General features: G+C 41.6%; 2 protein-coding genes and 1 non-coding gene across 3 annotated transcripts in view; 1 reads left to right on the forward strand and 2 right to left on the reverse strand.

The window, feature by feature from the left end:
• LOC105042263 (chloroplastic import inner membrane translocase subunit TIM22-2) overlaps positions 1-5,138 on the forward strand; it is a 16,945-nt gene extending 11,807 nt beyond the window's left edge. Inside the window, 2 exon segments of the mRNA XM_010919397.4 lie at positions 4,745-4,845; positions 4,847-5,138. Coding sequence (XP_010917699.2) covers positions 4,745-4,845; positions 4,847-4,987 — 242 coding nt within the window. The 3' untranslated portion in view covers positions 4,988-5,138.
• Positions 5,139-23,669: 18,531 nt separating this feature from the next.
• LOC105042264 (uncharacterized) lies at positions 23,670-90,121 on the reverse strand. Its single transcript, XM_010919398.4, has 5 exons — positions 89,908-90,121; positions 89,564-89,826; positions 87,101-87,229; positions 24,512-24,696; positions 23,670-24,432 (listed from the first exon to the last, which is right to left on the reverse strand). Exons 2-5 carry the CDS (start codon positions 89,822-89,824, stop codon positions 24,042-24,044), a joined length of 966 nt encoding a protein of 321 aa, XP_010917700.1. The 5' UTR covers positions 89,825-89,826; positions 89,908-90,121; the 3' UTR covers positions 23,670-24,041.
• An 18,385-nt stretch (positions 90,122-108,506) lies between these two features.
• LOC140859012 (small nucleolar RNA R71) lies at positions 108,507-108,612 on the reverse strand. Its single transcript, XR_012142412.1, has one exon. It is a non-coding gene; the product is annotated as a small nucleolar RNA R71 (small nucleolar RNA).
• Positions 108,613-144,179: the final 35,567 nt, after the last annotated feature.

The following is a 144,179-nucleotide window of genomic DNA, read 5'->3' on the forward strand; positions in this document are numbered from 1 at the left end:
TTTATATTGATGATAGTTTTTATTTTCTCGGGATTAGCTTCAATTCTTTGTTGTGACATAAGAAATTCAAAAATTTTTTTGGAAGTTACTCCGAATGCATACTTAGTCGGATTCAATTTCATCTGATGTCGTCAAAGTGTGTCGAAAGTTTCTTCCAAGTCCCGAACGTGATCAGAAGTTTGAGGATTTTTCACTAGCATATTATCCACGTAGACTTCCATGTTTCGTTCAATTTATGCTTTGAACAATTTGTTGACTAGTCGTGGATATGTAGCTCTGATATTTTTTAAACCGAATGGCATTACTTTGTAACAGTAAATGCCTTTGTCGATTATGAAGGCAATGTGCTTTTCATCTTCGGATGCTATCCGAATCTGATTATAGCTCGCAAAGGCATCAATGAGCTTAAAAGTCGGTGTCCCGAAGTTGTATCAAATAGTTGATCGATTTTTGGCAAAGAAAAACTGTCATTCGGACAAACTTCATTTAGATTTGTGTAGTCGATGTAGATTCTTTATTTTTCATTTGCTTTTCTCACCATCACTACATTGACGAGCCAACAAGATAATTAGCTTCTCTGATGAAGCCAGCCGTGAGGAGCTTGTCGATCTTTTTGTCGATGATCTTCTGTTTTTCAGGAGCAAAAGATTTTTTTTCTTTGTCTCACCAGTCTAACTTTAGGATCAATGTTCAGCCAGTGGATTATTACTTCCGGAGGAATTTCTGACATATCAGTTACCGACCAAGCAAAAATGTCGGTGTTTGCTCTTAGTAGATTCACCAGTTGTCGCTCTGGATCAGACAATTACGATCTAATTTGGATTGTTTTCTCAGGATCTTCTTCCTTTAACGGGATGGAAATCAATTGCTCGACTGGTTCACCCATTTCTTCATTCTCTCTTTGTTCAATTTATCAACGGACAAAGAGTCTTCAGATTGACTATTCTTTGTAGAGATCAGGAAGCAACATCGAGCAAGTAGTTGATCTCCACGTATTTCTCCGACTCTATTTTTTGTTGAAAATCGGACCAGTAAATGATATGTTGAAACTACTGCTCTCATGGCATTAAGTCTAGGTCGTCCAAGTATAACAATGTAAGCCGACAGAACTCGGACGACGATAAATGTCAAGAGAATAGTATTTTATTGTGGATCTATTTTCGCGATTAGGAGTGATTTTTTTTTCCACGATAACTGTATCTCCAGTAAAACCGACTGATGATCCGTCGGTAGTTGCATTTAGAAAAAAGTCGAGTAAAAGAGAACATCAGTTGAGTTTCCATTGTTCACTAAAATTTTTTTTACATCATAATTTGTTATCGTCGTCGAGACAATGACAGCATCATCATGGGGAGTTTGTATTCTTCGAACATTATCTTTCGAAAAAGAAATTACATTGTCAAGTCATTATTTGTTTGCCGATTCTTCTTCGGAAGTTGCCCCCCAGTCCTTCTGTCGCCCAGAGATCATATTGATTACTCCCATCATTGGCCGATTGTTGATCGTTTTCTCAGCTTATGGTTGAGGCTGTTGGTCGGTGGAAGGTTGAGTTGGACGATCTCGTCGAAATTTTTCGAGATAGCCACGTCGAATCAGGACCTCTATTTCATCTTTGAGTTAAATACACGGTTCGTTATCATGATCGTGATCACGATAAAACTGACCGTACTTTTTATCATGATTCTTCGGTAGCGCTTTCATCGGTGGGGGATGTCATAGATACTCTTTTTCTTCGATCTCCATTAAGATCTGCACACAGGGAGCAGAAAGAAGAGCATAGGAGTCATATCTGCTATAGTTGTTCAGCTTTGGACTCCGTCGTTGAGGTGAAGCTCGTTTATTGGTGGTTGACCGATTTGGTTCGGTTGGAGCTCCATTTTTTTTATGCTTCTTTTTCTGATCCTTTTCTTCTGTCTGGCATCGGTCAGAAGCACCCTCATCCGCGCGAATATACTTGTTTGCATGCTCCAAGAGTTCAGCATAGGTCCGGAGGAGAGTTTTATCCAGAGAGTACATGAATCTGGATCTCTTCGGATCTTTTTTCATGGCCAATATGGCCATATCTTCATTGAGATCCCTGACTTCAATTGTGGTTGCATTGAAACAAGCCACGAAATCCCTCAATATCTCTGTCTCGCCTTACTTGATGGAGAAGAGACTGTCTGATGTCCGTGGCACCTTTCGGCTAATGTTGAAATGAGCTACGCAAGAATGCTCGAGCTGTTCGAAGGAGTTTATGCTCCCCGGCTGAAGTTCAGAATATCAGGCTCGAGCAGCCTTCCGAATAGTTGTCGGAAAGCCAATGCATAAAAGGACGTCGGTTGCCTTCTGGATCATCATGAGAGCCTTATAGCTCTCTAAATGATCAATTGAGTCGGTGGAGCCGTTATATGGCTCCATCTGCGGCATCTTGAATCGAGATGGAATCGGCTCGTTCAAGATACGTTGAGAGAGAAGTTGGGCAGTATGGAAATCGTAGTCGTTGGAGGACTTCCGATCTTCCATTTGAAGTCAAGCGAGTTGGCGGTCGATCTTCTTGAACTTGGCTCGTAATCGTCGAGCTGCCGTTGCTGGAAAATTCAGTGGTAGAATCCTCTGAAGAACTCGAAGGCATACGCGGTCTCTTTCCCTTCTTGATATTATGTACACGGGAAGGAGAGGGAGAACGCCGCGAGGGATGAGCAGCATGATGGGAATGCCAAGAACGTGGTTGCTCGACTCGGTAAGAGTGTCGAGACGGTCGCCATTCTGGAGATGAAAATGGTGAACGTCGTGGAGGACGGTGGCTGTACCTGGACGGCACCGAATGAGCCACCGACTCCTCTGCTGGTGGTTGTTGCTGTTGTGTTTGTTGCTGTTGGAGACTGTGGACCGTCTGTGTTAACACCTTCATTTGCTACATTAGAGCAGCAATTTGTACATCCGTAGTGACTACAGGACGCGAAGAGCTGGATTTTGCCAATGGAGATGGGGGAGGAAGATTTTTCCGGCAGAAAGATTGCCTCGCTAATCTTGTTGAATGTTGAGCTCTGGTTTTAGCCATGGTTGCTCGTATTCTTCTCCTCTATCTGGCACGTCAATCTATTGCGGCCAATCTCCTGTTGCGCCTGTCGTCAATAAAGAACATCCGCAAAACGAAGTCCACACTGATCGGAATTGTCCGACGGAGACCCTTTGATGCTTAAGTCAGTGGGAAGCGGTGAACAACAAATAAGTATTTAGAGTGGCAGAGTATTAGTTCAAAATTATCTTACTAAATGCTGTTTATTTATCTCCTTTTATAGACGAGTAGTTGGTAATCGTTTACAACGATTAGACACGTGGGTCTCGCTCGTTCTGTTATTATATGATCGTGGGATGGGTGGTGATACTCGTCACTGATCTTGTTCTGGCCATTATGCGCTTTGTACGCTGGCAGTTTCAGGTAAGCCGATCGTATGTTGGTAATTACAGTACGTTGATCGTATGTTGGTAGTTGTAGAAGTCCGAATGAACATCAGTCGGTAACTCTGATATACCGATGGTTGAGGGTAGCCGACCGTCGGTCGGCCAACTGATTAGTAGTCGGTATTTTGGGCTTATGAGGCCGATTTAGAGTTGGAATTGGGGGGGGTGTCGGCTGAATTGTCCCAACAATAGTAATAATATGATTGCTGTTCTTGTAATCCAGTAGACATCCGAAGGGGGTTGTATGATTTTCACAGATTGTGCAAACCTAGACACGATATGTTACACACGTATTCAAGTTAAGATCATGTGGAGGTGACTGATGATTACAAAACAAAGAACTAGTTTGAATTCAGATCATGTGGAGGTGACTGATTATTACAAAACAATAAACAAGTTTCAATTCCTAATATAAAGTAACTCTTCCTATTTGAAATGCATTATAACAGATAATATCAAACTCAATGATAAAGCATGAATTTCTGAAGGTACACTTGTATTTCTATTAACTGGAAGTCATAATTGCAAAGACTGCAACTCATCATGTAGAGTAAAAGAGGGAATTTTGTTCTTTGCAGCCTTTGTGGCCTTGTAAAGCTCCTCTCATGGCTAATTTTTTTAATAAATTCTAACTTAATGTTAACCTGGGATTCCTTGTAAATAAGTTAATTTAACCTTTCATCATCTTTCTTTCAAACTTACAAAGCAAGCTTCTTTAGAAAACTGTCGGGTAATACAAAACTAGATTGTAGTTGTAGAAATACTTTCATTGTGTTTATGGTGTTGCTGTCTTATGTAGCTGCAGAACATGTTTTAAGGATGAGTATGAGAATAATTAAAAGAATTGTGCTGCATGATGCAAATCATGTTAATTTAGCTTCTAGGCTTTTGCACTGGCTCTATTCGTTTTGTGCTGTACGACTGGATGAAGTGAATGACATGCAAGTATTGATGATCAGATGATCACAACATTCGCGGTTTAAAATTGAAGATTTTCTCCTTTCTGAAAAAAGGGATGAAGATTTTCTGCCCAAAGAAGACATGTCCTAAATAAGACAGATTGTTACAAGCTATTTGATCTGTTGTATAGTGGGAGGACTGACAGCAGTATAGAGTTATTTATTTTGGACAAAAACAGTATAAAGTTCTGGTTGTATGTTTGGTATTCTTACAGCTTTACCGTCGATATCAACTTGGTGATTTAATCTATTTGCTTCCACTTATCATATATGACTCCATATTTGTGCAATTCTATTACTAGTCTAGTATCCTTTTTTTTTTTTTTTTTTGTGCCCAGGTGCACCACAAGCTCTACTTCAGAGTTGCCTCACTTTTGGAGCGTTCTCATGCATCATTGAAGGCCTCAATAAGCAGCAACCTGCACTGGCTTTCCCTTTCTCTGCAGGTAATGGGAGCATCGGAGGGCCACAAGATGTTCTTCCTCCCTTCACGCTCCCTCTCCCTCGTGACATCATGGAGGGCTTTTCATGCTTTTGCAAATCCTTACCAAAGTCTAAAAGAGCATCTCACGAGTGACTAGCGACAGCAAATTTAGTAAACTACCACTTCCAAATTGGCTCTTTTTGGTGAATTCCTGTATCTAAATTTAGAGATTTTGTTTTTCTTTTGGTTGCAATAGTTCATGAGATTGACTTGTATCCTGTTTTATTGCAACATGGTTGGTTCGTTCATTCTGTTTTTCCATTGCCAATTCCTGTGAAGTCTCATGAATCTGTGGCTGTAACATGTGGAGAGCTGCATTTCAGTTTTTGGCAGCTGACTGGGATACCGACAGAGAAGTTGCCTGCAGTTTATGTTGCATGAAATTGAGTTGCAGGAACCTCTGGATGGGTGGATGGAGGTGAGCAGTAGAGATAGTGGAGATGTATATGGCAGGCTAGGATATTGGGGTAAGGGGAGGAAATGTGGGGCTGAGGAAAATGGAAGGGAGGGGTAGGGAGGGTGGCAGGGGGTCGAGGGGGGAGGTGGAAGGAGAGCAGGTGGAGGTGATGAAGGAGCGGGGAGGAACGAACATTGACGTAAGTGGCCTCCGATGGCCTAAGAGGATTAGGAGGGGTGAGGGAAGAGGTGGAGGGAGGGCGGAGGAGGAGAGGGGAAAAGAGAGGATAGGGAGGAGGAGTGGAAGCGGCCAGAAGCGTTGATAGCAGAGAGGAGAGAGTAGTACCGGTTGAAGTGGCAAGAGGGGCATGGACGGGGGAAGGTAGAAGTTATGGGGCATTACTTGACCCTACAGATTGTCTCGTGGTTATTTTGGCTGTGGGATGACTGATGGGCAACAGGAAAAGAAGGCTTGAGCTGTGATGGCCCGTGGCTCGATCTATGGTAACTGGAGGTGCGCCATACTTGCAGGCTGGTTGTAGCATTCTAAATAGCATTCTAAGTAGCCTCTTAGGTCGGTTACCAAAACAAGCCTCTCAAGGGTTGATGAACCTGTAGGGTAGTCTTTGTGTTATACTTTGGGCATGTGGAGATCCGTAATGGTGGCCGTTTACCTAATAGAGGCAAATCTGAGCTTACAAGAGGTAATTGAGCGTGTAATTTATAGGAGAAGGCTCATGCAAATATTGCAGGAACATAAATGCAAGTATGTTATGTAATTTAGGACAAACGGGTGATACGTTTCCGATTGCTGCAAAAGTATTGGATATAGAGGGAGCGTGGACCATCGAATGATACTTCTCTCCAGAGGAAGTTGTGTTAGGTATGTTGTACGCGACATGTTATTGTTTTTTGGCAGATGTAAGATGCGTAACATTGGTGGATGTCATTTTAAACCATGAATTGTTTTGTACCAGGGGGAAAAGAAATAGTTATCATGCAAATATTTGCATTTCACATTCTCTTCAGGACTTGAAAACATGAGAAACAGAATCTTGCTGTTAATTCCATCACTCAAACTTTTTAAAAGAATGCTATAAATTTGGGCAAGAGTAAAGGTTCTTTACTCATTTAATACATGAATTTGCTAAATAAAAGGGTTGAGGCAATAAAAGGGTTCTGTCTGGATAGAACAACAAATGGCAATGCTAGTAAGAAATCTTGAAAATCTTGCTTTAGAATATGCATATATTCTAGCTTCTTCGGTTAGCTAAACTTCGTTTACTTTCCTTAGATGCATTGATGAATCTATGCTTGAAATGGCTCTTAGATGCTACAGCGAACATCCTTGGCCGGACTGTTCTTTTGGTGGCTGGTTTGCTGACGTGGATGCCATATAACTTTGTGCGAGGGCTCTCAAATATTTGCGAGTCCACTGAGATCTAAATTGTAATTTGATAATGAATGAAAGCATTATTTCATTGAGTCTACTTCGTGTCTCTCTCACTCTTCATGGTGGATTATGCATGCACTCTAGTGAATTTTGGGGATTGCTCAAGAACAAGTCGATGGATTCTGGCAAGCCATGATTAATAAGCCTTAAAAGATCATCGACAAACTCTGGAAATTGGAAATGAATGAAGATCCTCGGTGAAAGTGTCACTATTGATTATCCTTCTGATCCTTAACTACATCATCCTTATGGATCTTTTGTTATTTTTTATATTATTCTTAGTAAATCAGTGGAGATTTAAAGTTTGCTCAAATATGGCTATCAAACAACCTTTTTCCAGAAATTTTCCAACAGTGACCATCCCAATGTTAATTAGCTTTCCAACGGAAGATTCCACCAAGTCTAAATAGTTATGCAACTCATAACCATACTCTTCCTTCGTGGGTTGGATAAGTTGAGGCCTTCTAGGGCTTATTTGGATGTCTAAACCCAAAATTTTATGAGATTCATGACTTTGGATTAGTGCAACTAGAAAAAAGTAGTCTGGGTTAGGTTAATATTCTCAATATATGGAGTTTTTGGAGTGGGCTGATAGCTGTGGATGGCTATAGACATAGGCATAGTCCAGCCTCTAATTCAATATTTTCTTATGGTTACACTGGTCTAACTCATGAATCCTATAAGATTTTGAGCTCAACCATCCAAACTGGCCCCTAAAAATCTTATTTATCTTGATAGTTCACACACACCGAGTGCCTACAGTCCTAAATTTAGCTCCAACTTGATTTTTGATGTACCTTGATTTCGTATGGTGCCATCAAGCCTTGAGGAAGCATGCCAAGATTGATTACAAAGAAGCTTAGCCTTTGTTAGTGTGATCCCAAAACCATAGTTAGCCAACCTTCTTTGAACCAGCGTTAGTGTTGTAATTGAAAAGACCTCATACGCTACTTGGATTGGCTAGGTGATTCTAAATTGTAGATTGGAAGCCTTGCATGTATCCGAGAGAATCCCAAATTGGCATGTATATCATGGTCATAATCTCATCCAATGATAAGCAACGTATCTGTAATATTTCATTAGTAGTGGCTCCTTATGCATAAATCGCCTTAAATGTCCTTGTGGATTACCATGATGGAGTTTGAATCTTAAAAGAAAAGGCTAAGGAATGAGCCAAAGGATTGAGATAAAACCAAGTTTATATCTGAGAAAAGAGGCCACCTTGAGACTGCCTTAGTATACTCTGGGCCTCTAGTCTACTCCTAGATCCGAGGCCAAACCTTGATTGACCATAAATTTGGATATATTGCAGGGTCCAAACATGAAGACCTAGAGCATCTTCATAGGGAATTCCCCTTACCACCCCCCAAAGGTCCGGATGAAGCCAAATTTAGAGATAAATTCAAGGAAACACGGTCACATTAGTGAACTTGAGTAACTAAACTAGACTTCTATGTTCAACTTGCCAACTTAGATGGCTGACCAAGTAACCTAGGGGACTCCAAATTGATGAAATTCTATATAATGTTAGTGCGTGTGTCAAGGTAGATGCCAACCATTTATAGACAAGGTCTAGCTAAGTTTGATCAAAGTCAAAGCTGGTCAAATAAGATCAACATTTTGGTCAAAAATATAGAAAATAATGGAAAATCATGAAGTAAAATGTAGAAAAGTTGTGGGATACTGAGACCTCTATGGATGGAATGGTTATTATGATAAAAGATAAAGAGCGAAGAAGGGCTGAAACTAGAGTTTGACTAGGTTCTAGGTTGATCAACACTATTGAATTGAGAATTTAACTTATATATTGTCAAATAAGCATGTGAAAATATTGATTAGAGATATTTCATTCTTTTCTACCTGGAATTAGCATGAATATTCTTTGTATGTAGAAAATTTGATTTATTTTAGCCATGTTGTGACACCACATCAAGCAAGATGGGATAAGGTAGATAAAAAGCCCAAAATGAGCTTAAAGTCTATCTTTATCTCATGATTTTATTTTTATCTTATTTTTTCGTGTCTCTCTAGAGTCCTCGAACTCAACCTATGAAGTAGTCATCTTTATCTCTCTATAACTTTATGAAACGACTACTTTAAGTCAAGTAAAATTTTCTATATATCTATTTTCTACTCATTCTACAACAAAAGAAAAAAAGAGAGAAGAAAATAGAAAAGCGAGAGAAGATAATAATACTGCTTTAAGAAATTCTCTAGGCATATAAGTTTATTAAAATTATGTAGCCCTTCGGAGAATATTCTATAATATTTTTTTGCTTATTGTTCTATTTTTTTTCTTAACAAATATTCATCTATGTTTTTTTGTGCATGAAATATAAACTAATTTATTAAAAAGAAAGGTATTGTTCTTCATTCTATTATGTATACATTATCCTTAGGCTCTTCATAATTAAACAGTTATTTCATATATAGCTTTATTAGCAAATATCTATCAGTTTTTTGTGCCTTGATGAATTTATCATGACATCTAATGAGCTTATCAAGTGGTTGAGCATGATAGATAATGGCTATCAACTCAATCCCTTCTTTTAAGGCCAGTTACATCCAATTTCATGTTTCACTCCTTAAGAAAAGGTTGGATGGCATGATTATACTGTTTAAAATATGCTTCTTGCAAAAGAAAAAATTAGAAGCCGAGCTTTTTAACTTCTTCTATGAGCATTTTTTTGTCTCTATATAACCACTTTTCAATAATGTAACTAGATGCTTATTTTTTTTATTTTTTCTTTAAAAATTATAAATATACCTTTTTAGTGGCACCAAACATACTCTGTTTAGTTACCAAAGATCGTATTTGATGGAAAACTAAAACTTCTACCATAAGTCATTTCATATTGAAGAATAATAAGCTAATAACAAAATAAAAATAGAGATAAACAATGGATAAATCTACTAGTAGAAAATTCAAATCAAGAGCCATATTATTCTCTTTATTTTTGTTGTCACTAAACCTCAAGGATGACTGCTTCTTAAGTGCGATGATAAAAGAATATAATCTCCTAATCTTAATCGGAAGCTGTAAACCTACAAGAAAAATTCAATGAATTTGTATTTTGGAGTCCATTAAGATTTGACACTTAATATGGACCAAAATTAGTTTAGGCTTAGTTTATTTCTTCTTTTAATTTTTGCCTTTTGTTTGCATATTTTTCTCTCATAATCAACCATAAGCGACAAATAAGTCAATGAGAGGATCACATTCTTTATATTATCTTTGAATGAAGACATTAATTTGCTGAATGACCAAAATAAAAAGCAAAATTTAAAGAACTGAAGAGATGAACAAGATTAAAAAAAAGGGAACCAATCAACCGTTATTCAACTCGAATTTATATAAATTTGGTACATCTAATACATATAATTTGGATAAGCAACATATCCTCTAAAGGGGATGAAACCTTCACTCTAGAAAGAAGAAACCTAATCCTATAATAGAGGCCTAAGACAAACCATTTGGTGTAAAAATCATGTGCCGTTAAAGTTGAGACCAAGCAAATAAAGTTTTCTGGCTACCTTTTATCATTAAAAAGGAAGTAATTTCCAACAATAACTACCCTTAGATGGCTATTTCTTGTTTTTGTAAGTCCTCACTTGATGGTTGCTAATGATTTATCACATAAATAATCTCTCTTAATCCATATAACTTCCCCTAGAAAGTTAATTTCAATGAAAAACTATCCATATATGGTCTCTTGTGGAGTGGTAAGTGGCATAACATGTCCCTCCATATATCATGCATAAATTAATTACTCAAATCTTATTTGACCTAATGTTTTTAGCCATTCATTGTAGTTGGTTAATGACTGATTAATTTTTGCATATAAACATTGCCTGTAAGATTCAATCAAAATGAATGAAAATGATATTTTCAATAGATATATGCTGAATTTGGTCATCGATTTGATCAGTCTCATATAAATCATTCACGAGATCACCACTCTTTTTGATTAACTTAGACCAATCATTAGATGAATAGCCTCATGTTAGCCTAAACATAACGGTACATAATTTATGAAACTTTAGCTACCATGCTTTACATTCTCTTTAAAGAGCAATAATGGCTAGGTCCTTAATATCAAGACCTTGACAATGATCATCTTTCCTTAAGAATAAGACATGCTCAGCCATATTTTCATGTAAATACCAAATCACATCTAGAATATGTCCAATCGTTAGAATTTTAAACAATCATTTAGCATCCTAATAGCCGACAAAAATGTTTGCATAAGTTTTCCTTTTGATCGACCATGATAGATGGAGGGGTCAATGATTCCAATAGTCAATTAGGCTCTTTATTTTGCCTTCGAATAAGGATTTTGATTAGCCGATGATACAAATAGGAAAAGAGTAAAAGAAAAACCAAAAAGAGAATAAAGTTAAGATGGAAACTGTTGGGTATAAAATAACCCCAGCCGAAGTTCGTAAAAGATCGATCCTTCCAGAGCTCTTCCGGCTTCCAATCTTGTGTGACGTCTTTCCGAACTCTCCCGACCGTCCGAGCTTCCATAATACCATCCGGACTTCTCCAATCATGAGCTTCTCCATTCATCTACCGGACTGCTCCAAATGCTCTTTGAACTTCACTTTCAGCCGATTCTCTATAGTGGTCGACTATTCTCCGAATCTCTTCCAGACTTCTTCCAACCACGATCGACTTTACTTCGAATTTCCTCCGGACTTCGTCAATGACCGAGCTTCTTCAGCAGCAGGACTTCTACAGTAACCAGACTCCATCCAAGTTTCTACGGTGGTCGACCACCTTTCAAATTTCAGTCAAACTTCTACCGCAAGCAGTCTACTCCGAACTTCTACCATAAGCAGTCCACTCCGAACTTCTACTGCAAGCGGACCTCTACTGTAAGCGAATTCTATCCAAGCTTCTACTGTAAATGAATTCTTTCCGAACTTCTATTACAGGCAGATTTCAGTCGAGCATCTTCGATAAGCGGTCTCCATCCGGACTTCTACAAGAATCAAACTCCGTCTGAACTTCTATAGTGGATGGATTCCGGACGAACTTCTACAATGGACGGGCTCCAGCAGCTGAATTTCTACAACAGCCGACTGCCTCCAGTGTTTTCCGTACCTCTCCAGCCATCAACCTTCAACAACGCCAGTCGGACTTCCACAAGATCCTCCAGACTCCTCCAGCAAACGAACTTTCATAACGCCTTCCGGACTCTTCTATCGGCCGACCTTCAGCCAGATTTCTTATGCAATCAGACCTCTCCAGTAGACAAATCTTCAGACAAGCTTCTACATCATACAAATTTCAGATGAACTTCTACGACGGATAGGCTCCACCAGATCTCTACTCCGAACTTCTTCCGGACCTCATCAATGACTAAGCTTCTCCAAAGGCGGGACTTCTACAATAAGAAGTCTCCATCTGAGCTTTCACGACAACTGATCTTCGACCAAGCTTCTATAATAAGCGACCTCCTTTCGGACTCCTACGAGAGCTGGACTCCATCCGAACTTCTACAGCAGAACTGTATCTCGGACTCCTCCAACGTTCGACCTTCCATAGTATCCTCAAAGACTCCTCCAGCAGACGACCTCCACAACACCATCCGAAGTTCATTATCGGTCGACCTTCTGTCGGATTCCTCATGAAACCAGACTTCTCCAATAGAAAGTTCCCGTCTGAGCTTCTACAGCAGATGACTTTTGCCTGCAGCATCAGCGCTCTAGGCACCCGACAACAGTGGACTCGTCAGCAACCTCGAAAACATCCGAGTCTCTCTTAGATTACAGAGACAGAGAGCCATTCCACTCCATCAGATGTCCCAACCGAGCTTCAGTCGTCAGGCCCGAACTCTCTGGCAAGTTACGACAATGGTCACTACCCCACTCCACTCTCTATAACAGATTTCACGTGGCCCCACCACTCTCTGGTAAGTCACGACAACGGACACCACTCCACTCTCCATAACAAACTCCACGTGGCTCTGAACGGCCCACTGACGCCACTACTCTCCGCAACAAACTCTACGTGGCCATAAACGGCCCACTACCAAACGGTTACAGACGTCACTGTCGATCAGTTATGCTCTCCATCTATATAAAGGGACCCCCAGATACGTTCTTCTCTAAGCTCTAAATCCTATCTTGAAACTCTGCTAAAATCCCATTCGAGTGCTCCATTTCTGTTGAGGCAGAGTACTGACTTGAGCGTCGGAGGATCTTGCCGGAGCACTCCCAACTCTGGTTTAGACTTTCCTTACAGGTCCCGATGGCGAACGCGATCCCCTCAACTCCAGCTTCTCCGATGTCGGCAAAATTTTGCACCAACAGAATTGGAGCTAGAGGAAGGGCCTATGTCTTTGTAGTACCCTTGTTCTTAAAGGAGTGCTCAACGGGACTGGCTCCGGTCATCTTCTCCGATATCTTCTTCTCTTTCTCCTACCAGATCTCCACCTGATGCCTCCCCGAAAGGCATCCAACAGGTGATCCACGGCCTCCGCGGTCAGATCTCAGCGAGCTCCGCAAGCTCCGGTCTCGTCTTCAGTTTTTCAGACTCCTCCGGCAACAACAGTTGGCATGGAGTAGTTTGACTTGCTGGTTCAGTAGATTAGGGGCCTCACCGAAGCAGTGCAGGCCATGCAGCAGCAGCCGCAGGCATCAGTGCGGCTGGAAAGAGCATCATCGGAGTTTCAGAATCTGGCAACTGGGCGGGCCACTTGGGCAAGTCGCCCTGTCTTCCCCGAAAAGGGGAAGCAAAAGGTGGAGAGCCCACCATCCGATCATGATTCCACCCTCGGAGAGTCGCTACCTCCATTCCACCAGAAGATCCTCGAGACTCGCAGTCGAGAGGACCTCCTAGATCAAAGATTTCGGAAGATGAACCGACGGATTGAAGAGCTCCACCATGCTCCCACTGTTTACGGTGAGGACATCTGTACTGACCCTCCTTTCTCTCAAATGATCATGCAGGAACCAATCCGGCCGAACTTCAAGCTCCCCCAATTCGAGAGCTACGACGGGACCTTAGATCCGGTTAACCACCTGGAGGCCTTTCGGACAATGATGCTGCTCCATGGAGCGCCAGACGCTATCCTGTGCTGAGCTTTCCCGTCTACCTTGAAGGGAGTAGCAAAAAATTGGTACTCGGCACTGAAGTTGGGTATTATCTTCTCCTTTGATCAGATGAGCCACCAGTTCGTTGCTCATTTCGTTAGCAGCCGGCGTCCTCGGAGAGGTTCGGAGTCCCTCATCAACATCAAGCAAAAGGAGGGAGAATCCATTCGAGCTTACGTCAACCATTTTAACGTCGCCGCGTTGGAGGTCAGAAACTTGGACCAATCGGTTGCGATGGCCGCCCTGAAGGGTGGTCTTCAAAAGAACGATCTTCTATTTTTTCTGAAAAAGAAGTATCCCAGGGACTTCGCTGATTTGCTGGCTCGGGCCGAAGGATATGCCCGAGCAGAGGAAGCCTTCAAGATAAAGGATGAGGAGGCCGTGAAGGAGCGGCAGGCAGGAGACTCCAGCAAGCCCGTAGTTGAAAAAGGGCCGAGTGAAGCTCAGCCACGTTCTCGAACTTCCTCCAGACACAAGCATGTCCAGACTTCTCTCCGGACTCATCGGCAGAGAAGCCCGGACCGCAGAGTTCGGTGGGGCTCTCCTCTAGGAAGATTCCACAGCTACGCCCCTCTCAACGCATCAAAAACTCAAGTGCTGATGGAGGTCAGAGAGCAGCTGTCGAGGTCAGAAAGGATGCGCACACACTCCGAGAAGTGCAATCCTAACAAGTTCTGCCTCTATCTTCGTGACCACGGCCACGACACGGAGGAGTGCATTTAGCTCCGAGACGAGATCGAGGAGCTCATCAGACGAGATCGGCTCGACAGATTCATTCGACACTGACCTGAAGGTAGGAAAGATCGGTCGAGGGCCCTGCCACAACCAGAGCCACCAAGGAGGGAGGAGCAGCTTGAAGATCGACCTCCAATTGGGATCATCAACTCCATCTCTGGAGGACCCCGACGGGAAGTAGACCTTCCACGGCTATGGGATTCAAAAAATCTACGAATGTATTACCAATAACTTTGCCTTAAATAAATTTTTTTTTTATATTTGCATATCTTTTCTTTTGGCATGAGCTTATAACGACAGAGAGTAGCTCCTTCCGACAATCAAAACTAAGCATGTTAGGAACAGAAGGAGAACCTCATCCTAATATGAGCAAAGTCGAAGGCCCGGTTATTTAAAGATCGGATGGAGGGAGAGGCCCTTACAACGGCCCTTATGTGCCCCCACAGCCATGTTAGGAACAGGAAGAGAACCTCATCCTAACATGAGCAAAGTCGAAGGCCCGATTATTTAAAGATCGGATGGGGGGAGAGGCCCTTATAACGGTCCTTATGTGCCCCCACAGCCATGTTAGGAACAGGAGGAGAACCTCGTCCTAACATGAGCAAAGTCGAAGGCCTGATTATTTAAAGATCGGATGGGGGGAGAGGCCCTTACAACGGCTCTTATGTGCCTCCACAGTCATGTTAGGAACAGAAGGAGAACCTCATCCTAACATGAGCAAAGTCGAAGGCCCGATTATTTAGAGATCGGATGGGGGGAGAGGCCATTGCAACGGCCCTTACATGCCCCCACAGCCCTGTTAGAAATAAGAGGAAAATCTCATCCTAGCATGAGCTGAAATTGACTGTGTCAGAAACAGGAGGAGAACCTCATCCTGACACAAACGAAGACCTGATCGTTCAAGATCGGATGAGGAGAAAAGCCTCCTCAATGACTCCTCTACATCCCTACAACCCTACTAAGAGCAGAGGGAAAATCCTCGCCCAAATATAAAAAAAAAAAGGAGATAAAAAGGAAAAACGACGAACTACACCAGTGATAAGGAAAAAACAAACTACATCAAAGACATAAGGGACCTCGTCTCAACGAGGAAGGAGACTCTTATCAAAAATCCTCAGTCTCTAAGAGGGAACTCAACACAGGCCGAGGAAAAATCGACTTCCTCAAGGTAACGAGAAGTTCGGACCCCCAAGCTCGAGCACTGGGAGGAAGCATCAAACTCAAATGGCCTCGAAAAGACCTATGGTCATGAACAAAAAGGACAAATCAACATGACAATGACCCAGAACCTTCAAATAATGTCAACATTGAATAAGATAAAAGACAAAAGAAGCTCGGTAAATAATAACTCAAAGCAAGAATAGACGAGGTAATGAGAAAATTTTCTTTTCATTTCATTAGTAAAGTGTGCATTACAAAGCCTTTGAAGGCCAAGACTCAAGGGACCTCGTCTCAACGAGGAAGAAAATCTTTGTCGAAAATCTCCAGTTCCTAAGGGTGAATCAACACGGCGATGACCAGGAACCTTCAAACAACGTCGACATCGAACAAGACAAAAGATAAAAGAAGTTCGGTAAACGACAACTTAATGCAAGAATGGACAAGATAATGGAAAATTTTCTTTTCATTTCATTAGTGAAGTGTACATTATAAAGCCTTTGAAGGCCAAAAAAGAAAAACGATAAGAAAAAGAAAGAATACATAGAATAAAAGGTAAAAAAGATCTAAGAAAGCTCGGCTTCTTCAGACTTCAAACTCTCGGTTCCAGCCATCATCGAGGATTGCTTTAAGTTTTCAACTTCTTCTTTCAGTTCTTTCTTTCTTAACGGCATCTCCCGATACATCTGGTGGAACCAGTGACTCTCACCCTCCGACTCCCGAAGCTTCTTCCTCAGAACTTCGAACTCTGTCTCGGCATCCTTGACCGACTGCTGCTCGTAGGCCAGTTGAATCTTCAGCCACTGTAGTTCGGCCTTCTCCTGCCCAAGGGCCACAGACAGTTCTTCCATGGTCCCCCTCAAGGAGTGGAGCTCATTGGAGCTCTTGTACAGAGGCGGACTGGACTCTCTCAGATAACTGCCTCTGAAGGCAGGCAACTTCATCGGTCGCCATCTTGAGCTTCCTTCAGTAGTCCTCTATTTGCCCGCACCAGCCGACTCGGTAGGTGTTATAGTTCGCCTCGGTATCCTGCAGCTGCTTCTGAAGGTCGGAGAACTTCTTCGACCAGTCTCGATCGCGGTCGGCCTGAGTTGTGAGCCAGGATGAGCTCCCTTCCAACTGGCCAATCTTCTCCCGTGCGGCCGCCAGCTCGACTTCAAGGAAGCTGATCTTGGAAGCCTGAGTCCAAGATCGATCGCTGGCACATTTTCGGAGTTCCTCAAGCTCCATCATGAAGTCAGCCTTCCTTCGGGTGTAGTCCATGAGACCCTTTTTGTGGAGGTCCCGAAAGCGAGTAGCCTCTGCAGTGACTTCCGAATGGCTCTTCCTCAGTCGGTGAGTTCGTCATCCAGCTTCTTTGATTTCTTCGTCAAGTGACGAACTTTTCTTTTGAGATCCCGGATCATGGACTTCAAAAGGATCCCCTGTGGCAGGGGAAGAGCTTCGGCAGGACACTGTTGTTGGGAAACAAGAGTGTCACAACATAAATCAGTGCAAAAAAATAAAAGAGAAGAAGAAAAAAGAGCTCTCTATAAAGAAGAATCCGATTTCATTAATTAAATAGTTTTTAAGTACAAGAGAATGAAGAAAAATCATCACAAAGAAAAAATACAAAATTAGAGGTTTCGGACCTCTGGGACAGAAGTGGAGGGGCTCGATGCCCCCGGAAGCTCGGTCGCGACAGCCGCGGCAGTCGAAGAGGTCCCGGCTGGAGGACCGACAACAGTTTCGGAAGGTCCGGCATCATCGTCGGACACCCATCCAGGAAGTCGAGGTCCAGTTCGAAAAACTTCTCGACCACCTTCTCTTGGTAGAGCTCGAAGCCTTTGATGAAGGCATCCTAGCCGAACTGGACCTGCAGATCCTCCATCTCGGAGGAGGTCTTGAACTCCTCCACTACTCGGGCCCCTGCCTCCGAGACTAGGGATGGGATCTGCGCCTTCAGCTCGGAGACCTCGGCCTCTGCCTTCTTTCTTTCCTCCTCCAAGGCGGCCCTCAGATCGGACGAGGTTTGCCCCTCCTCCTGCAATGCCTCCTGGAGACTTGCGACCTCGATGATCTTCTCCTTGAGGCGGGTGGCCTCAGCCAGGCGACCGTCCTCCACCTGGGCTGCCTCCTTCTTGGCATTCTTCATCACCTCGACGTTGGCGATGAGTTGGTGTCCAATCTGCAAGAGCGGCCGGGGAGTCAATATAAAAGCTAAGGAATAAACTAAGTAAAGAAGCGAGAAGAAGAAAAAAGTGAATTGGCTTACCTCGAGGAAGGATCCCAAAGAGTCCCAAACCCGCTGCTCAGGATCAGCATAGACGATCCTGTGGACGACCTCAGGCAGAATGCACCCTTCGACCAGCCTCTTTATTAAATCCCTATTGTTGAAGGGATTTTCCCCCAAATCTTCCTTGGAGCTGTCGGCCCCCTCGATGGCAGCCTTGCGGCTGCGGCTCTTGCGGGCCAGGATCTTCTTCCTTCTCCTCCTTTCGGCCCCTGGTGCCCCCTCGGGATGAGCCTCTAGAGCTGGAACCTCGGTCGGGGGGCTCCTTGAAGAAGCTCGAGGGACTTCGGGCTCGACGTCAGAGGGGGCGTCGACGGCAACGGCCACCTGGGTAGGCACGGCCGAGCTCGTCTCTTCTGTTCTAGCTCTCTTCGCCGACCCCGAAGTCACGGCACCTTTTCTCTTATGGGTCTTGAGACCCTGGGCTAACCTCCGAGCCACGCCTGTGTCCATGTCTGCAATAAAAGAAAATCGGCATGGCTCAGAAATAGAATCAGAGAAAGAAAAAGCAGTGAAAAAAAATGATAATAATAATACCGGCAGGGTTAAGAGGGCTCAGGCCGATGTTGAATAGGAGTTGTTCTTTCAGAAGGTCAGAGAGGAGGGGAGCTGGATAGGCCTCGAGCTTATTGGAGGCTTCGAGGTCGTCCCTTCTCAGGCTAGAAGCCCGGCGGACGGAATCCCTCAGAGAGCCCCAGGGGGTAATCCCAGCTCCAAGGTCGGGCATCGGACGTAGAAGTACCTCTCCTTTCAGTTGTGGATAGAAAAGGAGGCGCCTTTCAACAACCCCTTTCTATCGAACTGGGAGGAGAAGTACCACCAGTCCTTTGCCGAAGGGTGATGCTTGAAAGTATAGAAATTCCTAAACAAAGAAAGGGTTGGCTGGACTTCGGCTAAGCGACAGAGGAAAAGAAATTCTATCAGAAATCTAAAGGAGTTCGGCACTATAGAAACTAAAGAAATGTTTAAAAAGCAGAAGAGAGTGATGACAAAAGGCGGAAGTGGAAGTCAAAGCCCGGCACGGAAAGCTTCTTGGTACAAATAGAAGTAGCCAGGGGGAGGAGTGCTAGCCCGGCCAGTTGGCCCGGGAAGCTCCAGCTCGTACTCCGGAGGAACTCCGTACTGAATCCTAATCAGTGAGAGTTCCTCCGGAGTCAGAGAGCTGGGGATGGTGTCTGGTATAAAGACCAGACGAGGTTCTTCTACAGAGCTAGGATTTTGTGGGATTGGAACGGACGAACTCCTAGAACTGCTAGAGGAGGAAGTGTTGGAAAATATTTTGAATCAAGTGAAAACCCTAAAAATCCCAAAAAAATTGAAAAAAATAAGAGATGGGGCGCTCGTGGAAAACTAAACAGACAGAATGTAAAGGAGGAAAAATGAAAGAAGAATAGCAGGGAAAAAAAAAGAGAAGAGGGGAGTTCTGGAACTAACCTAGGCTGGTCCGAGAGGTGCAGAGATGCAGAGATGGGGATCGACTCGAAGAACGCCTAAGGCCGAGAGGGACGGAACTCTCGAGGAAGAAGAAGGGCACCAACAGGACTCTCAGGCAAAGTAAAATCCCTGGAGGAGGGGAGCGGATTTAAATAGGCAACAAGGCCCGGCGCAGTAATGATTGCGGATCTTCTCTAGCCGATCTACACTCGCCGCATGTCCCACTCACCATAGCAGGTGGCTAAAAGTGACTGGCAACTGACAGAACCATTATTGCACCGTACCTAGAGCAACACTTCGACGTGAATTCCGAAAAAATCTTTTCGGATCGCCTTGATTTGAAAAGGCTCCAGCACCAGCGCGCCAAACGCCAAAATATCTGAAAACAACCAAGTACAAAAATTGAGGGAGGCAACTTCGGCTGTGAAAATTTCTCTGTACTTCCTTCATTCGGAATCCGAACTCGAAAGTAGGGGGATTGGTGTTGGGTATAAAATAACTCCAGCCGAAGTTCGTAAAAGGCCGACCCCTTCCAGGGCTCTTCCGGCTTCCAACCTTGTGTGGCGTCTTTCCGAACTCCCCCGACCGTTCGAGCTTCCATAATACCATCCGGACTTCTCCAATCATGAGCTTCTCCATTCATCTACCGGACTACTCCAAACGCTCTCTGAACTTCACTTTCAGCCGATTCTCGACAGTGGTCGACTATTCTCTGAATCTCTTCCAGACTTCTCCCAGCCACGATCGACTTTACTCCAAATTTTCTTCGGACTTCATCAATGACCGAGCTTCTTCAGCAGCAGGACTTCTACAGTAATCAGACTCCATCCAAGTTTCTACGGTGGTCGACCGCCTTCCGAATTTCAGCCGAACTTCTACCGCAAGCAGTCTACTCCGAACTTCTACCACAAGCAGTCCACTCTGAACTTCTACTGCAAGCGGACCTCTACTGTAAGCGAATTCCATCCGAGCTTCTACTGTAAATGAATTTCTTCTGAACTATTACAGACGAATTTCAGTCGAGCTTCTCCGATAAGCGGTCTCCATCCGGACTTCTATAAGAACCAGACTCCGTCTGAACTTCCATAGCAGATGGATTTCGGACGAACTTCTACAACGGACGAGCTCCAGCAGCTGGATTTTTACAACAACCAATCGCCTCCAGTGTCTTCCGTACCTATCCAGCCATCAACCTTCAACAACGCCAGTCGGACTTCCACAGGATCCTCCAGATTCCTCCAGCAAACAAACTTCCATAACGCCTTCCGGACTCTTCTATCGACCGACCTTCAGCCGGATTCCTTGTGCAATCAGACCTCTCCAGTAGACAAATCTTCAGACAAGTTTCTACATCATACAAATTCCAGATGAACTTCTACGACGGATAGGCTCCACCGGATCTCTACTCTGAACTTCTTCCGGACCTCGTCAATGACTGAGCTTCTCCAAAAGCAGGACTTCTACAATAAGAAGTCTTCATCCGAGCTTCCACGACAACTGATCTTCGATCGAGCTTCTACAATAAGCGACCTCCTTTCGGACTCCTATGAGAGCTGGACTCCGTCTGAACTTCTACAGCAGAACCATATCCCGGACTCCTCCAACGTTCGACCTTCCACAGTGTCCTCAAAGACTCCTCCAGCGGACGAACCTCCACAACGTCATCCGAAGTCCACTATCGGTTGACCCTCTGTCGGATTTCCCATAAAACCAGACTTCCCCAACAAAAAGTTTCCGTTCGAGCTTCTACAGCAGATGACTTCCGCCTGCAGCATCAGCGCTCTAGGCACCCGATAACAGTGGACTCATCAGCAACCTCGGAAACATCCGAGCCTCACTTAGATTGCAGAGACAAAGAGTCATTCCGCTCCATCAAACGTCCCAACCGAGCTTCAGCCGTCAGGCCCAAACTCTCTGGCAAGTCACGACAATGACCACTACCCCACTCCACTCTCTATAACAGATTCCACGTGGTCCCACCACTCTCTGGCAAGTCGCGACAACGGACACCACTCCACTCTCCATAACAAACTCTACGTGGCTTTGAACGGCCCACTGACGCCACTACTCTCCGCAATAAACTCCGCGTGGCCACGAACAGTCTACTACCAGGCGGTTACAGACGTCATTGTCGATCAGTTACGCTCTCCGTGTATATAAAGGGACCCCCAGATACGTTCTTCTCTAAACTCTAAACCCTATCTCGAAACTCTGCTAAAATCCCATTCGAGTGCTCTATTTCTGTTGAGGCAGAGTACTGACTTGAGCATCGGAGGGTCTTGTCGGAGCACCCCCAACTCCGGTTTAGACTTTCCTTGCAGGTCCCGATAGTGGACGCGATCCCCTCGACTCCAGTTTCTCCGACGTCGGCGGAATTCTGCACCAACAGGAACCAATAACCCGATCAACTTGAATTCAAAAAGAAATAGTACATGTAATATATGTCATTAAGAAAGCTAATATAACCTCTATATAGGATGATATATCCTCTCTAGATTAGAAAACTGAACCTGTAAGAGAACCTGTTTGTGTAGAAATGGATGTAAAAACATTGTAAGTGTTGCCAAAGTTGTTAGAGAGCAAATGAAGCCTTTTTACTGGTTTTGTTATGAAAAAGAAAGTTATTTTTAGCATTAAATCTCTTTGGTTGGTTGTTTCTTGTTCCAGTAACTTCTTGGTAGTCTTCTATATAAATAACTTCTCTCCATCTGCATTATTTTCTTTAGAAAGTTATTTCCAACATGAAACTAACCAGCTCTTGTGTGAGTAACAAATAGCCAAACATAAAACTAACCCTCCATGAATCGTATATAAATTAATTAATCAAACTTGATCAACCTAATATGTTTGACCATTTATTGTAGTTAGTTGATGACCAATTAATTTTTGGGTGTTCTTAACTTCTCAATATTAGTTTTCTTTTTTGTTAGTCAAATGAACCTTAGCCAAAAAGAAAGGCCAACCTCCAGAGGCTAGAAATTTAAGCAATTGGTTAATAAAACTATGTACATGATTTTGGAGGTTTCTATCTTTTCAAAGCAATCCAATGTTTTTTCGTTGAAATCTTTCTTCTACTTTTTCTCTTTTTTATTCAAAATACAGAAAGAAATACATGGTCTTATCAATTCTAGCACCTTCATCCTCATTGTTGCCGGTCCCTTATTCCCATGGATGTTAATATGCCATGTAAGGAGAAGGGGGAGAGGGATGGAGAAGGGAGTGCAAAGTCAAGGCAGAGAGTGAGATGGGGTGGATTGAAAGTTTCTACAAAATAACATGGAGTTGGAGTATGGTATCAAAATACTACAGATAGGATACTCTCTGAAGTTCTTCTTCGCTTCCGAACGCTTAGCCAGCCAATATTTTCTAACCTTTTTACCATGAAATTTAAAAATTCAGGCATCGCCCAAAACTCTAGAGTTCTTGGCTATTCAAACACCCTCTAAAGAACCCAGGAGGTTGCATCTTGTTTTAATATGCCATGTAAGGAGAAGAGGGAGAGGGATGGAGAAGGGAGTGCAAAGTCAAGGCAGAGAGTGAGATGGGGTGGATTGAAAGTTTCTACAAAATAACATGGAGTTGGAGTATGGTATCAAAATACTACAGATAGGATACTTTCTGAAGTTCTTCTTCGCTTTCGAACGCTTAGCCAGCCAATATTTTCTAACCTTTTTATCATGAAATTTAAAAATTCAGGCATCACCCAAAACTCCAGAGTTCTTGGCTATTCAAACACCTTTTAAAGAACCCAGGAGGTTGCATCTTGTTTTCTAACCATGCATGCCAATATCTTGAGACCGTGCTAGCACCTAACGAATCCTGGACTCGAAGGCCTTCAGATTAAATAGTAGCAGCCAACATTAAGTTGGACCCACGTAAAGCCATTAAAGTGTGCAGTTTTTCTCCTCCCATGCTTTACATGTTTGATATTATCTCTAACTCAAACGATACAGACTTTGATCAGGTTTTTGACTAAGGTTGATATGGCATCTATACATTTAAAATTTACTATATCGATTCGCCAAGAAATACGCCAAGAGATAGTTTGAGGCTAGTTTGTTAATTCTGTTCTTATGAAATATATTTTTACCAAAAGCGAAGTTTTAAAACAATTGCAATCGATGATGCCTGGTTTTAATGCTTTTGGTTTTGGCAGTGACTCCACAAACGTCTTCATATATCTGGAATGAATTCACAATATCAATGACAATGATGACCGCAGCTCAGCAATAAAAAAGATGCCCCCAAGGAAGATATTTTTTTCTCAAAATAATAATATCCAACACAACCTGTTCAATTCGTTCTATTGTAGCACGGAGCTAGAATTTCTTCTTTAATTGAAAAAAGGAATGATATCTTACGTGCCATAAGAGGAATCTAATTGTCCATATCTTCACTTGTTTGGTAAGAATTGTCCATATCTTCATGATGATGTGATTTTGTATAATCATACACAGTTTCAGTGCAACAAGTCATTATTCAGCAGTAGAACAGACACAAGTATCAAGCAGAAATTGCGTCAACTCAATCAGGTTGTCACCCCTTTTGTTTGAGTAAAAATGCTGAGATTTCAGCCTTCCAAAACCAAGGCTCAATTGGTCGCTACAGAGCTATTCCTTGCTCAGAACCAATTTTAATGTCATAATCCCTCCTGCTTTGAGAGATATTGTAAAACTCTGCCAAGTATTCCAAAGCTTCAAGATTCCCATTGCAAACTTTCCACAATGATGCAACCTCTCCTCTAGCTACAGTTCCCCATTTCTCGCAATCATCCATGAAATCTAATAGCTTCGTATAAAAAGAATCATAATTTATAAGCAGGAAAGGGACAGCAAGCTTTGAGCCAATTCTCTCCAGTTGAATTAATGCTAGAATCTCGAACACCTCATCTAACGTTCCAATCCCACCAGGAAAAGCAACCACAGCTGTCCTGTCAGATGGATTGTTCCGCACTGCAGCATCCACCAACCCATGTTTCCTTGCTGAGAAGAACCTGCTTTGATGATTTCACAAATGAGATTTCAATTTACATCTAAAGGAATTCTGCATTAAAGGCTTATTTGACTAATTACCTGCATGTAAGATACATCTCTGAAGGGAGATAGGGATGGAAGTTTGAGGTTGTCCATTCACCTGATTCCCTTGCTATCTTGAATCCACCAACTGGCTTCTTTGCATCAAAAGCGCCTTTAATCGCAGCATCCATGAGACCAGGACCAGCACCTGTCCATGTGGTGCAGTCCAAAAGATTTGCAATCTGTAGCGATAATAAATGACATACATCCAGCGGTTTTTAATAGCAAGCATGTGATGTTTAGATAGACATACATAAGCATGTCTATCTACATAGATAATGCACTTACTAATATCAACATTTAGCGGGATGGGAAATTTTCAATCTCAAAGATCACTAGCCTAACATAACTAGGTGACTTTCTGCCGAGGAAGAGCTACTTACTGCATATAACACATTGCTTGTACAGATATTGCAATATGCCTATCTATACTCAGAAAAATACAATACCAAATGAATGTTAAAATCTGGAACCAGGCCATTTTGTTGAAACACTAAATGTTGTTTAAAGTCGTCTTAGATAAATTTTCTTGCCAGGTTTTGGGTTTTGGCAATGTTTGGCTATAATAGAAGTTATGAGGTCCTGAGATTTGAGAAATACCTGAACATTTAAAAATTGAAATTTTAATACAACACCAAAAATTGAGAATTTACACTATAGTAGGCAAAACAACTTTTTATTCTCGAGGTATTAGAAGTTTTAAGTATCTTTATTGCATGCAAATGGGGGATACTAATTACATATATTTTCTTAAAACAGAAATGAACCCTAGCAGCTGACCTTCTCAACCAACCTGGGGAACTAACCAGTCAAACCGACCTATGGGCCCCAAATTGTACTTGCAAGCCTATAAATAGAGCGCAGTGGGCACTGTTGGGTAGGAAGAAGAGGATGGTAGGCTTTTGAGAGAGTGAAGAAGGGCAACTAGCCTAGAAAGAAGAAGAAGATGATGATGATAACGGTAATGATGTTCTTAAAACCTAGGGTTCTTCTCAAAACTTTATAGTCTCCTTTAAAGCAATTCTTCCATGCATCTTAAGATTGAAGTTTCTTTGGTGTTCCACTCAATATCAAACTTAGTCATTTTAAAGTTCTAAACTTATGATCACTTCCAATGTTTACATTTTTGAATTCAACTCTGCATTTGTACCAAATCAAGGTTGTTTTGAAACCTATGAATCCTGAAAAGCTTTCCAGTTTTTTTTATGAAAATCTGAACATAGTTTTAAATTTTTTTCAACTGTATTTGTATTGTTGGGTATAAAATAACCCCAGCCGAAGTTCATAAAGGGCCGACCCACCCAAGACTCTTCCGGCTTCCGACCTTGTGCGGCGTCTTTCTGAACTCCTCCGACTGTCCGAGCTTCCATAATACCATCCGGACTCCCCCAGCGGTCGACCTTCCACAGTGTCCTCCAGATTCCTCCAACGGACGAACTCCTATCGTGCCATCCGAACTTCACCAATAATAAGCTCCTCCATTCATCTACCGGACTGCTCCAAATGCTCTCCGGGCTTCACTACCAGCCGATTTTCTACAGTGATCGATTACTCTCTGAATCTCTTCCAGACTTCTTCCAACCACGATCGACTTTATTCTGAACTTCTTCCAGACTTCGTCAATGACCGAACTTCTCCAGCAGCAGGACTTCTACAGTAACTAGACTCCGTCCAAGTTCTACGGTGGTCAACCGCCTTCCGAATTTCATCCGAGCTCCTGCAAGAGCCGGACTTCGTCCGAACTCTTACAATAGATGAATCCCAGACGAACTTCTACAACGGACAGACTCCACCAGCCGGATCTCTACTTCGAACTTCTATAGCAAGCGGACTTCATCCGAACTTCCACGACAACTGGTCTTCATCCGAGCTTCTACAGTAAGCAGCCTCCTTTCAGACTCTTACAAGAGCCGGACTCCGTTCGAACTTCTACAACAGAATTGAATCCCGGACTCCTCCAACGTTCGACCTTCCACAGTGTCCTCAAGACTTCTCCAACGGATGAATCTCCACAACGCCATCCGAACTCCACTGCCGGTCGACCCTCTGTCGGATTCCTTATGAAACCGGACCTCTCCGACGGACAATCTTCAAACGAGCTTCCACATCAGGCAAATTTCAGATGGACTTCTCTAGCAATCGGACTCCCACCGGACTTCTCTAACAGAAAATTTCCGTCCGAGCTTCTACAGCAGATGACTTCCGCCTGCAGCATCAGCGCCTAAGGCACCCCACAACTGTGGACTCATCAGCAACTTCGGAAACATCCGAGCTTCTCTTAGGTTGCTGAGACAGAGAGCCGTTCCGCTCCACCAGACGTCCCAGCCCGAACTCTCCGGCAAGTCGCGACAATGGACACCACTCCACTCTCTGTAACAGATTCCACGTGGCCCTGAACGGCCTACTGACGCCACTACTCTCCGTAACAAACTTCGCGTGGCCCCGAACGACCCACTATCAGGCAGTTACGGACGTCGCTGTCAATCAGTTACGCTCTTCTGTCTATAAAAAAGACCCTCCAGATACGTTTTTCTTGAAGCTCTAATCTCTATCTCGAAACTCTGCAAAAATCCCATTCGAGTGCTCCATTTCTGTTGAGGCAGAGTACTAACTTAAGCGTCGGAAAATCCTGCCGGAGCACCCCTAACTTCGGTTTAGACTTCCCTTGCAGGTCCCGATAGCGGCCGCGATCCTCTCAACTCCAGCTTCTCCGGTGTTGGCGGAATTCTGCACCAACAGAATGGCGCTAGAGGAAGAGCCTGTGTCTTCGCAGGACTCTTGTTCTTAAAGGAGTACTCAACGGGACTGTCTTCGGTCATCTTCTTCAACATTTTCTTCTTCTCCTGCCAGATCCTCACCTGATGCCTCCCCGAAAAGCATCCACCAGGCGATCTACGGCCTCTGTGGCCAGATCTCAGCGAGATCCGCAAGCTCCGGCCTCGTCTCCAGTTTCTCAGGCTCCTCCTCCGGCAACAGCAGTCGGCATGGAGCAGTTCGACCAGCTGGTTCAGCAGGTCAGAGGCCTCACCGAAGCAGTGCAGGCCATGCAGCAGTAACAACAGCCGCAGGCATCTGTGCAGTTGGAAAGAGCATCGCCGGAGTTCCAGAATCCGATGATCGGGCAGGCCACTTGGGCCAGTCGCCCTGTCTTTCCTGGAAAGGGAAAGCAGAAGGCGGAGAGCCCTCCATCCGATCATAATTCCACCTCCGGAGGGTCCCTACCTCCGTTCTACCAGAAGACTCTCGAGACTCACAGTCGAGAGGACCTCCTGGATCAAAGATTCCAGGAGATGAACCGACGGATTGAAGAGCTCCGCCATGCTCCCTCTGCTTACGGTGAGGACATCTGTACTGACCCTCCTTTCTCTCAAATGATTATGCAGGAACCGATCCCGCCGAACTTCAAGCTCCCCCAATTCGAAAGCTACGACGGGACCTCGGATCCGGTTGATCACCTAGAAGCCTTCCGGACAATGATGCTGCTCCATGGCACGCCAGACGCCATCCTGTGCCGAGCTTTCCCATCCACCTTGAAGGGAGCGGCAAGAAATTGGTACTCGGCATTGAAGCCGGATACTATCTTCTCCTTCGATCAGATGAGCCATCAGTTCGCTGCTCATTTCGTCAGCAGCCGACGTCTCCGGAGAGGTTCGGAGTTCCTCATCAACATCAAGCAGGAGGGAGAATCCATCCGAACTTACGTCAACCGCTTTAATGCCGCTGCATTGGAGGTCCGGAACTTGGACCAATCAATTGCAATGGCCGTCCTAAAGAGCGGTCATCAAAAGAATGATCTTCTGTTTTTCCTGAAAAAGAAGTACCTCAGGAACTTCGCTGATTTGCTGGCTCGAGCCGAAGGACATGCCCGAGCAAAGGAAGCCTTCAAGCTGAAGGACGAGGAGGCCGTTAAGGAGCGGCAGACGGGTGACTCCAACAAGCCCGCTGCTGAAAAAGGACAGAGTGAAGCTCGGCCACGTTCTCGAACTCTCCCGGACACAAGCGTGTCCGAACTCCTCCTCGAGCTCGTAGGCAGAGGAGCCCGGACCGCAGAGTTCGGCGGAGCTCTCCCCTAGGAAGATTCCACAGCTACACCCTTCTCAATGCTCCAAAAGTCCAAGTGCTGATGGAGGTCAGGGAGCAGCTGCCAAGGTCGGAAAGGATGCGCACACATCCTGGGAAGCGCAACCCTAACAAATTCTGCCTCTATCATCGTGACCACGGCCACGACACGGAGGAGTGTATTCAGCTCCGGGATGAGATCGAGAAGCTCATCAGATGAGGTCGGCTCGACAGATTCATTCGACGCCGGTCTGAAGGCAGGGAGATCGACTGAGGGCCCTACCACAGCCAGAGCCGCCAAGGAGGGAGGAACAGCCTGAAGATCGGCCCCCCATCGGGATCATCAACACCATCTCTGGAGGTCCCCAGTGGGGAGCGGCCAGTGGATCGACCGGACCGCCCAAGCGGCAGAGGACTGAAGAATCCATAACCTTTACTGAAGAAGATGCTAAGGAGATTCAGTTCTCCCATAATGATGCGGTTGTAGTTTCTTTAAATATTGCTAATTATGATGTATGCCGCATTCTTGTTGATAGTGGAAGCTCGGCCGATATTTTGTTTTATGATGCATTCTCAAAAATGTCCATTCCGGATGGCCGATTAGGGCCGATAAGCTCCCCGTTGGTGGGATTCACTGGCGATACTATGCCAATAGAAGGGGTAATAACTTTAACCGTAGTTGCAGGTCGGTACCCGAAGCAATCAAGAGCGCAAGTGGATTTTTTGATAGTGAGGGCGCCGTCTGCCTACAACGCAATACTCGGTTGACCTGACCTTAACGCCCTCCGAGCTGTGGTATCGACCTACCATTTGAAACTGAAATTTTCTACTAGCCAAGGGGTCGGAGAGGTCAGAAGAGATCAAGTCCTGGCAAGACACTGCTACAACATAGCCCTACAAAGAAATGGTCAGTCTGACCCGTCCTGTTAATGGATTGGACACCCGCGACGACCTTGCAGAAGAATGGGGTGAGCCAATTAAAGATCTTGTCTCAATTCTTTTGAACGATGGGAATGAGGAGCATGTGGTGAAGATCGGCTCCAACTTGGGAGCAAAAGGTACGGACACAACTCATCAATTTTCTACAAAAGAAAGCCGATGTTTTCGCTTGGGTTCCGACGGACATGCCAAGGATTGATGCTAAAGTCATGGAACACCGTCTGACTGCTAATCCCAAACATCGACCGACGAAGGAAAAAATCTGAAGTCATGCACCGGAAAGGCAGATGGCAATAGCTGAGGAAGTTGATAAACTCCTGAAAGCCGGGTTCATCAGAGAAGTCAACTATCCGAACTGGGTCTCCAACGTGGTTTTGGTCAAGAAGGCGAACGGCAAGTGGAGGATGTATATAGACTTCAAAAAGCTGAACAAAGCCTGTCCGAAGGACAGTTACCTTCTGCCCAAAATTGACCAATTAGTGGATGCAACCTCGGGCCACGAGCTTCTCACTTTCATGGATGCATTTTCCGGCTACAACCAAATCAGGATGGCACCAGAAGATGAAGAAAAAACTGCTTTTATTACTAACCGTGATCTTTATTGTTACAGGGTCATGCCTTTTGGCCTTAAAAATGCAAGGGCGACCCATCAATGGCTGGTGAATAAGATCTTCAAAGAGCAGAACGACTGCAACATGGAGGTATACGTGGATGATATGCTTGTAAAAAGTAAATCCACAATGAACCACATCGCTGACCTTGAAGAGACCTTCAGTGCCCTCCAAAAATATAACATGAAGCTGAACCCGATCAAGTGCGCTTTTGGAGTAACCTCAGAGAAATTTTTGGGCTTTATGGTATCGGGGCGCAGGATCGAAGCAAATCCAGAAAAGATTCGTGCCATCCAGGAAATGACCGCCCCGAAGTCAATAAAAGAAGTTCAGCGCCTTATTGGGAGAGTAGCAGCTCTGAATCGCTTCGTCTCAAGGTCGGTCGAACGATGCCTGTCTTTCTTTCAGACTCTCAAGCAGCTGAAGAACTTTTATTGGACCATTGAATGTCAGCAAGCATTCGAAGAATTAAAGAACTACCTCAGCTCACCTCCACTATTGGCAAAGCCCGAACCCGGAGAGTTGTTCCTGTACCTGGTGGTCTCCTTTGTGGCTCTCGCAGCAGTTCTGGTTAAGGAAGAAGCAAAAATTCAACGGCCGATCTACTACATAAGTCGAGTATTGAGATATACCGAAACCAGATATACTAAGTTAGAGAAACTTACGCCTTGTTGATTGCAGCTCGAAGACTCCGACCTTACTTTCAAGGGCACACCATAACACTGCTCACCGACCAGCCGATTAAGGCGGTTCTGCATCGAGCGGATGCTTCCGGAAGGATAGCGAAATGGACAGTCGAGCTCACAGAATTCGACATCAACTATCAACCTCGGCCGACGATTAAAGCTCAGATATTAGCCGACTTCATAGTGGAGTGCACTATTCCGGAAGAGGCCGAACTTGAACGAGGTGAAGCTGACAACTCAGGATTTCAGTCGAACTCCCCTGAAGAAAAAATAGATCTCCCTGATGGTTTTTGGGTCCTCTACGTGGACAGTTCCTCCAACATATCAGGCGCAGGCGCGGGCCTGATCTTGGTCAATCCAGAAGGAATTATTGCGTAGTACGCGCTACGCTGCGAATTTCCTGCGACAAATAACTGAGCAGAATATGAAGCTCTGATTGCAGGACTGAGGATTGCCAAAGAATTAGAAGTGGATCGGCTCCAAGCCTACAATGACTCCCCATTGATGGTGGGACAAGTCAACGAAAACTATGAAGCTTAGGAGAACAGTATGGCCAAGTATCTCGAAAAGATAAAAGAGATCATTCCTGCCTTCGGTAGCTTTGCCATCAAGCAGATTCCAAGAGCAGAAAATACTAGGACCGACCTCTCCAAGTTGGCTACACTGGCTCCAGTTGAACTGCCCAAGGAAGTCTTCTTCGAAGTTCTGAAGTGCCCCAGTACAGAAGAACCGCAGCTTGTGATGGAGATCAGCCATGAACCCAGCTGGATTGATCCACTGGTTGCATACCTCAAGGACGGGGTCCTTCCTCCTGATGTAAAAGAAGCTCGGAAGCTTAGGAACCAGACCTCCCGATATATTCTTTATGAAGGCAAGCTGTACAAAAGATCGTACTCTTTGCCCCTCCTGAAATGTCTCCGACCTTCTGAAACCGACTTCGCCTTGTGGGAGGTATATGAGGGAGTCTGCGGAAGTCACCTGGGGGCCAGATCTTTATTTCACAAACTGCTCCGACAAGGCTATTACTGGCCTACCATGTACCACGACTCTATCGAATATGTCAGAAGGTGTGATCGGTGTCAGAGATATGCAAATATCCAAAGGCAACCCGGCTCCGAACTTACACCCTTGAGTGCCCCATGGCCATTTGCACAATGGAGGATGGATATCCTCGAACCTTTTTTCATGACATCCGGGCAGCAAAAGTTCCTCCTGGTGGCAATTGCCTATTTCACCAAGTGGGTCGAAGCTGAACAAATCACAGAAGCTAAGGTGTAGGACTTCGTCTGGAAGTCAATTGTCTGTAGGTTCGGCTTACCCAGAACTCTCATTACCGATAATAGGCGACAATTTACTGGAGCAAGGTTTGTTGAATTTTGTGAGGGCTTAAACATCTCCCATAACTTCACGTCAGTAGCCCATCCGCAAGCAAATGGCGAAGCCGAGGTTACTAATAGGACTCTGTTACAAAGAATCAAGGCGAGACTTGAAAAAGCAAAGGAAACTTGGACAGATGAGCTTTATTATGTGTTGTGGGCATACCGAACTATCCAAAGACTGCCCACAGGGGAGATCCCCTTCGCCTTAGCCTTCGGAACAGAAGCCGTGATCCCGATCGAACTCAAGCTTCCATCGGCACGAGTCGTGGCATTCGATGAGCAGCGCAACTCACAGGATCTCAAGGCCAACCTCGACTTGTTAGAAGAAAAGCGGGAGACAGCTCAAGTTTAGATGGCTGCCTACAAGCAGAAAGTGGCCCGCTACTACAACTCCCGGGTCAAAAGCAAGGCCTTCAGAGCGGGGGACTTAGTACTTCGGCGAGCCGCTGTCTCACAACCTCAGAATCAAGGAAAACTTGCCCCTAACTGGAAAGGCCCGTATGAAGTCACGAAAGTGGTTCGGCCCGAAACATACTATCTAAAGGAGCTCGAAGGAGCAGACCTTTCGCGATCATGGAATTCGAAAAATCTATGAATGTATTACCGATAACTTTGCCTTAAATAAAAGTTTCTTTCATATTCGCATATCTTTTCTTTTGGTATAAGCTTATAACGATAGGGAGTAGCTCCTTCAGACAATCGAAATTAAGCGTGTCAGAAACAAGAGGAAAATCTCGTCCTGACACAAACGAAGGTCCGGTTATTTAGAGATCGGATGGGGGGAGAGGCCCTTGCAACGGCCCTAATGCGCCCCCACAGCCATGTTAGGAACAGGAGAAGAACCTCATCCTAACATGAGCAAAGTCGAAGGCCCGATTATTTAGAGACAGGATGGGGGAGAGGTCCTTGCAACGGCCCTAATGTACCCCCACAGCCATGCTAGGAACAGGAGGAGAACCTCGTCCTAACATGAGCAAAGTCGAAGGCCCGGTTATTTAGAGACCGGATGGGGGGAGAGGCCCTTGCAATGGCCCTTATGCGCCCCCACAGCCATGATAGGAACAGGAGAAGAACCTCGTCCTAACATGAGCAAAATCGAAGGCCCGATTATTTAGAGACCGGATGGGAGGAGAGGCCTTTGCAACGGCCCTTATGTGTCCCCGCAGTCCTGTTAGGAACAGGAGGAAGATCTCGTCCTAACATGAGCTGAAATTGATTGTATCGAAAACAGGAGGAGAACTTCATCCTGACACAAACGAAGATCTGATCGTTTGAGACCGGATGAAGGGAAAAGCCCCTCAGCAACTCCTCTACACCCCTACAATCCCGTTAGGAGCAGAAGAAAAACCCTCGTCCTAACACAAAAAAAAAACGACGAGCTACACCAGAAAAAAAAAATGAACTACATCCAAGACTCAAGGGACCTCGTCTCAACGAAGAAGAAAACCCTTGTCGAAAATCTCCAGTCCCTAAGGGCGAATCAGCACGGCGATGACTAGGAATCTTCAAACAACATCGACATCGAATAAGACGGAAGGCAAAAGAAGCTCGGTAAACGATAACTTAATGCAAGAATGGACGAGATGCAAAGATGAGGACGACTCGAAGAACGCCTAAGGCCGAGAAGGACGCTGGAGAAGAACGAAACTCTCAGGAAGGAGGGATCGAAGAAACTCTCAGACAAAGTGAGATCCCTGAAGGAGGGAGGCGGGTTTAAATAGGCAACAGGGTCCGACGCAATAATGATTGCAGATCTCCTCTGGTCGATCTACAACCGCCACGTGTCCCACTCATCATGGCAAGCAGCTGAAAGCGGCTGACAACTGACAGAATCATTATTGCGCCGTATCTAAAGCAACGCTCCAGCGGGAATTGCGAAAAAATCTTTTCGGATCACCTCGATTTGAAAAAGCTCCAGCACCAGCACGCCAAATGCCAAAATATCTGAAAACAATCGAGTACGAAAATCTAGGGAGGCAACTTCGGTTGTGAAAATTTTTCTGTACTTCATTCGGAATTCGAACTCGGAAGTAGGGGGACTGGTGTTGGGTATAAAATAACCCCAGCCGAAGTTTGTAAAAGGCCGACCCATCCAGGGCTCTTCCGACTTCCGACCTTGTGCGGCGTCTTTCTGAACTCCCTCGACTGTCCGAGCTTCCATAATACCATCCGGACTCCCCCAGCGGTCGACCTTCCATAGTGTCCTTCAGATTCCTCCAACGGACGAACTCCTATCGTGCCATCCGAACTTCACCAATAATAAGCTCCTCCATTCATCTACTGGACTGCTCCAAATGCTCTCCGGGCTTCATTACCAGCCGATTTTCTACAGTAATCGACTACTCTCTGAATCTCTTCCAGATTTCTTCCAGCCACGATCGACTTTATTTCGAACTTCTTCTGGACTTCGTCAATGATCGAACTTCTCCAGCAGCAGGACTTCTATAGTAACCAGATTCTGTCCAAGTTTCTACGGTGGTCGACCGCCTTTCGAATTTCATCCGAGCTCCTGCAAGAGCCGGACTTCGTCCGAACTCCTACAATAGATGGATCCCAGACGAATTTCTACAACGGACGGACTCCACCAGCCGAATCTCTACTCCGAACTTCTATAGCAAGCGGACTTCATCTGAGCTTCTACAATAAGAAGTCTTCATCCTAGCTTCCACGGCAACCGGTCTTCGTCCGAGTTTCTACAGTAAGCAGCCTCCTTTCAGACTCCTACAAAAACCGGACTCCGTCTGAACTTCTACAACAGAATTGAATCTCGGACTCCAACGTTCGACCTTCCACAGTGTCCTCAAGACTCCTCCAGCGGACGAACCTCCACAACGCCATCCGAACTCCACTGCCAGTCGACCCTCTATCAGATTCCTCATGAAACCGAACCTCTCCGACGGACAATCTTCAGACGAGCTTCCACATCAGGCAAATTCCAGACGAACTTCTCTAGCAATCGGACTCCTACCGGACTTCTCCAACAGAAAGTTCCCGTTCGAGCTTCTACAGCAGATGACTTCCGTCTGCAGCATCAGCGCCTAAGGCACCCCACAACTGTGGACTCATCGGCAACCTCAAAAACATCCGAGCTTCTCTTAGGTTGCTGAGACAGAGAACCGTTCCGCTTCACCAGACGTCCCAGCCCGAACTCTTCGGCAAGTCGTGACAACGGACACCACTTCACTCTCTGTAACAGATTCCATGTGGCCCTGAACGACCCACTGACGCCACTACTCTCCATAACAAACTCCGCGTGGCCCCAAACGGCCCACTACCAGGCAGTTACGGACGTCGCTGTCAATCAGTTACGCTCTCCCATCTATAAAAGAGACCCTCCAGATACGTTTTTCTCTTAAGTTCTAATCTCTATCTCGAAACTCTGCAAAAATCCCATTCGAGTACTCCATTTCTGTTGAGGCAGAGTACTGACTTGAACGTCGGAGGATCTTGCCGGAGCACCCCCAACTCCGATTTAGACTTCCCTTGCAAGTCCCGGTGGCGGCCGCGATCCCCTCAACTCCAGCTTCTCCGGCGTCGGCGGAATTCTGCACCAACATGTATCAATTTGAAGTTGTTTTAAAACCTATGAATGCTTAAAAACTTTCCAGGTTTTTATATGAAAATCTGAAACTAGTTTGGAAATTACCATGTCGTTTTCAAATTTTTTAAGTTTTATGACTTGAAATCCCATCTTTATTAGATTTTTTTAAAACACTTAAAATATTTTTTTGAACTTCTGAACACCGTTGGCATGCAATTTGTGAATTTCTGTTAAAGCTACAATAATAACATAATTCGAAAGTACGAGTGATTGGTACATGTGGCCTCACTTGAATTATTGATGAGGAATCTCTGGCTGGGTGGTATATGTGGCCACATTTGGAATTATAAATGATGATATGTCCAGTCCCTAGTTAGGTGGTATACGAGCAGACTTATCTGAATTAGCAATGTGGAGCTTTCAGCTAGGTGGCACATGTGGCCTAAAATGGATTCCCAATGATGACATTTGTAGGCCCTAGGCCAAGTTGTCAGAATAGACTTTGAGGATATAAGTGACCTCACCTGTGTTGGCCATGATAATTGTGACTTGTGAGAGGCTTTATGAGAAAATGTGAAATTAAGTGAAAAATTAAAGTTAAGAAATGCTAGGAAGCTGTGCTTGGCCATCATTCTCTCTCTGTTAATAGGTCAATCCAACATGGAATAAATTGTTTAGAAAAGGTAACAGCATTTTCCAATTTGCAACATAAATAAGCAACATGATACCAAAACCGCCCTCTTGATACATGAGTTCTCTTTCAAGAATGTGCTCGATGCATGATTACTTAGATGGCCAGCTTACTGGTGACTTGATGGAGAGGGAAATCAAGAAATTGGAGAGGGCGAGAGAGAAAAGAAGCTAGAGCAAGGAGAAAGAGAGCAGCATAACAGGACAAAAAGAACTTTCCTTCTTAACAACATACATACAATACATGATTGAGGTCTATCAAAAATATAGCTTACCCCTAACTAAAGGACCAAGAAATGAATAAATCAGAAAACATGAAATGCGAGGCCTAGGTAACTTGTATGTCAAGTAACTTGACGGCAAAATAACTTAAGAATTGGATTGCTTAAGGACTAAGTAATATTTGATAGTTTAGATGTTTCAATATGCTCAACTGATGCTCCAAGTTACTGGATGACAACTTCAATAAGCATGATACAGATTGTCACATGATCCAAGCCCTTAAATTCATCATACACTTATCCTGCATGGATCTCATCCTTGAGATCATAATGTCACTTTAATGCTAGATTGAGCTGCAAGTCTCCAAGATTTGATGATGGAAACCAACACAAAACTTTCTCATGAACTCGGTTGTTTTGGTGCTCTTGGATCATCGTTCACGAACGTTTTAATCATCTGATTAGTGGCAAGCATAAGTGAATCTAAGAAATCAACATAGTACTGATTTTCGAAGTATCGCCATAGAATCACAACCTTGAAAGATCCCAATCCATGTCATGGTTGTTTAGAAATTGCTCTAAAATTGGATCTTTAAAGCTTCCAATCTTCTTAATCAGATCCTTAGGATGTGGTGCACATTTAACTACAAGATCCTTGTATGAAGGATTGCTATTGGTAGGATCATCACAACATCTCCAATTGCAGATCTTGTCTAATGTATTTTCAACTGCTAGACCTCTAATATGTGGTCTGTCATATAGCTTGACAGCCTTGACTTCTACTTGCATTGAAAGAATTTGTTTGGATCTCGTTGATGATTCAAGGTAGGAGAAGATGACCTTTTATCAAGGTATTGTTTGACTCTAAAGCTGCTACAGTGGCTTGCAATTAGCATCCATTAACCCCAAGTCTTTGTTGAGAGGTATGAACCTGCTATTTATTGATGCTTTATCATTGCACATAAGCCTAAATCCTTCCTTGCACGTTGATGAAGAACCTCAATCTTGAAATTTAACTCATTGTTGATACAATGATGAAGAACATACTAGTTGAAGGTAGCATAGAAAGGAGATCAAGGAAAATAAAAGATTAATAGATTAGGATCTTTTTGCTTTGATACCAAAGTGATATAGGACCACTTGGGGGTTGGCCTGCTTATGCATAGAAGAAAAGATAGATAGAGGGGAATAAAAGGTACGAAACAGCTTTCTTCACAACATACTCGCATACAAAACATGATTTAGGTCTATCCTCCAGCCTTTCCATATCATATAGATACAGCCTACCCTAACTTAAAAGACCACATAACTAATAATATTAAGAAACGGGTAATTTGAGGCCTATGCAACTAGTACATTAAGTAACTTGGCAGCCAAGTAATGTAAAGATTAAGTTACTTAAGAGCTAAGTAACCTGAGGACTGCAACTTTGACAAAAATATTAAACTAACACAAACCCAATAGATGAACAAATCTACAACATACAACGTTTCAATATTAACCTTTGATGCATCAAGTAACTGGACAAGGGCTTGACGAATCATGGTATAGATTGTGCCACATGATCCAAGCCAAGGCTGGCGGAACCGGTATCGGTGGCCGGATCGGCTAGCCGGCGGTATGGTACGGCACGTCTCTGTTCCGTTCCGAACCGAGGCGAACCGACGAAGGAAAACACGAACGAACCGGGAAAGAAAAAGAGAGAGAAATAGAGAGAGAGAGGGAGGGAGAAAGAAAAAGAGGGAGGGGAATCCGCCGGAGGGCAGCCGTGGCCGTCGGGCGGCGGAAAGGGCTCCCGCAGCTTCGCGCGGGGAACAGGGACGATCCACCCCTGTTTCTCGAGGCTTTTTTTTAAAAAAGCCTTTTCAAAGTGAAGTCGGCAAAACCCTTGCCGGCTTCACTTAAGTGAAGCCGGTAAAACCCATGCCGACTTCACTTTGAAAAGATTTTTTAAAAAAAAAGCCCCGAGAAACAGGGGCGGATCATCCCTGTTCCCCGCACGGAGCCGCAGGAGTCCTTTCCGCCGTCCAACGACCACGGCTGCCCTCCGGCAGCCCCTCCGACGGATTTTTCTCCCTCTTTTTCTTCCTCCCTCCCTCTCTCTCTATTTCTCTCTCTCTCTTTTTCTTCCCCGACACCGGCATGTGCCATTTTGCATGCCGGAACCATCTCGGTTCTCCACCGAGACGGTTCGGCACACCCGTACCGGACGGTTCGATCCGGTACGACATTCCATGATCCAAGCCCTTGACTCCATTAATGCTACTTCCCCTTTTCTGCACCAAACCATCCCCCGAAATCATGACTTAAGAATAAGAGAAAAAGTACTATTGGCTTAGGATAAAGAATGATGATTTAGATGCTTCATAACACAAGGGTAGGTAACCAAGAAAATAAGATAAAAGCAAAAAAAACAAAATGATGATAGGCCATTTTAGAATTACCAAACCAAGGAAGAATATTGCAAAAAAAAGATTTCATTACTTGCACTAGACTAATATTGAGATGTAGAGAGAGATAGAATTAGGAGTTGTTTTTTGATGAAAACAGAATTAGGCGTTCTTATTGGACAAACCATTTTAGAAAAAAGTTACAGTTTCATAATTTGAGAGTTATAATCCCATACTCTCTTATCAATCAATTGCTTTGGTTCCTCAAGAAGAACTACCAAAGGGAATAGAAGAGAAAAGATTAAAACCATGGCTTCCATAACTAATTACTTATTGACATACATATTACGTATATGCATGTGTGTGTTTGTATATATATTAGGAGCAAAAAACAAAGAGCAACATTCATAACCATGACAATAACGAGGATGCTAAAGTACAGGGGAGTCACAAGCACCTAGTTTTGGCGACCTTGGATTCAACACTACCAGATGCTGCACTTAAGGTAGTCAACTACTAGCTCTCATTAGCAAGGAGAAATTGGAACTTGAGGCCACCACTTTGATTCCCTTGGCACCATCCATCATATAGCCATGGTAGGCACCACCAAATTCTCCAATAGGCCCTCAACCACGAAGAACGAACCGACTTTAACTAGGCAATTCAGGTCATGACGAGGCAAACCAATCAAGAACTGGAATAGTTTGGGCTCTTTAAATGATCCCAATTGCCCACCTAACCCCTTTTAAGCCTCATTCGCTCTTTAAAGCACTCGAGCCCCCTCAACCCCCCTTGCCTAAGCCCTAGATAGTCATCCAAGCCCTGTTCGTCTCCATATGGCATGGTGGACTCCATGAGATCCTATGTTATCCTCTCTCTCTCCCTCCTTCCTCACCCTCCCCCCTCCCTCTACCTCCCTCTCTCTACCTCTCTCTCCTTCTCCCACCATCCCTCTCCCTATTTCTATCATCCATGGCCAGCTCTACCACCAAATCCACACTCCCCGACTTTCTCCACCATCCATGGCCTCCTCTGCTACCAAATCCATGCTCCCCAAGCAGCCTCCACCACCAAATCCATCCTCCCCGAAACTTATCCATCATCCACAGCCTTTTCCACTACCAAATCCATGTTCCTCCAGTCTTCTCTATCATCTACGATCTCCTTTTGCCACCAAATCTGCAATCCTAGGCCACAATCTCAATCGTCAAGTATTGTCCCAGACCAGTATGAGCCTCTCTTCTCCCTACCCTCTTTCTCTCCTCCCTATTTCGGTATATCCCGAAATAGTATGGTACGAATCCGTACCATACCGAACCAACAGCCAACTGGTAAGACCCCTAATACTAGTTCAGCAAACCTTGCCCTCGATAATTAATTTCAAGTTGAAGCATCTCAAAAAGAAGCTCCAAAATGATTGCCTCCATTTTCAAAGAAGGATAATTTGGACAAGCTTGGAGGAGAGCAAAAGGAGAAGATGAGTAATCTTACTCTTTTGTTCTTGATAGAAAATAGAGGAGGCATTTTCTCCCTTTATTCCACCTAATTAACTAATCCAGATAAGAAGACATGTCATGGCTTCCTAGCAAGGTTCGCCATACCAGTCAATACCATATCGTACCGGTATCAAATCGATTCATAGTCTCATACCGTATCGATATTATTAGTTCATCAAATATACATCTCATTCAAGAAAACATATCGAGTATATCATCATTTCAAAACTTTTGTTCAATAGTAGTTTCACAAACCTTATCTTCCATTACTATCTAGATTTCTGATCACTAATTACCTTTCCGATTTGGATTATCCATGGTCACACTTTGGCCCAGGGCTAGCAAACCATAATCCTACACATCGGCCAGGGCTGGCAAACCATAATCCCATACTTTGGCCCGTGGCAGCAAATCATAATTTCCATACTTCGGCCTATAGCAGCAAACTCAATATCATGATTCAGCCCACAACTGGCAATCCATAATACTCATGCTTCGGTCTATGACCGCAAACCAATGAATCACAATTCGGTCCATGGCTAACAATACATAACATAGCTAATCCAAATCCTATCTACACAACCATCAAGCTATTTAGTTTTATCCTTGCCAAACAAATATATTTTCACAGTTTTGCTTGCCAAATCCAAAATAAGCAGCATCAAATTCTAAAAGACCAAAATCATCAAAATCAAAAACATGATATACAATAAAGAAAGATATATTTATATATTCAAATCACCAATCAATTGGCAATTATACTACAAAAGATGTGTTGGGTATAAAATACCCCCAGCCGAAGTCCTCCACAGAATCAACGGCTCCGCCAACAAGGCCAACCTCAAAAGAAATCTCCGCCCGGGCTCCCACGGGAGCCGGACTTCATCCTCGACGACCAACAACTTCAGCTACAAGACAGCTCCGCCCGGACTCCTACGGGAGCCGGGCCCCGCCGACGACTCCAACGACTGCAGACAGACTTCGTCCGGACTCCTACGGGAGCCGGACTCCGCCGACAACTTCGACCTGAAGAGGACTCCGCCCGGACTCCTACGGGAGCCGGGCTCTGCTCTCAGAATCAACTGATGGTAAGCTCCGTCCGGACTCCTACGGGAGCCGGACTTCACCTTTAACTTTGATTGCAGAGGACTCCGCTTGGACTCCTACGGGAGCCGGGCTCCGCTCTCAGTATCAACTGCTGGTAAGCTCCGTCCGGACTCCTACGGGAGCCGGACTTCACCTTTAACTTTGATTGCAGAGGACTCCGCCCGGACTCCTACGGGAGCCGAGCTCCGCTCTCAGTATCAACTGCTGGTAAGCTCCGTCCGGGCTCCTACGAGAGCCGGACTTCACCTTTAACTTTGATTGCAGAGGACTCCGCCCGGACTCCTACGGGAGCCGGGCTCCGCTCTCGGTATCAACTGCTGGTAAGCTCCGTCCGGACTCCTACGGGAGCCGGACTTCACCTTTAACTTTGATTGCAGAGGACTCCGCCCGGACTCCTACGGGAGCCGGGCTCCGCTCTCAGTATCAACTGCTGGTAAGCTCCGTCCGGGCTCCTACGGGAGCCGGACTTCACCTTTAACTTTGATTGCAGAGGACTCCGCCCGGACTCCTATGGGAGCCGGGCTCCGCTCTCGATATCAACTGCTGGTAAGCTCCGTCCGGACTCCTACGGGAGCCGGACTTCACCTTTAACTTTGATTGCAGAGGACTCCGCCCGGACTCCTACAGGAGCCGGGTTCCGCCCGCAACTTCAGCTCCGAGAGGGTTCCGCCCGGACTCCCACGGAAGCCGGGCTCCACCCACGACCCCAACCGCAAGGAGGACCCCTCCCGGACCTCTACAGAGGCCGGACTCCGACCGCTGCCGAGCTTCAATCAACAAATCCGCGCCCCCTGGCAGGTCACAATAACAACCATGATCCTGTTCCACTTCCTGTAGCGGATTCCGCGCGGCTCCATCACCCCCTGCGGCGGACCCATTACTCTCTGACAGGCTGTGTCAACGGCCACGATTCTGCTCCGCTCCCTGCGGCAGGTGCTGTGCGACTCCACTACTCCCTGACAACTAGCGGCAACGGACGCCGCTCCACTACCTGCAACAGGCTCTACGTGGCAGGCCATGACAATAGTCACGGGTCTACTCCACTACCCTTCGCGAAAAATTCCCCTGACCATGGGCAGCCCACTACCAGACGGTTACAAATGTCACCATCAATCCGTTGCCTCCTCCGCCTATAAAAGGGGGACCCAGATACGTTATTCCATAAGCTCATTTCTTATCTCAAAACTCTGCTAAATTCTCCGTTCGAGCACTCCATTCTTGTTGAGGCAGAGAACTGACTTGAGCGTCGGAGGGTCTTGCCGGAGCAACCCCACCTCCGGTTTAGACTTCCTTTGCAGGTCCCGGCGGCGACCGCGACTTCCCCGACTCCAGCTTCTCCGGCGCAAGCAGATTTGTGTACCAACAGGATTGGCGCTAGAGGAAGGGCATGAACCTTCGCAGTACCCTTGTTCTTAAAGGAGTGCTCAACGGATCCGCTTCCGGCCATCTTTTCCGGCACCCGCTCTTCCTCCCCTCATCTGATGCCTTCTCATGAGGTCTTTGCGCAACTGCCTCCGGCTATGGTCACCGATGAGGAGTGGCCGGGCGACCGGCCTCTGCCGGGTTCCGTCAATACCGTCTCGGGGGAATCCCGGCGGGAGGCAATCAACGTACCAGCTGCATCCCCCAAGCGACAAAAAGTTGAAGAACCCATAACCTTCACTGAAGTGGACACCCAGGGAGTCCAATTCCCTCATAACGACGCGGTCGTAGTTTCCTTGAACATAGCAAATTACGACGTCCGTCGCATTCTCGTCGACAACGGGAGTTCGGCCGACATCTTGTTCTACAACCCCTTTTCAAGAATGACCACTCTTGGCGGTCATCTGAGACCGATTTGCTCCCCCTTGATAGGGTTTACCAGTGACGCCGTTCCGACGGAAGGAATGATAGCTCTGACTGTGACCGCGGGTCAGTATCCAAAGCAGTCCAGAGCTCTGGTGAATTTTCTGGTGGTAAAGGCGCCATCTGCCTACAATGCAATCCTTGGCCGACCCGGCCTCAATGCCCTCAGAGCTGTTGTTTCAACCTACCATTTGAAATTGAAGTTCCCCACCAACCAGGGGATCGGAGAGGTCCGGGGAGACCAAGCCCTGGCCAGACATTGCTACAACATCGCCTTGCAAAGAAGCGATCAAGCGGACCTCTGTCCGGTCGATGGATTGGATGCTCGCGATGACCTCACTGAAGAGAGGGGCGGTCCAATCGAAGACCTAATACCAATCCCTTTGAATGATGGGAACACGGAGCATGTGGTGTTAATTGGCTCCAACCTGGGGGAGGAGGTGCAGAAGCGTCTTGTGGATTTCCTCCGAAGGAATGCGGACGTTTTCGCATGGGTCCCGACGGATATGCCGGGGATCGACACAGAAGTCATGGAACATCTGGCAGTCGACCCTAAACATCGGCCGACGAAAGAAAAAATCCGGAGTCATGCCCCGGAGAGGCAGAAGGCGATAGCCGAGGAAGTGGATAAGCTTCTCAAGGTCGGATTTATTAAGGAAGTCAATTATCCTGAGTGGATCTCCAATGTTGTTTTGGTCAAGAAAGCAAACAGCAAGTGGAGGATGTGTATCGACTTCAAAAAGCTGAATAAGGCTTGTCCAAAGGACAGCTACCCCCTTCCCAGGATCGACCAACTGGTGGACGCTACCTCAGGCTACGAGCTCCTCACTTTTATGGACGCGTTCTCCGGCTATAACCAGATTAGAATGGCATCGGAAGATGAAGAAAAGACAGCTTTCATCACTAATCGCGGCCTTTACTGCTACAGGGTCATGCCGTTCGGCCTCAAGAACGCGGGCGCAACCTATCAACGACTGGTGAATAAAATCTTCAAAGAGCAGATCGGCCGAAACATGGAGGTTTACGTGGACGATATGCTTGTAAAAAGCAGGTCTTCCAGAAATCATATCGCCGACCTCGAGGAAACCTTTGGCGCTCTTCGAAAGTATAGAATGAAGCTGAACCCGACCAAATGTGCTTTTGGGATAACCTCAGGAAAGTTCCTGGGCTTCATGGTATCGGGGCGCGGGATTGAGGCCAATCCAGAGAAAATTCGCGCCATCCAAGAGATGACCGTCCCAAGGTCGATCAAGGAGGTTCAGTGCCTCACGGGAAGGATAGCGGCTCTTAATCGCTTTGTCGCGAGGTCGGCCGAACGATGTTTGCCCTTCTTTCAAACCCTCAACCGGCCGAAGAACTTCTGTTGGACCTCTGAATGCCAACAGGCGTTCGAAGAATTAAAAAGCTACCTTAGCTCACCCCCGCTGCTGGCGAAGCCTGAGCCTGGGGAGGAACTATTTTTGTACCTGGCGGTCTCTCCCACGGCCCTCGCGGCTGTTCTTGTCAAAGAGGAAATGAAAGTCCAGCGACCAGTCTACTACATTAGCCGCGCGTTGAGGGACGCCGAGACCAGGTACACTAAATTAGAAAAACTGACCTACGCCTTGTTGGTTGCAGCTCGGAGACTCCGACCTTACTTTCAAGGGCATACCGTAACGCTGCTCACCGATCAACCGATCAAGGCGGTCCTGCACCGAGCTGATACCTCCGGAAGGATGGCAAAATGGGCGATCGAGCTCACGGAATTCGACATCAACTACAGACCTAGACCAGCAGTAAAGGCCCAAATACTGGCAGATTTCATCGTAGAGTGCACCATCCCAGAGGAGGCCGAACCTGAGCAAAGCAGAGTGGACGACCTGAAGTCTCAACCGAACTCCCCTAACGAAGAAGCCAGTCCCTCTGATTGCTTTTGGACCCTCTATGTGGACGGATCCTCCAACATGGCAGGCGCGGGTGCGAGCCTGATCTTGGTCAGCCCGGAGGGAGTCATCGCGGAGTACGCTCTGCGTTTCGGGTTTCCCGCAACAAACAATGGAGCGGAATATGAGGCTCTGATTGCAGGATTAAGGATCGCCAAAGAGCTGGGAATAGGTCAACTCCGGGCGCACAGCGATTCCCAACTTGTGGTGGGACAAGTCTGCGGGAGTTATGAAGTGCGGGAGGACAGTATGGCCAGGTACCTTGAGAAAGTGAAGGAGCTTACCCTTGCCTTTAGCAACTTCGACATTAGGCAAATTCCAAGGTCAGAGAATACCAGAGCCGACCTTCTCTCCAAGCTGGCCACGTCGGCCCCGGCCGAATTGCCCAAAGGCGTCCTCTTTGAAGTTCTGAAACATCCGAGTACAGAAGAACCACGGCCTGTAATGGAGATCGACCACGAGCCCAGCTGGGTCGACCCACTGATAACCTATCTTAGAGATGGAGTTCTTCCTCGGGATGCGAAGGAGGCTCGGAAGCTCCGAAATCAAGCCTCCCGGTACATCCTTTATGAGGGCAAATTGTACAAAAGATCATACTCCTTGCCCCTCTTAAGGTGTCTCCGGCCCTCAGAAGCTGACTACGCTTTATGGGAAGTACACGAGAGAGCTTGCGGAAACCATTTGGGTGCCAGATCTTTATCCAACAAGCTACTCCGCCAAGGGTATTACTGGCCAACGATGCATTATGATTCGATCGAATACGTCAAAAAGTGCGATCGATGCCAGAGATACGCCAACGTCCAGAGACAGCCCGCCACTGAGCTCACACCCCTAAGTGCCCCATGGCCTTTTGCACAGTGGGGGATGGACATCTTTGGCCCCTTTCCCATAGCGTCTGGGCAAAGGAAGTTCCTCCTGGTAGCGATCGACTACTTCACCAAATGGGTTGAAGCCGAACCACTAGCAAAAATCACAGAAGCAAAAGTACAAGATTTCGTTTGGAAGTCAATTGTGTGCAGGTTCGATCTACCTAGAACCCTAATCACTGATAACGGACGGCAATTCGTGGGAGCAAGATTCGCCGAATTCTGTGAAGATCTAAACATCTCCCACAACTTCACATCAGTAGCCCACCCTCAGGCGAACGGCGAAGCTGAGGTAACTAACAGAACCCTTTTGCAGGGAATTAAGACAAGGCTTGAAAAAGCAAAAGGAACTTTGGCGGACGAGCTTTATCACGTGCTATGGGCGTATCGAACTACCCAGAGGTTACCTACAGGGGAGACTCCCTTTGCTTTAGCCTTTGGTACGGAAGCCGTCATCCCGATCGAGCTTAAACTCCCGTCGGCACGAGTCGTGGCATTCGACGAACCCCAAAATGCACAAAGTCTCAGAGCCAACCTCGACCTACTGGAAGAAAGACGGGAGATTGCTCAGGTTCGAATGGCAGCCTACAGACAGAAAGTTGCCTGATATTACAACGCCCGGGTCAAGAGCAAAGCCTTTAAAGCAGGAGATCTGGTGCTTCGACGAGCTGCTGTCTCGCAACCTCAGGACCGGGGGAAGCTCGCCCCGAACTGGGAGGGACCTTATGAGGTCAAAGAAGTAGTTCGGCCCGGAACTTATTATCTCAAGGAATTCGGAGGAGCCGACCTCCCGCGACCGTGGAGCTCAGAAAACTTACGGATGTACTACCAGTGACTTCGTTTTAGTCGAAAATCGCATACCCATGTGTCTTTAGACAATTCAAGAAAACTGTGTCAAAAACAAAAGGGCAATCTCATAAAGTCGAAGGCCCGGTTCCTTTTAGACCGGATGGGGGGAGAGGCCCTACAACGTCCATATGTGCCCCCACAGCCCTGTTAGGGACAGGAGGAGAACCTCGCCCTAACTTGAGCAAAGTCGAAGGCCCGGTTCCTTTTAGACCGGATGGGGGGAGAGGCCCTACAACGCCCATATGTGCCCCCACAGCCCTGTTAGGGACAGGAGGAGAACCTCGCCCTAACTTGAGCAAAGTCGAAGGCTCGGTTCCTTTTAGACCGGATGGGGGGAGAGGCCCTACAACGCCCATATGTACCCCCACAGCCCTGTTAGGGACAGGAGGAGAACCTCGCCCTAACTTGAGCAAAGTCGAAGGCCCGGTTCCTTTTAGACCGGATGGGGGGAGAGGCCTTACAACGCTCATATGTGCCCCCACAGCCCTGTTAGGGACAGGAGGAGAACCTCGCCCTAACTTGAGCAAAGTCGAAGGCCCGGTTCTTTTTAGACCGGATGGGGGGAGAGGCCTTACAACGCCCATATGTGCCCCCACAGCCCTGTTAGGGACAGAAGGAGAACACTCGCCCTAGTCGAAGGCCCGATCCTTTTAGACCGGGTGGGGGAAGGCCCTGCAACGTCCATATGCGCCCCCCAAGAGGAAAACCTTGCCCTAACTTAAGCTACTTCGACCGATGGTAAGCCCAGCCCGGACTCCTACGGGAGCCGGGCTCCGCTGACAACAGCAACTGCCGATAAGCCTTGTCCGGACTTCTACGGAAGCCGGACTTTGCCTATGACTTTGATTGCAGGAAGACTTCGCCCTGACTCCTACGAGTGCCGGGCTACTCCAACTTCAGGAGGGCTTCTCCGTTCGGACTCCCAAGGGAGCCGAACTTAGCTCCGACTTCAGCAGAGAAAAAATCCAAGCAAAAAAGGAAAGCAAACAGTGCCCGAAGGCAACGGAAGCTCGAATCCCCGAATTCAAGCCCTAGGAGGGACCTCGAGCCCGAAGGGCCCCAAGCGAACCTGCAACCATCAACGGAATGACAATTGGGTATCTTCGAACGGCGTAAAAGCCAAAAAGGAGCTCGGCAAATGACAACCCCACATGAACAGAAGAGGTCGTCGATGACCTTGGGACGACGTGAAAAAGAAAAGAAGAAGAGAAGGAAGAAAGAGAAAAGGAAAATGAAGAAGTTCGACAGACAACTATTTAATGCGAGATGCAGACGAAGTAACAAAATCTCTTTTTCATTTAACAAGAGTATACGTTACAGGACCCGGTGGGTCAGAAAAAAAAAAGAAGAAGAAGATACACGTCATCGCAAGCCTCGCAAACACGGTTCGGGAAGGATGAACCGGAGGCCGCTCCGAGCTGCAAACTCCTCTTCCCGTCTCTGTCCTTCTCAGTCGCGTTCTCCAGTGCGTGTAACAGCTCTCGCCCCATCTCGCCTCATTCTGTCTCCGAAGTCCCAACCCTAACGAGAAAAGGGTGGGATAGATCCCCGGAGGCGGTAAGGGCAACGGCGGCAGTAGCGAAGACCTGTTTCAAGAAGAACCGGAGTCACTTTGGAAGCGGTAGCGATGCCAAAGATGTGCCTCATCTCCGAATGCTCCACGACAGCCGCCACCCAAAATGCTCCGACAAGGTCGGCATGCGCTACTTCCACCATCCCCGCAACAAGTTCCACTGCCCCACCGTCGACGCCGACCGCCTCTGGTCCCTCGGCCCCGACGGCATCAAGGATCCCGCCATAGCTTATGACGACAGCTCTGCCCTCTTGACCGGTATCACCCCGCCTTGCTACTCCGAAATTCGCGGGCAGAATAACTTCACCGACAGCCCCCGTTATTAAACCCCTGTTGTTGAAGGAATTCTTCCTTGAGCCCCCTTTAAAACGACGGAGATTCTCACCGGCCGCCGTTCTCCTCCTCACCTTCCTCTAAGCCCTAGACATCCCCTCAAGAACGGCCTCCGGGGTAGAGGACATGGCGTAGGAACCCTCAGAGAAGAATTGGGGGGCTGAAGAAGGCAAGGACTGGTGCGAGGAAAGCAAGGCTCTCAGGCGAAAGAAAGGCGCCAGGATGAAGCCATGAAAGGACTAGGGGGTTTAAATAGCCGACGGATCCTAGCGTAGTTATGGCGGCGGGTATTCCTGGGCCAACTGGTGCGTGCCACGTGTCGCGCTTATCCCCTTCATCGCTATCGAGGGTTGACCGTTCACAAATTCCCGTGGCACGGCGCTTGGGATCGCGTTCCGACGAGGGTTCCGAAAAGACTCTTCAGGTCACCTTCACCGAAAAGCGGGCTCTGACGTACACACATTAAATGCCAAATATCTAGGGGCGGCGGTACGCAGGATTCGAAGGGGCGACTTCGGCTGTGTCCATCTCTCTGTACTTCCTTCGTTCGAAATTCAAACTCGGAAGTAGGGGGACTGGTGTTGGGTATAAAATACCCCCAGCCGAAGTCCTCCACAGAATCAACGGCTCCGCCAACAAGGCCAACCTCAAAAGAAATCTCCGCCCGGGCTCCCACGGGAGCCGGACTTCATCCTCGACGACCAACAACTTCAGCTACAAGATAGCTCCGCCCGGACTCCTACGGGAGCCGGGCCCCGCCGACGACTCCAACGACTGCAGACAGACTTCGTCCGGACTCCTACGGGAGCCAGACTCCGCCGACAACTTCGACCTCAAGAGGACTCCGCCCAGACTCCTACGGGAGCCGGGCTCCGCTCTCAGTATCAACTGATGGTAAGCTCCGTCCGGACTCCTACGGGAGCCGGACTTCACCTTTAACTTTGATTGCAGAGGACTCCGCCCAGACTCCTACGGGAGCCGGACTCCGCTCTCAGTATCAACTGCTGGTAAGCTCCGTCCGGACTCCTACGGGAGCCGGACTTCACCTTTAACTTTGATTGCAGAGGACTCCGCCCGGACTCCTACGGGAGCCGGGCTCCGCTCTCAGTATCAACTGCTGGTAAGCTCCGTCCGGGCTCCTACGGGAGCCGGACTTCACCTTTAACTTTGATTGCAGAGGACTCCACCCGGACTCCTACGGGAGCCGGGCTCCGCTCTCGGTATCAACTGCTGGTAAGCTCCGTCCGGACTCCTACGGGAGCCGGACTTCACCTTTAACTTTGATTGCAGAGGACTCCGCCCGGACTTCACCTTTAACTTTGATTGCAGAGGACTCCGCCCGGACTCCTACGGGAGCCGGGCTCCGCTCTCGGTATCAACTGCTGGTAAGCTCCGTCCGGACTCCTACGGGAGCCGGACTTCACCTTTAACTTTGATTGCAGAGGACTCCGCCCGGACTCCTACGGGAGCCGGGCTCCGCTCTCAGTATCAACTGCTGGTAAGCTCCGTCCGAGCTCCTACGGGAGCCGGACTTCACCTTTAACTTTGATTGCAGAGGACTCCGCCCGGACTCCTACGGGAGCCGGACTCCGCTCTCGGTATCAACTGCTGGTAAGCTCCGTCCGGACTCCTACGGGAGCCGGACTTCACCTTTAACTTTGATTGCAGAGGACTCCGTCCGGACTCCTACAGGAGCCGGGTTCCGCCCGCAACTTCAGCTCCGAGAGGGTTCCGCCCGGACTCCCACGGAAGCCGGACTCCACCCACGACCCCAACCGCAAGGACCCCTCCCGGACCTCTACAGAGGCCGGACTCCGACCGCTGCCGAGCTTCAATCAACAGATCCGCGCCCCCTGGCAGGTCACAATAACAACCATGATCCTATTCCACTTCCTATAGCGGATTCCGTGCGGCTCCATCACCCCCTGCGGCGGACCCATTACTCTCTGACAGGCTGTGTCAACGGCCACGATTCTGCTTCGCTCCCTGCGGCAGGTGCTGCGCGACTCCACTACTCCCTGACAACTAGCGGCAACGGACGCCGCTCCACTACCTGCAACAGGCTCTACGTGGCAGGCCATGACAATAGCCACGGGTCTACTCCACTACCCTTCGCGATAAATTCCCCTGACCATGGGCAGCCCACTACCAGACGGTTACAAATGTCGCCATCAATCCGTTGCCTCCTCCGCCTATAAAAGGGGGACCCAGATACGTTATTCCATAAGCTCATTTCTTATCTCAAAACTCTGCTAAATTCTCCGTTCGAGCACTCCATTCTTGTTGAGGCAGAGAACTGACTTGAGCGTCGGAGGGTCTTGCCGGAGCAACCCCACCTCCGGTTTAGACTTCCTTTGCAGGTCCCGGCGGCGACCGCGACTTCCCCGACTCCAGCTTCTCCGGCGCAAGCAGATTTGTGTACCAACAAGATGTAAAACCAAAATCCTTGAAATACATTACAAAAATACATATATCCATAAAGGTAATTGTGTGCAAAAATTCTTATCTCTATCAATAACCAACTCAAGTACAGCAAATACCAATCCACTCGATCTACAAACTTGAGGGCAAAGTGCCCTGCTCAATACGTTCTTGCCCAAATGATCGCTCACCCACAGAGTCAAGTCTTAATGGTAAAATAACATAAACGACCATGAACAATGGAAGACTATGAAAAGGCATATTGGATAGTCATAAAAAGATTGGTCTGACGCTACTCCTAAGGCCACATAATATCGGCCCTGAACCCCTCCTAAGATCAATGGTCAACTCAGGCTTACATAGATATCCAGACCCTACATTGGTCTATAAGATATCTAGAGAAAGAGAGAAAGTAGAGAGAGAAAGAGTGAAGAAAGAGAGGGAGCAAAAGGAAATAAAGAACAAGGGCCCTTCTTTTGATCTTAATGAAGGAACCTCAGGGTGCTCGATGGGGGTGTATGTTTGCCCCCGCACGGCCTTCGACAATGATCAAGGCAGCAACATCGTCAACCATGATGGCCAACGATGGGGAGAAAAATAATGAAACCGACCATTGATCGGCTCAAAACAGAGGAACTAAAGTATTCTCACTCACTGTCCAATGGCCAATGCTCTACTATAGCAATAGAGCTTGCCAAAGATTGACCAAAGCTCCGACAAGAGCCTCAACCCTAAATCACAACAAATCGGGTGAAAAAACATGGAAGACGAAATACAAAATAGGAGCCAAGGTTTTCCATACTGTGCCGAACCGGCCGGTACACTCCATACCGGACCGACGGATAACCGGCATGATTTGGCCGATAAATTCGGTACACGAACGGTACGAAAGAAAAAAAGAGAGAAAGTGAGAAAGAGAGAGGAGAGGGAGGGAGGTGAGAGCCATCGGAGGCCGATGGTGGCCGACTGCGGCCACCGGAGGGCTTTCGAGCCTCATATCGTCCGATAGGACTTTCAAAAAAACGAGAAAGAGAGAGAGCGCTCAGAGGGGGACCGAGGGATCTACCGGACAGACGACGCCTCCGTCGCGAGACCTCTGATGGCCGGCGAGCCGACGTTGACGGCCTAAGGGCAGTCAAACGGGCGGTGGCTCCGCCCCCTTCTTTTTCAAAGCAGACAACTGTCTATTTCAATTTTTTATTTTTTTTTTAATTTTAAACTTATGAAGTGGGCAACCTAGTTGCCGACTTTAAAATTTTTTTAAAAAAAATACAAAAAGCGTGAAGTCGGCAAACTATTTGCCGGCTTCACTTAAAAGTAGATTTTTTAAAAAAAATTGCGAAACAGGGGCAACGCCCGCTTCGCTGCGCACGTGGACTGTGCCCTCCGATGACCACGATGGCCAGCTCCTTCCCCTCTCTCTCTCTCTCTTTTTTTCTTCCGATTTGGGTCCGCTTGCCTTCATCGGTTTAGTACAGTACGAAACCGTACCGAACCGTACTGCCGGCCGACCGATACGGCTGGCGGTACTGGTTCAGCATACCTTGATAGGAGCAGTCCGATTTCAACCAAATCTGACGATTCGTCGGTGACAAGCTAGCCAATAATGGGGGGCCAAGGGCTAGAAGATGGAGAGAGGGGCTTGACATTGCTTACCTTATTTTCAATGAGGTATTAACTAATGGTGGCTTACCAACAAACCTCAATGAGAATCCAAGGAGATTTCCTACGAAATTGACGATAGCTGAAGGCAAGATCGGTGGTGGAGCTCTTAGAAAGGAAGGACGAAGGGTTTGATAGAGTGATTCCTAGGATTTTGTAGGGATCCGATGTGCCCTAGGAGTTATCTTTTTGCTGGACTTAAGAGAGGAGGATCAGGAGTCCTCATCTTCCACTTCACGTGCCAATCACGTGAGGTTTCAAATTTTTTTTTCCATCTCATATGCAAAGATTCATGCAGTCTCCCATGCTCGAGCCGGTCAACAGACCGGGACCTTACATAATCTAAGTTGGTTAATGGCTGCTAATATTCCTTCCCATGCCAGTCTAAGTTTTGCTTCTAGAATTAAAGATGTTTTAAATTTTCTTGCTCCTGCAAGTAAAATCCTTTGTGATATCTTATAACAAATTCCGCCCCCGCTTCACCATCCTTCCATGAAGCATCAAGTTCACCTTTGTGATTCCACAGGGGTGGTACCCATGTAACCGATCTCTGGAATTGTGGGTTTAAGCTCACTAAGCTGCCGACACCCTAGTGCTGTGATTTATCAGCCTCGATGATGCTCAACATGGCTTCATAGAATTCCTTTACAAGATGTTGGGCATGGTGGCTGATTTCATATGAATTACTTGATTTCCTCTGAAACATGCACTCATTTCTTGCACACAAAAAATCCAGCCTGCATAACATATCAATAATCTATCAAAATCTGCCACTTGCTAGTTCGAACAGCAATCAATCAGATCCTGCATTGAGTCAAATATGGGAATTGCTGCATTATTTTTGTCTAACTCATTCCAGTCAGCCAATGCTACCGAACAAGTAATAATGCAATATCCAATATATTCTTTAATTGCTTAGCAGATATTGCATTCAGTGCTCTGACTCTGATTCTGGAGAAGTCCCTTTGAGTCCAAGAATTCTTTCCATGGTAGTCAGTCCCAGTCTACTTTCCACCAATAGAGTTTGACTCTCAGAGCTACTGATACTTTCCAAATCCACTTGAAATCATTAGGGTAACCAGCCAATTCTGCTTCAAATTCCTCTTGAATGACTATATGCATAAAGCATCTCTGATTTTTGGATTTGTAGGACCAGTGCATTTCCATACCATTCCATCTTTGCAATGATGTTTGGGAAATGGAATGGACAGCAGTATCCCTTGTAAACAACTGCATCAAAAGTTGCTGATTCCATAAGCCATCCACATTGATCAAATCTGAAACTTTCTGGTTGTCATTGCATAGGTTGGGATTAAATGGCATGGGGCTTCGATTGATGGGAATATTGTTAATCCAGGAATCTAAAAAGCACAAAAATACTTTCGCCATGTCCTACTTGCCAAGAGAAAGATACCTATTTTGATCAGCAACACATTGACCGCCAAAATTGTGAAGCTTCTCTTCTGAGTTGAGAATTGTCCCAATCAGTGAAATCAAGGTTCGCTGTACCGGTACCGGACGGCGTGCCGGTCCCAGACCGGTACGGTACCGGTCTCAGACCGGTACGGTACGATACCGGTCCCAAACCGGTACGGTATGGTACCTATACCATACCATACCGACACACGGTACGCCTAGGTGTACTGGTCCGGTACCGGTACACAATATTTTTTTCGATTTTTAAATTTTTTTTTTGAATTTTTGAAGTTAATAATTGATAAATACAACTTCAATATGGCATTATATTGCATATTATTGACATATTTTGGTTCAATTTGGAGTTAGATTGCGGTACAAAGATTCTTGATCCAAAATTTCAAACATATATTTATTTACATTATATTTCAACTATGTCATCTTAAAACTAAAGAAAAAATATATAAAATACGCATTAAAATATATCTAAATATTTAAGTACAAAGCGCAATAACTGATATATGAACCTTAAGATGTACTTTGCATTTAATTTCTTATCGAGTGTCTGTGACGCTCGTAGATGTCTGGATCATCAACATAGTCTGAAGAGATATCAGTCCAACCCTCTAGCCAAGCTGCACCGTACTCTCGAATATTCATCATCTCATAAGGCATCCTCTCTGGATTGTAAGACATTTCAGATCTCTCGCTAAAATTCTGACTCTGAGAAGTATCCTCGAGATGATGGTACGATTGTGGAGGAGCCCATCCAAATATGCCAGTAGCAAAATCTCATCCGTAAGATGCTCTAGGCTGCATAGGGTAGTAACCACTAGAAGATGATGCCTCAGATACACCATATGCATATGGATCATAAGGTGGCTATGGATAATAGGATCCATAATGCGAGGATGATCCAGATACATCTATGGACCCTACTCCACGTACAAGATCGTCCGCAGTATATATATATAATTAAAATATATGCAGGTATAACAAAACACGATAGTTTAATGATAATTAAAATAATTATATATAATTTTAAAATAATTTTAATAATTATTTTAAATCTTATAAATTCAAAATAAATAAGTTATATACTTCAAATAATATTTTTAAATTAACTAAAATATAACACTATTTTTATATATTTTTTATTTTATAATTAAATTTTTTAATTTAAATAATTAAAAAAATAATTTTTTAATTTCAAATATTTGAAAAAAAATTTGAAATTAGATTTAAGTAGCTTGAATCATTCTAAACATGATTCCCAAACTCTAATTTTTTTTCTAAAATTTAAAAAAAAATTAATTTTTAAATAAATAAATATTTAAAAATATTTAAAAAATATATAATTAACGAAAATTAATAATTTTGATGTTATCGTGTAGATCTTCCAAAGATCTATCACATATAATTAAATCATACCAAAATCATAAGATTTTGGCATGATTTTCTCCTATTTTTATTTTACCTCATTTTTATCCTATTTCTAACAACAAAAACAAAAAAAAAATATTTACTAACAAAATAACAGATTATCTTACCTCCGGCCAAAGATCAGCCTCTTCTCAAATCACTCCTCCAATTTCACGAAATTTTGCCTTCTTTTCTAATTTTTTGGAGGTCTCAACGATTAAGTTGCTCACGACCATGGGTGTTCTCTCAGAACTCTCAAAAAACACCGAAGGCCTGGTGCTTATTAAAGCACCAGACCCTCCCCCCCATGTGAAGTGGGCCACGCTCATTTCTCTCCCCCCTCCCTCCCCCCAACCACGTGAAAAGGCCCCCACCTTCCCCCTCCTCCCCTTTCTCCTGGGTGATACGGTTCAGTTCACCCCGAACCGTACCGCCCGATTCCAGGCGGTATGGGCCCGAACCGGGCGGTTCAGTGCAGTTCGGGGTCCTTTTCCGAAAAACAAGCCTGAACCGGACCGGTAAGGGACCGGTCCGGCTCGGTACGCCCCATACCGAACAGTTCGGCACGATACGGCGAACCATGAGTGAAATTATATTTGGCCATCACAACTTTGTACTAAATTGAATTTTTATTGAGAATTAGACTCCCTGCTGCTTGTGCCATACATGCTTCCTTTTGAAGTTTGAGTTGCAAACTTTCTCCCGCGATATCAAATGAAGCTTCCAAGACCCATTTCACGTCCCCATAAGCATGCTTTAAAGAGCTTCTCTAGTTCCTCCATGATTGTCTTTGGAAAAGCAATATCGGACATGAGATAAACATAACTGGATGAAAGAACAGACTGAAGTTGTGCAAGTCATCCTACTTGAGAAAGTTGCTTCCATTTCCATCCCTCCAGTCATTTGTTGATTTTATCAAAAAGTGGGTTGAAATCCTGTCTAGAGAGCTTCCCACGTAGAGGAACTCCAATGTAAGTCCACTTGCCAGCCTTTAATGGAATGCTGGGATAGTGAGAACCAGCTGTTTATTAACTTGGTAGCAGGAAGGTTCTCTCTAACAGCAACAGCCTTATCCATATCTCCCTTTAACCCTCCTTTATTCTCTGCATCATCATCCTTATCAAAGTCCACAATCTTAGTACCAAGTACTCTACCTATATGTTACCGGTCTAGTGCGGTATGGGTTGGTGAGGTACAATATACAACCAATATCGGAACAACCATCGAACTAGTTTTGCTCATTTTTTTATCTTGGTACACCTTGGTACAAGTCCGCACACCTTGATATGCGTATCAGTATGTCCCCTGATATGCCTCAATATGGGGCAGTACGGGATGGTACAGGGTCTGTACCAACATGAGGTTCATACTGATTTCAACACAATAAAGTTCGGTATGCCCCATACTGGGTGATTTGGGGCTGTACGATAGTCCATGATCTTTATCACAAATTGATCTAATGCCCTCTTCAACATCTGATCCTTTGTTGCCCTCAATTAGGAGCTACTCTCTTGGAAGATTGTCAGCATTTCTATATTCAATCTTCATACATCCTGTCCTTCCACAATCATAGCAACAAAGATTTAAGCCACTAGTTTAATGCTTGTTGATCGCATGGAGTAGGTGGATCATCCTATCACTACAAGGTTGAGATTTGTTCAGACATCATCTATGCATCCCTCTTGTGGTCCATTACCATGAAAGTTTTAATTGTATCTTAGTGTAAGGACACGCCATTGCTTTGCTACTTATTTGTGGTGATAGCACAATAGTGCGCCCTCTTGAACAATCCACAAGAAGTACAAGCTGCGGGCATTGTAGATTAACTAATGTAGCTTACCAATACATTTGGCTACTTGCTAGTCCTTAATCTGCATTAACTGGTTCCTAGTGATGACTTGATAAAACTCCTCGGTGTAATCATCTATAGATTTGCTGCCTTGCTGAAAATTATGGAGACATTGGTACAAGCATTAGATGTACTTGAAGGGCATAAATTATGCACTCAGCTTTTTGTGCTCAATCTGACTTTGGGTTTGCCCTTGGTTCACAATTCATTAACTATTCCCACTAAGCAAAAGCTTAGCCCACTAAACTAAAGGCAACCATCTCCACCTCTCTTTCAACACATCATTTTATTCGAAGATGTGCTTTGCATTGTTCAACCAATGAAGCAATTCCTCGGACTATAGCCCTCCTGCATATTCAGACAGATCCATCTTGATGGCAGTATCCCAGCATCAATCAAATTGGCTTTCCTGATCAGGCTAATTAACTTAATTACCCTACTTCCATGATGTCCTTGATATGGAGCCCCATCATGAGACAACTTGTTGAAGTTGGACAAGTTTGTGATGCAATCATGTTCATTATGATTAATTTTCAGCCCTTCACCTGCAGTAAGTGCATGGTCAAGCACTCTATCGGCCTTCTTAGCTCTTCCATCTTGATGTTATAGATATCACATTATCATCACAAATACTACATGCTTGCTAGTTTTCTCCACTATTTTCTGTTCATAGGCCTTTAGACACAAACAGATTGTAAAATGACTGCATGAACACTGAAGCTTGATCATATTTGACAGAAACAGGATCCTGCAATGACTTTATATATCCTTTGCGGGAGAAAGGGGGCATGGGATGATTTTGTTTATCATTTAAGGAAAGAAGGGGATTAGGAGCTAGGGCCAAAGTATGGATGCTAAATTCATCAAATTTATTGCAATCATTGCATCATTTCTCTGGTTCTGCTTGTATGAAACATGCCATGCATGTTAAATGCAATGATTTTCTGCTAAATTAACTTTGATATGGTAATTACTTTACACATGAATCTATTGATCCTGACATATCAATTCCCTTTACCTTAAAAGAAAAAAAAAATGCTTGACTTCTTTGTTTATGATAGCAAATCTATATCAGGAGATGTATTTATTCTGAATGGAGGCGCAGTGAGTTGGAAGAGTTTCAAACAGCAGACTGTAGCTGACTCAGTCACTAAAGCAGAATACATTGCTGTTAGTGAAGCCGCTAAAGAAGCTGTCTGCATGAAAAAGTTCATCACCGAATTGGATGTTGTTCCTGAAATTGAAAATCCAGTGCCACTTTATTGTGATAACACTGGTTATTGCTCAGACAAAGGAATCAAGGCCTCATCACAAATCCAAGCACATCCTAAGGCGCTTCCACCTCGTTCGAGAAATTATCGAAAAAAGAGATGCAACAATAGAACAAGTAGATACAAAAAAATAATATAGCAGACTCATTCATTAAGGCCTTACCTCAGAGCAGTTTGATCACCACCTTAATTGTATGGGTATTAAATACAAATACGATAGGCTTTACTGCAAGTGGGAGATTGAAAAATTAGTGCCCTACAAGCCAATCGCATAGTTAATGGGACAGAAACTTTTCTGTATTATCTTCCAACTCATGTAATGATATTATTCATTTATGAATAAAATGAGGCATTTTGTTTCATCATTTGCTGCATCTTATGTCTTTAAGATTATGATGAATCCCATAGATTAGGACAATGACTTTAGGGACATGATAAGATCATACTAGTAAAATCTAAAATTCTAAAATCCTAATCTAAAAAAATTTTCAATCGTTGGATCATTAAGTCAGAGATCAATGTTTCGAACAGACTGGCACATTCTATTTATGCTCGATGGAGGGGGTGGCTGATCTCACAGTCACTTGTGTGGAGACACTAATACAAAGATATGGGTGCTCATTAGGGAATGAGTTTACTGAATTGACTCGCCGATAGAGAATATCTTATGGAGCCTTACTTGTATGTCAAAAGATGGTTCCTAAATGAGAGTTATGCAAGTGATCCTTAGATCTAAAACCACTATGGTACCTTATGCATATGAATCCATGTTTTAGTTCATACTCATTCATGACATAGTCATGTATGGGATGTTCTGAATATGGTGAATTGTGTATAGAGGTTGTAAGTCGATCAATAAAGAATCGATCACTCCTAATAAAAGATGTCATCCTATTTGTTATCATTTGTAGATGACTTAGAAAGTCTTTGATCAAAATAGAATGAAAATTAGAAAAAATTTCTAATAGTTCATCATTAGAGTCATCGTTGATTGATAGATAATCGATATGAATATGTAATTGAATTTGACATAATTCTATACTCATAAATATATTCGGGATGCAGGATGATTGAAGGATTGAATTGCATGATAACTTATCACTGAAGGATATATTTGGTATTTCCATCAAATTTCTTATCTTTCGGATAGACATGATACGTTGCTGGACGTCAATCTTGTCTTGTAGGTTCTCATGAATTAAAAAGTTTAATTCATGCATCAATTAGAAAGAGTTCTAATTGATTGACTTGGGTTGATATGTATTTAACTAAAATTGATTGGAAGGATTCCAATCAAACTAGATCAACATGCATCTGGACCTACTACTGGCTAGATGTGGAACTCAATAGGTCACACACATAAGGGATCGATCAAAGAATTTATTTGGATTTTATTAGGATCAATGGATCCTAATTGGGTTACTAATTAGCATGCTAGCACATGTTGGTTGATCCTACTAACCAAATTGGATTTGGTTCGAAACCTTGCTGATTGGACTAACCTATTTTAAGTGAGACTTGGATTAGGTTGAGCCATAAGGAGCAGCCAAGAGTTGGTGCCTCATGGCCTTATCTGGATGTCCAAATGAAGATTCCCAAGGGCTAAGGACTCCTCTCCTTTAGTTGGCACGACAAACATTGGAGCGCCAATTTTTTTGGCATGAAGAAGGATTGGGAATCCTTCTGCCAAGGGGCTCTGGCCCTCTCTCTCTCGCCCACTAATAAGCCTTATCCAATGTCCACGCCCCTTGGGTGGCGTGGAGTTGGGTTTTTTCTCTGATGCTTTACGAAGCGACGTGAGGAAAAAAAATTCAGAAGAGACACCAAGAGTCCTACTCGAAGGAAGTTGGTTGGCGCATCCTCATCCTTTCTTTTGACCATCTGATGTGCTTCTAGATCAGATCCAAAGCCTCAGTTTTATTAGATGAAAGCTTATCAAAAGAAAAAGCTGTATAAACGACTTTTGGATGCCGAAACATCGTATGTTTCTTCGGGAGAAATATGTAGGCGCGCCCCTTGACCCCTTAGAGTCTTTTTGCTTGAAGGAACTGAATTTTCTACAGAGAAAATCAGAGAAGGGGCATGTGGACTTGGGTCACGATGTTTGATGTGGTGCCTCCTCTCTTACTATAAATAGGACTCGTATCCAAGAGTCCAAGGCAATGAAGTCTGAGCAAATCCTCTTCTTTACCTTGTTAAGACAAAGTCTTTCTTTAACATAAGTCTGCCATTTTAAGACAAGGGCTTAGGAAGAGAATTAGCAAGGACTAAAAGAAAGGGAGAAAGGGAAAAGAAAGGGAGAGGCCAAAGAAAAGGTCTAGGAGAGTTTTAATCATAGAAAGGCTAAGAAATTCTTGAAGAAGAATTCAGCAAGCAAGATTTCAAGAGAAGTGCTTCCTTGATCGAGTTCTGTGTGGATTACCGTTGGAGGACATACACTTGTGTATCTAGTGGAAGTTGATCATCACCAAGTCAGAATTAAATAGATGTGCTTCCTTAATCTACCTTTTATATTCAGCTTTGATTGATGTGAATAAGGGGATCTTGGGTCTAGGGTTTCGGTAGCTATGATTTTCATTAAAAAAATTTTTGAAATCCAACCTTCCGCTGCACCACCATAATCCTACAATGGTATCAGAGCGACCCTTAATTGACTCAATCAAAGATCATATTATGATCATGTATTGGATCAGGTGTTTAATGATTTGTATATGATCATGTTATTATGATGAATGCAATCATATGTTGTTATGCTACTTATGTATAAATAGCATGATGTTAAAATAAGAAATGATCCTGTTTATTTTATAATGAATCATATTTGCTTAGTATTATGAACACGGAAATTAGTATGTGCATGAGATCATAAATCCTTCTAAAAAATTATATTAAGTCGTAGTGGCAGAAACCAATAGCAGACCGAGTTTGAGATTGATTGATCAATTGGTGTCCAAAAAAATATCAAAGGTGGTTACTTAATTAGGACCATTGCGAAAGCATGGAAAACCTCCCACCTACTTATCTAGCCAATTTGATTGATTGATTTTGAATTTGGAATGCTTGGTGTTGAGGCTACTATTGAAGCCTTCTTTCATGCTAAGCCAATATTATGTCATAAACCATAACAGGTTTGTTGTGCAACCACAAGGCTTGCTATAAAGATTGATATAATACTATCTTGGTGCATAGTGATGCTTATAACATGTCTGGATGGTTCTTTTGTTGTGTAACCCATAAGGACAGTATTATTCAAATATGACTGTATGGAAATGAAAGGTCTGACTTAACTAAAACATTATAGTTTGTTGTGCAACCATAAGACTATACATCTTTTAGAAGTAGAAGTTTGTTGAGAGTTGCATGAGATACAATTGGAAAGAATTTCCTACCTATGAACTCCTCAAAGATTTGATGTGCAACCACAAAGTTTTTGGTGAGGAATTAGGATCTCAACCTCACTAAAAAAATCTAATTAGAGTTTCTCATTGATCATGAGAGAGGGTCATAGTATCCGATAAAACAGTAGGAGACAATTAGACACAAGTCCTCATCTAATTGTAAGTGTCATCATGAGTGGTTTGCTTATATGTTGTTCTTTATATATATAGATTAATACTACATTAAATGGCATCTTCACTATCACTGCGTGAGATTTTAGATTCCAATAAATTAACCCATCCCAATTATGTGATTGGTTGAGGAATTTGAGGATGGTCCTCACACAAAAGAAAGTCTTCTATATCTTCAACACTCTTGATCCAGAGTCGATTGGAGAGAATGTGACGGAGAAAGAAAGAGCCACATTTAAATGTGGAAGAATGATAGCTCAACTATCAAGTGTATTATGTTGGCCTTGATGAGCAATGAATTACAGAGACAATATGAAAATATGAAATCTCAATCCATATTACTCAATCTCAAAGAGTTATATAGAGAGCAAAGTAGGACTGCTCGATATGAGATACGAAGCAATTGTTCCATGTCAGAATGAGTGAGGGCACATCCGTGCAAGCCCATGTTTTAAAAATAATTGACTTAATCACTGGATTAGGTCAATTAGGGTTTGTCATAGATGGAAAGCTTAGTTAGGACTTGATCCTGCAATCACTCTCCAACTCTTTCTCCCAGTTTGTCATAAATTATCATATGAACAAACTGAATACTTTCCTGCCAAAGCTGCTTAACATGTTAAAGACAGCTAAGAGTCATTTCAAGTCAGAAAAAGCCTCTTCTTTTGGTCAATAAGAAGAAGAATATTGTAGGGAATAAGGATTCCAAGAGAAAAATGAACCCTAAGAGTAGCAATCAGAAGAGGAAGGGCGAAGGTCTTCTCAGATGTTACCTATTTTCACTGCGGCAAGCAGGGATATTAGAAAAAGAATTGCAAGTTTTCTTGCAAATGTGAAGTATGATGCAAGTGTTGCATCAAAAGATTTGTATATGATACAAGCTAATTTATCATTGAGCACTTCAACTTCTGATTCTTAGATATTGAATACTACCTGTAGTTCTCATATATGCAAATCATTGCATGAACTATATGAAAGAATTATGCCCTACAAGCCAATCGCATATGGGATGCGATAGGATGTTTATTGTACTTTGTCTTCCAAACTCATGTAATTGACATTAATATTATTAATAAAATTGATATTTTTGATTCATTATATGCTACATCTTATTAATTTTAAGATTATAATGAACCCTATAGGTCAGAGCAATGATTTTAAGGCCGTGATGAGATCACACCAATGAGATCTAAATCTTTAATAGCTCTGATCTAAAACATTCTTAGTCGTTGGTACATTGAGTCGGGGATCAATGATACCGGTAAGACTGGCATGTCCTATGTATGCTCAGAAATGAGGGTGGTTGATCTCACAACCACTTGTGTGGTGACACTAATATAAGAATATGGGATCTCATTAGAGAATAAGTTCACCAAATTGACCTGCAAGAGAATAATTAGATGGAATCTTATTTATATGTCAACTGATAATTCTTTAGTGGGAGTTGTATAAGTGATCCTTTGACCTGAGATCACCATGGTACCTTGTGTACATGGATCCATATTTTGGTTCACTACCTTGTATACATGGCTTTAACAAGATGGTTTTCTAATTAGGTCCGTATACTGGCTTGACCAACTCTGTTGGTGTCTAGAAAAGCTACGAGGAGCCTCCCACCTACTTGGCCAATTTGATCTTCTTGAATATCGGACTTAAATTGATTAGTGATGTAGACACTACAAAGGCCTTCCTTCGAACTTGATTGATAGAGTATGTCAAGATCTTAGTAAGCTTGTTGTGCTATCCACAAGGCTTACTATAGAAATTGACATGATGTTGATCAAGTGCATATTGATGCTTATGGCATATTTGAATAGTGTTGCTTTGTTGTGCTATCCACAAGGGCAGCATTGTTTAAGTATGACTATATGGGATTGAAGGATCAACTTAACTAGAACACTATAGTTTGTTATGTTATCCACAAGACTATATGTGATCTAGAGGCCAGAATGAAAGATGTTGAGAATTGTAAAGGTATAATTGGTAAAGAGTTACCTACTCTTGAACTCATGAATACTTGTTATGCTATCTACAAGGTATTTGTGAGGAATAGGGATCTCAACTTTACTAAGAAATATTAGTATGTTTTTCGATTTTCATATTTGAGGGCTATGAAGTTCGATAAAATAATAGGAGACACAATTAGATAAAAGTCCTAGTCTAGTTGTGAATGTCTTCATGAGTTGTCCGCTTATATTGTGTTCTTGTATTAACTACACTTATGGCATCCTCATTGTCCCTTAGAGGTATCCTAGATACTAACAAATTGATCGGATCCAACTATGTCGACTGATTAAGGAACTTGAGAATTGTTCTCACTCAAGAGAAAGTCCCCTATATTCTAGATACACTTGCTCCAGATTCTCTTGGGGAGGATGCTTCCGAAGAAGAAAGGGCCACATACAAGATGTGGAAAGACGACAGTGTGACTGTCAAATGTATCATGCTTGCCTCCATGAGCAATGAGCTCCAGAGGCAGCATGAGGACATGGACGTTCCCTCTATTCTTTATAATCTTAAGGAGTTATATGGGGAGCAAAGTCGAACTGCTCGACATGAGATATCGAAGCAGTTGTTCCGTGCCCGTATGACTGAAGGCTCTTCCGTGCAAACGCATGTCTTAAAAATGATTGATTTGATCACTCATCTAGGACAGCTGGATTTTGCCATGGATGGTGAACTGAGCCAGAATTTGATCCTGCAGTCTCTCCCTAACTCTTTTTCTCAGTTTATCATTAATTATCATATGAACAAACTGAACATCAGCTTGCCTGAGCTGTTAAATATGTTAAAAACAGCAGAAAACCATTTCAAAGGTGAAAAGGCTCAGATTCTTCATGTTGATAAGATCAGCAAGAAGAAAGTGAAGAAGGATCCTAAGAAAAAGTTGAATCCTAAGGCTGGCATCTCCAAGAAGAAGGTGAAGAAGGTCTCCGCCAAAGGTACTTGTTATCACTGTGGCAAGGAGAGCCACTGGAAGAGAAATTGCAAGGAGTACCTTGCAACTGTGAAATCAGCAAACGTTGCTAAAAGTTTGTATATGATACAAACTAATTTATCATTAAGTACTTCAATGTTAGATTCTTGGGTATTGGATACCGCCTGTGGTTCACACCTTTGCAAATTGTTGCAGGGTCTATAGGAAATAAGAAATCTAAATAAAGATGATTTCGAGCTGTTCGGCGCAAGTGGAGAATCCATTCAAGCCGAAATCGTAGGAACCAGGATTTTGAAGTTGCTTTCGAAAAAAAATTTTGGAACTAAAAACCTATTATTACATTTCAAATATTGTTAGAAATATTATTTCTGTATCATTGTTATTGGAACAAGATTTTGAAATAATTGCAAAGAACAATGATTGTTTTATATTTTTTTCTAATGAATATTATGAAAGTACTTTTATTGATAATGATCTTATGTTTCTTTCACTTAATGATAATGTGCTTCATGTTGATAATATGAAGAAAAAAAAGAGAGATTGTGAATGTCACATACCCCTGGCACTGCTGACTTGACCATATAAATGAGTCAAAGATTAATAAGTTATACAAAGATAATTTCTTTGATCCTTATGATTATGAATCATATGGAACTTGTGAATCTTGCCTCATGGAAAAAATGACCAAGACTCTATTTACTGGACATGGAGATCGGACGAGTGACATTTTGAACCTCGTACATACTAATGTGTGTGTTTCAATGTCGATTCAAGCCAGAGGTGGATACTCTTACTTCATCACATTTACTGATGATATGTTTAGGTTTGGATATGTGTATTTAATGAAATACAAATCCGAAGCCTTTGACAAATTTAAAGAGTATCAAAGAATGATCGAGAAACAAACTGGTAAAAATATTAAAGCTCTTCGATCGGATCGAGGAGAATACTTGTCTAGTGAGTTCCTCGATTATTTGAAACAAAATGGTATATTCTCTCAATGGATACCTCCTTATACTCTACAATTAAATGGAATTGCGGAAAGGAAGAATCGCACCTTATTAGATATGATGCGGTCCATGATATCTTTCACAAATCTTCCATTATCCTTTTGGGGATACATCTTCGAGGCTGCAACGTATATTTTAAATAAAGTACCTTCAAAATCTGTTTTTAGCACTCCATATGAAATATGGAAAGAAAAAAGACCCAATCTTAAGCATCTTAAGATTTGGGGCTACCCAGCTTATATGAAAAATATTGATGGACATAAGCTGAATGCTATATTAAAAAAATACAGGTTTGTAGGTTATCCCAAGGAGAGTATAGGATACTACTTCTATAATCCTACTCAACAAAGGATATTTGTTAGTAGGTATGCCATTTTCTTGGAGAAAGACTTTATCCAAAAAGGAGACAGTAGGAGGTCTATTAAACTTGAGGAAGTTCAAAACCTACAATCCATCCAGGATTCACCAGATGGTTCTCAACCAGATGTGCCCATTGTTGAGGCACAGCCACTACACACACCTCTCCGAAGGTCGAGTAGAGTGCGTAGTGTACCACTCAGGTATGGGTTTGTCATTGAGAATGACAACACAACCCACATCATTGAGAATAATGAGCATACAACCTATTCGGAAGCTGTCATGAGTAATGACTCTGACAAGTGGCTCAATGCCATGAAATTCGAAATGGACTCCATGTATGCCAATCAAGTTTGGACGTTAGTTGATGCGCCTGAGGGTGTGACCCCAAAAGGCTGCAAATGGGTCTTCAAAAAAAAAATTGAAGCAGATGGCCAAGTAGAGACCTATAAGGCCAGACTTGTGGCAAAAGATTTCAGACAAAAACAAAGTGTTGATTATGAAGAAACCTTTTCGTCGGTAGCTATACTCAAGTCTTTAAATAATGCTTGCTATTGCAGCATACCATGACTATGAAATCTAACAGATGGATGTCAAGACTGCCTTCCTCAATGGAAACCTTGAGGAAGAAGTTTATATGACTCAACCAGAGGAATTTGTCTCAAGTGGGAGAACAAATCAAGTATGCAAGCTGAATAGATCCATATATAGATTAAAGCAAGCATCGAGGAGCTGGAACAACTGTTTTAATGAGATAATCAAATCGTTTGACTTCATCAAAAATGTAGATGAACCTTGTGTGTACAAGAAGAGTAGTGGGAGTACTATTGTCTTCTTGGTCTTGTATGTGGATGACATACTGCTCATTGGAAATGATATCCCGATGTTGCAATCGGTCAAGACTTGAATATCACAAAAATTTTCTATGAAAAACTTGGGTGAGGCATCCTATATACTTAGTATAAAGATCTATAGGGATAGATCGAAAAGTATTTTAGGCTTGTCCCAGTCTAGGTACATTGACCTTGTGTTGAAGAGGTTCAACATGGAGGGAAGTAAAAGAGGTTACTTGCCCATAGGTCATGGCATACAACTCTTTAAGATGTCTCCTAAGAAACCTGAAAAGAAAAAGAATGAGTTCTATTCCTTATGCTTCGGCAGTAGGATCAATAATGTATGCTATGTACCAGCCCTAATGTGGCTTATGCCTTGGACATTGTAAACAGATTTTAGGCTGATCCCGGAGAGGATCATTGGAAAGCTGTGAAAAACATACTCAAGTACTTAAGAAGAACTAGAGATGTTTTTCTAATATATGGTGGATCTAATTTAAAACTGAAAGATTATACCGATTCTAGTTTTCAATCTGATCCGGATGATAGCAAATCGATATCTGGATATGTGTTCACCTTGTATGGTGGTGCAGTAAGTTGGAAAAATTTTAAACAGCAAACTGTTGCTGACTCGATCACTGAGGTTGAGTATATTGTTGCAAGTGAGGCTGCTAAGGAGACTGTCTGGATGAAGAAATTCATCACAAAGTTAGATGTGGTTCTAGGGATTGAACAACCAGTGCCTCTTTATTATGATAATACTGGGACAATTGCTCAAGCCAAAAAATCAAGGTCTCATCATAAATCCAAGCACATCCTAAGATGGTTCCTTCTCGTTCGGGAGATAATCGAAAGATGCGATGTAATCGTAGAGCAAGTTGACACCAAGAACAATATAGCAGACTCGTTCACTATGGTCTTGTCAATACAGAAGTTTGACCGCCACCTTGATAGCATGGGTATCAAGTATAGGAGCGATTGGCTTTAGTGCAAGTGGAAGATTGAAAGAATTATGCCCTACAAGCCAATCACATATGGGATGCGATAGGGTATTTATTGTAATTTATCTTCTAAACACATATAATTGACATTAATATTATTAATAAAATTGACATTTTTGATTCATTATATGCTACATCTTATTAATTTTAAGATTATAATGAACTCCATAGGTCTGGACAATGATTTTAGGACCGTAATGAGATCACGCTAGTGAGACCTAAATCCTTGATAGCCCTGATCTAAAACATTCCTAGTCGTTGGAACATTGAGTCGGAGATCAATGATACCGGTAAGACTGGCATGTCCTATGTATGCTCAGAAATGAGGGTGGGTGATCTCACAACCACTTGTGTGGTGACACTAATACAATAATATGGATGCTCATTAGAGAATGAGTTCATTTAATTGACCTGCGAGAGAATAATCAGATGGAGTCTTATTTATATGTCAACTGATAATTCTCTAGTGGGAGTTGTGTAAGTGATCCTTTGACTTGAGGTCACCATGATACCTTGTGTACATAGATCTATATTTTGGTTCACTACCTAACTTAATTCTCTGATCCTTGTGTGGGGTGTTCTAGATATGAATTGTGCATGGAGATTGTGAGTGATTAATAAGGGATCAGTCACTAATAATAAGGGGAGCGAACATACTATGTGATCTCATAGGACGGTGATTCTGATAGTCTTTGACCAAAGCAGGATGATAATTAGAAAAGGATTTCTAATGTATCATCAACTGAATCATCGCCTTCAAATCGAGATACATAAAGACAAGTGATTAAGTTTGACATATTTCCATACTCACAACTCATCTACGATGTTGTTTGACTGAAGAATTGAATTACATGGGAACTTGCCACTGAAGGGTATTTTGGTATTTTTTCATCAAAATTCTAAATCTTTCGAGTAATCGTGACATGTTGCTAGACGTCAATTTTGACTCGTGGGTTTGACAAAAATTGAAAGAATTTGATTTTGGAATCAATTTGGAAGAGTCCAAGTTGATTGAGACTCTTTGGGTGACCTAATCTCATTGAATTAGGGTTACGTCGAAAGTCTGGATACACTTGGCTAGATTTGAAATCCAATGGGTCACACACTTTGAGATTTGGCTTTGGTCTAATTTAATTAGAGTTTAATGTAAATTCTATGGGTTAATTTGATATGCTAGCACATTGTATTAACCCAAGTTCCCAAATTGGTTTGGTTCAAAATATTTGAGCTAATCTAGACCAGTTGGTTTTGACCTAATGGAATTGGGTCAATTTGGATTAGATCCTTATCCAACTTGGACCAGTTTCAAGTGGAGAAGGACTCCTCCACGTTCACCAAAAGCCATGCAAAAATATAATTGCCGCCCACCTCAAATCAGCATGAGAAATAGTCCTTAAAGAAGGCTCTTTATTAAACGCATTGCCTTAGAAGATAAATCAGAAATCCTATATTTTAATGCCAAAAATTAATGAAATTTTTATGGCACGTAGAGAAAGAAGAGTCCTTCTACTCCAAATATCTGAATCACCAAAAATTCACTCGGTGAATTTATTTGGCACGTGGGAAGTTAGGGCGCCAACTTTTGGCGCTCCTTCATCCCATGTAACATCCCCTGATTCCCTATTTATAGGGGACGCCCCAGATGGCTTCTGGCTGAGATTTTTGGGTAAGCCAGAGAGAAGGGACATGGAAATCATAGGAAAAAATCTGAAAAAATTCTAAGAAAAAAAAAGAGGAGAATTTTAGTGGCAAAAGTTGCTACAAGGGTGATGAGATTTTCAGCAAGTGTTGCTGGAGTGCCCTAGGATTTGATTTTTCCATGTGTTGGAGCCAAAAATTAAATCCTAGGTTGTATGACATCTGAAGAGTGTCTTCGTGGTGTCGTTTTGGTGGCAAGATCAAAAGCAACTAGACTTTGGTGCGATCGTGATGCAAGTTTAAAGCCGGCAGTGTTCTTGAGAAGACAAGGCTGCAGCTGCACACCGGTTGGAAAGGACCTTGGCCAACTTCCGTGTGGATCACCGTTGGAGGACTTCTACTTTTTGGTCTTGTGGAGAACACCAACATGCCACTTTTTCATTTTAGTTAAAGTATAATATTCTCTCTTTGCATGCTTGAATTTGCTTTGATCGTGTTCGACAAGATGATTCTAGGATTTTGGGTTCGGCTCGATAGTTTTATTTGATAAAGCTATCAATTTGAGTGTTTTAAAAAATTTTAAAAATCATTTTCTGCTGCGTGGTCGGAACCCAACACTATAGAGAATTAGGAGCTTGAAGAAGGGTGATTTCGAGCTTTATGACGCGAGTAGAGAGTCCATTCAGACGGAAACTGTTGCCACCTATTTGTTGTTATTACCTTCGGGCAAAATACTAAAATTAAGACTATTATTATATGCCAAATATCATTAAAAAAATTATTTATATGCCTTTGTTATTGCAACATGGATATGAAATAAAGGCAAAGAGCAATAATTGCTCTATTTTTCATTCTATTAAGTTCTTTAGAAAGGCATACGTGGATAATAGTTTCTTTATTCTTACGCTCAATGATAATATCTTTTGTTATTGAAGAAAATAAGAAAAGAAAGAGAGAATATGTGAATGTCATATTTTTCTGGCACTGTGGCTTTGGTCATATTAGTTAGTCAAGGATAAACAAGTTGTACAAAGAAAAGTTCTTTGATCTTTATGATTTTGAATCATTAGAAACTTGTGAGTCTTGTCTCATGAGAAAAATAATCAAATCTCTATTTCTTTAACATGGAGAAAGAGCAAATGAGTTATTAGGTCTTGTACATTCAGATGTATGTGGATAATGACAACTCAGGCCAAAGAATGATACTTTTATTTTATCACCTTTACTGATGATTTATCAAGGTTCGAATATGTGTATCTTATGAAATATAAATCTGAAGTCTTTGATAAATTTAAAGAGTATCAATGTATGGTCGAAAAACAAACTGAAAAGAATATTAAATTCTTCGATCTGATCGAGGAGGAGAATATTTATCTAGTGAATTTCTAAATCATCTAAAAGAAAAAAGAATTCTCTCTGAATGGACCCCTCCTTATACACCACAATTAAATGGTATGGCAGAAAGAAGAAATCGCACTTTATTGGATATGATACGGTCCATGATGTGCTTTATGGACCTTCCAATTTTCTTCTGGGGATATATCCTAGAAACTGCTGCTTACATTCTAAACAGAGTACCTTCCAAGTCTGTTACTAGCACTCCATATGAGATATGGAGAGGAAAAAAGCCTAATCTTAAATATTTTAAAATCTAGGGTTATCCTACTTATATCAAAAATATTTTTGGACATAAGCTAAATGCTAAGTCAGACAAGCATAGATTTATAGATTATCCTCAGGAGAGCATTGGATACTACTTCTACCATCCTACTGAACAAAAGATGTTTGTTAGTAGGCATGCTACTTTCTTGAAAAGAAAATTTATCCAAGATAGAGACAGTGGGAGGATAATTGAACTTGAAGAAGTTCAAAACCTACAAACCAATTCTCTTCAACCTGCGAAATGTTCACAAGTTGATCCTCAACCATTAGTATCCATTGGTAAGGTACATCCACAGCACACACCTCTTCAAAGGTCAGAAAGAGTGCGAAATGCACCTTTAAGATATGGATTTGTCATTGAAAATGACAATGAAATCCAAATCATTGAGGATGATGATCCTTTGACCTATTCGGAAGCTGTCAAAATAGGGAAATAAGGACTCTAACAAATGACTTGAAGCTATGAAATCCGAGATAGACTCCATGGACTCCAACCAAGTATGGACTTTAGTTGATGAACCCAAGGATGTAATCCCAATAGTGTAAATGAGTTTTCAAGAAGAAGATTGGAGTAGATGACTAAGTTGAAACATAAAAGACTAGTCTAGTGGCGAAAAATTTCAGGCAAAAGAAAGGAATTGACTATGATGAAACTTTTTCACCAGTAGCAATACTCAAGTTTATTCGGATTATGCTTGTTATAGCTGTATATTATAATTATGAAATCTGGCAGATGAATATTAAAACCACTTTTCTTAATGATTTTCTTGAGGAAGAGATTTATATGTCTCGGCCAGAAAGATTTGTCTCGAGTAGAAGAGCAAATCAGGTATGCAAGCTTAAGAAATCCATTTATGGATTAAAGCAAGCTTCGAGAAGTTAGAACATCTATTTTGATGAAATAGTCAAAGAGTTTGGCTTCATAAAAAATGTGGATGAACCGTGTGTGTATAAGAAGACTAATTAGGAGTGCCATTATCTTTTTAGCCTTATATGTAGATGACATACTTCTCATTGGGAATGATATCCCTATGTTGCAATCAGTCAAAACTTGGCTACCTAAAAAAATTTTCATGAAAGACTTGGATGAAATATCCTATATACTAGGTATAAAGATCTATAGAGATAGATCTAAGAGGATGCATAGTTTGTCCCAGTCTAGATACATAGAACTTATGTTAAAAAGATTCAATATGGAGGAATGTAAAAGAGGTTACTTATCTATGAGTCAAGGTATACATCTCTTTAAGATGTCTCCAAAGATACCTAAAGAGAGAGAAAGAATGAGTTGTATTCTTTATGCTTCGATTGTGGGATCTATTATGTATGCTATGCTATGTACCAGGCCTGATGTAGCTTATACTTTAGACATAGCTAGCAGATTTCAGACTGATCCAGGAGAGGATTATTAAAAAGCTGCGAAAAATATTCTTAAATACTTGAGAAGGACAAAAATATTTTTCTCATATATGGTGAATCGAACTTGAAACTAGAAGGCTATACAAATTCTAGCATTCAATCTCCTCCAAATGATAGCAAATCCATATCAGGATGTGTATTTACTCTGAATGGAGGCGCAGTGAGTTGAAAGAGTTCCAAACAGCTGATTGTAGCTGACTCAATCACTAAGATAGAATACATTGCTGTTAGTGAAGCCACTAAGGAAGCTGTCTTGATGAAGAAGTTCATCACTGAATTGGATGTTGTTCCTGAAATTGAGAATCCAATGCCACTTTATTGTGATAACACTGGGGCTGTTGCTCAAGCGAAGGAACCAAGATCTCATCATAAATCCAAGCACATCCTAAGATGCTTCCATCTCGTTCGAAAAATTATTGAAAGATAAGATATGATAACAGAACGAGTAGATACAAAGAATAATATACCAGACTCATTCACTAAGGCCTTACCTTAGTAGCAATTTGATCGCCACCTTGATTATATGGGTATTAAATACAAAGACGATTAGCTTTAATATAAGTGGAAGATTGATAGATTAGTGCTCTACAAGTCAATCGCATAGTTGACACGATAAAAACTTTTCTGTATTATCTTCCAACTCATATAATGATATTATTCATTTATGAATAAAATAAGACATTTTGTTTCGTCATTTGCTGCATCTTATTTATCTTTAAAATTATGATGAACCTCATAGATTGTTGTTAGAATCGTACCCGTCGCGATTCGACTCGTACGATTCGCGATGATTCAAAGCCTGGAGTCGAACCGAAATGGAGAATTGGGAAAGTAGAGGAATCGCACCTGAATCGAAAACTCGTTGGCAGAATCGTGCGATTCGCGGGATAGTCCGATACTAGCAAGTCGAAAAAGGTAACCCAAAGAGTCAAATTTTGGCAAAAAAAAGAAGTCAAATTTTAGCAAAATCTACTGCAAATCAAAGAGATTTGAAATCTATTCACCTTCTCCGACTGCTTCTCCGTCTTCTCCAACTGCTTCAAGCCTCGAAGACTACGACGAGAAGAGGAAGAGATCGCATGGGGAAGAGGAAGCCTCGAAGCCTTCAAAGCATCCCCACGAGTTTGCTGTTCGTCCGGTAGGTACCATTGCTCTCTCTGTTTCTCTTCCCCAAAGCCCCAAAGCTTTTTCTTTCTTGATCGGACCAAAGCCTTCTTCCCCGATCTCCCTATTTCTCTTCCCTAAAATCTCGAAGGTTTTTTTTTTAATCGAACTGAATCCTTCTTCTCGATCTCCTTTTTTCTCTTCCCCGAAGTTGTCGATCTCTTTGTTTCTCTTCTGATCTTCCCCGAAACCACCTACGATGCTTTTTTCAATCGGACAGAAGATTTCGGGTTATGGTTTTCTCAAAGCTTCTAAGCTGAGTGGGCTGCTGATCCCCTTTTTTTTATCGGAGCTTGGGCTGTGGACCTGTGGTCCCGTCGCCCCTTGTGTGATCCCCATCCCACTTTTATTCACCCATGGCATAGCCAGCCACTTAACAAAAAAAAAACATTTTAACAGGGATTGGCTCGCTTTTTAATAATTCATTTTTTAATAGAGATTGTCTTACTTTTTAATAGGGATTGACTTACTTTTTAAACAATTAATTTTTTTTTAACAATTCTTATTTTTTAACGGAGATTGGCTTACATAATTTATAGTGGAATTCTTTACTGTTGTTTTATTGAATAATGGCACCTAAAAGAAAACCTAAAGTTGTGGATCCAACTTGAAATCATTATAAAAAATTTGATGATAGTAAAGGGGCCGATGGAAATTGATTACATCTTGTCTACAATTATTATAACAAGAGCTTTTGAGGAGGGGTGAATAGAATGAAAAATCATCTTATGGGTACACATAATAATGTTTCTCCTTGTGCTCAAATTTTCGAAGAAATTCAAAATTTTTTTAAAAAATTGTTGGGGGAGAAAGAAATAGAGAAAACTTTTGGTAATGATGTTGAGTGCTTTGAAGTAGATAAGCCAAATGCAAAAATAAGGAAGAACACTATGGATTCATTTATGATAAAAAAAAATAGAAATGTATGTAAACAACAGACAATAAATGAAAATGGTTAAAAAAAAGGAACCAGTAGTTAGGGATATTTATAAATTTCTATATGGACATGCATTGGCATTCAATTTGATCAAAAATTCTTTATTTGCTCAAATGATGAAATCTGTTGGTGAGTATGGAAGGGGATTGAAACTCCCTTCTTATCATGAAGTTAGAGTTATTTTCTTAAAGAAAGAGGTAGAAAGTGTTCATGAATGTTTGATGAAATATAAAGATGAGTGTGAAAAAAGGGATGTTCAATCATGTCTGATGGTTGGACTAATGAAAAAAATTGACCTATTACTAATTTTCTTGTGAATAGTCCAAATGAGACTGTGTTTCTCAAATCATTGGATACCTCTGATGTTAGTAAGGATTCAAATAAGTTGTTTGAATTGTTTGATAGCTTAGTGGAGGAGATTGGGGAGGAAAATATAGTTCAAGTGGTGACGGATGGTACCTCTGCTTATGTTGGCGCGGGTAAACTCTTAGAAGAAAAGAGAGAGCATTTTTTTTGGTCTCCATGTGCAGCCCATTGTTTAGATTTAATACTTAGCAACATTGGAAACATTCCAATTTTTTTTAATACACTTAGCAAGGCGAGGCAAATTATAGTTTATATTTACCGCCATACTTGGGTTCTTAGTTTGTTTAGAAAATATTTTAAAAACAAAAAATTGACAAGACCAGCAGTTACTAGATTTGCAACATCCTATCTCACTTTAAGAAGCATATTAGATAGGAAGATTGCTTTAAGGGCTATGTTTACTTCGGAGAAATGGCAAAAAATACTTATGAATGCAAATTTGAAGCTAAAAAAACTTAAGAAATTGTATCGAGTGATAACAAATTTTGGAAAACTATAAAATATTGTTTGAAGTATGTCCTTCTTTTGGTAAAAATGTTGAGACTTGTTGATGGAAATGCAAAACCAACTATGGGTTATATCTATGAAAGAGTGGATATAGCAAAGGAACAAATTAGCAAAAACTTCAACAATATTAAGAAGAGATGATCGGATTTGGAAGATTATTGACATTCATTGGGATTCACGACTCCATAGATCACTTCATGCAGCAGCATATTATCTTAATCCCAAATAAATCACATTTTTTTTAATTTATATTATTCCATCAATAAATTATAAAATTTATTAATCTAAATTTATTTTTTGATTTTTGATCTTTAGATTTCAATATGATCCTAATTTTAATGCCAATGCTGAAGTAAAAATTAGATTGTTTAAGACAATTGAGAAAATATATCCAGATATTAAGATAAGAGCCATCATTGATTTACAATTTAAAAAATTTAGGAAGGCCAAGGGTTTATTTAGGATGGACATGGCAATATCGACAAAAAATAAAAAACAACCAGATAATTATAATTTAAATTTTATGAATTCATTTTTATTTGTATAATATAAACTTAATTTATCTTATTTTATTTGTCTAGCTTTATGGTGGGAGAGTTTTGGAGAACAGTGCAAAGAACTTCAAAGGCTAGCAATTCGAGTACTAAGTCTTATTTGTAGTGCCATCAGATGTGAAAGAAATTGGAGCACATTTGAATATATTCATTCCAAAGAAAGGAACCGCTTAGAGCAACAAAGGTTGAATGCATTGATGTTTGTCAAGTATAATATTCAACTTGAGATGAGGCAACAAAAAAGACAAGAAAGAGAGGAGACATATGATCCGATATACTTATCAGATATGGAATCGGATGATGAGTGGATAACTGAACAAGAAGAGCCATGCTTACCGGATAATGTGTCTTGATTAGATGTAAATGAATATTTTAATATTGATGAGAGATCTAATAACAGAAAAAAGAAGAAATGTATGCAAATTATTTCCTAATTTTTTTAATTTTAAATTTTTTAAACAATTGTATTATTTTCTTATTTGGCTTTGTTGATTCTTAAAATATTTTTGTAAGACCAAGAAACTTAAATGTTGATAGTAAAGGTAAAGAGAAAGAAAAGATTATTGAAGAAGATATTGAGTGATAGAAGAAGATGAACGCAACGAGGAAGAAGAAGAGAATCAAGAGATGATTATGCTTAAAGATGATGATGATGACGACGACCACAACGACGGTGGCGGCGGCGACGACATTAGTCTTGGGGATGATTATGATGATTGAAGATCTTATTTAATTTTTTGAGTGAATAGTGAATTAGTAATACTTAATGTTTACCTTTAATTTATGTTTTAGACTTAATATTTTAAACTTATCAATACTTTTTGAGTGTTCATTGATTAATAGATGGATATACATTTTGATGGTACTTTTATTTTAATGTTTCTTGAATTATTTTCTTATACAAATAATGTAATATTGACCATAAAGGGATTCAGATCCATATCTCTTGCTATGGCAGCAAGTATCTTTCTATTTAGACGACAGGATCATCAAATTCATTACACAAAATAAGATATTATTATATTTTTAATCATTTTTAAAATGTTAATTTTGTTTTTATGCTAATACCTATTGTTTTATAAAAAAACAAAACTTGTTACTAAATCTTATGATTCGAGTCGCGATTCAAGTTAAGGCATGAGCGATTCACGAGTCGAATTTCGATTTGACAACTTTGGCCATAGGGTAATGATTTTAGGATCATAATGAGATCATGCTAGTGAAACTTAAAATCCTAAAATCCTAATCTAAAATATTTTCAATCATTGAATTCTTGAATCGAAGATCAATGTCCGAATAGACGGGTACATCCTATGTATGCTTAATGAAAGGGGTGGCTGATCTCACATCACTTATGTGGAGACATTAATACAAGTATGTAGGTGTTCATTAAAAAATGAGTATACTGAATTGACTCGCCAACAGAGAACATCTTATAGAGCCTTACTTGCATATCAAAAGATGATTTTCTAAGTAAAAATTGTTCAAATGATCCTTAGACCTGAGACTATCATGATACTTTGTGCATATGAATCCATATTTTGGTTCATACTCATTCATGACAGAGTCATATACGAGATGTTCTGGATAGGTGGATTGTGTATGAAGATTATGAATCGATCAATAAGGAATCGATCACTCTTAGTAAGAGAAAATGTCATCCTATGTGTTATCATCTCTAGATGACTTAGAAAGTCTTTGATCAAAGAAGGATAAAAATTAAAAAGAATTTCTAATGATTCATCATTAAAGTCATCGTTGATTCATGGATAATCGATATGAATTTATAATTGAGTTTGACATAATTCCATACTCATAAATATAATTGGGATGTAGGATGATCGAAAGATTGAGTTGCATGGTAACTTGCCACTGAAGGATATATTTGGTATTTTTATCAAATTTCTCATCTTTCGGGTAGGTATGATACGTTGCTAGACATCAATCTTGTCTTGTAGGTTCTTATAAATTAAAGAGTTTAATTCATACATCAATTAGGAGTTCTAACTGGTTGACTTGGGTTGACATGTATTTGACATAAATCGATTGGAAGGTTCCAATCAAATTAGGTCAACATATATCTAGACCTACTGCTGGCTAGATGTGAAACCCAAAGAGTCACATACATAAGGGATTGATCAAGAAATTTATTTGAATTTTATTAGGATCAATCGATCCTAATTGGGTTACTAATTAGTATGCTAGCACATGTTGGCTGACCCTACTCCTAACCATATTGGATTTGGTTTGAAACCTTATTGATTGGACTAACCTATTTTAAGTGAGACTTGGATTAAGTTGAGCCATAAGGGGCAGCCAAGAGTTGGTGCCTCGTGGCCTTATCTGGATGCCCAAATGAAGAGTCCCAAGGGCTAGGGACTCCTCTCCTTTAGTTGGCGCGACAAACATTGGGGCGCCAACTTTTTTGGCATGAAGAAGGATAGGGAATCCTTCAGCCAAGGGGCTCTAGCCCTCTCTCTCTCCCACCCACTGATAAGCCTTATCCAATGTCCACACCCCTTAGGTGGCATGGAGTTGGGTTTTTTCTCCAATGCTTTGTGAAGCAACGCAAAAAGAAAAAATTCAGAAGGGGCGCCAAGAGTCCTTCTGCTTGAAGGAAGTTGGTTGGAGCCTCCTTATCCTTTCTCTTGACCATCTGATGTGCTTCTGGATCAGATCCAAGGCCTCAGATTTATTGGATGAAAGCTTATCAAAAGAGAAGTCACATAAATGACTGTTGGATGTCGAAACATCATATGTTTCTCTAGGAGAGATATGTAGGCGCACCCCTCGACCTTTTGGAGTCCTTCTGCTTGAAGGAACTAAATTTTTTATGGAGAAAATCAGAGAAGGGGTGCGTGGACTTGGGTCGCGATGTTTGATGTGGCGCCTCCTCTCTTACTATAAATAGGACTTGTATCTGAGAGTCCAAGGCATCGAAGTTTAAGCAAATCCTCTTCCTTCCATTGTTAAAACAAAGTCTTTCTTTAAGACAAATCTGCCATTTTAAGACAAAGTGATGTGCCCAGGCCTAAATAGCTATCTTGTGTAGGTAAGAATAAAGGTTGGAGCACAAGAAAAAGAGAAAAAAAAAAGAAACCTTTGAAATCTGATTGATAAAAAAATCGCCACAATCAGATCACAAAGAGGTAGAACGCCATACTCAAGAAAAGAAGAATGTGAGTGATAAGTTCTAAGGTTTATAACTCGCCACTAACACACAGGGGTTAGATAAGAAAAATCAGCAACACTCATTTTCATTCATTGAAATCTGAATTGAATACATAGGTCGCCTCCCTTTATATATATAAGAGAGGAAATATAAGACAAATTCAGAAAATGGAAGGAAATAACAGAATTTGACTATCATAGAAATGATAGTGGTTATATCTTGCTACAAAGAAAATGATAGTGGCCGTATCTTGCTACTATAGAAATGATGGTAGTTAGAGATCATGGTGAATTAGGAAAAACAAAATAACTTTGGTTGCATCTTGCTACTATGAAAATGATGGTGGCTGGAGATCATGGTGAATTAGGTAGAACAAAACAATCTTGATTGCGTCTTGCTACTATGAAAATGATGGTGGCTAGAGATCATGATGAATTAGGAATAACAAAACAAGCTTCTAAACTCGGCCCTTTTTCCAAGCAATAATTTCTTTCAAATTCCTGCCAAATCTGATTCGCACCACATCATGCTTCTACGCACGTGAGTAAAATCATCAATTTGGCTCTTGGATCCATATATGACATGTGATCATCTCTTTCTTCATGATGGTGCACATCATTTTCTCCTTGTTGAGTAGGATTTGCCCTCAAATCCAAGTCTTCCCCATCATCCAAACTATCCTCCAAGTAAGAAGAAAGATTTCGAACATTGAATGTAGCGGACACATTATAGTCACCAGACAATTCAATCTTATAAGCATTATCATTCACTTTCTCAACAACTCAGAATGGACCATCAGCACGCGGCATGAGCTTAGATTTTCTTTGGTTTGGAAATCGTTCTTTGCGAAGATGTAACCAAACAAGATCACCTGGAGCAAAGCGAACTTGTTTTCTTCCTCTGTTGGCTGCCTTCTCATAAGCCGCATTCTTCCTCTCAATCTGCTCCTTGATGCTCTTATGCATAGACTTAACCAATTCAACTTTCTTTTTCCCATCCATACAAACTCTTTCGCTGATTGGAAGTGGTGCCAAATCAAGTGGGTGATAGGATTAAACCCATAAACCACTTCAAAAGGAGAATGCTTAGTAGTGCTATGAATACTACGATGGTAAGCAAACTCAACATAAGCCAAACACTCATCCCAATTCTTCATATTCTTGTTAACAATAGTGCGAAGCAAAGAAGAGAGGGTACGATTTACCACTTCGGTCTGACCATCGGTTTACGGGTGGCAAGTCGTGCTGAAGAGCAATCTAGTACCAAGCTTCTTCCACAAGGTCTTCCAAAAATAACTCAAGAACTTGACATCTCGATCAGACACAATGCTCTTTGGGACACCATGCAGACTACTTGCTCTTTGAAAAATAATTCTGCAACATGTGAAGCATCATTGGTTCTGTGGCATGGCACGAAATGAGATATTTTTGAGAATCGATCCACAACCACCAGAACCGAATCCTTCCCCTTTTGTGCTCTTGGCAGCCCAAGCACAAAATTCATACTCAAATCTACCCATGATTGATCTGATACAGGTAGCGGCATATACAACCCTTGTGAAGTCTCTTTGCTCTTCGCCTTCTTACAGGTAACGCACCTCTCAATGACGTGATGCACATCACGAATCATAGCTAGCCAATAAAAGTGCTCTTTCACCATCTCCAATGTTTTCTTCTCTCCAAAATGACCCACCAATCCGCCACCATGAGCTTCTCTCACCAAAAGCTCTCAAATGGAACTGTTAGGAATGCACAGCCGATATGACTTAAACAAGTATCCGTCATGCCTGTAATAGCCATTTACAACTCCTTTCTCGCACTCTTCATAAATATTTGCAAATTTTGGATCGTCCTTGTATCGATCTATAATCAACTCAAATCCCATTAGTTTAACATTAAGCAATGAAATCAAAGCATACCTCCTGGAAAGTGCATCAGCCACGATATTGACATTCCCTTTTTTGTATTTGATCACATAAGGAAAGGTTTCCAAAAATTCCATCCACTTGACATGTCTACGATTCAGTTTGCTTTGTCCTTTCAAGTACTTCAAAGACTTATGATCAGTATGGATGACGAACTCCTTTAGCAATAAATAATGTTGCCAAGTCTCCAAAGCCCGAATCAGAGCGTAGAACTCCTTGTCATAGACAGAGTAGCTCAAGCTTGCACCATTCAACTTCTCACTAAAATATGCTATGGGACGCCCTTCTTGCATCAGAATAGCTCCAATGCCCACACCGGAGGCATCACATTCTACCTCAAAAGTCTTGAAAAAGTCGGGTAGAGCTAGAATGGGTGCTGAATTCTCCCTGATCAACTCGAAGCTCCTTTGGGCTACTTCAGTCCATTTGAATTCTCCTTCTTTCTTGATGCATTCAGTGATAGGAGCAAGAATAGTGCTGAAGTTCCTCACAAACCTCCGATAAAAGGATGCTAGGCCATGAAAACTCCTCACTTCAGATACATTAGTAGGAATAGGCCACTCCTTGATCGCTTTCACCTTTTCCTCATTAACTTCCACTCCATGTTATGACACAACATAGCCAAGAAAGACTATGCGATCCTGACAAAAATGACACTTTTTGAGGTTGCCGTATAGCTTCTCTTGTCGCAGAACCTCAAAAATACCTCTGAGGTGCTCCATATGCTCTTCCTGATTCCTGCTAAAAATTAGAATATCATCAAAATATACAACTACAAAATCACCAATAAACTTACGCAGCACATGATTCATCAATCTCATGAATGTGCTAGGTGCGTTGGACAAGCCAAATGGCATGACCGTCCACTCATACAATCCGAACTTAGTCTTGAATGCGGTCTTCCATTCATCACCTTCCTTCATGCGAATCTGATGGTATCCGCTCCTAAGATCTATTTTTGAGAAGACCTTAGCTCCATGCAACTCATCAAGCATATCGTCCAGTCGCGGGATTGGATAGCGATATTTTATTGTGATCTTGTTTATCGCCCTACTATCCACGCACATCCGCATAGATCCATCCTTCTTTGGTACCAACAGAGCTGGTACTGAACATAAGCTCATAGACTCCCTCATATAACCCTTCTCCAAAAGATCCGCAACTTGCCGCTACAACTCCTTGGCCTCCTCGGGATTGCATCTATAGGCTGGTCTATTTGGTAGGGCAAATCCTGGAATGAGATCAATCTGATGCTCGATCCCTCTGATTGGTGGCAATCCTTTTGGTAACTCTTCCGGGAACACATCTGTAAATTCCTCCAAGATCTCCTTCATTTGTGGTGGAAGGGAGACTTCTTCACTTAGAACCTGCTTAGCTACAAGAACAAAAATAATTTCATGGTTAGTCAAAACTCGCTTCACTTCCCCTTTGTTGGCAAATAGGTTCTCTTTCTTGCCCTTTTCAATCACAAGCTGATCCTTCTGGATCTGTTGCGGGCTAAGTGGTGCCAACACTATGTTCTTCCCATTCTTGGCAAATGAATAGATGTTTTTGAAGCCATCATGAATAGCCCTCCGATCGTACTGCCAAGGCCTTCCCAAAAGAAGATGGCTGGCTTTCATAGGAACCAAATCACAAACAACCTCACCTTTATAGGACTTGCCAATAGAGAAAGGTACTACAACCTGCTTTGTAACCTTCACATCACCATCGTCAGTAAGCCATTGCAATCTATAGGGACGGGGATGCTTCATAGTTACCAGATTAAGTTTTTTCACCAAAATAGTAGAGCCACATTGGTACAGCTACCCCCATCAATGATAACACCACATACCTTATCATGGATGGTGCATCTGGTATGGAAGATATTTTCGCGCTGCTCATCATCCACTTTGGCTTGTAGGTTCAGGTTGCGACGAATAACCAACAGCTCTCCTTCATCTGTAAACTCCACATAATCTTCTTTTACCTCTTCCAAAATAGCCTCATCTTCACTTTCAATTTTTTGTGACTCCCAAATGAACATCACCCTCTTGTTTGGACATTCAAAGGCTATATGACCGTAACCAAGACACTTGAAACACTTGATATCTCGACTTCGTCTGGAAGGTTGTGAATTCCCCATCTTTTCTTTTTCTTTGGCCGCATCTGTGACTTGCTTGCTAGAATCACCTTTTTCTACTTGTTTTGGAACCGCCTTAGGGACGGACCATGGTGATAAGGAAGACGAGTTGGTAGTCTTACTTGGCTTACTTGCACCACGCTTGCGCTGTCTCTCCATCTTAACAGTAAGTTTGATCACATCGTCAAGGAACACATAAGATTGCAACTCCACCGTATCAGCAATCTCCTTATTCAAGCCTCCTAAGAATCTTGCAATGGTCTGTTCTTGAGGTTCTCACAAATCGCATCTCATCATCAGCATCTCAAATTCTTTGACATAATCCTCAACACACATCCCCCCTTGTCTCAAGCTTTGTAACTTGATGTACAGCTCCTGCTTATAATATTGAGGGACAAATCGCTTCTCCATGATCCGCTTCATAAGCCTCCAGTTCCGGATCTCCTCTTCTCCCTCCCTCCTATGCTGAGCTTTCACATTCTCCCACCAAAGATTAGCATAATCAGTGAATTCAAGGGCAGCAAGTTTATATTTTTTTACCTCAGAATAGTCTTGACATTCAAAGACCTTCTCCACACGTTGCACCCATTCCAGATATTCTTCGAGTAAGCTGGTTCCTTTAAAGGATGGGATCCTCATCTTAATATTGTCTCCCGAACTCCTTTGCTGCCGCTTTTGCCATGGGTGTTCCTCCACACCATCATCATCTCCGGGTTTGTCATACTCCTCTTCATCATCGCGATCAACTCGTCGTGGTGCTGGATGGCCATGCCGCTGTGGTGGTGGGGAAAATATTGCCAACCACTCAAATGCTTGTGTTAGGCGATTGAGTTGCTCCATCATCTCTTCTTGACGCCGCTGGAGCTCCATAATCTGAGCTTGTTCTAGACTCATACCTCTAGGAATGACAGGAGCCTCGTCTCCTCCAGACATGATTTGGATGTCAAACACTCTCTCAGGCTCTGATACCAAACTGATGTGCCCATACCTAAATAACTATCTTGTGTAGGTAAGAATAAAGATTGGAGCACAAAAAAAAGAAAAAAAAAAAGAAACCTTTGAAATCTTATTGATAAGAAAATCGCCACAATCAGATCACAAAGGGGTAGAACGCCACACTCAAGAAAAGAAGAATGTGAGTAATAAGTTCTAGGATTTATAACTCGCCACTAACACACAGGGGTTAGATAAGAGAAATCAGCAACACTCATTTTCATTCATTGAAATCTGAATTGAATACATAGATCGCCTCCCTTTATATAGATAAGAGAGGAAACATAAGACAAATTCAGTAAATGGAAGAAAATAACAGAATTTGACTATCATAGAAATGATGATGGCTATATCTTGCTACAAAAGAAATGATAGTGGCCGTATCTTGCTACTATGGAAATGATGATGGCTGGAGATCATGGTGAATTAAGAAGAATAAAATAACTTTGGCTGCATCTTGCTACTATGGAAATGATGGTGGCTGGAGATCATGGTGAATTAGGTAGAACAAAACAACTTTGATTGCGTCTTGCTACTATGGAAATGATGGTGGCTGGAGATCATGGTGAATTAGGAAGAACAAAACAAGCTTCTAAACTCGGCCCTTTTTCCAAGTAATAATTTCTTTCAAATTCCTGCCAAATCTGATTCGCACCGCATCAAGCTTCTACGCACGTGAGCAAAATCATCAATTTGGCTCTTGGATCCATATATGGGCATGTGATCATCTCTTTCTTCATAATGGTGCACATTGCAAAGGCTTAGGAAGAGAATTAGTAAGGACTAAAAAAAAGAGAAAGGAAAAAGAAAGAGAGAGGACAAAGAAAAGGTCTAGAAGAGTTTTAATCCTAAAAAGGCTAAGGAATTCTTAAAGAAGAATTCAGCAAGCAAGGTTTCAAGAGGAGTACTTCCTTGATCGAGTCCTGTGTGGATTACCGTTGGAGGACATACACTTGTTTGTCTTGTGGAAGTTGATCATCACCAAATCAGAATTAAATAGGTATGTTTCTTTAATCTATCTTTTATATTCAGCTTTGATTGATGTCAGTAAGGAGATCTTGGGTCTGGGGTTTCGATAGCTATGATTTTTATTAAGAAAATTTTTGAAATCCAACCTTCCGCTGCGCCACCGTACCTCTACACTTTGCAGGAGAAAAGGGGCTTAGGATGATTTTGTTTATCGTTTCGGGAAAGAAGGGGATTAGGAGCTAGGGCCAAAGTATAAATGCTAAATTCATCAAATTTATTACAATCATTGCATCATTTCTCTGGTTCTGCTTGTATAAAACATGCCATGCATGCTAAACGCAATGATTTTCTGCTGAATTAACTTTGATATGATAATTACTTTACACATGAGTCTATTCATGCTGACATATCAGTTCCCTTTACCTTAAAAGAAAAAAAATGCTTGAGTCCTTTGTTTATGAGATATGTATCGTGCCATGAGCTCGTATGTATAACAAACCTCCACAAAAACATGTACATTTCATGCACAGGAGTGCAGAGGTTAGTAGAATTTGGAATGCCATTTTTTAGTTTGAACCTAACACTAAACTTGTTATTGACTTTTATGCGTAATTCTCATAACACATATTTCCTATAAGATGGGAAAAGTATGATTTCAACCATGACAACAATAAGAAATAGTGATGATGATAACAATGATGCCGATGACAACAAGGACATTAACAAACAATGTCAACAATGGTTACAAATAATAAATGATACCTTTAAGATTGTAAATGCATTGGTTTGCCGATTACTTCAATACTGCCTTTGGAACATGATAATTTATAGGAATCCATGTCAAATTAGTACTTCCATCAAGTATGGTATCGGACAGAAATTATTAGGATGTGATTAACTTGCCTCTCTCGCCAATTCTGCTGCTTGCCAGTAATGTGAATGGTCTGATCTTACTCTGGAAGAACCCAGATAAACTACTCCCCTTCCAAGCTTGTGTACAAGTTCATAGCACATTTCTATCTCCTTCCTCACCTTTAACAAAGAAAAGTAACCATCATATCTGTTATGATAAATTTTTCCCTCTTCATAGAAGTTCAAGCACAATCAGGCTTACTAAACCTTGTCTTCACTTGATATGGTGCACATAAAAATATAAGCAACTCATCTCAAGAGACATAAGAAAATCATCTACTGAAACAAACTAGATAACATTACAAATAAATCAATAAGAAGCAAATCCACTGGAAATACATGCAGATTTTATGCTTTTAAGAACTACTTCTGCATGACAAAGCAACATATGCATGCAACTATCTACTTCTGTCCTAATATACAGGCACTTCTTATAAAGGATTTGGTGTTGGACAAGAACAAAATGCAAACTTGGGTCCATGCAGCTGACTACAAGCCAGCAGGATGAAGCTTGTTATTTAGTTGTCTGTTCACATTCAAGTGAAGGAAAAGGAAAAGAGGCAGCATTTCTAGCATTGATTGGTGTATGAGCAGATTTGTAAAAACTTTGCAAGCACAAAGCAGTAAGAAACCGGCGGTGAATTAGTACCCAAAGGAAGTTCCTTCTATGAATGAGGTTCCATTGTGAAGATTGTAGAAATTCAGTCATATGTTTTCCAACCATCCATATACACTGACAAGCATTTTGATAAAGCTTACATCACTTACCTATGTGTCACATATTTTAGCCATTTCATACCTAAAAGCATCCTTTTCTTAAAAGTTCATCCACTTACATCTCAGAGATACTGCTGGTATCAGTTAAAAAATTTCTATCAAAAAATTGAATATTTTATTTTCTGATGGTCAAGCACTAGAAAAAAGTTAATAATTGTTTACTGCCCCAATCTGTTTTTTATACAGCAGCTCATTGTGAACAGCAGAAAACCAGCTTAAGATACGGAACGGATAGCTTTCTTCTATGATGAACTCAGAGGCAACTTGACATGGCTAACTAGGAGAACTAGAAAGAGAAACACTGAAATTTATAGAATTAGAAATGTAGGCCTTATGTGAAAAACAGCTCGATCTATAAATTATCATCATCATCAAGTATCTTAAATCATAATAGAATATCCATGCTGTTTACATAGAGATCTAACAAATAGTTAACCCAAAGTATAGACCAGATCAAACTCCATACTAAAAAGGGTTATCTAAGCCATCAGAATTATGTACAATATCAGAAATAATTCTAATAATCCTGACGGCATCATGTTTAGCCAGTGGAGGGTGAAACAGGTCCTAACATTTGAGCTTAGCAAGCTCAACAACTTGCCCTTGTAGGGAGTTAGCACTTCATTTGTATGTCATAAACGGAGTACGGTGTAATTTTATCCTAGATGGATGAAGCGCAAGATGTATGGTTACTAGAAAGTTGGCACAGAAACTTAGTCCCAAGTAGGGGGAAAACCATTACAAATAAACTTATATTAAGTTCAGCAATTAAGCACCAATTTCTGGCTAACCTTTTAGTCATCCACGTCATGGCTTAGCTCCTTTTTAAGTCGAGAACAGCTCACAAATAGAAAAGTAAGCCAGATATATTTTCCTGTGATCCAAAACTAATGGTGTTTCTTTAAAATCAATAATCCTTATGCTTAATTATGATCTTGGACAGTCTGGATCCTATCAACAATCCACCAATTAGGATGGATATCCGGGAATGTTGACACCATGATGCGAACAAACAAGAGGAAAACTCATCAGGTTCTGAGACTAGCCGAAAATTTCAATTTGTCATGACACATTAGCAGTTCAAAATTCTAGGACCTTATTCAAGCAAGAAGGGTATTCAAAGATTGTCTCTGCACTGAAGGATGACTTCCACACAGTAAAAACAACAGCAACAACAGAGGTTGCAATCGATCAGGCTTCATATGATCAGAAACAGCAGTTTGGTTTCTAATGCATAGCCATTACAGAAACACTTGGAAATAGAAAGCTGTGAGCCCATTTGGTAATGCTTCAGTTTTCCGGTTTCGTTTACAAAAATCCAAGAGAAAAAAATGAACTAGATTGAACAACATGTATGATGAAACCTTTTTGTCTTTTCAAATTGTTTGAGGAAAAAAATCTTTTGTTCTTTTGAGATTTTGCTCCGTAAAAAGAGTTAAAACAAAAGCAAAGGATGGTACAAGTTCTGTACAAATGCTATCTTCAACAACAATCTCCAAGTGATAATTTCACTAATTTGTATAGAAACAAAAACACAAAGACGACAATGATGCCAAACAAGCGCTCCATAATTCATAACATTGTCCATTGTTTCTTTCTCTTTCTTCTTTTTCTTTTTTTTTCCATCAAAGAGTTAGAGAGAGAGAGAGAGAGAGAGAGAGAGAGAGACGTGGTTACCTCATTTGGGCTGGTTCTTCCAGAGAATTCCTCCTGAGGTTCAAGGGAAGACACGACAAGTCTTCTTCCTAGTGGAGACTTGAGCTTAAAAGGCATGCTGTAGTCCACCAAGTTTGGTCCTTCTCTGCTTCCACGTTTTGGCCACCAACGGAGTCGTCCTCCTCCCATTGACGAGGGCCCTCTCAGAAGAAGAGACTTGTTATCGGGTACAAATCCACAAGAAGCACAGCCCATCATGCTCAAGGAGGAGGAGAATCCCATCTCTAAGGACAACATAGGGCGGTGGGTACAATAAATCAAAAAATAAGAAGAAAAGAAAGAATACAACGCAGCGAAAAAGGTACCGATGCGGATGCGGATGCGATGCTCCCAACTTGAATGGAATATGACAATTCCGAAGAGCACGAAGAAGAAGGAAGCCCACCTCTCGTTTAACCTCCTCCTCCACCTCGACGCCGTTCACCTTTCCGTCCGAACCCCGAACCTGGAATGGTGCTGAATCTCGGAATTCTAACGGGTACGGGGTCGGACCAGACTAGACGAGACCAGACACGCTCTTGCTCCACCGGCATCATATGTACAACAATACATAGCACTCGGAGCTTTGTTTTACTTGGAGTGTCTAAAAGGAAGCTTTTTATCCAAATAAAATTTATTTTAAAAAAAATTATAAAAATAATATTTTTTTAAAATATTTATAAAAATATTATCCAAAACAAAATCATCCTATAATAGGATGACTTTGTATACTGACTCATCATCTTACACGTCACCTAGAGTGTGGAGTCAGCAACTAGAGATCCACCCTATGGTAAGGCGACTCTACTATACGGCGATTCATAGAGTCACCCTACCGTAGGGTAACTTAGGTCCTCACTAACCTTTCAACTAAATCCCTTCCTTCTCTTTCTCTGTCACTTAGAAAAAAATTAACCTCCATCTCTCCCTGTGCGACCCCCAATTCTCTCTCGATCCCTAACGCGAGAACCCCCTTCCCACTCCCTCTTGGTCCTCAGTGCGAGAAACCCCCCAGCACGAGAAACCCCCCTCCCTCTCCCTCTCAATCTCCGACGTGATAAACCCCTGGTGCAAGAAACCCCCCTCCCTCTCCCTCTCAGTCCCCGACACGATAACCCCCCTCTCCCTCTCAATCTCTGACGGCCCTCCCTCCTCCACTCGACCTGCCTCCCCTCCTCCCCGACATACCGCTGCCTCTCCCTCCTCTCCGCAGTCCCCAGCGCCCCTCCCCACCCCCCCTCCCTCCTCGGCAGTCCCTGGCGCCCATCCCTCCCTATCGGCGATCCCAGAGCCCTCCCGCCCCCACTCCTCCTCTCGATGGTCCTTGGTGCGCGGCCCCACCCCACATCCAGAAAGGCAGGTACCTATTTTTTTTATTTTCATGATTTTATTTTTTTATATAAATTATAAATTTATTTCTTTAAATGGACTACTTAGAAAGAATGTAATTTTATCTAAATAATGTTAATTTATAAATAAATTATCAAAATAATTTCTTATTTTATCTAAATTTTTAAAAATTTTGCATCGCAAGGAATCATAGATCCATCTTTTGATTAATATACATATTCTAAGGTATCCGTATATTTATATTTTTTTTATATAGACGAGAGAATTATATACATTGGTCAATTAACTATCCAGTTTGAATAATTTAAAAATTATAGTTATCTATAAGTAATTACAACAATCAAATAATGCGCAATAGGAGCCAAAAAAAATTTCGAATAGTATTTTCCTTTAATTCTCCCTACATATTTTCAATCGTGTGGGAAGAACTAAAAAAAAATACGATCAAAATTTCTTTCGGCCCTTATTGCGTATCGTTTGATTACTGTAATTATATATAGAATCAATACAATTTCTAAGTAGGATAGGATCTTCTATACCTATTAGTTGATGATAGGATGAATTTATTATGTAAGCCATTTTAAATGTTAAGTACTTCCTCCTAGTGAGTATATGTTCGTATATTCATGCAGTTACTTCTTATAATAATTTTCAATAAAATGGATCCAAATCTTATCACTGTTATCTTCTAATGGGATGGGAGGATAAGTCGTAATACTAATGGTGCATATTACAATGGTAGAAGGATCCGGATGATCATGGTGGACCGTAATGTAACATATCAAGAACTTCTGTGAGTTACTATGCTGTAATTGGATGGAATCCTAATTATTGTGAAATTTTTCTAGTATATAGATTTTTGATTCATACTGCTGGACAGTATTTGGCGTACCTATTGAAGATGATCAGAACACGAACACTATCTTGGGCATCCCATCACAGGAAATTTTTATAGTGATTGAGATTTTCGTTGAGCTGACAGTAGTAGAAATTTTGGATGGTAGTGAACAGCATGTGAGTGTGTCTCAGGCTATATCTATCCTACTTGTACAGTTGGGGATGGGGGCATTGTAGGAAACATAGGTAGTGCTATACATGCAATTTTAAAATTTTTATACAGCGAAAGAGTAAGATTAAATGATTTAATCTAAATCACATACATAAGATCTAATCTAGACTATCATGTCAAGATTTATGATATAAATTAACATGCACTTTAGATCTGAAAATAAAAACTCGCATTGATCTCATCGATGCTGCAATCCTAGATCTAACGATACGATCAAGACATGTTAGAAATAATTACCAAACCAAGAAGATCTTGATCTTCGCTAGTCCAACGCTTGGAGAAGATGTCCCTCAGATCGCTCACTACCACATGTAAGTCATCTGGCCTCTACAGAAAATCTACACGAAGACTGGTGCAGATCAGGGAGCTTGGAGGTGCTAGCCTGTAAAAAACTTTGATGGCTAATTTCTTCCTTCTTCTTCCAATATCTTGGATACTCCAAAGTAAGAGGATATCTAGAGAAGAAAGAGAGGAAGAGGAGAAGGGCTCTGGAAAAATAAAAATCAGCAAGGGAGGAATTGATATGATGCTAAGAGGAAGAGCCACCCTTTTATAGACTTGGGATTAGGGTTTTCGTCCAAGTAAGGGAACCACACTATCCACGCCAAAACCTTTTGGCATCCCAAAAAATTTTAGAAAAAGATTTTTGGTGTGGAGAAGAAATCTGGTGTCTCACATGCCCAAGAACTCTCCAAGAAAAATAAAAAAAAAATCATTTAGGTGCCAACAACTTTCTTTGTTTGAAAAATTCTTTTCCTTGTATTCACCTTATCTCTAATTTGGATCGCATTCGAATTAGACAGAAGATAGAATTATAACTCATCAACCATTGCTGCCCACCCTTACTGGGTCCACTCATTTGATGCCAAAAAGATCAAGCCAAATCCAATTTGGTGTGGAGATATGGGCATGGGTTCAGGTGTGGCGTAAGAGATGAGGATAGAATCCCAGCCGATTGGGTCTCTTTATTTCTAATTCAATTCTAATCTAAATTAAATTTGATTTGAACTCAATAATAGAAATGAACCTAATCCAATTAGAAACTCAATTATCTCAATAAATTTCTAACCCAATTAGAAATTAGTTGAGTCAAAATCCTGATCGAATTAGGATCAAAATTTTCTTGTAATCAGGCTTGATCATATCAAACCCAATCTAAATAAACTGAATCTAATTCAATTAGACTTGATCCAAAGTTCTTTACTCGATCAAATTGAGTCAATTAGTAATCTAATTATTAATTAATTCTCTATTAATAGTAGAATCTCAGTGTCAGTGGGACTCTCCTCCAAAGTCCCAGTTCCAATCCCAGTGGGACTCTTTACCAGAGTCACAATTCAATTGGACTCTTCAGCCATCAGATCTGATCAAATCTTCTAATATGTGTGATCTCATAGGTTTGAATCTAAGTTGATAGTATAGGATTAACTTTCTATACCAATCGATGTAACCATCTAGCAATAGTGAGCTGACGTCCAGATAGGTCGAAGTATTGTAAAGCAACATTCTAGAACCTACTGGTGTATAGTTACCGTATAATTCATCCCTTTGATCCTAATATTCAAAGTGACCTAGGATTTAACTGTTAACTCTAATTTAGTCGATCATATTGTATTTCAACCTTTCAAATCTATCTTATGGATTGTTGAAAAATGTAGACGATTTCATACATGTATTTCAAAATTTTTTCGAATAAATTACAGTGGAAAGCAAATAGATTAATCAAATTAATCTAACATGCATATGATCTAATCATCAAATCAACCTATTCTAGGATCTATGACATGATATATTGCATATAAAATCTAAAATAATCCAAAGATAAAATCAGTATACATGCATGTGAGTAGTAGATCACATCTACTTCTATCTGAGTTCAGAACTTGAAATCTGAGTGCGGATCAACAATCACCGCTACTGAGAGATATAATAGAGAGGGTCTTCGCTGGTTGCTCGTAGCCGCACATGCATCCGGTCTCTACAAAAAATTCACTCGAAGTCTCGATCTGATCGATCTTCTCGAGAGTACTAGCTTACGCGAAGACTTCTTCTTAATTGATTTGGATTCCTTTTTCAAATCTCTAAAATCTTTTTAGAGATTGAAGATGATCATCTAGAAGAGATGAGGACATAAAATAAGAAAAGAGAAAAAATAATTTTTCTCATATTTTTCTCTCTTCCCAAATCCTAAGGACTAAAACCTTAGAAAATAGATTTTGCACACACCCCAAGAAGGACTCTCCTCTTCTTTTTCATGCCATGAACCCATGCCCAACTCCTTTCAATGTGAAGGCCTCTCTCTCAAGTCTCTTATATGCACAAGAATGAAATAAAACTTCTTTTATTTTAACATGTAAGGAGGTGGGATGAAGAGTCTTAGAGATGATGGACTCTTGATGTGTTGTCGCCCCTACTCAAAAATTCATGTCAAAATATGCCAAAAAAAATATGGGATGCCTCTTCACATATTTTTTTATGGTAAATTAGTTCTTCAACTAATTTTTTACAAAAAATCTCTTCAAAATATCACAACATACAGAGAAAAAAATATGTTGGCATGGAGAGGTTGTAGATAATGTCAAACATTATCTTTCAGGTATCCTATTTCAAATCTAATTTGAACTTACTTTTTAAAATCAGATCTCATCCAATTTTGGATGTCAGAAAGAGAGAGCAAAGATCTTTTGTATGAAGAAATCTCACACTAAAAAACTTTTGGTGTGAGGAGATATGGCATCTTAAACTTGATGGTGCAAGGGAGAAGAGTCCTATTCCATTATGGACTCTTAATTTCCTTATTTAAATTCAAACCAAATCACATCTAGTTTAGCCCAAATAAAATATATGAAATCCAATCTAATTAGGTTCATAAATTTTTAATCAAATTTTAATTAAGAATTGATTGAACCAAAGTCTTGATCAAATCAGGGACAATTCTCTCTTAGCGATTAGATCATCTCATGACCTAATCGGTCAAACCTAATTGAATCTAATTCAATTAGATTTTATTTAATCCTCTTTGTTCAATCAAATTGAGTTAATCAGCAATCTAATTACTAACTAATCTTTTATTAATTTACTAACACTTGATAAATTAATTTATTATAATTTTTGCATAAGGTTAATCATCAATCGAATTAACGATTAAGTCCTTGAATGATTCTCAATCATTGATCAGCCACATGATCAGTCAAAAATTTTTTTTGAGTATGACCTCATAGGTTTGAACATAAGTTGATAGCATAGGAATAACTTTCTAAACTAATTGATGTAACCATCTAACAATGATGACCCGACGTCCGAATATGTCAAATGAAGACGAAGTAACATTCAAGAACTTATTGACGTATGATTATCGTATAATTTATCCCTTTGACCCTAATGCTCGAAGATGACCTAGAATTTAACTGTCAATCATAGATAAGTCATCCACATGGTATTTCAATCTTTTCAAATCTATCACATGGATTACTCAAGCTTAGATTTTGCTAAATTGAAATACATTTATGCATTAACTCCTACTAATTTAGAGGGATCAATCCCATTTTGACTCATGCATGGACTTGACAAGTACTTAACTACGTCCAAAAATCTTTCGTCATTAAATTAAAAACTCAGTTAGTCCGACATCAAAGTATAGTGAGTTGGTTGCAAGTCACCATGGTGAACTCAGGTCGGAGGGACACTTATATCCATATCCTTGACAGCAAAGTATAGTGAGTTGGTTGCAAGCTACCCTTGACAGCAAAGTGCTCTACAGTTGGTCACATTTCGTGATGATGTACTCCTACATCTTACCTACATGCCATACCAGTGTCTCCACATAATTTGATTATGAGGACAACCAATGCATATGGCACACAACGACCTACACTTGATATCGCTATCATCCTAATAATAGCATATCGTTTGGTCGCGAACCAATTTAAAGATTACACGATAAATCCTTCTTTATCAATCAAAATAATCCTAAGGACTTCATCACAACATAGGAGTTCATTAAAAGATATAACCTTGAGATGAATAAAGTCAAATAACTTTTATTATTTATCAATTCATATACAATTATAATTAGCACAATCGTCAAACGATTGACTTTAGGATACATTTTCCAATAACTCTCACTTGGACTAAAGTCAATCAATATAGTATCATATACCCATCTTTGATTTATCATCTCAGAACTCTTAGATTCCGAGGTTTTAATAAATGGATTGATCAATTTTTTTTTTTCATCGATCTTCTAAAGTTCGACGTCACCTTAATAGATTTTTCGAATAAGGTGATAGCGATACACAATATCTGATAAGCTAATGGGACTTCGGCTCCTTGGCATAAGCTATGGCTCCGGTACTGTACAATACAACAGGATCATCTTCGGAGGGTGCCACTCCTAGCTTGTCAGTGAACCGTACAATCACATAGCTTCCTTATAAGAATTGAATGCTACAATGTATTCTACCTTGCAATTTGAATTTGGCTATATTGCTCTGCTTGGAATCTTGCTAGGAGATTGCTCCATTATTTAGGATAAGGATGTGTTCTGATACGTTCTTGCTATTATTATATCTAAGTAAAAACTAGAGTCATACTCTACAGTTTTAAGTCAGTCTCCATAACCGAACCATTGATCCTTAGTATTTCTCAAATATTTAAGAATGATCTTCCAATGATTCTCATTTAGATCTTGCAGATATTCACTCACTATCCTATGAGTATACCATATCTAATCTCATACATGGTATATATGATAGAGTAGATTCTACTCATAAATACTCTATGTACATTGGATTGGGATAACTCAAGCAGCCTCTTAGATCTATCTCTATAGATTTTCATCCCTAGGATGAGAGGTGCCTTTTCTTAAGTTCTTTATGGAGAACAATGATAATAGTAAAATCTTTATTTTTTATAATGTAAGGAATATCATTCTCGATTAAAAAAATTTTATTCATATACAAAATAAGAAATACACTTACAAAACTAATAATCCATTTATATTTGCAGGTTTCTTCTTTGTTCTCAATGAAGCCATGCATTTTGATCATTTATCAAAATACACGTTCCAACTCCAAAATACTTAGCATTGCCTTAGGAGAAAATATCTCATTATGGTCAATACCATAATGTTAACGATATCCTTAGGCAACCAGACAACCTTTGTAGGTCTCCACCTTCTCGTCTGCGCTCTCTGATCTTATTAAAGATCCACTTACACCCTATAGGTTTTATCCCTTCGAATGGATCAATGAGTATCCATACACCATTGATCTTCATGGACTCTATTTCAGACTCTATGGCTCCAAGCCATTAATCAGAGTCGAACCTCTACATAGCATCTATATAGATGATCAAATCTTTGTTGTTCTTATCGAGTTCAATATGATCACGTCCCAGATCTAGAAACCGAAGTCTCTATCTGACGGATGCGGTGTATTCTACCAGATCTCCTTAATGGTGTCTCTTCCATGGGTTCTGGATATTATCTAATTAAATCTAATTCTATGGGTTCACTAGATTGTATCGATTTTTCTATCTGTCGAACTTCATAAGTTTCACATTAAAGGCATCAGTACCTTCATTATGGTACTCCTTTTCTGAAAGAAATGTCGAATAACTCTTATTCTTTAGCAAGGTAGAAGTTATATCTCCTAGATTCTTTGGGTATCCTACAAAATAATATATATGAGATCAAGGTCCAAGCTAATCTGTCTACAAATGCTTGACATAAAACAAACACTCTCAAACCCTAAGGTAAGAAGGTATCAGCTCACATCTAGCCCATATCTCATATGGAGTCTTTGCGACTGATTAATTCGAAATCTAATTCAGAACATAACAAGTAGTCTTAAGAGTATAACCCTAAAAGGAGACTGACAGACTTGTAAACCCCATTATGGATCGAACTATGTCTAACAAAGTCGATTCCAATAAGAGAGAATCTTATTCTCTTCTAGATATGTCAAAAACTTACCAAAAAAATATTCTCCTCCTTGGTCTGACTAAAGAGTTTCAATGCTCTTCTTAGTTTGTTTCTCTACCTTATTATGGAATTATTTGAATATTTTAAATAATTCAAATTTATGACAAATATGTTTGTAGACCCAATACATCAGTATGTATTAGATTCAGAACATCATTGGCTCGTTCATCTTTTCTAGTAAAAGGTGATTCGATCATCTTACTAAAGAGATAGGATTGACAGATTGATAATGATTCACAATCATTGATTTCAAGAATTATCTTCTGTTGATCCTATTCTTGTTAAATGATCGAGTCTAAATTGTCAAAGATAGATATTTGTGATATTATCTACTTTAAGAAGTTTATTTATTATGTACAATATACTAATAGGCTATGACTATTTGTAAATGCCATTTCTTAGTTGTCCACATGATTTTGACATCATTCATAATGATATCATAAAAATTATTAAATAATAGTGACAATCATTAAAATGATATTATTAGAATTAAAAACTTGCTTGAGAATTCTTAAAATCATAATTAGAACATAACTTCCATCTCCAACATTCAGGAACCTCTTGCTATTTTCAAACTTTCTACTAATCTGAAGTCGTTGCAACAATTTGCATGAACTTTCAATATTCAATATCTAGATAGTAGTGTCACAGATAGAGAAATCACAAGGTGTTATTATATAAGTATTTTATCCAGCAATCCTTTGCTAATTTCTCTTCCTTAGTCTGTTTGGATCAAGAGATTCTGTCAGACTAGATTAACCTTAGACTCTTTTATCAGTTCGAGTTCTTCAGCCTAAGCATGACTCTTTAGCACCTTTTTTTCTTTTCTTTCTCAAAGAATTGTTACTGTACTGAAAATACATCTTCAGAGGTGCAAAAGAACTCCTTCAATATTTGAAGGATTTTCTCCCACTGAGCATCATCGAATTTATAACTAAATTCATAATTTTTTGTTACTGTTAAAAACATCACATGGTGATATTATCATTTGAGCACTTCTAATAAGTGTCTTTGATCGTATCATGTGTGTTGGATATGAAAACTTCAGGTGCTGGATTCATAATCATATTTAGGATCCATTCGTACTCTAAAACTATTTACAACTTTCGATACTATCTATCGAAGTGGAGTTATAAATAAGTCACTATCAAATAATGAATGAAGCAACGGATATATAGCCATAACTGAAAGGAAAACAGAAGACCTCTATGTTTATGAATTGATTAAGCCTAAAAATTTAGACTTTAGTCTAAAGGTTCTCCCACTATTTTATATAAATTGATAGCCTCTACCTCCAATCTGAAGAATTATCTGAATTCTTTAGCGGGTACTAGAATCTACACAGACTGCATACAGATTCGAGAATGGCTCGGTCAACCCATATGCACCTATGAATAGGTTCTCAACTAATTATTTCTTCAAATAATTTTTAGTAATTAATTTTTTTTTCAAATTTTATTTCAGTAGGCGATGGGTCTCCACTGAATGTTTCGGTTAGGTCAAACCATTAACATGAACCTACTCAGTATTTTTAATTAATGAATGATCAGGCCTGAAGATGGCTCGATCAATCCAACTATCATCAGATAGTATAACAGAGTCATCATATGATAACTAATAATTCCATCATTCAGAAAGAACACCAGATGGATGGCGTCTGTAATGTCAATCGAAAATAATGGACCTATTATCATTCACCTTAATAGGAGGCTATGATCTAATTATCTTCATAAATAGCTTATTTTATGGACTTAATAATTTAGAAGATTTAAAAATCAATTTAGAGAAGAGATGAGAAGAGATCAATAAGTAAACCACAATCTTTTCATTGACTTCACTAAGTCATTGAATTAGATTAGGGTCATGCTAGTTGAAATGGCACCTAGATCAGTCACACTGATCAACCTTAATGACATGGGTCAACTAGAATCATTAGTGATTTAATCAAGATATAATCTACCAAATTGATCAGATAAGTGAGATCAGTGGGAGGGTCTACTAAGCTTGTCTTAGACACTATCAAAATGGTTAGGTAAGCCACTCCCAATTAAAAATCATCGATCGAAATGCCAAACTTACCTTAGACATCTATTGGTTAATTAGTTTCAATTTGATCAACCTAATGATTTGGGTTCAAACACCGAGCTACAATTAATGTCCATTTGATCTAATCAAAGATATGGACTTGATCATCTACAACTATTATATTAGAGAAATCCTGATTAATCTAATTCAATATTTGATTAGACTTAATCAATTTCTCTATATGATCAATTAATTCTTTGATTTTAACTTTAAGTCTAACCCAATTAAAAAGATCTGATTTGAGCTAACCTGTACCTTCATATTTTATATAATGTCATTAGATCTTAAATCACAATTTTACATCTAATCGATTCTATACTTAATTCTCAATTAAGTTTCAACATTAATATGGGTTTAGGTTTGAAATAATTTTAATCTTTTTATTTTATAAATAATTTATGATAAATATTATGCAAAGACTTTCAATTCTGAAACTAAAATGACTCAACCAATATTGAGCCAGCTACATAAGGGGACTGGGTTAACTCAGATCAAAATTGAGTCAGCTCAATGATTGTGCGAGCACTTCTCAAAGAGTTTCAGATCTGAAAAAATCTTGCATAATACTAAAATAAAATCAATCATAAATATTTTTTAGATCATATCTAAAATTTTTATGATTTAAAATTTTATTCTCTTATGATTAAAATTATATTAATCATATAGATTAGATATTTTATATTTCATATAATTTTGAATCACATACAACAAACTTGGGGTTTCAAAATTTAGAATTTTGCAGAAAAAAAGTTTTTCCTTTTACATTCTTCTTCATGAGATTTAATCACATGACATCCCTATATGTTATAAGAGCACCCCATCGAATGGGAAGAGAAGGCTTTTAAATCTTTCTTGCTCTTATGATCGGATGGCCTGGTGATCAGTCCAATCTAAGTACTTACTAATCGGATCATCTAATCTAATCACATATCACATATGCATGAATTTAGATCTAATCTAAATTACATCAAATTTGATTACAACTTTAGATCATATCTAAATCAAATCATAAGCATCACATGCAACACATAAAATCAGATTTTATCAACGATCAGTACAGACTAAGACAATCTTTTCACTGTAAGAGGTAAATCCTACAATAGGATAATCTTATGTTAGTTTATATGATCAATCATTAATTAAATTTAGATCAAAATATCATATATCAGATCTAAATAAAATTAAAATTTAGATTTAATATGTACATAAATCATGTCATAACAAACCTGAGCTCTGATATCACTGTTGAAAAATATAGGCAATTTTATGCATATATTTTTAAATTTTTTTAAATAAATTATAGTAAAAAATAAATAGATTAATCAAATTTATCTAACATACATATGATTTAGTCATCAAATCAAACTACTCTAAGATTTATGACATGATATGTTACATATAAAATCTAAAATAATCTGAAGATAAAATCAACATGCATGATGTGAGCAGCAGATCACATCTACTTCTAATCTGAGTTCAGAACTCGATATCTGAGTATGGATCGATGATCATCGCTATTAAGAGATATAATAGAGAGGGTCTTCACTGATTGTTCACAGTCGCACATGCATCTGATCTCTATGAAAAATTCACTCGAAGTTCCGACCTGATCGATCTTCTCGAGAGTGCTAGCTCATGTGAAGACCTTCTTCTTTCTTGATTTGGATCTCTTCTTCAAATCTCTGAAATCTTTCTAGAGGTTGAAGATGATCATCTAGAGGAGATGAGGATATGGAAGAAGAAAGGAGAAAAAACAATTTTCTCTTATATTTTTTTCTCATCCCAAATCCTAAGGACTAAAATTCTAGAAAATAGATTTTACACACACCCCAACAAGAAGGACTCTCCTCTTCTTTTTCATGCCATGAACCCATGCCCAATTCCTTTTAACATGAAGGCCTCTCTCTCAGGTCTCTTACACACACAAGGTGGGATGAAGAGTCCTAGAGATGATGGACTCTTTAATGTGTTGTCGCCCCTACTCAAAAATTCATATCAAAACATGTCAAAAAATATGGAATGCCCCTTTCCATATTTTTTTATGATAAATCAATTCTCTAACTAATTTTTCACAAAAAATCTTTTCAAAATATCATACACATAAAGAGAAAAAAAATATGTTGGTGTGGAGAGGTTGTAGATAATGTCAAACATTATATTTAAGGCATCCTATTTCAAATCTAATTTGAACATACCTTTTAAAATCAGATCTCATCCAATTTTAGATGTGAGAAAGAGAGAGGAAAGTTCTTTTTCATGAAGAAATCTCATGCCAAAAAACTTTTGGCGTGAGGAGATATGGCATCTTAAACTTGGTGGCGCAAAGGAGAAGAGTCCTATTCCAATATGGACCCTTAACTTTCTTATTTGAATCCAAACCAAATCACATCTGGTTTAGCCCAAATAAAATATATGAAATCTAATCTAATTAGATTTATAAATTTTTAATTAAATCTTAATCAAATTAAGAATTGATTTAACTGAAGTCTTGATCAAATTAGGAATAATTCTTCCTTAGCGATTAGGTCATCTCATAACCTAATCGGATCAAACCTAATTGAATCTAATTCAATTAGATTTTATTTAATCCTTTTTATTTAATTAAATTGAGCTATTCAGTAATTTAATTATTAATTAATTCTTTATTAATTTACTAACATCTAGTGAATTAATTTATTATAACTTTTGCATAAGGTTAATCATCAATCGAATTAACGATTAAGTCCTTGAATGATTCTCAATCATTAATCAGCCACATGATCAGTCAGAAATTTTTTTTGAGTGTGACCCCATAGGTTCGAACCTAAGCCAGCAGCACAAGAATAACTTTCTAAACCAATCGATGTAACTATCTAGCAATGATGACTCAACGTTCGGATAGGTCGAATGAAGATAAAGCAACATTCAAAAACCTATTGGTGTAAGGTTACCCTATAATTCATCTCTTTGATCCTAATGCTCGAGGACAATCTAAAATTTAACTATCAATCCTAGATAAGTCATCCACATTATATTTCAATCTTTTCAAATCCATCATATGAATTATCCGAGCTCAGATTTTGTTAAATTGAAATACATTAATACATTAACTACTATTAATTCGGAGGAGTCAATCCCATCTTGACTCACGTACCGACTTGACATATACTTGACTGCACCCAAAAATCTACCGTCACTGAATTAAAAACTCAGTTAGTCCAATATCAAAGTACAGTGAGTTACTTGCAAGTCACCATAGTGATCTCAGGTCAAAGGGATACTTATACTCATACCCTTGGCGAGCTACCCTTGACAGCAGAGTGCTCCACGGTTGGTCACATTCCATAATGATGTACTCCTACATCTCACCTGCATGCCATACCAGTATCTCCACATCATTTGGTTACAAAGATAACCAATACATACAGCATACAATGACCTACACTTGATATCGCTATCATCCTAGTAATAATGTATCATTTGGTCACGAACCAATTTAAGGATTATGCGATAAATCCTTCTTTATCGATCAAAATAATCTTAAGGACTTCATCACAATATAGAAATTTATTAGAAGATGTAACCTTATGGTGAATAAGGTCAAATAATTTTTATTATTTATCAGTTCATATACAATTATAATTAGCACAATCATCAAACGATTAGCTTTAGGACATATTTTCCAACATGGATTACTCTGACCAAGATTTCATTGAAATACACTGATGCATATCTCCTTCTAATTCAGAGGGATCAATTCCATCTTGACTTACACACTGACTTGAAAAGTACTTGATTGCATCTAGTGTCCTTCTGTCACTAAGTTAAAAACTTAGATGGTCCGATACTAAAGTATAGTGAGTTACTTACAAGTCACCATAGTGATCTCAGATCTGAAGGATACTTATATCCATACCTTTTATGAGCTACTCTTGACAGCAGAGTGCTCGGTATATGATCACGTTCGATACGAATGTACTTCTACATTCTATCTGCATGCCATAATAGTATCTCTACACTCTTTGGTTAAGAGGACAATCAACTTATATTGCACACAATAATCTATACTCGATATTACTATCGTCCTATTAATGGCATATCATTTGGTCATAAATATTTTTAAGGACTAAATGACAAAACCACTTTTGTTGATTAATTATAGTCCTAAGGACTTCATTACAACACAGGAGTTCAAAGTAAGATGAATACTTTGTAATAAAAATACCAAATAATTTTTATTAATAAAAAAATATATATAATTTATAAAAATAAGTACGATCATTAACAGATTGATAATTGATTTTGGGATATATTTTCCAACAAATCCTACTTGGACTAAAGCCAATCAACACCGTATCGAATATCCATTTTCGACTTGTAATCATCGAACTCTTTGATTTTGAGAGTTTTAGTAAATAGATCAACTAGATTCTTTTTTCCATCGATCTTCTGAAGCTCGATGTCACCTTGATCCATGATCTTCTAGATAAGGTGATAGCGGTGTAGAATATGCTTGGTGCATTGATGGGACCTTAACTCCTTGACTTGAGCAATGGTTTCTGTTGGTGCAAAAATTTGCCTGCGTCGGAGAAGTTGGAGTCGAGGGAGTCACGATCGCCGTCGGGACCTGCAAAAGAAGTCTAAACCGGAGGTGGGGTTGCTCCGGCAAGACTCTTCGATGCTCAAGTCAGTTCTCTGCCTCAACAAGAATGGAGTGTTCGAACAAAAATTTTAGCAGAGTTTTGGGATAAAAAATAGAGCTTAGAGAATAACGTATCTGGGGTCCCCTTTTTATAGGCAGAGGGAGCAACGGATTGATAGCGACGTTTGTAACCGCCTAAAAGTGGGATGCACGGGGCCAGGAGAAATTTATCATGAAGAGTAATGGGGTGGAGTCGTGGCTGTCACCATGGCTCGCCACATGGAATCAGTTGTGGAGAGTGGAGCGGCGTCCGTTGTCGCGACCCATCAGAGAGTGTTGGAGCTGCGTGGGATCCATCGCAGGAGGTAGAGCAGAGTCGTGGTCATTACTGGGGCCTGCCAGGGAGTGATGGAGCCGCGTGGGATCCATCGTAGGAGGTGGAGCAGAGTCGTGGCCGTTACTACGGCCTGTCAGAGAGTGATGGAGCTGCGTGGGATCCGTCGCAGGAGGTGGAGCAGAGTCGTGGACATTACTGGGGCCTGCCAGGGGGTCCAGGACCGTCGGCCAAAATTCGGTTGGAGTCCGATCTTCGTAGAAGCCCGGACGGGGATCATTTGTCGAGGAGTTTCGGCCAAGGCCGCTCGTGGTAGGAACTTGAAGTAGTTCGTTTGCAGTGGTAACTCAGAGTGGATCGCTTGCAACAGGAGCTTGAAGTCCGACTCCCGTAGGAGTCCGGATGAAGTCCTCCTGTGATTGAAGTTGTGGGAGAAGTCCGGCTCCCATAGGAGTCCGGACGAAGTCTACCTATGATTGAAGTCGTGAACGGAGTCCGGCTCCCGTAGGAGTCCAGACGAGGTCTGCCTGCATCGGAGTCGGGGACGAGGTCTGGCTCCCGTAGGAGTCCGGACGAGGCCTTCCTGCAGTCGGAGTCGGGGATGAGGTCCGGCTCTGATAAACACTTAATTTAAGTATTTTAAATTAAAAAATTATATTTAATTTATCTTATTTATTAAGAATTTGATGTTTCTTTCTATGTTTTACAGGAAAGGTGATCGCCGATACAAAGAGTCCGATTCATAGATCAAAAAGACTCAAGTTTGAAGAAAATTGGATTTAAAATAAAATTAAAATAAAAGAAAGACGCATCCGGTATTATAGAAAATGAAGATACTATGCAAGGAATGCAAAAAGGATATAGATGTCATTATGATGGAACTTTTGTTTCTTTTTGGAATATAAGAAAAAGGGATTCACGTGAATTTGATCTGGGCGGTTTCACGTGATTCAAATGCTTTGGCGCGCGTAAATTCTTTGGCGCGTGAACACCCACGCGCGGGACGCGGCGTGGACGCGCGGGATGCGGCGTGGACGCGCGGGGACGGGCGCGGATGCGGGACGGGCGCTGATGCGGGCACGGGTGCAGCATCTCGCGGGTGTGGGCGCACTGCAGACAAGTTCAAAATAAGGAAAAAAATAATATTTAGAAATGTTTTGAAAGATTTGTATTTTTTTAGTCCCACATCGAAAAATCATGTAAAACTCCTCCCTCCTAATAATACCTATAAAAAGACTTTTGTACTCTCATTGAAGGGGGAGCCTAGAAATTCTTCTAGAGCCTTGCATAGAGGAACAGAAAGGGACTACTTCATGAGCAGCTAGGCTAGCAGTCTCGGGAGTGGAGAAGAAATTTTGTAACGACACAGAGATGGTTTATTGTTCTAAACTTTTCTGTATTTCTTTATATGCAATAAAGATTATGCTTTTTATTTAAATTGTCATGAGTTCTTTATTTGCTCCCTATAATATGCTTTTATTTATGCTTTCTTGTTAGATTAATATTAGGAACAACTTTTACTTTCCGGAGACGCGTTGTGATCTACGGATACGGGGCGTGCCGAGGAAAGAAGAGTTGTGTACCTAGTCTTTCCGGAGACGCGCCGTGATCTACGGGTACGGAGCGTGCCGAGGAAAGATAGGTATTTTTCCTAAGATTAATCACATCTATTTAGTTAAAAAAGAGATACAACTCTGCTAGTGCAAATTAATTCAAAACTCCCGAGCTCTTTTTATTTTTTAATTACCTCAATTTTACGATAATTTATTTTCTAAATCAAAAACAACGCTTCTTTCTTTTACCTTGCAATTTCAATTTAGCCCAAGATCCCTGAGGATACGATCTCGACTCATCCTACCTACATAGTGAGTAGAGTTACTTTTGGTGCTATCAACGACTACGCATCAAATTTTGGCGTCGTTGCCGGGGATCTTGGCACGGTTGAATTAAAAAAAAAAAAAAAATTTTTTTGAAAAAATTTTTTTTTTTAAAATTTTTTTTTTAAAAAAAAATATACTTTTCAGTTTTTATTTCTCGTTTTAAATTTTTTTTTTTCAGTGCTTTCTAGCTAAATAATCTTATTTGCATAATTACAGAATTACCTTGCATAACTAATTTACTATTTAGAATTTTGCTGCTTAGAATAATTTGCTACTTTTTATAGCCCAGTAATTTATTGCTTTTTAGACTTAATCACTTAAATTTATTTTCTTGCAAAACTAAAAAAAAAAAAAAATTAAAAAATATATATATATATATATATAAAAAGATAAAATTATATATATAAAAAAAAAAAAAAACCACTGACATTTCATAACACTTAACTAAAATAGCGTAACCTCAAATATAAAAATTTCTAACCTGATTGGACACCTTGTTTCCTTGCATTGCATCTCCATAATTGATCTTAAGGGCAATAACCCATTAACCAGATAAGGTGGGGATTTGATCACCCTTCCTTGGCCCACAAATCACTCCCTTGCATTTGCATAACCTAGACCTTAATTTAAAATCAACTAGACGTCAACCCTAGGAATTTCGAGCTCAATAGGATAAGAAAGCTCTAGAGTTGAACCGAGTGCGGATTGGTTAATTGCTCGGTGTCTAAGGCAAGTGGTTAAAGAAAGTGGTTTTCAATTGGTTCCGTTGACTGACCTGGCCAACTTAGTTGGTGTCTAAGGAAAGCAACGAGCAGAGAACCTCCCACATCTTACGCTTACCTGGCCGAGTCAGTTAGTCAGTCTTGAGCTTGGAGTGCTCAAAAGCAATCTTGAAAGTTAGGAGCTGTCTAGATCTAAGTTAACCTTAGGATAGAGAGTCTATGATTGTTTAAGTTGATTGCAATTAACATCTAAACATTAATTAATTTCTCCCTTTTCATAGATTTAAGATTCTTAGGTTCTTCTCTTTAGATTTTCTTCATTCTTTTCTCACTTTATTATAAAAATATATATTATAAAAAAAAAAAAAATATTTCTGTGTGTGCTCTATAGTATAATTGTAAGGTGTATGCTTGGCCGTAGATCGTTACGACCAGAAATCCAACCTTTTGATCCAGAAATAGAAAGAACCTTTAGAGCCAACAGACATAAAAAGATGGACCGAAATCAGGAGAATGATCCACCCAAGCAATTGAAGGAGTACTTTACTCCTTCCGCATATACCTACTCTCCTTGTATTCAAGTACCCCCTGTGGAGGCCACTCAATATGAAATTAAGTCCAGTATAATCCAAATGTTACCTTCATTTTATGGACTTAGTAATGAAGACCCTTATAAACATCTTGAAGAATTTCTTGAGATATGCTCAACTGTCAAAATTCACAACTTCTCCGATGATGCTCTTAGGTTGAAATTATTCCCTTTTTCACTTAAGGACAAAGCCAAATACTGGTTACATACTTTGGATTCCATGACTATATCAACCTGGGACCAGCTGCAAGGAGAGTTTCTCAAGAAATATTTTCCCATAGGAAAAACTAATCAAATAAGGAAAGCCATAACTAGTTTTTCCCAATTAGATGGAGAAATGTTTCATGAAACATGGGAGAGATTAAAAGACCTTATTAGAAAATGTCCCCACCATGCTGTACCCAAGTGGCAGTTAATCCAATGTTTTTATGATGGGCTCTCTGAAAGACATCGACAAATGGTCGATGCATCATGCGGTGGGACATTTATGCTGAAAAGTGAGGATGAGGCATGGCAACTGTTTGAAATTTTAAGTGAAAATTCATTATATCATATGTCTGCCTCTATTAGAGATAAACCCATGTTAAACTCAAAAAGAGGTGGAATATATGAAGTAGGAAATGCCATAGATATCCATCAAAAGGTAGATGAACTGTCCCAAAAATTAGATCGTCTTCTAAACACTGGACAATCTCCGATTCCACCTAATCCAATCCAAGAAGTTTGTGCATTGTGTGCAAGTTCAAACCATTTTGTTAGTGAATGCCCAGCCGCACCCCAATTTCCTGAGTTTATGCACGAGCAGGTTCAGCAAGTCCAACAAGCTCGCAGACCAGGAAACGATCCATATTCGAACACTTATAACCCCGGCTGGAGAAACCATCCAAATTTTTCCTGGAGACCACAACCAGTGGTTGGTCCTGCCACATCTCGACCTCAATATCAGGATCCAACATATAGGTATGGACCATACCAGCAATTTCAAAATGTTCCTCAACCGTCTACTACTGGTCACAGTTCAGCTTTTGAGGAAAAAGTCCTGAAAGCACTAGAAAGATTAGAAGTCAACACTCAGACCCTTAACTCCCACACACAATCCATTGCTAAGCTAGAGACCCAAATAGGTCAACTAGCAACTGCATTCAGTAGGAGGGAAGGAGGAAAATTACCTAGCCAACCAGAGAGCAACCCAAGAGGGCAATTTGTGATTGAGAGTTCTAATACCCCAGAAGCTTTTTCTGAACATGCCAAATCAATCATGACTCTGAGAAGTGGGAAGGTCATTGAACACACTAGCAAAACCAAAGAGACTGACCCTAAATCTCTAACCGAATCCAAATCACCCAAGAACAAGGAGGACCTGAAAATAGAGAAGGAACCAACTGCACCGGAATCATCTTACTTGCCTAAAGCCCCATTTCCGGATGCCCTGAAAGTTCCTATTCCTGCAGATAAGAAAGGAGGAAAACTCGATGAGATGTTGGAATTATTTAAGCAAGTCCAAATTAATCTTCTCCTTCTAGATGCAATCAAACAGGTCCCTGCTTATGCCAAATTTTTGAAGGATTTGTGTACCCAAAAACGTAAATCTAGATCACAAATCCCAAAGAAAGTACGTCTCACTGAACAGGCTAGTTCTGTCTTTCAGCATGCCACTCCTCCAAAGCTTAAGGACCCAGGAGCCCCCATCATTTCATGTGTTATAGGAGATTATCACATTGAAAAAGCTCTTCTGGATTTAGGGGCAAGTGTGAATCTTTTACCTAGTTCGGTGTATGAACTTTTTAGATTTGGAGAACTGAAACCCACATCAGTCACACTGCAGTTAGCCGACAGATCAATTAAGGAACCACGAGGAATGCTTGAGGATGTCTTGGTCAAGGTAGATGAGTTTTACTTTCCAGTTGATTTTCTGGTTCTCGATATGGAATTAAGTAGCAACCCCAGACAAATTCCCATTATCTTAGGACGACCCTTCCTAGCTACAGCAAATGCATGCATTAATTGTAGGACAGGAGTCATGGACGTATCGTTTGGGAATAAGAAACTAAGACTGAATGTGTTTGGTGCTTCCCAAGGACCATCAATGGATAGTTGCTTCGAAGTAGATACACTAGAAGATATTATAGAAGATGCAACACCCATAATTCTAGCACCAGACCCCTCAGATACTTGCTTGGCTCACTCTGGAGTGTGTGACTTTGAGGAATATAGGAAAGAAGTTAACATCTTGTTAGATACACCACATGATAAAACCACTCCTCCATGGACAATCAAGTATGAGCCATTGCCCACATTAGCCAGTACACCAATAGTCCCATCTTTAGAATCACCACCTACGTTAGAATTGAAACCTCTTCCTGCCACGCTTAAGTATGTATTTCTAGGACTCAATGACACCCTCCCGGCAATCATTGCATCAGACTTGACCCCTAATCAGGAAGCACAATTGGTTGGTATTCTGAAGGAACATAAAGAGGCTATCGGTTGGTCCATTGCTGATTTAAAAGGAATTGACCCCTCCATTTGCATGCATCATATTCATTTTGAGGAAAATGCCAAACCCCATCGAGATATGCAGAGGAGATTGAACCCAAACATGCGTGAAGTAGTAAAGAAAGAGGTGGTAAAGTGGTTAGATGCTGGAATCATCTACCCCATATCCGATAGTAAATGGGTCAGTCCCACTCAAGTAGTACCTAAGAAATCTGGTATTACTGTGGTGGAGAACGAAGAAGGTGAACTACTTCCAACTCGCATATCATCTGGATGGCGAGTATGCATAGATTATAGAAAACTGAATGCCGTTACTAGGAAGGATCATTTTCCATTGCCCTTCATCGATCAAATCCTAGAACGGTTAGCAGGACAAAGTTTCTACTGTTTTCTTGATGGTTATTCAGGGTACAATCAAGTACCTGTATTTCCGGATGATCAAAAAAAGACGACCTTCACTTGCCCCTATGGCACCTTCGCTTTTCGGCGTATGCCATTTGGGCTTTGCAATGCACCTGCTACATTTCAACGGTGCATACTGGCCATTTTTTCGGATATGGTGGACAAATGTCTTGAAGTTTTTATGGATGATTTTTCTGTGTTTGGAACCACCTTTGAGGATTGTCTCCATAATCTTTCAAAAGTTCTTAAACGGTGTATGGAGACAAATCTTGTCCTAAGTTGGGAAAAGAGCCATTTCATGGTGCGGAAAGGAATTGTATTAGGACATATTATTTCTGAAAAAGGGATCGAGGTAGATAAAGCCAAAGTTGAGGTCATTTCAAAACTATCACCCCCTACTTCGGTCCGACAAATACGATCCTTCTTAGGTCATGCCGGATTTTATAGACGCTTCATCAAAGACTTTAGTAAGATTTCAAGACCTTTGTGCAATCTGTTGGCCAAGGATACACCATTTGTCTTTGATGAAGACTGTTTGAAAGCGTTCAACATATTACGAACAGCCCTGACAACAGCACCCATAATAAAACCCCCTGACTGGTCCATTCCATTTGAGATTATGTGTGATGCCTCTGACTTTGCAATAGGTGCCGTCTTAGGCCAAAAAATCAATAAGGAGCCACATGTGATCTATTATGCTAGCAAGACTCTTTCCGATGCCCAATTAAACTACACCACAACAGAAAAAGAGCTACTAGCAGTAGTGTTTGCCCTTGAAAAATTTCGTTCATATCTGTTAGGGTCTAAGGTTCTAGTTTACTCTGATCATGCGGCTCTGAAACATCTCCTCTCAAAGAAAGATACTAAACCACGTTTAATCAGATGGATCCTTCTTTTACAAGAATTTGATCTGGAAATTCGAGATAAGAAGGGTTCTGAGAATGTGGTAGCTGATCACATCTCCAGGATCTTAGTTGAACACACGATAGGCATAGATGAGGTTAAAGAAAAATTTTCTGACGAACAACTTTTCGCAATCTCTTCTAGCCGTCCTCCATGGTTTGCCCATATTGTCAATTACTTATCAACAGGACAAGTACCTTCTCACTGGACAAAACAAGAAAAGGATCGATTTTTCTCGCAAATTAAACATTATTTCTGGGAAGATCCTGAACTATTCAAATACTGTCCTGACCAAGTTATTCGCCGTTGTGTCCCCGAGAGTGAATTCCAAAGCATTCTCACTTTTTGCCATTCTTCGGCATGTGGGGGATATTTTAGTGGAAGAAAAACTGCAGCAAAAGTACTGCAGAGTGGGTTTTATTGGCCAACGCTTTTCAAGGATGCACATGAATTTGGCCGAAGTTGTCTGCGATGTCAGCAAACAGGAAATTTATCCAAGAAGGATATGATGCCGCTGACCCCCATTTTAGTAGTAGAAATCTTCGATGTTTGGGGGATTGATTTCATGGGACCTTTTCCAGCCTCATTTGGATTTGAATATATTCTAGTGGCAGTGGATTACGTATCAAAATGGGTGGAGGCAATAGCTACACGGACTAATGATAATAAAATTGTAATTAATTTTATCCAACGAAACATCATTAGTCGATTTGGCTTCCCAAGGGTGATCATTAGTGATGGGGGGACTCATTTTACGAATAAACATTTTGAAGCACTTATGAAAAAATATAACATTTCACACAAAGTGGCCACACCATATCACCCTCAAACTAATGGTCAGGTAGAGGTGTCAAATAGGGAGATTAAACATATCCTAGAAAAGACGGTTAGGCCCGATAGAAAGGATTGGTCTCTTCGCTTAGACGATGCATTATGGGCTTACCGTACTGCTTTTAAAACACCCATAGGAATGTCTCCCTATCGACTTGTATTCGGAAAAGCTTGTCATTTGCCGGTGGAATTGGAACATCGTGCATTTTGGGCCATACGGCAATTTAACTTTGATATGAAAAATGCAGGTTCCAATAGGAGACTCCAATTAAATGAACTTGAAGAGTTACGCAATGAAGCATATGAGAGTGTCAAAATTTATAAGGCTCGAACTAAAGCATATCATGATAAATTTATTGCACGAAAAACGTTCGAGCCTAATCAAAAAGTTTGGCTATTCAATTCTAGGTTGCGTCTGTTTCCTGGAAAACTTCGCTCACGTTGGGACGGACCTTTCATTGTAACTCAGGTATTTCCTCATGGAGCTATAGAACTCAAAAATCCTAAACAGGGGAACACTTTTAAAGTGAACGGTCAACGATTGAAACCTTACATAGATGGAATTAATGATGGAGAATTAATTGAATCTGTTGAATTAGTAGATCCAAAACTGCCATAATACTCAATTCAGTCTGGCTGAAGACGTAAAACTTAGCGCTTGTTGGGAGGCAACCCAACGATTTCATATTTTTTTTTTTTTTTTACTTTATCGCAGCTGCAGGAATTTAGAACAAGAGCCTATTAATCAATGAAGTTATCTTCAACTTCCGAAGCAAAATTATCCCAGGTGCACTCTCTCCTTTTATTTTCTTTGCTTTCCTACTCCATTGAGGACAATGTAGATTAAGTTGGGGGGGAAGAAAATTAATCAAATCCTCGAGTATGGTCAGAAATAATTAGTTTTGTGTATTCAAATTTTATTTTGATTAAGAGTCAATTAGGCATCCTAATAAATGAATGATTAACGGTCAAGATAATTTTAGAGATACTGAGGAATAAATTATTAAGAAAACCCAATGAATGGTAGGGTTTAAACTAGACCAAATTTTAGGAGTGATTCTATAACCCTCTTCTTACTGATCTCAATAAAGAATCTGCTTCATGAGAAATTGGGTAAAGATCGAGGTATTAAAAAAAAAAAAAAAAAAAAAAAAAAAAAAAAAAAAAAAACATTGGTCTCCTACTGAGTAACCGGGCCCTTTCGCCTAAGTAAGCGTTGTGGTTCGCGTAAAAAGGTAGGCAATGTTATATATATATATATATATATATATATATATATATATATAAAATCTCTTTCCCATTAAGTTAGAGAATTTAAAGAGTAAAGTGGGGAGTTGGTGAAAGAAAAGCTCTGAAATTTCTTTAGTTAATACTCAGCCACTAATTGGGTCAAATTGATAATCCAATGAAATATCTCTTTAATGGTCTGACCAAGTATCATCTACCTTTTGGGATGCCTAAACTAATTTTTGATTCAAAACCGAATTGGTACACAATGCTGATATATCTATTTTACTCGAGGACGAGCAAAATTCAAGTTGGAGGGTGTGATAAACACTTAATTTAAGTATTTTAAATTAAAAAATTATATTTAATTTATCTTATTTATTAAGAATTTGATGTTTCTTTCTATGTTTTACAGGAAAGGTGATCGTCGATACAAAGAGTCCGATTCATAGATCAAAAAGACTCAAGTTTGAAGAAAATTGGACTTAAAATAAAATTAAAATAAAAGAAAGACGCATCCGGTATTATAGAAAATGAAGATACTATGCAAGGAATCCAAAAAGGATATAGATGTCATTATGATGGAACTTTTGTTTCTTTTTGGAATATAAGAAAAAGGGATTCACGTGAATTTGATCTGGGCGGTTTCACGTGATTCAAATGCTTTGGCGCGCGTAAATTCTTTGGCGCGTGAACACCCGCGCGCGGGATGCGGCGTGGACGCGCGGGGACGGGCGCGGATGCGGGACGGGCGCTGATGCGGGCACGGGTGCAGCATCTCGCGGGTGTGGGCGCACTGCAGACAAATTCAAAATAAGGAAAAAAATAATATTTAGAAATATTTTGAAAGATTTGTATTTTTTTAGTCCCACATCGAAAAATCATGTAAAACTCCTCCCTCCTAATACCTATAAAAAGACTTTTGTACTCTCATTGAAGGGGGAGCCCAGAAATTCTTCTAGAGCCTTGCATAGAGGAACAGAAAGGGACTACTTCATGAGCAGCTAGGCTAGCAGTCTCGGGAGTGGAGAAGAAATTTTGTAACGACACAGAGATGGTTTATTGTTCTAAACTTTTCTGTATTTCTTTATATGCAATAAAGATTATGCTTTTTATTTAAATTGTCATGAGTTCTTTATTTGCTCCCTATAATATGCTTTTATTTATGCTTTCTTGTTAGATTAATATTAGGAACAATTTTTACTTTCCGGAGACGCGTCGTGATCTACGGATACGGGGCGTGCCGAGGAAAGAAGAGTTGTGTACCTAGCCTTTCTGGAGACGCGCCGTGATCTACGGGTACGGAGCGTGCCGAGGAAAGATAGGTATTTTTCCTAAGATTAATCACATCTATTTAGTTAAAAAAGAGATACAACTCTGCTAGTGCAAATTAATTCAAAACTCCCGAGCTCTTTTTATTTTTTTAATTACCTCAATTTTACGATAATTTATTTTCTAAATCAAAAACAACGCTTCTTTCTTTTACCTTGCAATTTCAATTTAGCCCAAGATCCCTGAGGATACGATCTCGACTCATCCTACCTACATAGTGAGTAGAGTTACTTTTGGTGCTATCAACGACTACGCATCAGGCTTCCGTAGGAGTCCGGGTGAAGTCTTCCTGCCGCTGAAGTCAGGGACGAAGTCCGGCTCCCGTAGGAGTCCGGACGAAGTCTTCCTGCCGCTAAAGTCGGGGATGAAGTCCGGCTCCCGTAGGAGTCTGGACGAAGTCTACCTGCAATTGAAGTCGGAGGGCGAAGTTCGGCTCCCGTAGGAGTCCGGACGAAGCCTACCTGTGATTGAAATTGTGAGCAGAGTCTGGCTCCCGTAGGAGTCCGGACGAGGTCTACCTGCAGCTGGAGTCGGGGACGAGGTCCGGCTCCCGTAGGAGTCTGGGAGAAGTCTTCCTGTCGCTGAAGTCGGGGATGAAGTCCGGCTCCCGTAGGAGTCTGGGCGAAGTCTTCCTGTCGACTTCGTCCGACTCCCGTAGGAGTCCGGGCGAAGTCTTCCTGCCACTGAAGTCGAGGACGAAGTCCGGCTCCCGTAGGAGTCTGGACGAAGTCTTCCTGCCGCTGAAGTCGGGGATAAAGTCCGGCTCCCATAGGAGTCCGGACGAAGTCTACCTGCAATTGAAGTCAGGGGGCGAAGTCCGGCTCTCGTAGGAGTCCGGACGAAGCCTACCTGTGATTGAAGTTGTGGGCGGAGTCCGGCTCCCGTAGGAGTCCGGATGAGGTCTGCCTGCAGCCAGAGTCGGGGATGAGGTCCGGCTCCTGAAGGAGTCCGGGCGAAGTCTTCCTGCCGCTGAAGTCGGGGACGAAGTCCGGCTCCCGTAGGAGTCCGAGCGAAGTCTTCCTATCGCTGAAGTCGGGGATGAAGTCCGGCTCCTGTAGGAGTCTGGATGAAGTCTTCCTGCCGCTGAAGTTGGGGACGAAGTCTGACTCCCGTAGGAGTCCGGACGAGATCTGCCTACAGCCGGAGTTGGGGATGAGATTCGGCTCCCATAGGAGTCCGGGCGAAATCTTCCTGCCGCTGAAGTCGGGGACGAAGTCCGGCTCCCGTAGGAGTTTGGGTGAAGTCTTCCTGCCGCTGAAGTCGGGAACGAAGTCCGGCTCCCGTAGGAGTCCGGACAAAGTCTTCCTGCCGCTGAAGTCGGGGATGAAGTCCGACTCCCGTAGGAGTCTGGATGAAGTCTATCTGCAATTGAATTCGGAGGGTGAAGTCTGGCTCCTGTAGGAGTCCGGATGAAGCCTACCTGTGATTGAAGTTGTGGACGGAGTCTGGCTCCCGTAGGAGTCCGGACGAAGTCTACCTGTGATTGAAGTTGTGGGCGGAGTCCGGCTCCCGTAGGAGTCCGGACGAAGTCTACCTGTGATTGAAGTCGCGAACGGAGTCCGACTCCCGTAGGAGTCCGAACGAGGTCTGCCTGCAGCCAAAGTCGGGGACGAGGTCCGGCTCCCGTAGGAGTCCGGACGAGGCCTTCCAGCAGTCGGAGTCGGGGACGAGGTCCGGCTCCCATAGGAGTCCGGGCAAAATCTTCCTACCGCTGAAGTCGGGGACGAAGTCCGGCTCCCGTAGGAGTTCGGGCGAAGTCTTCCTGTCGCTGAAGTCGGAGATGAAGTCTGGCTCCCGTAGGAGTCTGGACGAAGTCTTCCTGCCGCCGCAGGTCGGACGCCGGCAGAATCCCCGAGGGGTCACTCCTGACACGAACTTCGGCTTGGGGTGGTTTTATACCCAACACCAGTCCCCTCACTTTCGAGTTCGAGTTTCGATCGAAGGAAGTCTAGAAAATTTTCACAGCCGAAGTCGTTTCCTTGAATTCTGCACACGACCGCCCTCGGAAATCTTGGCATTTAATGCGCACATGCTGGGGTCTTTTCCCGATTAGGGCGATCCGAAGAGTCCTTTCGAAATTTTCATCAGGGTGTAATCCTAAGCGCCACGCCATAATGGTCCGCCAATGGTCAGCCCTATGCCGCGGCGAGTGGGACACATGGCAGGCACTGGTTGACCTAGGGATATCTGCCACCATAACTGCGCCAGGCCCTGTCGCTTATTTAAGCCCCCTCTTTCCCTCCAGGGGCTTCACTTCGCCTGAGAGTTGGCGTCCTTCTTCCACCTGAGAGTTTAGCCACCCCCATCGGCGCCCTTCTTGACTCCAAGCACTCTTCGCACCAGTCTTCGCCATCCCCTTCGGCTCCCCGCCACCTTCAATCCTCCACGCCTCTCCGAGGGGTCCTCCCGTCGGGGCTTCTGCCCCAAAGGCCAACCTCGGGAGGATGCCACGGACCGAAAGGAGTATGATGGAAAAAATAGCGGTCTGCGAATTCTCCGATTGTCGAACTATCACTGAGGGTTCCCATCGCCTCAAAGGGGGTTCGAGGGAGAATTCCTTCAACAACAGGGGTTTAATAACGGAGACAATCGGTGAGGGCATTCCGTCTGAGAATTTTGGAGTAGCTGAATGGGGCGACATCGGTCAAGAGGGCAAAGTTATCATCACAAGCTGTGGTGGGATTCTTGACGTCATCGGGGCCGAGGGATCAGAAGCGATCGGTGCCGATGGTGGGGCAGTAGAACTTGTTGTGAGGACGGTGGAAGTAGCGCATGCCGACCTTGCCGAAGTGCCTAGGACAGTGGTTGTCGTGGAGCACACGGTGGGGGTGCATGCCTCCGACGCCATCGCGGCCTCCGGGGTACCTCTGATTCTTCTTGATGCAGGTCGTCGTCGTCGCTGCCGTTGCCTTCGCTGCCCCCTGAATTCTATCCCATCCTTTTCCCCCTAGGGCTGGGGTTTCGACGATGGAGCAGAACGAGGTGGGAGGTGAGAGCTGAAGGATTTATCACACGCACTGGAAAATACTGTCGAGACGAACGAAACTGGAAGGAGAAGTTGGGAGCTTGAAGTGGTCTCCAACGCGTTCTTTTTGGGCCTTGTAGTAATGTTTGTTTTTTTTTTTCTCAGCCCCCAGGGCCTTGTAACGTACACCTTTGTTAATCAAGAATGAGAAGGGGATTTTGTTACTTCGTTCGCACATTTTCTTTTTCTCCTCTCTTTTTTTTTTTTGACATCGTCCGAAGGTCGCTGGTCGTTGCCGTGTCGGCTCGCTTTTCGAGTCATCCTTCTTCTTCAGCCTTAATGGTTCTGTAATGCATATTTAATAAATAACATGAGAAAGGAATTTTTCGCTACCTCTTTTACTCATGTGTTGAATTGTCGCTTGCCGAGCTTCTTTCGGCTTTTGCCTTGCCCGAAATCGATGCCGTTCGAAGATACCCGATTGCCGTCGCATTGGCCCGTCCTTTCGTCCATGGCCGCAGATTTGTCCGGGGCCGCTCGGGTTTGACACCCCCTCTCAGGGTTCGAGCTTGGAGGTCCGAGCTTCTCGTCACCCTGAGGAAGTCGGGCCTGTATTGAGAGCTTTCTTGAAGGTCGAAAATTTTGATAAGAACCTCAATCCTTGCTGAGACGAGGTTCCTTGCATCTTTGATGCAATTTGTTTTCCATTCGTCGCTGATGCAGTCCGTCGCTTTTCTTTTTAACTCCCCTCCCCTTTTTCTTTTTCTTTTTTTGAGTGAGGGTTTTTCCTCTGCTCTTGGTGGGGTCGTGGGAGTGCGAAGGGGCCGCTGAGAAGGTCCCCTTTTCTGATTTGGTCTTGGATGACCGGACCTCAATTGGCATCAGGATGATGTTCTTCCCTTACTTCTGATGTAATTGATCCCAGTTCATATTAAGACGAGGTTCTTCCCCCGCTCCTAATAGGACTATGGGGGCACGTATGGGCATTGTAGGGCCTCTCCCTCCATCCGATCTCAGAGTAATCAGGCCTTCGACTTTGCTCATGTTAGGGCGAGGTTCTCCTCCTGTCCCTAACATGGCTGCGGGGGCGCGTATGGGCGCTGTAGGGCCTCTTCCCCCATCCGATCTAAGGAGAATCGGACCTTCGACTTTGCTCAAGTTAGGGTGAGGTTCTCCTCCTATCCCTAACAGGGCTGTGGGGGCACACATGGGCATTGCAGGGCCTCTCCCCCCATCCGGTCTAAGGAGAATCGGGCCTTCGACTTTGCTCAAGTTTGGGCGAGGTTCTCCTCCTGTCCCTAACAGGGCTGTGGGGGCACACATGGGCGTTGTAGGGCCCTCCCCCCATCCAGTCTAAGAAGAGCCAGGCCTTCGACTTTGCTCATGTTAGGGCGAGGTTCTCCTCCTGCCCTAACATGGCTGTGGGGGCACATGTGGGCATTGCAGGGCCTCTCCCCCCATCCAGTCTAAGGAGAACCGGGCCTTCGGTTTCGTCGAGATGGAGTTCTCCTCCTGTTCTCGACACGGTTTGTTTTGACTACCCTGTTGATATAGGCTCGCACCAAGAGAGAAGGCATATGGATATGAAATTTTTATTTAAAACAAAGTTATTGGTAATACATTCGTAAGTTTTTCGAGCTCCATGGCCGTGGGAGGTCTGCTCCTCCGAGCTCCTTGAGGTAATAAGTTTCGGGCCGGACTACTTCTTTGACTTCGTATGGGCCTTCCCAATTTGGGGCAAGCTTTCCTCGATCTTGAGGTTGCGAGACGGCGGCTCGTCGAAGCACTAGATCTCCTGCTCTAAAGATTTTATTCTTGACTCGGGAGTTGTAATAGCGGGTGACTTTCTGTCTGTAGGTTGCCATCCGAACTTGAGCTACCTCCCGCTTTTCTTCCAGCAAGTCGAGGTTGGCTTTAAGACCTTGCGAATTGTGATGCTCGTTGAATGCCACGACTCGCGCCGATGGGAGTTTAAGCTCGATTGGGATAACAGCCTCCGTTCCGAAGGCTAGAGCGAAGGGGGTCTCCCCCGTGGGCAGTCTTTGGGTAGTTCGGTATGCCCACAGCACATGATAAAGTTCATCTGCCCAAGTTTCTTTCGCCTTTTCGAGCCTTGTCTTGATCCCTTGCAGCAGAGTTTTGTTGGTCACTTCAGCTTCACCGTTCGCCTGAGGGTGGGCTACTGATGTGAAGTTGTGGGAGATGTTTAGGTCTTCACAGAACTCGGTGAATCTCGCTCCCGTGAATTGCCGCCCATTATCAGTGATTAGGGTCCTTGGTAGGTCGAACCTGCAAACGATTGACTTCCAAACGAAATCTTGCACTTTAGCTTCTGTGATTTTCGCTAGTGGTTCAGCTTCGACCCACTTGGTGAAGTAGTCAATCGCTATCAGGAGGAACTTCCTCTGTCCCGATGCCACAGGAAAAGGTCCAAGGATATCCATCCCCCATTGCGCAAAAGGCCATGGGGCACTCAAGGGCTTGAGCTCGGTGGCGGGTTGTCTCTGGATGTTGGCATATCTCTGACATCGATCATACTTTCTGACGTATTCAATCGAGTCATGATGCATTGTCGGCCAGTAATATCCTTAGCAGAGCAATTTGTGGGATAAAGATCTGACCCCCAGATGGCTTCTGCAGATTCCTTCATGCACCTCCCATAAGACGTATTCAGCTTCCGAAGGCCGGAGGCATTTTAGAAGGGGCAAAGAGTATGATCTCTTGTACAACTTGTCCTCGCATAGGATGTATCGGGAGACTTGATTTCTGAGCTTTCGAGCTTCTTTTACATCGTGAGGGAGAACTCCGTCCCTGAGATATGCCATCAGTGGGTCGATCCAACTGGGCTCGTGATTAATTTCCATCACGGGCCGCGATTCTTCCATACTTGAGCACTTCAGAACTTCAAAGAGAACACCCTTGGGCAATTCAGCCGGAGTCAGCGTAGCCAGCTTGGAGAGAAGATCGGCCCTGGTATTTTTCATCTTTGGAATCTACCTGATGTTGAAGCTACTGAAGGCGGGGACGAGCTCCTTTACTTTTTCAAGATACTTGGCCATGCTGTCCTCCCACGCTTCATAGTTTCCGTTGACTTGTCCCACTACCAATTGGGAGTCGCTGTGAACTTGGAGCCGATCTACTCCCAATTCTTTGGCGATCCTTAACCCTGCTATCAGAGCTTCATATTCAGCTCCATTGTTTGTTGCGGGGAACTCGAAGTGCATAGCGTACTCCACGACGATCCCCTCGGGACTGATCAAAATTAGGCCCGTACCTACGCCCGACATGTTGGAAGACCCATCCACGTAGAGGGCTCAAAAGCAACCAGAGAGGTCGGCTTCTTCTTCCGAGGAGTTTGGTCGGGGCTCGAGGTCGTCCATTTCACCCTGTTCCGGTTCGGCCTCCTCCGAGATTGTGCACTCTACTATAAAATCTGTCAATATCTGGGCTTTTACCATCGGTCTGGGTCGATAGTTGATATCGAATTCGGTAAGCTCGATCGCCCATTTCGCCATCCTCCCAGAGGCATCTGTCCAGTGTAGAATAGCCTTGATCGGCTGGTCGGTGAGTAACGTTACGGTGTGCCCTTGGAAGTAGGGTCGGAGCCTCCGGGGTAGTAGATCGGCCACTGGACTTTTTCTTCTTCCTTGACAAGGACTGCCGCAAGAGCCATGGGAGAAACCGCCAGGTACAAAAATAGTCCCTCTCCGGGCTCGGGCTTCGCCAACAATGGAGGGGAGCCAAGGTAGCTCTTCAGCTCTTCAAATGCCTGTTGGCACTCAGGGGTCTTGCAGAAGTTCTTCGGCCGCTTGAGGGTTTGGAAGAAGGGTAGGCACCGTTCGGCCGACCTCGTGATGAAGCAATTTAGGGCTGCTACCCTCCCTGTAAGTCACTGAACCTCCTTTATCGACTTTGGGGTGGCCATCTCCTGGATGGCGTGAATTTTCTCCGGATTGGCTTCAATTCTGCGGCCCGATACCATGAAGCCCAGAAACTTTTCTGAGGTCACTCCGAAAGCACATTTAGTCGGATTCAGCTTCATCTTATATTTTCGGAGGGCGTCGAAGGCCTCCTCGAGGTCGGCGACGTGGTTCATGGAAGATTTGCTTTTCACGAGCATGTCGTCCACGTAGACCTCCATATTGCGACCGATCTGCTCCTTGAAGATTTTGTTCACCAGCCGTTGGTAGGTTGCGTCTATATTTTTGAGGCCGAAAGGCATGACCATGTAACAGTAAAGGCCACGGTTAGTAATGAAAGCAGTCTTTTCTTCATCTTCCGACGCCATCCTGATTTGATTATAATCGGAGAATGCATCCATAAAGGTGAGGAGCTCATGGCCCGAGGTCGCATCCACCAGTTGATTAATTCTGGACAGGGGGTAGCTGTCCTTTGGGCAGCCTTTATTCAACTTTTTGAAGTCTATGCACATCCTCCACTTGCCGTTTGCCTTTTTGACTAGGACAACGTTGGAAATCCAGTCAGGATAATTGACTTCCCTAATGAACTCGGCTTTCAAGAGTTTGTCCACTTCCTCGGCTATCGCTTTCTGCCTCTCTGGTGCATGACCTCAGATTTTTTTTTTGTCGGTCGATGCTTTGGATCGACGGCTAGGCGGTGCTCCATTACTTTCGTGTCAATCTCCGGTATGTCTGCTGGAATCCAAGTGAAAACGTCCGCATTCTTTCATAGAAAATCGATGAGATGCATCCGCACCTCTTCCCCCAGGTTGGAGCCGATCTTCACCACATGCTCCGCATTCCCGTCGTTCAAAGGGATCGGAACCAGATCTTCGATTGGGCCGCCCCTCTCCTCAGTGAGGTCGTCGCGGGTGTCCAACCCATCGACTGGGCAGGGATCGAATTGGTCACTCCTTTGCAAGGCTATGTTGTAGCAGTGTCTGGCCAGGGCTTGGTCTCCCCTGACCTCTCCGATCCCCTGGTTGGTAGGGAATTTCAACTTCAAATGGTAGGTTGACATGACGGCCCGGAGAGCGTTGAGGTTGGGTCGGTCGAGGATCGTGTTGTAGGCTGACGGCGCCTTCACCACCAGGAAATTTACCAGAGCCCTGGATTGTCTTAGATATCGACCCGCAGCTACAGTCAAAGTTATCACTCCCTCCATCGGGACAGCGCCATCGGTAAACCCTACTAGAGGGGAGCTAATCGGCCCCAAATGGCCGTCAAGGATGGATATTCTTGAGAAGGCGTCATAGAACAAAATATCGGTCGAACTTTCATTGTCGACAAGAATGCGGTGGACGTCGTAATTAGCTATATTCAAGGAAACTACAACTGCATCGTTATGAGAAAATTGAACTCTCTGAGCATCTTCTTCGGTGAAAGTTATGGATTCCTCAATCTTTTGCCATTTGGGAGGTCCGGCCAATACACCGGTCGCTCCCCGTCGGGATTCTTCCGAGATGGCGTTGGCGAAATCCATCGGAGGATGATTGTCCGACCGCTCCATACTGGCGGCCGTTGTCGGAGGATGTGGGGCTTGAGAAACTGGAGGCGAGGCCGGAGCCTGAGATCTGGCCGCAGAGGTCGTGGGTTGCCATGTGGATGCTTCGTGGGAAGGCATCGGGCGAAGATCTAGTGGGAGAAGGAGGAGAGGACGTCGGAAAAGATGATCGGAGGCGGTCCCGTTGAGCGCTTCTTTAAGAACAAGGGTACTGCGAAGACACATCCTTCCTCTAGTGTTAATCCTGTTGGTGCAAAAATCTGCTTGCGTCGGAGAAGCTGGAGTCGAGGGAGTCACGGTCACCACCGGGACCTGCAAAAGAAGTCTAAACCGGAGGTGGGGTTGCTCCGACAAGATCCTCCGACGCTCAAGTCAGTTCTCTACCTCAACAAAAATGGAGTGCTCGAATGAAAATTTTAGCAGAGTTTTGGGATAGAAAATAGAGCTTAGAAAATAACGTATCTGGGGTCCCCTTTTTATAGGCAGAGGGAGCAACGGATTGATAGCAACGTTTGTAACCGCCTAGTAGTGGTTCGCACGGGGCCAGGAAGAATTTATCATGAAGAGTAATGGGGTGGAGTCGTGGCTAGTCGTGGCCGTCACCATGGCTCGCCACGTGGAATCAGTTGCGGAGAGTGGAGCGGCGTCCGTTGTGGCGACCTGTCAGGGAGTGGTGGAGCCACGTGGGATCCGTCGCAGGAGGTGGAGCAGAGTCGTGGTCATTACTGAGGCCTGCCAGGGAGTGATGGAGCCATGTGGGATCCGTCACAGAAGGTGGAGCAGAGTCGTGGCTATTACTGCGGCCTGCCAGGGAGTGATGGAGCCGCGTGGGATCCATCGCAAGAGGTGGAGCAGAGTCGTGGCCGTTACTGCGGCCTGTCAGGGAGTGATGGAGCTGCGTGAGATCCGTCGCAGGAGGTGGAGCAGAGTCGTGGCCGTTACTGGGGCCTGCCAGGGGGTCCAGGACCGTCGGCCAAAATTCGATTGGAGTCCGATCTCCGTAGAAGCCCGGACGGAGATTATTTGTCGAGGAGTCTCGACCAAGGCCGCTCGTGGTAGGAACTTGAAGTAGTTCGTTTGCAGCAGTCACTCGGAGTGGGTCGCTTGCAATAGGAGCTCGAAGTCCGACTCTCGTAGGAGTCCGACGAAGTCCTCCTGTGATTGAAGTTATGGGCAGAGTGCGACTTCCGTAGGAGTCCAAACGAAGTCTACCTGTGATTGAAGTCGTGAATGGAGTCTGGCTCCCGTAGGAGTCCGGACGAGGTCTGCCTGCAGCCAGAGTCGGGGACGAGGTCCGGCTCCCGTAGGAGTCCGGACGAGGCCTTCCTGCAGTCAGAGTCGGAGATGAGGTTCGGCTCCCGTAGGAGTCCGGGCGAAGTCTTCCTGCCGCTGAAGTCGGGGACGAAGTCCGGCTCCCGTAAGAGTCCGGGCGAAGTCTTCCTGTCGCTGAAGTCGGGGACGAAGTCCGGCTCCCGTAGGAGTCTGGACGAAGTCTACCTGCAATTGAAGTCGGGGGGCGAAGTCTGGCTCCCGTAGGAGTCCGGATGAAGCCTACCTATGATTGAAGTTGTGGGTGGAGTTCAGCTCCCATAGGAGTCCGGACGAGGTCTGCCTGCAGCCAGAGTCGGGGACGAGATCCGACTCCCGTAGGAGTCCGGGCGAAGTCTTCCTGCCACTGAAGTCGGGGACGAAGTCCAGCTCCCGTAGGAGTCCGGGCGAAGTCTTCCTGCCGCTGAAGTCGGAGATGAAGTCTGGCTCCCGTAGGAGTCTGGATGAAGTCTTCCTGCTGCTGAAGTCGGGGACGAAGTTCGGCTCCCATAGGAGTCTGGACGAAGTCTACCTGCAATTGAAGTCGGGGGGCGAAGTCCGGCTCCCGTAGGAGTCCGGACGAAGCCTACCTGTGATTGAAGTTGTGGGCGGAGTTCGGCTGCCGTAGGAGTCCGGACGAGGTCTACCTGTAGCCGGAGTCGGGGACGAGGTCCGTCTCCCATAGGAGTCCGGGCGAAGGCTTCCTGCCACTGAAGTCGGGGATGAAGTCTGGCTCCCATAGGAGTCCGAGCGAAGTCTTCCTGTCATTGAAGTCGGGGATGAAGTCCGGCTCCCGTAGGAGTCTGGACGAAGTCTACCTGCAATTGAAGTCGGGGGGCGAAGTCCGGCTCCCGTAGGAGTCCGGACGAAGCCTACCTGTGATTGAAGTTGTGGGTGGAGTCTGGCTCCCGTAGGAGTCCGGATGAAGTCTACCTGTGATTGAAGTTGTGGGCAGAGTCCGGCTCCCATAGGAGTCCGGACGAAGTCTACCTGTGATTGAAGTCGCGAACGGAGTCTGGCTCCCGTAGGAGTCTGGACGAGGTCTACCTGCAGCCGGAGTCGGGGACGAGGTCCGGCTCCCGTAGGAGTCTGGACGAGGCCTTCCTGCAGTCGGAGTCGGGGATGAGGTCCGGCTCCCGTAGGAGTCCGGGCGAAGTCTTCCTGCCGCTGAAGTCGGGGATGAAGTCCGGCTCCCGTAGGAGTCCGGGCGAAGTCTTCCTGCCGCTGAAGTCGGGGACGAAGTCTGGCTCCCGTAGGAGTCTAGATGAAGTCTTCCTGCCGCCGCAGGTCGGACGTCGGTAGAATCCCCGAGGGATCACTCCTGACACGAACTTCGGCTGGGGGGATTTTATACCCAACAGTTTCAGTATTGTCACAGTATAACAAGATAGGGCCATCAATAGAGGGTGCCACTCTGAGCTCGTCGATGAACTTCCATAACCATATAGTTTTCTTCATAGCATTGGATGCCACAATATACTCCGCTTTGCAAACAGAGTTAGCCATAATGTGCTGCTTGAAATTTTTTCAGCAGATCGCTCCACCATTTAGAAAAAAAATATAATCCGATATACTCTTGCTATCATCATGGTCTGACTAAAAGCTGAAGTTAGTGAATCCCATCAGTTTCAAGTCAGTTTCACCATATACAAGCTACTAGTCCTTAATATTTCTCAAATACTTAAGAATGATCTTTACAACCTTCTAGTGGTTCTCTCCTGGATCAGACTGATATCTACTCACACCCTTAGTGAGTATGCCACGTCTGATCTTATACATATCATGATGTATATTATAGAATCTACTATCGAAGCATATGAAACTCTATTCATACGCTCTCTCTCTTGAGGGGTTGTCGGATAATCCTTCTTTGAGAGAGAAATTCGATAGCCTATCGAAAGATAGCCTTTCTTGAAATTCTCCATGCGATGATGGAACCAAATCTAGGGTTTCAGGGTTAGATCTTGAAATTTTTTTAAGATCAGACAGCGGAAGACTAAAATAAATCAAAATTTATCTTATAAAATCAGAGAATCCCAATATCTAAGATCCTATTACATGATTATTATATGGCATTAAATCAGAAATTAAAATATAAAGAACAAGAACTACATGTTGATCATATCAACATGTTTCTATACTATATCTAATGTATATAAAATATAATAGATCAGATCTATTACCTTGCAAGTTAGACGTTCTAACTTTGCTGATCCAAACTTGAGGATGATGTTGTGAGCTACACACATATCCGACCTCTAGGAGTCGTCCACACGAGCTCACGAATCACGATCGGAAGTCCTGGTCCAGAAAATCAGCACAGTATGCTAGTACTGTGCTGATCCTTCTTCGATGGTCGATCAGATACCTCCTTCTTCTTGATTTAGACTCTTTCAAAGATAAGAAGTTGGAGAAAGAGTTTTATATGTGAGACAATCTCAGAAAACTCATAGATGGAAAAAGGAAAGAGGTGAACTCAACAACCCTAGAAGAAGACCCTCTTCTTCTTCTCTTTGCTCTAACCCAGACACCTAGTTTTGTGCCTATTATATCTCCACACCCCAACACTCTTTCTACCTAATTTTCACACACCCCAAAGGTCTCTCAATGCTCTATAATTTACAAAAATTTCAAGAAAAAATTCATCTTAAATAATGAGATAAGAAAAATCTTTGTCTAGATCAAATACCTAGTCAAGAAAAATCCAAACAGGGCAAGACAAGGGGTGTCCAACTCATGGGTGCCCCCTCTTTCTTTTTCTACCATAGACTACCAGCAAAGGGTGCATAATATGTACCATCAAAGTCACAAAAATCCTAGAAAAAATCTGGATAAAATCAGTGCCATAAGGAAAGAGTTTTGGTTTCCTAAAATTCTATCTCATAGAATTTGAAATCCAAATTAATTCCTAGTTTGACTTGGTCCACAACCACATTCCATGTAAGAGAGAAAGAGTGAAAAGCTTTAGGCATGTGTGAAGACCTGGGAGAGAAGGTTTTGTCATACAAAATTAGAGAGAGTGGGCGTGGGGGCTAAGGTGGCGCAAGGTGGAATCCTAGTCTTACTAGGATTCAATTTATGACTTGTTCAAATTTGATTTCTCAAATCAAATCAAATCAAACTAAAACCAAATCAATCTAATTAAAATTAGTCTTAACCTAATTAAGAACCTAATTTAATCAAATTAAATTAGATTTAAATCTGATTTAATTTTTTAATCGAATTAGAAATTAGGTTGATCCAAGTCCTAATTGAACTAGGACTAGTTTTTTCTTGCACTTGGCTTATCCAATAAACTAATTGGACTTGATCCAATCAAGTTCAAATCAAATTTAATTAAATTATATTCAATTAGACTTAATCTCAGCCCATTGGCTTAATCAAATTAAGCCAATTAGTAATCGAATTGTTAATCGATCTTCCTGCAATATTTGCACTAGGTTAAATGTCAATCGTATTGATCATTTAACCCTAGAACGATTTTTAATCATTGATCAACCATCCGATTGGATCGTGAACTCTAATGTGTGTAACCTCATAGGTCTGAATCTAAGCTGATAGCATAGAAATAAATTTTTATATCAATCAAAGTGATCATCTAGCAATGGTATCCGACGGTCGGATAGGTCGAATGCGTAGAACAACATCCTTATAACTCATGCGGATATAGTTTTCATATAATTCATCTCCTTGACCAAAATGCTCATAGGATACCTCAGAGTTCAACTATCAACTCTGATCAGGTTATCTATATTGTATTTCAAAATATCAAATCCATCTGATGGATTATCTTGATCAAGATTTTGCTGAATTGAAATACAGTGACTCATTCTTCTCCCACTCTTAGAGTGGTCAATCCCATCTTGATCACACTCTGATTTTGTAAGTACTTGACTGTGCCCAGAAGCCTTCCATCACTGAATTAGAAATTCAGTTAGTCCAGTATCAAAGCACAGTGAGTTGTTTGCAAGTCACTGAGGTGATCTCAGGTCTAAAGGATACTTATACCTATATCCCATCAGAGACATTCTTGACAGCAGAATGCTTTGGAGTTGGTCACATTCAATAATGATGTACCCTTACATCTCACCTATATGCCATACCAGTTTCTCCACACTCCTTGATTAAGAGGACAACCAACCCATATGGCCTACAGCGACCTATGCTTGATAGAAGCTGTCGTCCTTATCAATAGCTTATCATTCGATCGTGAATAGTTTTAAGGACTAATCGATAAATCCTCTCTTTATCGAACCTAAATAGTCCTAAAGATTTCATCACAATAATGGAGTTCATTAGAAGATGAAAACTCATGATTAAAATGCCAAAAATATATTTTATTTATTAACAAATCAATTACAATACAAGGTTGCTCAACCGTCAACAGATTGACGATTGGCTTTTGGAACATATTTTTCAACAACTCTCACTTGTCCTAAAGTCACTCGACACAGTATCTAATACCCATCTTCAACTTGTGGATGTCGAACTCCTTTATCGCTGGGGCTTTAGTGAAGGGGTCGGTCAGGTTCTCCTTTTCATCGATCTTCTGAAGGTCGATGTCGCATCGTTCCACAATCTCTCGGACTAGGTGAAAGCGGTACAAAATGTGCTTCATCTACTAGTGTGCTTTGGGTTTCTTTGCCTGAGCTATGGCACCAGTGCTGTCGCAGTAGAGCAGGATCGGACCATCGAGGGAGGGTATTACTCTAAGCTTGATGATGAATTTCTTCAGCCACATAACTTTCTTCACGACATCTGATGCTGCGATGTACTCCACCTCACAAACAGAGTCTACCATAGTATGCTGCTTGAAACTCTTCCAGCAGATGGCTCCATCATTCAGAGTAAAGATATTGAAAGACTTTAATGCAATGGCGGAAGCATGGATTTCAAAAATAATTATTATGAAATCATAGAATTAAAACCTAACTCCAAGATCACCTTATCAGAAATTAAACCATATAATATGCATTAATATCAAATAAAAGATATAGAAAACATACCTCTTATCGCTAAACCCTGATTTGTGCTTAGTTGCCGGCAGCAATCTGTTTGAGTTTCCACCAGGTGCCCACGTGTTCACCCTCCAACGTTGATCCACACGAGGACTCATCAACTCTCTAGCACTTATTAGAAAATACTTTGCAATTAAATTCTGATTTATCAGAATTTAAATGCAATTTGGGCAGAACCTCCTTTCTTGGGTTTGCTGTCACACTGTTGGACCTTTTCTTCCCTTTCTTTCTTGCTCCTTGTCTCCTTAATTTTTATTCCAATTCTCTAAGCCTTTTGAAAGATTTCTTGTCCTTTATCAGAACCTTATCTAGGCTAGAGAGAAGGAATAAAGAAAATTGGACAAGCAGAGCCTCTTGTAAGAAAGAAAGAAGATTTCTGAATACCCGAGACTCCTCGACGTGCACCCCTATTTATATTGCACGTAAAGGTGCAATCCAAAACATCTCACATCCTCTTACAAATTATCTCATGCCTCTTATCTATTTCTCATGCCCCATAAGTTAAGAAATGCCATGTGTACATCAAAATTGGGTTGAAGAGACGCCTTATTTTAGAAAGACTCTTCGATCTTAACTTACGGTGTTCAGATGAGAAGTCACGAAGCTTCTCTTATTGGCGCCATCAACCCATGCCTTTGGATCTGGAAGAAAGCCTATCCAATGGCCAAGATATATGGCACCAATTTGAAGAATGGTGCAAGAGATAAATGGGCGTGGATAATTTAAAACTTATCTCCCCATTTGAAATTTCAAAGGGGTGCTTCCAAGAGGTGGCGCTTGGATTTAATCCTTATCCTTTTCTTAATTCTTCTACGATGAGTTTAATACTCAGAAGGACTCTTAGGCGCCTCCTAAGACATCTGAAATACATTCATAGAATAAAGGTTACGGAGAAAAATAGGATAGACCTTATCTAAAGGTGGCGCCAACTCCATCCATGCGCCATGTGGCTCATGCGCATGAATTTAAATCCACACGCCAAGAGAGAGACTCTTAGGCATGTGGTTCTCTGGTTTTTGGCACCCAACAGCAAGCTCGATTAAAACACTTCGAACCCACTTCAAGACCAAATCCAATTTGGCTCAAATTGGTTCTAAATTAGCCCAAATCGGAACCCGATTCGAATTTGATTCGAATCTAAATGCTAGGGTTTGCAACATGTGCTAGCATGTTCAACTTGCAAACATGGTTTAATCAAATTAAACCCATGATCAATTCTCTTTGTGTGTGACCCATTGGGTTCCACATCTAGCCAGTAGTGAGTGCAGGTGTAATTTAAACTAATTTGGTTAGAACACAGTCTAGCCGATTTAGGTCAAATCAAGCTGAACCATTTTGATCAATCAGAATAGCTTTTAATTAATGATCGAATTAAACTCTTTAATTCGATCAAACTCACAAGACATGATTGACGTCTAGCAACATATCATGTCTACCTAGTAGATATGGAATTTTGATAGAAATACCAAAAATACCCTTCAGTGAAAATTACCGTGCAACTTGATCTTACGATCATCCTGCATCTCGAATATAAGTTTGGGTATGGAAAAATATCAAACCCAATTTTATATTCATATTTCTCTTGATCAAATAATAATGATTTGATTTATTAAAATATTAGAAATCATTTTTAATTTTTTTTTTTTCATAATGCTTTGATCAAAGTCTTCTTGAATCATTATTTGATTGAAGCAGATAGGATGCGATCTCCTCTTACTAGGAGCGATCGTTTCCATATTGACCTACTCACAACCTTCATAAGCAATCCATCATATCCAGAATATTCCGTACATGATTAAATCATGAATGAGTATGATCCAAAATATGGATTCATGCTTATAAGGTTCTATGGCAGTCTCAGGTCAAAAGATTTACATGCACAATTCCCACTATAAGAAAAAATCTATTGACATGTAGATAAGACTCCATCAGATATTCTTTAATTGGATCAATTCAGTGAATTCATTCTCTAATGAACACTTACATCCTTATATTAGTGTCATACACAAGTAATTGTGAGATTAATTACCCTCTCTGCCGAGCATACATAGGATGTACCAGTCTTACCAGAAATATTGATCCCCTACTCAATGTTCCATCGACTAGGAATATTTAAAATTAGAGTTTTAAGGTTTTAGGTCTCACTTGGTATGATCGCATCATAATCCTAAAACCATAGCCCTAATTTATGGGGTTCATCAAAATAAGATGCAGCATATGATGAACTAAATGCCTTTATTTATTTAAAAACATCAATACATGAGTTGTCGGGAGACAAAAAATATCCATCTATTTATACATTTTGATTGGCTTATAGAGCATATTCCTTTCAATCTCCCACTTGCACTAAAGCCAATCTCCCTTATATTTCAACCCCATACAATCGAGATGGCGATCGAATTGCTGCTGTGGTAAAGCTTTAGTGAATGGATCCGCTATGTTGTTCTTTGTGTCTACTCGTTCAATAATAACATCTTGTCTTTCAATTATTTCACGAACGAGATGGAAGCGTCTCAAAATATGCTTGGATTTATGGTGAGACCTTGGTTCCTTTGCTTGAGCAACTGCTCCAGTATTATCACAATAAAGTGGTACTGAGTTCTCAATCTCAAGAATAATGCCCAATTTAGTGATGAACTTCTTCATCCAGACAGCTTCCTTGACAGCTTCACTTGCAGCTATGTATTCTGCCTCTGTGGTTAAGTTAGCTACTGTTTGCTGCTTAGAACTCTTCCAACTCACTGCTCCACCATTCAAAGTAAAGACATACCCTAAAATGGATTTGCTATCATCTGGGTCTGATTGAAAACTAGAATCAGAGTATCCTTCTAGTTTAAGATCAGATCCATCATATATGAAAAAAATATCCTTAGTCCTTCTTAAGTACTTTAGAGTATTTTTCACTGCCTTCCAATGATCCTCTCCTGGATCAGCCTGAAATCTACTGGCTATGCCTAAGGCATAAGCTACATCAGGCCTGGTACATAACATAGCATACATTATTGATCCTACAGCCGAAGCATAAGGAATAGAACTCATTCTATTTCTCTCTTCAGTTGTCTTAGGAGACATCTTCTTAGAGAGATGTATGCCTTGACTCATGGATAAATAACCTCTTTTACTTTCATTCATACTGAATCTTTTCAGTATTAAGTCAATGTACTTAGACTGAGATAAGCCTAGCATCCTTTTAGATCTATCTCTATAGATCTTTATACCAAGTATATAGGATGCTTCCCCCAAGTCTTTCATAGAAAACTTATTTGATAGCCATAATTTGACTGTTTGTAACATTGGGATATCATTCCCAATAAGGAGTATGTCATCTACATACAGAACCAAGAAAACTAGGGCACTCCCACTAGTCTTCTTATACACACAAGGTTCATCCATATTTTTGATGAAGTCAAATTCTTTGATTGTTACATCAAAGTGGATGTTCCAACTCCTTGAGGCTTGCTTTAATCCATAAATGGATTTCTTAAGCCTGCATACTAGATTTGGTCTGTCATTTGAGACAAAACCCTCTGGCTGTGACATGTAGACCTCCTCTTCTAGAAAACCATTCAAGAAGGCGGTCTTCACATCCATTTGCCATATTTCATAATCATAGTATGCTGCTATTGCAAGCATTATCCGAATAGATTTGAGCATGGCAACAGGTGAAAAAGTTTCATCATAATCAATACCCTATTTTTGCCTGAAACCTTTAGCTACTAATCCAGCTTTATAGGTTTCTATTTGACTATCTGCTCCAATCTTTTTCTTATAGACCCATTTGCACCCAATAGGATTTACCCCTTCTGGTGTATCAACCAAAGTCTATACTTTGTTGGTATACATGGAGTCCATCTCGAATTTCATAGCATCCTGCCATCTGTCTGAGTCCTTACTCATGACAGCTTCTGTATAGGTCAAAGGTTCGTCATTCTCAATGACTTGGGCTTCATTATTCTCAATAATGAACCCATACCTTATAGGTACATGTCGTACCCTCTCTGACCTACGGATAGGAGTTATGTGTTCTAGTTCTTCTTTATTTATGTGAATATTTGGTTGAAAAATATCTATTTATTTTTGTTGAACTTCATTAATTTCAATATTTCTCCCACTGCCTCTTTCTAGGATAAATTCTTTCTCCATGAAAGTGGCATGCCTACTTACAAATATCTTTTATTCAGTAGGGTGGTAGAATAGATATCCTATACTATCCTTAGGATATCCTACAAATAAATATTTATCTGCTCTAGTATCTAGTTTATGTCCAAAATTTTTTTTGACATATGCTGAACATCCCCATATCTTAAAATATTTAAGATTGGGCTTCTTACCTCTCCATATGTCATATGGAGTGCTAGATACAGATTTAGAAGGTACTCTATTCAAGATAATTATTGCGGTCTCTAAAGCATAACCCCAGAAGGAAGTAGGTAATTCAGTGAAGCACATCATGGATCGTACCATATCTAATAAGGTACGGTTCCTCCTTTCGGCTACACCATTTAATTGTGGCATATAAGGAGGTGTCCATTCAGAGATAATTCCCTTTGCTTTAAGATGGTCTAAAAATTCATTGGACAAGTATTCTCCTCCTCGATCAGAATGAAGGATTTTTATACTTTTTTCAGTTTGTTTTTCGACCATGCTTTGATACTCTTTGAATTTATCAAAGACTTCGGATTTATGTTTCATAAGATACACATATCCAAACCTAGATAAATCATCTGTAAATGTAATAAAATTTGAGTATCGTCCTCTGGCATGAGTTGTCATAGGGCCATATACATCTGTATGTGCAAGTCCTAACAACTCGTTTGTCCTATCTCCATGTCCACTAAATGAAGTCTTGGTCATTTTACCCATGAGACATGATTCACAAGTTCCTAATGATTCATAATCATAAGAATCAAAAAACTTTTCTTTGTACAACTTGTTAATCCTAGTCTCACTAATATGACCAAGTCAACAATGCCAAAGTAAGGTATTATTTACATTATCTCTCTTACGTTTACTATTTTCATCAACATAAAAAATATTATCATTCAAGCATAGAGTCAACAAACCATTGTCAAAAATGCCATGACAAATTATTTCATTAGAAAAATTAATCGAGCAACCATTGCTCGTTACAGATATTTGATATCCTTGTTTTATCAACAAGGGTACATATACAATATTTCTAATGATCTTAGGCATGTAATAATAATTTGTTAGCTCTAACATCTTTCCAGAAGGAAACTTCAAGATATATGTCCCTACAGCTTCTGCTTGGATAGAATCTCCTCCAGCACCATAGAGCTCAAAGTCTCCCTTCCTCAAACTTCTAATTTTCTGCAGCCCCTGCAATGATTTGTAGATATGAAAACCACAGGCAGTATCTAATACCTATGAGTTTGAAATGGAAGAATTTAATGATAATATTGTATGTATCTCATACATACCTTTTGGTGCATTATTTGCACCAGTCTTCATTGTTGCAAGATAAGCCTTGCAATTCCTTTTCCAAGGATCTGCCTTGCCGCAGTGGAAGCAGGTCGACTGTCCGGAGGTCTTCTTTCCCTTCTTTCTCTTATTTATACCACCTTTAGGGTTCAGCCTCCTTTTAGAACCCTTTTTGCCTGCCTTCTTCTTGGAGATCCCATTCACAAGAAGAAGAGGAGCCTTATCCTTCTTGATATGGCTCTCTGCTGTTTTGAACATATTTAACAGCTCAGGCAAGGAAGAATTCAGTTTGTTCATGTGATAGTTCACGACAAACTGAGAAAATGATTCTGGAAGTGATTGCAGGATTAGATCCTGACTCAACTCTCCATCCATAACAAAACCTAATTGACCTAATCGAGTGATCAGGTCAATAACCATCAGAACATGATTTTGTACGGATGACCCCTCTGTCATTCTGGCACGGAATAACTGCTTAGATATCTCATATCTTGCAGTCCTACTCTGTTCTCCATAAAGCTCTTTTAAATTGAGCAATATGGAATGAGTGTCCATGCTATCATGCTGCCTCTATAACTCATTTGTCATAGAGGCAAGTATGATACACTTGACAGTTAAAGAATCATTTTGCCACATCCTATATGTGGTTTTTTCTTCCTCTGTGGCATCCTCCCCAACTGACTCAATGTCAGGGGTATCGAGAATATAAGAAAGCTTCTCTTGACTAAGTACTATTTTAAGATGTCTCAACTAGTCCGCATAGTTGGTACCAGTCAATTTATTTGTATCCAAAATGGAGCGAAGTAAAAATGAAGAAGCCATTAATCTACATAATAAAAAATATTACATAAGCAAACAACTCAAGATGATATACACAATTAAATTAGGACTTTAATTTTATTGTGTCTCCCACTATTTTTATCAGACATCATAACCCTCTAGTATGATGTTTGAGAAAACCCTGATTGATTTTCTTAGTGGGATTGAGACCCTAATTCCTTATAAAAGATCTTGTGATTGCACAACAAACCTTTTATAAGTTTAAAGGTAGGAAACTCTTTCCAATTGCATCTCATGCAATTCTCAATAAAAAACCCTGACCTCTAAAACATTAATAGCCTTGTGTTTACACAACGGACCATAATATTTTAGTTAAGTAGGACCCTTCATTTTAATACAGTCAAAATAGAATATAAATACTTTTGTGGTTACACAACAAAGCATTATACTCAAAAATTGCTGTAAGCATCTTGATGCGCCAAAACAATATTATGTCAGTTTCCATAATTGGTCTTGTGGTTACACAACAAACCTAATATGGTTCGTGACATAGTAATGTCCTAGCATGAAGGAAGGCCATAATATAGTGAATATAACACCGAGCATCCCAGTCAAGAATTAAATTAATCTAATCAGCCAGGTAAGTGGAAGAGAGGTGGGGGTCCTCCCATTGCTTTCCTTAGATACCAATAAATTTTGGCCAGGTCAGGCAACGGAACCAATTAGAAACCACATTCTCTTTACCAATCATGAACCACTTTCCTAGACACTGATTGATCAATTAGACATCATCGACTGGTTATGCTATTGGTTGATTACACTACAACTTAATATCATTTTACAGAGGATTTTTCAGGTCTCAATGCATATTTAATTTCTATATCGTAATAAATACATGAATAAAAGAAATTAGCATCATAGTGAACACACTTCAATATGACAAAGCAACATTCCATAATTATATACATCATATTTTTAATTATGAAATAATGAATATGATCTCATCATATAGCATCAATTCAATATGACAAAGCAACATTCCATAATTATATACTTCATATTTTAATTATAAAATAATGAATATGATCTCATCATATAGCATCATAGTGAACACAATTCAATATGACAAAGCAATATTCCATAATTATATACTTCATATTTTAATTATGAAATAATGAATATGATCTCATCATATAGCATCATAGTGAACACAATTTAATATTACAAAGCAACATTCCATAATTGTATTCTTCATATTTTAATTATGAAATAATGAATATGATCTCATCATATAGCTATCATATTAAAATATAAATAATGATCATATCATATTTATAAGATTGCCTTTAAATCATTAACAGATCATCATATGATTTAATTCTAACAAGGTTGCTCTGATACCACTGAAAGATTTTAATGCAATAGCGGAAGCATGAATTTCAAAAACAATTATTATGAAATCATAGAATTAAAACCTAACTCCAAGATCACCTTATCAGAAATTAAACCATATAATATGCATTAATATCAAATAAAAGATATAGAAAACATACCTCTTATCGCTAAACCCTGATTTGTGCTTAGTTGCCGGCAGCAATCTGTTTGAGTTTCCACCAGGTGCCCACGTGTTCACCCTCCAACATTGATCCACATGAGGACTCGATCAACTCTCTAGCACTTATTAGAAAATACTCTGCAATTAAATTCTGATTTATCAGAATTTAAATGTAATTTGGGCAGAACCTCCTTTCTTGGGTTTGCTGTCACACTGTTAGACCTTTTCTTCCCTTTCTTTCTTGCTCCTTGTCTTCTTAATTTTTATTCTAATTCTCTAAGCCTTTTAAAATATTTCTTGTCCTTTATCAGGATCTTATCTAGGCTAGAGAGAAGGAATAAAGAAAATTGGACAAGCAGAGCCTCTTGTAAGAAAGAAAGAAGATTTCTGAATACCCGAGACTCCTCAGCGTGCACCCCTATTTATATTGCACGTAAAGGTGCAATCCAAAACATCTCACATCCTCTTACAAATTATCTCACACCTCTTATCTATTTCTCATGCCCCATAAGTTAAGAAATGCCATGTGTACATCAAAATTGGGTTGAAGAGATGCCTTATTTCAGAAAGACTCTTCGATCTTAACTTACGGTGTTCAGATGAGAAGTCACGAAGCTTCTCTTATTGGCACCATCAACCCATGCCTTTGGATCTGGAAGAAAGCCCATCCAATGGCCAAGATATATGGTGCCAATTTGAAGAATGGTGCAAGAGATAAATGGGTGTGGATAATTTAAAACTTATCTCCCCATTTGAAATTTCAAAGGGGCACTTCCAAGAGGTGGCGATGGATTTAATCCTTATCCTTTTCTTAATTCTTCTACGATGAGTTTAATACTCAGAAGGACTCTTGCACCTCCTAAGATATCTGAAATACATTCATAGAATAAAGGTTACGGAGAAAAATAGGATAGACCTTATCTAAAGGTGGCACCAACTCCATCCATGCGCCATGTGGCTCATGCGCATGGATTTAAATCCACACGCCAAGAGAGAGACTCTTAAGCATGTGGTTCCCTGGTTTTTGGCACCCAACAGCAAGCCCAATTAAAACACTTCAAACCCACTTCAAGATCAAATCCAATTTAGCTCAAATTGGTTCTAAATTAGCCCAAATCGGAACCCGATTCGAATTCGATTCGAATCTAAATGCTAGGGTTTGCAACATGTGCTAGCATATTCAACTTGCAAACATGGTTTAATCAAATTAAATCCATGATCAATTCTCTTTGTATGTGACCCATTGGGTTCCACATCTAGCCAGCAGTGAGTCCAGGTGTAATTTAAACTAATTTGGTTAGAACACAGTCTAGCCGATTTAGGTCAAATCAAGCTGAACCATTTTGATCAATCAGAACAGCTTTTAATTAATGATCGAATTAAACTCTTTAATTCGATCAAACTCACAAGACATGATTGACGTCTAGCAACGTATCATGTCTACCTAGTAGATATAGAATTTTGATGAAAATACCAAAAATACCCTTCAGTGAAAATTATCGTGCAACTTGATCTTACGATCATCCTGCATCCCGAATATAAGTTTGGGTATGAAAAAATATCAAACCCAATTTTATATTCATATTTTTCTTGATCAAATAATAATGATTTGATTTATTAAAATATTAGAAACCATTTCTAATTTTTTTTTTTCATAATGCTTTGATCAAAGTCTTCTTGAATCATTATTTGATTGAAGCAGATAGGATGCGATCTCCTCTTACTAGGAGCGATCATTTCCATATTGACCTACTCACAACCTTCATAAGCAATCCATCATATCCAGAACATCCCGTACATGATTAAATCATGAATGAGTATGATCCAAAATATGGATTCATGCTTATAAGGTTCTATGGCAGTCTCAGGTCAAAAGATTTACATGCACAATTCCCACTATAAGAAAAAATCTGTTGACATGTAGATAAGACTCCATCAGATATTCTTTAATTGGATCAATTCAGTGAATTCATTCTCTAATGAACACTTATATCCTTATATTAGTGTCATACACAAGTAATTATGAGATTAATTATCCTCTCTGTCGAGCATACATAGGATGTACCAGTCTTACCGGAAATATTGATCCCCTACTCAATGTTCCATCAACTAGGAATATTTAAAATTAGAGTTTTAAGGTTTTAGGTCTCACTTGGTATGATCGCATCATAACCCTAAAATCATAGCCCTAATTTATGGGGTTCATCAAAATAAGATGCAGCATATGATGAACTAAATGCCTTTATTTATTTAAAAACATCAGTACATGAGTTGTCGGGAGACAAAAAATATCCATCTATTTATACATTTTGATTGGCTTCTAGGGCATATTCCTTTCAGATATAACCCGACATGCTTCTGCTGTCATCATGGTCAGATTGAAAGTTGGAGTCTGTGAACCCCACAAGTTTCAGATCTGACTCGCCATAAACCAACCATTGATCCTTAGTATTTCTCAAATACTTAAGGATGGCTATAACCACTTTCCAATGATTTTTTCTAGGATCAGATTGGTATCTACTCACTACTCTTAGTGAGTATGCCACATCTGGTCTTGTACATGTCATGACGTACATGATAGATCCTACGACTGAAGTATATGGGACTCTACTCATATGCTCTTTTTCTTCAGGAGTTGACGGACAATCCTTCTTAGAGAGAGAAATTTCATGGCCTATCGGTAGATAGCCCTACTCAAAATTCTCCATGCTGAACCTCTTTAGCACAGTGTCTATGTACGTGGACTGGAATAACCCAAGCATCCTTTTAGATCTATCCCTATAGATCTTCATCCCTAGGATGTAGGATGCTTCACCCAAGTCCTTCATGGAGAATTACGATGACAACTAAACTTTTATTCCTTGTAGTATGGGGATGTTATTTTTGATTAAGAAAATATCATCCATGTACAAGATAAGGAATACCACAATTGGACCATTTGCCCATTTATAGATGCAAGGCTCTTCTCCGTTCTTAAAGAAGCCATACGTTTTGATCATCTTATCAAAACGCATGTTCCAACTCTGAGAAGCTTGCTTCAATCCATAAATGGATCTCTGAAGCTTGCACACCTTGGACTCATCTGTGGATGTAAACCCCTCAAGTTGTATCATATACACCTCTTCAGTCAGCTCTCCATTCAGAAAAGCTGTCTTTATATCTATCTGCTAGATTTCATAATCTAGATGGGCAGCTATTGCAAGCATTATCTGAATGGATTTGAGTATTGCCATAGGGAAGAACGTCTCATTATAGTCAATACCATAATGTTGATGATACCTCTTTGCAACCAGACGGGCTTCATAGGTCTCCACCTTTCCATCTGCGCCCCTCTTCCTTTTGAAGATCCATTTACACCCAATGGGTTTAACCCCTTCGGTGGGTCAACCAATGTCCATACATTGTTGACCTTCATGGACTCTATTTCAGATTTTATGGATTTAAGCCATTTTTCAAAATCAGATCTCTGCATTGCATCCATATAGGTGATCGGATCCTCATCATCCTCATCGAGTTCGATAGGATCACCATCCCGAACCAAGAAACCGTAGTATCTATCCGGCTGACATGGTACTCTATCAAATCATCTTAATAGTGCGGTACATTAGGCTTCGAATATGATCTAATCAAATCTGACTCAGGTTCAGCTATTGATGTCGGTCTTTCTCCCTATTGAACTTCATCAAGTTCAACCTTAGAGGCAACGGTTCTTTCACCAAAGAACTCCTTTTCTAAAAAAGTTGCCTTAAGGCTGACGAACACCTTTTGTTCATTAGCATGATAGAAAAAATATCTTTTGATCTCTTTGAGATACCCTATGAATGTGTATTTGTCAGACTTAGATCTAAGTTTATCTGTAACTAACCGTTTGACATAGGCCAGGTACCCCTAGATCCTAAGGTGTGAAAGTACTGGCTTACGTCCTGTCCATATCTCATATGGAGTCTTAATTATAGACTTACTTGGAATCCTATTTAATAGATAACAGACCGATTCGAGTGTATATCTCCAGAAGGATATTGACAAGCTGGCAAAATCCATCATGGATCGGACCATGTCTAACAGAGTCTGATTTCTCCTTTCAGACACACCATTATGCTGTGGTATTCCTGGAGGAGTTCATTGGGAGAGAATCTCATTCTCTCCTAGATATGTGAGAAACTCACTAGAAAGGTATTCCCCTCCTCGATCAGATCGAAGAGTTTTAATACTCTTTCCTGTTTGTTTTTCTACTTCACTTCGAAATCATTTGAATATTTCAAATGAATCCGACTTATGTTTCATCAGATAGACATATCCATATCTGAATAGATCATCTGTGAAAGTGATGAAGTAGAAATATCCATCTCTAGCACTTGTGCTCATGGGCCCACATATATCAGTATATACTAGGCCCAAGAGCTCAGTAGCTTTCTTACCTTTTTCAGTAAAAGGTGACTTGATCATTTTACTAAGAAGACAGGACTCACAGGTTGGAAGTGATTCACAATCACTGACTTCGAGGATTCTCTTTGAGTCAGCCTGTTTATCCTGTTCTTGTTTATATGATTTAGCCTACAGTGCCATAAGTAAATATCTGATACATTATCTAATCTAGGGTGCTTGCCAGTAGAATAGACTACGTTAACAGGTTGTGATAACATATACACATCATTGTTCAAATGTTCACAAAAAATAGTAACACCATTCATAATGATATTACAAACTTATTTCTTTATTGAAATTTTATAATCATTTTTGGCCAGAAGGTCTACAGAAATAACATTTAAAAAGAAACTGGGATAGAAATGACAATCATTAAGAACAACGGTATGGGACTCAAATACAAATTTCAAGATTTTTAATGCTAGAACTGAAACTGATCTTCCATCTCCAACGTTTAGGAACCTCTCATCTTGCTCGAATCTCCTACTGACCTGCAACTCCTGCAACGAATTACAAATATGGTAAGGGCTACCGGTATCCAATACCCAGTCAGTTATATCACAAATAGAGAAATTACAAGGAGTTATCATATAAATACCTTGCCCAGTAATAGCTTGCTTCTTTCTCTACTTGTTCGGATCCAGAGAGGCAATGTACTGAGGACAGTTCCTCTTTCAGTGCCCCTACTTCTTGCAAAAGAAGCATTCAGTTTGACTCTTATCGGGCTTGATCTTTCTGGTCTGGCCTTGCACTGATGTCCCAGCCTGAACTTGCACATTCTTCACTTTCTTCTTCTTGTTCTTTTTTCTTTTTTCAAAGGGTCCAGAACCAGAAGATGAACCTTCCACTAAGTTCACCGACTCCTTATGGAGTTGGTGATTTTTCTCAAAGTTCTGAAGCAACCCCAGTAACCTGTGGTAGTTTACTTCAGACTTTGTCATTCTATAATGAGTGAGGAATGGGAGATAAGACTTGGATAGTGAGTTCAGTATTGCATCTTTCCCAAGCTGCTCATGCAAGGGAAAGCTGAGCTTGCTCAAACGCTCCATCAGCTCGATTATGTACAATACATGATCAGTGACAGATGCACCATCCCGTATTTTGACATTGAAGATGGCACAATTAGTCTTGTGCCTCTCCACATCATCGAGTGTGCCAAAGGCATCCTCCAACACTTGAAGCATGTCCTTTGGCTGAGCCATCTCAAATCTGCGATTGAACTCGTTGCTCATGACAGCCAGCTTGATGCAGCGCACCATGATCCAATCACTGAACCACTTCTGATAAGTGTCTCTGACTGTTCCACATGCATTGACAGCTGACTCCTCAGGTGCAGGATCCGTTATCACATATAGGATCCATTCATGCTCCAGGACTATCTTCAACTTTCGATACCAGCTACCGAAGTTGGATCCCACCAACTTATCATTGTCCAACAATGATCGAAGCGATAGGGATGTGGCCATATCTGCACAAAGAAAAATCATAACCTAATTAGTAATTGATTCATTAAACCTAAAGATTTGGACTATAATAAAAAGATTTCTCCCACTATTTTATTTGAATTGGTAGCCTATACCTTCAATTCGAAGAATTACCCTAATTCCTTAGTGGGTATTAGAATCCACTTAGACTGCACACAAGACCAACTTTGGTTGGCCAACCCATGTGCATCTAAGGGTAGGTTCATAACCAATTATTTCTCTAAATAATTTTTAGTAATTTTAATTTTTCCCCAGTCGCTAATCAGTAGACTTTGGCTTCCACTGAAAAGGTCTGGTTAGGTCCAACCATTAACATGACCATACTTGGCCCATC

The sequence above is a fragment of the Elaeis guineensis genome, chromosome 6 (assembly GCF_000442705.2).
Source record: "Elaeis guineensis isolate ETL-2024a chromosome 6, EG11, whole genome shotgun sequence".
Classification (NCBI taxonomy): Eukaryota; Viridiplantae; Streptophyta; class Magnoliopsida; order Arecales; family Arecaceae; genus Elaeis; species Elaeis guineensis.

Coding starts and splice junctions, on each gene's coding strand:
- LOC105042264 (XM_010919398.4), bottom strand. CDS start 89,824: ATGGGATTCTCCTCCTCCTTGAGCATGATGGGCTGTGCTTCTTGTGGA. Junction 87,230..89,563: donor GAAGAACCAGCCCAAATGAG/GTAACCACGTCT, acceptor TCTTTGTTAAAG/GTGAGGAAGGAGATAGAAAT. Junction 24,433..24,511: donor GAGATGTATCTTACATGCAG/GTAATTAGTCAA, acceptor TCATCAAAGCAG/GTTCTTCTCAGCAAGGAAAC.